This window comes from Triplophysa rosa, linkage group LG6, assembly GCF_024868665.1.
Source record: "Triplophysa rosa linkage group LG6, Trosa_1v2, whole genome shotgun sequence".
Lineage (NCBI taxonomy): Eukaryota > Metazoa > Chordata > Actinopteri > Cypriniformes > Nemacheilidae > Triplophysa > Triplophysa rosa.
Genome location: NC_079895.1, coordinates 14775707 through 14919885, shown reverse-complemented (window position 1 = coordinate 14919885; position 144179 = coordinate 14775707). Strand labels below are relative to the sequence as shown.

General features: G+C 38.4%; 2 protein-coding genes and 1 long non-coding RNA gene across 3 annotated transcripts; all 3 read left to right on the top strand.

Moving 5' to 3' along the window:
* Window positions 1-5063: 5063 nt before the first annotated feature.
* Window positions 5064-6999, top strand: LOC130555998 (uncharacterized). Its single transcript, XR_008963171.1, has 4 exons — window positions 5064-5523; window positions 5790-5858; window positions 5946-6159; window positions 6423-6999. It is a non-coding gene; the product is annotated as an uncharacterized LOC130555998 (long non-coding RNA).
* Window positions 7000-58980: 51981 nt separating this feature from the next.
* On the top strand, window positions 58981-136659 carry cntnap5a (contactin associated protein family member 5a). The gene is made up of 24 exons (XM_057335226.1): window positions 58981-59257; window positions 85217-85327; window positions 86086-86279; window positions 97883-98030; window positions 102251-102454; window positions 103030-103214; window positions 105979-106122; window positions 107875-108148; window positions 110176-110319; window positions 111343-111514; window positions 115837-115943; window positions 116447-116566; window positions 120641-120841; window positions 123083-123239; window positions 123720-123847; window positions 124028-124198; window positions 125886-126104; window positions 126177-126416; window positions 127524-127748; window positions 129418-129551; window positions 129792-129876; window positions 130388-130591; window positions 132058-132132; window positions 134182-136659. Exons 1-24 carry the CDS (start codon window positions 59176-59178, stop codon window positions 134376-134378), a joined length of 3921 nt encoding a protein of 1306 aa, XP_057191209.1. The 5' UTR covers window positions 58981-59175; the 3' UTR covers window positions 134379-136659.
* A 1345-nt stretch (window positions 136660-138004) lies between these two features.
* LOC130555322 (uncharacterized) lies at window positions 138005-138954 on the top strand. Its single transcript, XM_057335436.1, has one exon. It carries the CDS (start codon window positions 138049-138051, stop codon window positions 138952-138954), a length of 906 nt encoding a protein of 301 aa, XP_057191419.1. The 5' UTR covers window positions 138005-138048.
* The last annotated feature ends 5225 nt before the right edge of the window (window positions 138955-144179 follow it).

Here is a 144179-nt window from a genome sequence, read left to right as displayed (position 1 = left end):
AGCGTAATTCGGAAATCGGTTACCCCGCCTTTAAGTAATCTATTAATTTGTAAAGGGGAGGTAAAAATAAAAAATTTCACCTGAAATTTGGAGCCATATTAGAGGGGATAAAAATGACATGAGAATTATGCCAGCATCAAATCTGTTCTTTTTAGCAATCCTTGATGCATTTTATGCCAATGGTGACAGCTAAAAAATGAAGAAAGGGCTTTTTGTTCTATCTACAAAATTTGCATGCCTGTAACTCCAGAACTGTTAAAGATACCTTAATGTCCTTTTACATTCTTGTACTTGACCAACTTGTCTTTTGGGAACTACATTTGTAAAGCCCTATAAGGTTCAGTCCTAGAGATATGAGGATCTAAATGTGGCTTCATGAGAAAACTTAAAATGTACACATTTTCAGTCATCAAAAAATAAATGTGGGGAATTTATCAAAAATCTGGTACTTCATTTCTTTTAAAGAGGAATGTCTGAAGAACAAATAATGTTGAAACTAGAAATGTATCTTTTTTCCTTCTATCAATAACTGCTTTGAACATAATCATTGCAGTGTCCTTTTGGCACTGAATTACTGTTAAAAATTATCGGGTTGAGGCACATTAACTTGCTCTGAATAGTTTATTTATAAGATTCTATATCTCTAGGGTTATAGGGAAAGTTATATGGAAATTTTGATAAAGGGATGTTGTTAAAGGGATATTTCAGAGGCAAAACAAAATGTCCACATGTTTTACTCACCCTCAAGGCATCCTGAATGAATACGAAATTCTTCTTGAAGAATAATGCAGTCGGAGTTATAATACCACATATCATTTATCTTCCAAGCGGTAGAATGGGTCGTCTAATATGGCTCCAAATTTCAGGTGAAATTTGTCATTTTTACCTCCCTTTACAAATTAATTGACTACTTACTAACTATTCATCTGTGGCATTTCATATTTTGGCTTTCATCACTACTGAAGAAACTTCTGTACTTCTTGCTTCTGTAAATAGAAAAAAAATCAAATATTCGAGCCGGGGACCTCTGTTTGAGTTGACACGGAATGACCCCACAAACAAAAATGGTGTATATTTGTTGCTAAAGCATTTTACTGTAGTTAAACATTTAAAGGACTCATCGGACGAGCATTTTCAACAAGTTGGTATGATTTATTACGGTCTTCATGAAATGTCTGGAACATATTTTGCTTAAAAACACTCATGGCCGTGTAAACAAAACTCTTTTCGCCTCGTCAAAAACAGCTTTGGTGCATGTCTCTTTAAATGATAATGAGTTACAGCGCACCCCACCCCCCTTCCGTCCGGCATGTCAACACAACACACGTGTAGTACTGCCATGGCAATGGTTTAGCTAAATTATGTTTCCTGAACTCCTCTGTGGTTAGTTTCGATTTAAATGTCTCAAATCATTCGTCCGGAGACTAAAAAATCCGTCACAGCAAACAGCGCATCCTAATGCGCTCACGTTGTGCACGTATGCTTACCTAAAATCCACAGAATGCGCACCTGCAGATCTCAGCGTAATTACGTGGATTTTAGCGCTTGTCATTGACAAGTTATAACTTTACACACACAACGTGAGAGCACAGCTAGTATGCTGTGACATATTTTTCAGCCTAAAGACGAATGATTTGAGACGTTTAAAACTAAACTAACCCGCAGTGTTCGCCCCTGTTCATTAGCAAAACAAACAGCTTGCCGCAGCTGAACATATTAATGCACATAATGTATTAACATACATATACCTAAACTCCAAGTGCCAATTTACAAAATAACATATAAATATAGAGTAAGTTTAACACTGGCTTTGAATGTTTTATTTATCATCCCTTCGCTGTCGTATGCTAACGTTATCCTCCTATATATACGGTACATGTACATCAATTCAGACTGTTGATAAATATTACTTACATCGGCAGCTTTGTCTCTTTCAGTTGGTCTCGAGCCCTCTTGTGGAACAACTTTGAAGCTAATCCTGCTTGTACTGTCCCAGGTTGATAAAGCACTCCGGTGTTGTGCCGAGAAATGCACCCCTGCCTGATTATGCACCATCCCTCCCCACAATGGTTAAGGTAAGGATTAGGTGTTAGGGGAGGGGTTAGGATTAGGTGTGGGGAGGGGTTAGAATTGGCCAATCGGACAGCGTGTTATTGAAGGAGGTGCATAATCTGGCAGGGGTGCATTTCTCGGCACAACACTGTCTCTTGTGAAAACAACAATGGCGGCAGCACTGTGGGTGGAATTGTGTAGATTAAGGGGCGGTAATATTATAATAAGATCCTGCTTTTAAGTCACAACAGGAGCGAAATCTGAACGGCTCGATTTCTCACATGCTTGCAGGGAAAGGCTCATCAAAACAAATTTACCGGGATCTTGTTTTTCACATATTCTGGGTTGCTAGATACGCAGGGGACCCGATTATAGCACTTGAAGTGCATATTGCAAGTAGATTTTTTTAATAAAATGAATATACTGTATAACCTTGTATAAAAAATACCATATGAAAAGTTAATGCCGGATTTAAAATGTTTTTCAAAACATAAGGGCGCAAATTCAGTAGAAGAAGTGACAGTTTCTTTGACCGTCTTCAAAAACAGTCTTTGTCGTGTCATTTGACGTCACGAGAGGGAGGCGAGTTAGGGATGGATGTCGGTACACGATCCGGGATGCCTGCACGATCCGTCCGCGCGTGCGCATAATGACGTAGTAGAAAACGCACATGCGCAAATGATAATTCTGTTTTGCAACGATTTACGACACTGCACGATCTGTTCCACGCTTGTGCACCTTTGTATCGCGACTTTCACTACTGTCCACCTCTGGTCTCATGTCACTTGTGTGTGCAAACTATGCGTTCTTTCAAGTCATTTCCATTGTCATTTTGAAATACTCTGTAACGTTTCCCCAGACTTGTTTGTAGTTCGTTCTTCATGTAAGTGCAGATAGTCTAGGCAGAAATGCATATTATGTTCCTTATTGTCTTCTGTAAACACCATTGAAGGGATTATTGTCCTCATTTAGATTATATAGATAGATATATTAGCCTATATAGACCCATACTAATACAAAATTACTCAATTTAAAGTTAACTAATATTAGCAGCTTTTAATAAAAAAACGACACAAACCGTCTTTGACAATACTATGGACCTCAGATCGAAACAGAGCAAGTTAAGTAGGCCTAATGCCATACAGCAATGAATCGCAAAGGGGAGTATGGAGGAAACTGAGGGTTTGCAGTGACAGACTCAGACTTTATTCCACATGTAACCAAAATCGTGTATGTTCATGTAACAACTCCTTTATTATTTTGGATTAGCAACCATGTAAACACTGTCATGGTTCTGCCCCATCTTGTCTTGCTTTTCTTGACCTAGTGGCAGAATCATGACAGAACCTCTTGTTTCTTGTGGAGAGAGGTGTTTTGGCGTTGTTGGCCTTCCACTCTCCGGTGTCGCGTCTCTGTTCCCACCCTTTCCTCTCCTCATTAGTGATAATTATTAGTTCATGCCCCGCACCTGTCCCCTTCTTAATTTCGTCCCCTTTATATAGTCCTCATGTTTCATTGTCCTGTGCTGGTCCATTGCTTGTGTCACGGGGGTGAGTTCCTGTTGTTAGTAAGTTTAGTTTTAGCTGATGTAATGTTTTATTAGTCTAGTCTTGTTAGTTTAGTGAGTCTTTGTTCCTGTTGCCATGTTTTGTTCTGTTGTCCCCCATCGTGGGTTTTTGTTTTGTCTTTGTATTTATAATTAAAGTCTTGTTAACCCCTTACGTCCCTGTCTGCACTTGGGTCCTGTCGCTCACCTCACCCGAGAACCGTGACAGAGGCTGGTTCATTCTATTCTATACATTTAAAAACATCAAAATAGACCGCCGTGAACTGTTAAATGAAAAACACAATTTAGCCTACAAAAATATGCCGCCAGTTGTGCCGCCTGGCCGTCAAGTGTTTCATCGCATGCGTGATACCAATAGTGTAGGGAAACCGTGACGTGGTTTACTACGTAATTACCGCATGCGCAGAACGGATCGTGCAGGCATCCCGGATCGTGTACCGACAATCGGTAGCGAAACCCGGTATTAAACGGGCCCCGGGGCAAAATTATGAAAGCTCCGCCCTTATCGGTTCTGCTTTCGGTCCTCGGGAAAAAAATCGTATATGTTGTTGCTACATTAAAGTTATCTTGCACATTTTATCTCAACAATAGTTTCTAATTTTCAATAGCACCAAGAATTTAGTCTTTGGCGCAAGCATATTCGTTATTCCCAGCAGAGCGCGCGAGGCGGCACGTCACGTGTCTCTCGCGCAGTTTGTGTCTACACAGCGCGCACACACGAACACGAACAGCCGCACAGAAGAAAGACGCTCTTAATTCGCGACGATGGCCGGGAGAACTAAACGTTCAAAAGTGTGGTTCACCAAAAGTTGATGCCGACAGTGACAATGCTCGTTGCCACAAGTGCAACAAAACCTTTGTTTGTAGGGGTGGAAACACAAGTAATCTGTCAAAGCACCTGTCAAAAGTGCATCATGTAGGCCTACAGACAGAGAGATGCACTGCTTTTGATTGCTTAGCCCTTACTTATGCCCCATCTACATCAGGTATATATGCTGAATGCTAACAGACATTACTTGAACTCTGACATTCTTTATATAATATATGCTAATGCCATTCACCCTATTTAAAACAACTGAAAAAATGAAAAAATCAGCCTATATAATCATTTATTATTGCACTGAGAACTGAAATAATTCAGCGCAGTATACACAAAATAAACATGTTCAAATACATAACTATTTAGAGTAAAATTAAATTACCCTTTAGAAAAAAAATATGACAAAGGAACTTATGAAAATGAAGAATTTCTTTTGTTGTAAATTGTTTATTTTGAATTAGCCTATTTATTTATTGTTAATTATGTTTATTCAAATAAAGCAATGTTAATTCTGTTCCTAATTTGCTTCTTTTTATATCAAAAAGTACCGATAAGAATACCGTTAAAGTAGCGGACCGATAAGCAGTATCGAAATCTTAACGATACCCATCCCTAAGACGAATGCACGCTTTGCCTTGGCTCACTGCAGAGTATGTTGGTAATTCAGTAGGAGCGGTCGTGAGTCAGTGTGTTTTAGCAAGTTATTTATTTTAATTTATCATCGTCATGGTAAATTATTGTGTTTGTGGAGGTTGCACAAGCCTGTCAGGACATCGTGTCCACAGGTTTCCTAACAAGAAAAAGGACGGTGGTATGGGTGCCTGGGTGCGTTTTGTGCAGGTGAAAAAACGGGACTTCACCTCTGCATCTGCTTCAAAAAACGCGGTGGTGTGTTGCGTTCACTTTACACCTGAGGATTATCATCCCGGCAATATGATGCAGTTCAGTATGGGATGCCTTATGAACCAAGTGAGACTTGGAGCTGGTGCGGTTCCAGCCGTCATCATGTGCTTCGATCGCTGGCACGAAACATGGTCACCGAGCCGTCGGAGATGCAGCTCGACGAAAACGTGAACTGTGGACCGTAAGTATGGTTTTTAACTAAGTATTGTTTTTGCTAACTACCAGTATGATTTATTTAATGATTTCAATAATTAGAAGCAACGTGATGTGTTTGTTGTGAAGCACTGCAGCTAACGTTAGCTAATAAGCATTTGGCAAAAAAAATCAAAACCGTGGAAAAAACGTTATAAAGACATGCACATGTACACTCAACAAATCTAGCTGCTGACTATATTTAAAACTAAATTCTAATTTCTCATAATCAATGTGTTGTGTCCCACATTTTAGGTTGCCAAGTGGAGTTGTGTCCAAAAGGAACAACAAGCCATTTTTTGGACATCTGGCATATTGACAAGAGTATGTATCTTGATGAAGGTAGTTTTGTTCAGGCTTCCTATAATAACATTTTCCTTTTTAACATTTTGTGTTTCTGTTCTGATACAGGGACGCTTTAGAGGGTGTGAGGGCCAGCTGTTTTAACCACCTCTACTGGACTGCAGCTTCCACTCCTAATGGAGATGGAGATGTGATGGAGGCCAAGTGGAAAAGCATGGTTAACCATGTTCAGGACATCCATGAATACGACACTCCAATGTTCCCTCCTGTGCACATCCACATCTGAAAGGGGAAGTAAGGAACAAGGTGTGGATGGAACCAGGTACAACACACTGTGTTCATTATGTGGCTGAAAATGATCAAAATGTAAAACAAGTCCCATCTCATTGTGATCGTACAATCATGCTTCATCTTAAAGGGATAGTCCACCCAAAAATGAAAATTCTGTCATCCTTTCCTCACCCTGTTGTCATTTCAAACATGTATGACGGTCTTATGCAGAACACAAAAGAAGATATTTTGAAGAATGTTTGCAACTTGCCACTGCAGTCGCAATTAATGTAATCTTTTTCTTCTTTCTCCCAGCATGTGCATCAGCCCTCATGGAGTCTCTGAGAGTGGAATACACCAGGTCTTCCACTACACCTGTTCCCCTTTCCAGACAAAGATGAGGCTGTTGGAGCGTATATAGCATAGCATTCTTGATTTAACACATGTTAACAAAGAATTAATGTGATCCCCACATAGATGTTGGGCAAGTTATTAAACGTTTTTTTAATGAGTTTTAATTTTTTGGTTTTCAGTGGGTCAGATGGTATATGTTTCCTTCGGTGGTGTATGTTTGGTACATCTACATACTGTATATACAGTAGTCAACACTTGAAATGGATCAAAAAAGTTAATCAAAGTTGTCCTAAGACAAGAACGGGTATTGTTCACAATTCAGGTACAACTTTGATGAAAGATTTTGATCCACTTCAAATGTTCAATAGTTTATTTTAACAATTGCAATGTTGTGATGTGAGTTAGGTATTAACAGTGCTATGGGATACATTTTCTTATGATTTGGAGTAATGTAAATACAACTTAATTGAATTAACTATAATGCATATCTGCTTGATATATATGTATATGTATATATATATGATCATAAACAAATTTTATACGGTAAGACAATCCGTGTTTGTGATTTTTTTTACTGGTTGTCATAAAAATGGGGCCATTCAAAACCTTTGTAAGTTCCTCCTTCTTCAGGAAACACATGAAGGCAAGGGCTTCCTAATGTGCCTACCCAGAATGCCGTAGGCCCAGTGGACAACTTGCCTGTATGCTGAGTAGCGGTATTGTCTGGACATAGGGACAAAATATCAGTATTGATCGTCTTATACTAATGGCATTAAAAAGTGTGACATAGATAAATATATATAAAAATATATGCAACTTGTAAATAAGAAACAGAATTATATTGTTATAATATATACATCTTTAATTTCCTATTCATTTATACATACTATTATTTAGCTCCGAGTAATAAATGATCTTCTCAGTCTGCTCTAAACATACTCATGTCTGCTGGCCTGGAGTGGTCCATGCTCCTGTCTGAAGTGCATATAGGCTATCTGTAGCACGTATGGGTTCAGACAGCAAGCCCTCAGAGTCCGGCACTGGATATCAAGTGTGGGGGTGACATTGTCCACTAAAGCCCAGTATGCATCCAACTCCCTGCAGCACTGACTTTCCTCAGCTGAGCACCTATAAAACTAAACATGTTTATCTCTCTCCTGTGGTAATGAGAACCCTCTATATCACGTAAGGTTAGTGTGTACGGATACTAATAAGTGTGACGTATGACTGATCAACGCTTATTAGTGTGTCTGGTATTGGTAAGTATCAATACTCATAGCTAATACTAGCTTTGCTACTGGCTGCATAGATGATACTAATATATGCAATATTGTGATCTGAGCACTGTTACATATCGCTAGCTAATGTGTATATATCTATAAGCTAACACTGGTCTCTCACCAAGACACCTGCCCTGTTCTCCACTGATTCTCCTCACACCACAACTCAATCTGTCTCCTCTGGCCGTTTTTGTCTAACCCGTTCTGTCCTGCTCTCTTGTCCGCATATCAGGCTCATAATTGTATGGCAGTGGTCCGTCATACGAATGTGAATAAACATTTATAATATCCTCCGAACTCTCATTGTCATCACAATCCATTGTTTTCCTATTGTCTACATCAACCGCAATCACTCTCGTTACGTCACGGTTACGGTTTTGCCGGTTTTCAGATGCAGAAAATAAAATTCTCTCAAAAACGACTCCAGAAGCCTAATTAGCGTATTTATGAGTATATTTTAAGAACATCTAATTCATATGCTATTTTTCTATAGATTTACACTCTGGGGTCTGCACTTTAAACACAGAAAATTTTGTTTTTTCATCCGATGACTCCTTTAAGATTTGAGCACTCATCTCTCCTGAAAACACCATTCACCCTTATCAGTTAATAAACTCATATAATTAACCAGAATTTTTTTATTTTGCAGTTGTTCTGATAATTTAAAACATACTTTGTGAAGCCTTTATTTCACATAGGCGTACCAGCACTTGTGTCTTCCTGCACGGCAAGCTACAGGAAAACTGATAAAAGCCCCAAATGATTATACATTTCAAAAATTAAAATCATGTCTATTATTGGTCTTTCATGGAAGACTTACAAAAAATGAACAATGAAAGAAAAAACTGCACAGATGTGATAAGCGACTGGGTCCAGCACGATAACAACCCATATTTTTTTCTGTCTTTAAAGTGGAAAGATATTGATCTCAATGAACGACTGCTAAAGCCTTCAAAAATATAATGTAGGTTTAATTGTTATTCCCCCTGCTGAGTGTCTTCGAAATGTTCACTGGAACACTGAGCATTTTGATAAACAGTGATTGTGTGATTATTTTCGCCCTGTTGAACAATTGAAAAGGATATTAACAACAGAAAGACATTAAATGTTGATTAATTTCTTTATATTGAAATAAGATTTACTTTTGTCACCATATACCTAAAACTGGATTTTTGTCCATAACAAAATGACTGTACATTTGTATTTACAAGTAGTTGCACTAACCACAAAGACCGCTGAGTTATATCTGGATTTGGATGCCAAAAAAAGGCAGTGATTTTTTTCCCTCACCAGCTGCTATAAATAAATTGATTCCCACTTGCTTGAGTGTTGATCATCTCTGGGGTTCTATTGTCCTCAACTGCTTGGTTCAACCGTAAACACCTCCATCTGATTCAGTATACTAGGGCAAGTTAATTACATAAATCAAGGCCCGGTTACATAGACAAGGCTTAGCCTAAGTTAGGACTATACCTTAGTTAATTTTGTCTATTTAAGTCGCTTTTATTAAAATGACTTAGAAACAACATTACCGATGTGCATCTTGTGACAAAACAATGGCACTGACATATTTTAAGATATGTCATGGCAAGATATTTTCAGTTAAGACATCTCAAAATTCTGTTTAGTCTGGGACTATAGCCTTAAGCCTTGTCTGTGAAATCGGGGCCAAGAGTCCTGCTTGGTAGCGAAAGACATCTGTGGACGTATGAAATAACTCAGACAAGAGATTGACGGAGGTCTGTCAGTATTTAGGCTTCTGTGGGCAGATGTACCAAAGAAAACTACAATAGCAGATCAATAGTGTGGCTGTTGTGTTATAGAGGGGGGAATGAAAGGAACCATAAGAGCTATGAAGGGAAGTGTTTTTACAATATATCCATGTGCATTCCCGCCTTCTCTCACTTGGTGTCAGTAGAGGTTTGGCTAGTTGATTTTCACTCTTTGAATGTACAGCAGAACATTTGCTTTGTATTTTGTGAATGTAATACACCTCACAATTTTAACGGAAGACTGTATTGATATGCTTTTAAATCAGCATGTTGTAACTTTATCCTGCTAAACAGAAATCTGGACCCTCAGGCTGACCAGCTGAAAAGTGCCCAAAACCATCAAAACAGGTGGTCTAGCTCCTAGACCAGCTACCTATAGCCTGATTTCAGTGTTCTAACCCGTAAGAACCTGGACACATTTGTTTTTAAAGGAAAACGATGGGGACATAAAATACCAAAAAAAGACCACATATAGAAGACATTTCTGAATTTTTTTTTGAAATACACCACCTACTGTTTTAAAGTTTACAGCCCAATGTTACAAACATCACGACAACGTCACCTCGATACTTTCACATCTTGTTTTATAAAACAGGTTAAATCTGAATGTAATGTTATCAAAACATTACAATTGTTAAATGGGTTGGGCAAACACTTTTTAATGTTGTTACTGATAACTAGACAGATCACAATTTTGAAAATGTTGTCTTGGCAACACAAAACACATCGTCACATGACATAACCCAGATATTCAGTAGATGTCACTTATAGGGACTTCCTGAGCTATAAGTCACGGATAAATCTTATCCTAAAAAAAGGACTTTTTATGATCATCACCAGTGTTTTTGACACCTGTGTCACTTTCTTTGTGTTCAATAGAACAACGTATTTATATAAAAACTTGTTATTTATACAGGTTTAGAATAACTTGAGGTTGAGTAATTCATGACAGAATTGACTAATTCATGATTTTATATTTGAAGGAATGTAATGCTGGTCCTGCCTTATATGAACTGTAATAATATAAAAGAAATTACTATTGTTATTGCTTGTTTGGTTTTGCATATCACTATTGTATGCTCAAAGATTTACACAATACTGAATGGCGCTTGATGTTAAATGTGCTGCTTCTCATAAACGTCTGCCTAATGAAACCTTGAAACCTTTAATTGCATTGATGAAAGTGCTTCATTTATTGTTTGCCTGTCAGCCGGATCATAAGCCATATAATTTCTACCCATATCCTAGTAATTTCTCCTCAGAACTCAACTGTAACTCAAGCCGAGCTTATTTTTAGATGTCGACCTCTGCCGTGTGAGTCTGTAGCAAACAGAATGATTCCTGTCCCCGGGGGGGGTGGCGGTGGGGGGGGGGTATTTCTGGGTAAATGTCGCTTCCTCTGAGCTGGAGATCTTAGCTTGATATTTAGCTCTCATCTTCAGCCCACATAGCTAAATAATAAAGCGCAAATAAAACTTGTGTGCGGGGATCTTCATGAAACGTATGTAAGGCTTTAAAATGACATTCCTTACCTGAGAATTACATTATTTTACTGCAGGCAACATTTGCATTTGTAATAATATAGATATCTCCCTATTTTTCCATGAGTGAGTTTTATGACTAAATCTCTATGAGTCTATAGTCATCATCTCTGTTTCAGCTCAACAATTAATCCTCCCACACAGCAAATGTAATCCACTGCTGATATCTATATTACATGAAAATTAAAATCTCTTTCGCACACTCTTTTTGCAGTGTTGTATTTGGACAGCTTTGGTGTACAGGCTTTGAAATGAATCAATGCCGCTTTAGAGTGTGGCCTGTCACATTTAGAAGGTATTTACCGCTACAAACTTTGAACCGTGGAGGATTTACACTGAGGGGTTGTGTCCTTCACTGCTCTCACATTCTCTAAGGTGAGGAGGGAGCAGGGCTGAAGGTTCGAAACTGTTTAAGAGGCTACAGAGCCAGTAAGTGGTGAAATATTGTTATTTTGACCAGGAGCTCCTGTTTTATTTTATTTCATTATTTATTGTTCTGTCCAGTGCTGCATTAGTAAGTGAAATGCATGATATCAGATCAGATCAGACATAAAGCAAATACTTTAATATGCCAATAATACTAGTAGTAATCTTTGTAATAGAACACAGAGACCCAATTAAGCTGGAGAGAATAATATGAAGATTGAATAAAATACTAAGAACACGTGAAGACTAAGCAGAAAATGTCAAATATTTCTGTCCTTCGCAGTTGTAACCTGAAATTTACCTCAGTGTCAACTCTGCTTTGTAAGCTTCTCTTATTTCCCAAGAAGCTTGTTTGGCCTGCAGAATCTGAGGGGTTTTATTCATATGCATATTGACTACTGCACTCAATGCTATTGAAATCAGCCTCTTAAAAAAATATGAGCTATGACTTTCTTTGTAGAACTAACAGCATTTTTCTCAGTGAATATCATTTTGTTACATATAGATATGCCCGTGTTGAATTTAAATCTTAACTGGTGCACTTGTACTGTAGGTATAAGATGGTTAAAATATATATTGATATATTAGCTTGTTTCTTGAATCCTTCTAACAAATAAGATACAAAACAAGCCACTGTTTGTTAATTGTGCGACTTTGTTGTGGCTAAAATTGCCAAGAAAGCCTATATCGTAGCTTAGAGAATTGACCATAATTTACTCTAAGACCTTTTAGGAGAGTGAGATGCAAAAAAAAGACAATGTGTTATGTTAGGTACAATATTGACTAAATTAAACCTATTAGTTTCACATGTGGCCTGCAGAATATGGCCACATATGTGCTTCTCCTCTCATAATGTGGCATTTTTCATAAATCAATCAAGAGAGCAGAAAAAAACTATGAAAAAAGTACAGGCAATTTTTCGCTACATTATCTGTTGATTTTGCAGACATTCCAGTTGACGTCTCATTGCATTTGATCATTTTATCACTTAAAACTCAACTTTGAGCTTAAAAAGAGCATATGTAAAAGTTATCACATTACCTGATTTAAGGCATAGATATGTAAGGAAGGAGCAAAGACTCGGCACTGAAACGTGCCTCACACATCAAATGCGGCATCGTTGTACCATCAACAGTCTGAGCTCACGCGATTGAATGGAGGTGGGGACTCCTTTGCATATTCATTAATCCACATTTTGTTAAAACTAGAAACTTTTGTTGAAACTAGTAACTTTGTATTAGCATCTATTGTATTATTGCTCCTGTATGACATATCACTTATTGCTCCCTGAACTCTCTGTAAGTCGCTTTGGATAAAAGCGTCTGCTAAATGACTAAATGTAAATGTATACTAAATGAAGCAAGGGTGTAGAGTTACTTTCAAGTAATTTTAAGACATGAATAAACTATTATCACAAGAAAAACTTTTACATATGCTATTTAAATATTGCATATACAATACAGTGGGACTTTAAACTATCATTGGTAAACTTCAGTTTTGGTTCAAAACGGGTGTGCCTCACACATCCTGAAAAGTGAAGCTATGGGCGCTTTGATTGCCCCCTTGTGGCTGGATGCAGTACAGGTCATAACCCCACCCTCTCCATGTAAACAAATTGCCATGCCTAACTAAAAAATGAAATCACACTCAAACACACACAAATATTTTTAACAAAGGTGTTTTCTGTTATTTTAGTTAGTTCTTATCACGTTGATGTATGTCCAGGTGTTTGTTTTTCGAAAAAGTTTGCTCTACTTCGTGCTCACTACTGCGCAGACTCTGGCTCCAAATGATGTCAGATGTCAGTGGCCATAACTCTGGCGTATTGGCTTCATTTTTCTACAGTTTAAGTATAAAACTTGATTTTCACCACAGGGGGACTTTAACACTAAAATGCAAAGCAGTGCATAAAAACCCCTTAGCTGTTATTAAATCACTGTAAACCATGGCTTCTTTAGGCTTATTGCCTTTATGAAATGATTATTCCAAATACACAGCAAGGATTCACAAAATAACAGACAGAAAATGAAATTTAATGATATTAATTTAAAAACGACAAAGCGGCTGTCAAGCAACACAGATGCAGCCACATACAATGGTACAGTGATGCTTGAAATGCGGTCAGCTGTATGTTTTGGGGAATTTTACAATGGCTTACAGGGCTTGACGTTTAGCATTGTCATGTGGTTGTCCTCCGAACAAGTAAATTTGTCATTCACTTTGTCCGAGTACAAAAATTACTTTTCCAAAGTTAAAAAAATGAATTAATTATAATATAATATAATCAATATAATTGTTTCGGATTTAGATTGGTCAAGTTTGCTTCTAAGCATTTTAACCAGTGTCCGCTTTGGCCGCCTGAATTTGGTTATAGGCCTTCTCTCCGTGACTGCTATAAAACAAAGGCAAGCAGTAATTATTATTAGTGTTAAGGCTGTAAGTTAACTTTTTTTGCACATAGCACTGGTGCTAGAGAGGTAAAGTTTGGTAGCACAGGCAGAAATGTGCAAGTGTAGTTCATTATGAATAGGCAGATAACTGACAAAAGACATTAATGTTACATACAGACAGATAAATTAGGGCCATATCATTTTTAGATTACCTAAATTTGTTTTAATATTTCAAAGTTCTGTGTCTTTACTTTTTTACTATACAATAGTGGTATATTTGTCCACATAAATTAATGTAGTATACTATAGTATTTACTATAGTAAACTGCAGTAAAATTCTTACAATATTGTTTTTTATATTTACTATAGTATACAGTGTTTATCAATTTACTACAAGGGCACTTCAATTTTCAATAGCAAATACTATAGTACACTACAGTATTTTTTGTCTGAGTTTTCAATTTAACGGGACTTTTATTTTGACGCGTCTTTGGGAAGACGCTTGTTTGCAGATAGCTTCACTCAAACAGTAAAACGCTCGTAAAATAAACTCTCAGAGTAACTCTGGAGATGAAGTTCATGTGTTCATATCCTCATACTGTGCAGACGCAGATAAATCCTCGACCATTACTCGTGTTGTATGTTAAACTGTGCACTTAATTCACTCAGACACGCAGAACAGCCAGATGACATTTAAATAACAGGATTCCGCGTCCGCATGGACTCAGTGCGGTGCGCCATTGATTATTGTCACGCACAAACACGCAGCTCTGAGCTCTGTCTAATGCACATATTCTTATTATTCTACATGTATGTCGCACTGTTTTTTTCCAAGTTACTTGACCGGTCGGGAAAGTAAAATTCTCTCTCACTTGCCCATACAAAACATTCACTTGTCCTGGACAAGCGTTAATGTCGAGCCCTGGCTTAGAACACGGCACAACCAATCAGAATCAAGGACCAGAACTAACCACAAATACAGCAGCTGAGAAAAAAAATATGGCAAATTCCTTCATATTAATTTAGTATATAGTGCCCTATTTTTATAGTAGGTTGAAATGTGTGTACAGTGCGTTCTGAGGCTGTGCTTAAATTTCAGTCACACATTCCCTAACAATTAGTTAAATCATTCTGACTCTCTAAGGAGGGCAGATTTCATTTAAAGCTCGGGAATGATCTGCTTGATTAATTGTTATGAGAGGCAGCAGATGTATGAAAGGCCCATATTCATTCTACTGGGCAAATGAGGTTTATTTTTAGACCAGACAGCTGCTGGGACAAAATCAAAGCCACTGAAGTGTCAGTGCCCACTGACACAGATTGACAGTTTTTACTAAGAGTTATACAACTGACATCCTACAGAAGTTCTTAATAAGTGGTTGATAATGGAAAGAAATAATACAATAACAGTATGTATTGTATTGTGTCTGACAGGCAACTGTAGAATTTATTTGCTCTGCCGTGTTGGCCTTTTGTCGTCTACTAAATAAAAGCTGTGTTGAAATCATATGGAGATGGCTGAATAAAACAGGATCTCAATTCTCAGATATCATATGATAAATAGTCCCATTGAATTGTTATTTACAGTAGCATCAATAGAAAGATCCTTCTTTGTCCTGACTGAGGTGACACTAATTTACTTCTACAACATCCCTTTGTGGAAAAGGGTCTCAATATGTTTATTGGACGTTACTCATGCATATCTCACTGCTGAAGATGGTGTTTTAATTCATCATTATTCTACGACTTAAAGTGATGATTTGAGCTTAATCTTTTTACAAAACTATCGAGGAACAAACTACACGACTGAGAAGAGAGAGATAACACAAGGTGGCTGCAGGAGTTAGATCAGCTTCTGATGCAGCCAGGAGACATGCGTGAAGTCTGAGCTGTTGTCAGATATATGGAGAGCACTGTCGTTCAGTCTGTTCCCAGGAGAACCATGAGGGATTCAGATAACATTTCTGTTCCAACCATTTTATCACTGATGCTTTGGCCCAAGGGGTCAGTCGGTCTGCTTTAGTTCTACATCAGTAGTACTCGCAGAAAACATCTTTACTGCATCTATTATACAGAAGTTTCCCAAAGGAGCTGAAGAAGAACAGATATAATGGAAAAACTGAGTAGAACAGAGCGGAAGCACATTATGATATATATAGAGCTTATAGGTGCAAAAATACTCGGCATTAGTTTTTCAATAGCTTTCTATAGGGATGTCAATAGATAATTCATTCCTAATAATCTAATAACAAATTAATAGTTTAAGTTTGCCATCAAATATCCATTGTTTTCCTCTCAAATTGTAGTGTTTTCGGTTGCTTTCAATTTTGAAGAAAGCAAAATCATGTGTAACAAAGATTCTGTCTGCCTGCAGCTGTCCTCTGGTGGTTCTCTTTAACTATTAACCTTGTATTTTACTCAAAGGTGATATTTCTTCATACTTGTTGATCTTTCATGATAAATCATTTTGTCATACAAGACCCGCAAATGACTTCACTTTTGTTTAAAACCCCATTTCGGTTTGATTTATAAATGAAGGCCTTTCTCCATCATTTACTGATAAATGATTGTCTGGATTTGGCTGTGTGTGCACGCACTTTGGCTGGTTTAAAGGCGCAGTTTTAGATTTACAGCGGCCACTAGCGTTTTATTATAGATTTGCAACGAATCTCTCAGTCCAAACACGACGGTGGCCACCATAGTACAAAAACATGTTGTTGGCTGCGACAGGAGTCTTCTCATCTTGACGCTTGGAAGAGATCATGCGGGCATTAGAAAGAACATTGTTGTTGTTGTAATATGCTGTGTGACGGAGCAGTTTTGAGCGTCATTGTTTATCTGGAACCGCTTTAATATTGTACTCGTCCAGATACTGGAGAGCGAGAGCGTATTACGCTTTTACTCAATGATGAATAAACTCACAGATAATCCGCGGGTCACATGCGTTCCGAACCGCAGAGCACGATCCATTTCACCACTATATCCTCGGGGAGAGGAAGAGGAAACGCGCGTTGTAGGGTTGTTTGTCCGTTTAGGGCTGCTGTACAAAACATGGCGGCGAATTCAATGTATGTAGGGCCGCTCTGTATGTAGATATAAACAGCTTATTCTAAGGTATTACAAACGTAACGCAGGGCTCGACATTAACGCTTGTCCGGGACAAGTGAATGTTTTGTATGGGCAAGTGAGAGAGAATTTGACAAATAACTTGAAAAAAAAAAACAGTGCGACATATATGTAGAATAATAAGAATATGTGCATTAGACAGAGCTGCGTGTTTGTCGTGGTTGTGCTTGTTTGTGTTTGACAATAATCAATGGCGCACCGCACTGAGCCCATGCGGACGCGGAATCCTGTTTTAAATGTCATCTGACTGTTCTGCGTGTCTGAGTGAATTATGTGCACAGTTTAACATACAACACGAGTGATGGTCGAGGATTTATCTTTTGTCTGCACTGTATGAGGATATGAACTTCATCTCCAGAGTTGCTCTGAGAGTTTATTTAACTATCGTTTTACTGTTTGAGTGAAGCTATCGGCAAACAAGCGTCTTCCCGAAGACCCGTCAAAATAAAAGTCCCGTTAAATTGAACACTCAGACAAAAAATACTGTAGTGTACTATTGAAAACTGAAGTGCCCTTGTAGTAAATTGATAAACACTGTATACTATAGTAAAGTTCAAAAACAATATAGTAAGAATTTTACTGCAGTTTACTATAGTAAATACTATAGTATACTACAGTAATTTATGTGGACAAATATACCACTATTGTATAGTAAAAAAGGAAAAACACAGAATTTAGAAATATTAAAACAAATTTAGGTAATCTAAAAATGACATGTCCCTAATTTATCTGTCTGTATGTAACATTACTGTCTTTTGTCAGTTATCTGCCCATTCATGATGAACTACACTTGCACATTTCTGCCTGTGCTACCAAACTTTAAACCTCTCTAGCACCAGTGCTATGTGAAAAAAAGTTAACTTACAGCCTTAGCACTAATAATAATTACTGCTTGCCTTTGTTTTATAGCAGTCACGGAGTAGGTCTATAACCAAATCCAGGCGGCCAAAGTGGACACTAGTTAAAATGCTTAGAAGCAAACTTGACCAATCTAAATCCTAAACAATTATATTGATTATATTATATTATAATTCAAATGAAGTATCTTTTTTTTTTATCTTTGGACAAGTAATTTTTGTACTCGGACAAGTGAATGACAAATTACCACATGACAATGCTTAATGTCAAGCCCTGCATAACGGTTCATTACGTAAGGTCTTTATACACCTCTGAAGAAATAGTTTTGTATATTATATTGCATTTCTGTCAATAGATCCTCCTAAAAACCCAGTATTGTTGCTTTAAATACTCTTGTGAAGTCAGAGTAGTCTATTCTATTCTGTTCTGTTCTGTTCTATTTAAGTGTATTCATTGAATTTTTAAACATTCATTAGAAAGAAAGCCGTGGCTGCTACCTTAAGCCCCAACATCTGTCACAGATGTCGAGTCACATTTATATCTGATTATACTGTATCTGAGTGTTTGCATAAATTGCATGAAAAATTGCATAAAAAAGGGCATAAATCAACTTTTGAATATGCTATTAGTGGTTGATTGAGGTATTAACGTCCTGAAAACCAAGGGAACATATGTTGCATGTCTTGCACAATGGCTTCACATTCCCTGCAGTTATCAAGCACTCGCATATGCTGTGTACAGCAGTAAACAACCATGACAAAGAAGTCCTACATTTTGATTTAGAACCGAAAAGTCATATTTACAGACAGATTTATCAACATCTTTAGTTAGTGTCAATATACTGGTGAGATAGTCTGTTCTGAAGTACATCATGCTTAAATTCTAAGTGTTTTACACAGTGTTTATTATTACACCATTATTTTTTTGTTAATTCATTTGCACTTTAATCGAAAACGTTAAAGCGGCAACGAGTAACTTTTTGACCTTAAAATAATGTCTCTAAAATTATTTTAGTGGTAGGACAACTTTTAACTGGACGAATTTTACTGCCGTTACTACCTAAGCAGCCTCCTATCGGCTGAAATTGCACTGCCGGTACAAGCCCCGCCTAACCCCTGCTTTACGGCATACGTCACGTTTTAGTCGTAGCCTGGGAGAAGTTGGCCAACAGCAGAGCTAACAGTAAGACGAAACTATCCAAAACATCACCACGGCAGAGCCAGCCAAAAAACCAAAGAGGTTTTTGTCGGCGGAAGCAAAGAAAAGAAAGCGAGAGAGTGATCGGACGCGAGGCCGGTCACGAATCAATATCAGACGGGCTTACACTCGGTGGCGCGAGCAGCAAGAGGCAACGGGTTGCAAAACGGATGCAGACCTAGCGGTCCGGCTCCTGGATTTGTAAGTGCTATTTGTACACTTTTTGTTACTGTCCTGTACTTTTGAACGTATTTGTTATTAGTCTGTGTCATTGGCGCAACACCGGTTCGCACTTTATAAGCGTAAGGTAGCTGAGAGATAATATATGGTTGCCGGTGTCGATAGCTAGCATGTTGTCGTGTCTCGTCATGAATGTGTGTAGTGCTTGTATATAAAGACTAAAAAACACACTAAACGTGTTGTGGTAAAAAGTAACAGATTATTTTGTTCAGACCAGTAAACCACGTGAATGTTGAACAGTTCAGTCGTTGATTAGGCTAATGTTGTCATACAATATTACTTATTATTTATGTTTTGTAATGTAGTTACAAATGTGTGTTTTCCCCAGTTTACTTTATGTCTGATTGGTTATTCAAACAAAGACGCTATGATACAACCTTATAAACTTATGACAATGTATGCTGTATAAGCTACTATGGACATTGTTGCATGATACATGATTTTGTGGTCAATATTTCATTTTATTATACAAATGACACCCTTTGCAAACAATGCTACATATGCGAGCTACATACACGAGAACTATTCAAGCAAAAACAACTAGGCTTACTTACCATTCTTTGTTGACATTACAGTTTATAATTATGAACGATACATAAATCTTTGTACTGATATACGAAGAACATATGGTAACACGGACTGCTTTACCTGATCAGTGGACATAGTTTGAACGATGTATCTGGGTCCATCGGCTTAGTAAACAAACTCACGTGTATTGAGCTGCCAGCGGGAAATCTTTGCGACAGTTTTTACGACACTGCATACAGACAATTCCGCTAAACAACCACGTGGGGCAACAGTAAGCAAAAGTTACTCGTTGCCGCTTTAAGCTCCCCCCCCTCTCAACAACAACTCTTCACCACATGACGTCAGCAACAAAAAAGAGGTAGGACTGTACTGACTGTCCAGTGTCCAGGCATTTTAATCCCTCCCCTCCAGGCCCAATTTACAACAAACCAATCAAAAAGGGAAGGGTAAAATAAAGCCCCGCCCTACATTTTTGTCTAATTTCAGAAGCCGCTTCACTCGGATACACGTCACGATACGGAAAAGAAGTCAATCACAACTTCCGTTTCATGGTGACTTTAAGGTGTAACCAGAGCGCAATGTCTTGTCACTTCGCTGACCTTTGTTGAATCTTGATTTGGATGTCAACAATCACCAACCCCATGGTGAAACTATGATGGAAATATAGATGGGATGAACTGCAATCTGTCTGCTGTAGATAGTAAATGTGCATCTGAGTGTTGATGAACAAAGTAGATTAGCCGTTGTCTTCTATGTGACATCCTCTGATGATATCTGATGGATTTGTTATTCAGGAGGATACAGTATAAAGATTTTAAAATGGTATCAGATATTCAGCAGAATCTCATTAAGCTGATGAAATACAGGATGCGGAGCTGCTGGGTTTATTCATTAAACAGAGATGCTTTGCTCTCAGTCAGTTAATGTGTCATGATGCATGTAAGGTCAGTGAAATATGAATCAGCAGAATAAGTCTAACAAAACACCACCTGGCTGCTGGCAGATCTGTCATCCAAGGAACTAGTGCTGAGACGGAGGATAGGGCCAATAACAGAGGGACAGTGAGCCGCAAATATAACCAAAGCATATACAGACAAGCTATTTGTAATTTACTCAGACGACTGTGAATGTTTGCTTTTATAGCAGCATTAGGATTAGCTATTATATGACAATGCTGGGGCAGATGACCTTAAATACTGCATATCACTGCAAATATGTCAGTCAAAGCATATTTAGAAGACATGAATAAGACTGCGAGTGTGCTTGCTTATGAGATTTCTTGGCTTTATGCGACTTGATATGTGTCATATGCGGAAGATATGTGTCTTCCTGTCAACAGTCCATTAAGTAAACGTCTGAATGAGATGGACAAATCAGCAGATGTCTTCACAATACAACAAGAAATACACATCTATCTTCAATAATTATTTTACACTGTGATAGTTGAAGTAATGAGGCCAATCTGATAAACAAATAAACAAATAAAATGTCTAAATGTATTGCATAACAATCAGACCGTACAAATAATTGCATGGATTCATACTGTTGATAAATCGATAATAGAAATAAGTGAGACAGTTATATAAATGATAAATGAATGTGAATAACATTGTTTTGATAATTTGATCTTGGAAAAAGCTGATGTGAAACAATAGACTTGTAAAATCTAAAAACTGGGGCTTTTTGCATGAGAAGAATCTGAGAAAGTCTCTATTTGCACTCAATGTTATATCTGCGTCGTCAAGACCAAACAAAACAACATGCTTTTGATGTTCTTGGACTATTTTCCTTAGAACAGGAAATTATGTTTTTCTGTTTCTTTTTTGGCACATGTGCTTTGCTTTGACAAGCCCTTTTTACTTAATGCAACGCAGAGTTTCGATCACCTGAGACAGTGGCTCGCGATCATTAGATGAGACCAAAGCAACTGATGATAAGCCGGTTCCGCGCCATAAATTATTTTTCCACTCACTTATAAAACATGGGGAAAAAAACTCAGATCCAGTTGGAGGGCCATTAAAGTCATTTGCAGTGGAATGTAAAATAAAGCTATAATGGCCTGGGTTTGTTTAATTCAGACATAGATAATCGTCCGGTCCGTTCTTACAGTCCACTGAGCAAATCCAATCACCCTGACACCATTCATTTGGCTTCCTTTTGTGTCTTTGTCCATTCTGGGGTGGTGTTAGGGAGATGAGATTAAGTACATGAAATAGAGCCATAGTTTGCAGAGCTGAAGTAAAGACATTTATGAGCCTTCGGATCAGTTCATCACAGAACCTTCTGTTATATACCCAATTTAGCTTTTACTGGGTAATATAAGAAAAATAAATGTAATTTGTAGATGCATCATATTACATTTCTAGGTTTAATTATAGGATCAAGGTATAATGAGGTAGAAATCAATACTTTTCAAATTATGTTAAACTGTAAATATTTAAAAAATAAAGCTTATCTTTTTGTTATTAAAGTATAAACTTTTACTGTGAACAATAGGATTTCAAAGAAATTATGCATATGGGTAAAACAGCTTGAACCTCAAGGGGATTTAACAGATTAATTGTTCATAATTTGTTGACATTTATCTTTGTGATTGGATCAAAATTGTTTGAATCAAATGCCTAATTTTAATGCTAAACCAAACAGAAGCAAAAACTAATATTTTTTAAGTATTTCATGGAGTTTGGGAAAGACGCTGTACATATTTGTGTATTTGGCTAATCTGAACATTTAGATGGGTGTCAAATGCTTGGGTTTAGAAATGTCAATCATTGAGATTATTTCCTTTCTTTCTTTCTTTTTTATTTATTTCATGGGTTCTCATACAAAATCTTTATCTACAAAAACACTGATACGAATATTATTAACATCTTAAACTGCTTTACAATGTCTCTTTAACACACATTCATGTGATGCTAGCATCATCGATTATTATTTTTTATTTTTTTTCATGTGGATGTCATTCAGCCATTAGTTTAGACAGACGGATAGATTTGTGGGTTGGCGGAACAGAGGCTTTAATGGCACATCAGTAATTGGATTCCAAAAAATGTTAAAGGCAACAAAACAAGCCTCAAACTAAATAAAAAAAGTTCTGTAAATACCCTGCAGGTCTGGGCTTTTAAAAACAAAGGATTACTGGCAATGTAGTTGGCACAGAAAAGTATCACAGGCACCCTTATGAGCAAGTGATTCAATTAGCACTTTTAAAACCGCAAAGCACACTTGTTTACTCGGACTTTTCCTCAGGCAATTTATTTCTCTCCTTTAAAAAAAAGGCTAAAACAAAAAGGCAAGTATTTGTATAAAAGTATTTGCATTTTATTTGGTTATCCTTTCTATTTTTTCACTATTTTGCTGATTGGTCAAAAGCAGTTCTATAGCACTTGAGGCTGTACCATATTGTGCTTGTCAATGTCATTCAGCCTCAAATATACTTGCAATACAAAACCTATATATAACTCCTATATTTTTTTAGTTTTTGCTTAGTCTGATTCTGACTGCATTGTGATTTCTACACGAAACAGTTATTTTCATGTTTTTTTTATCAATTAATGCTGAAATTAATGTGAAGCGACATGTTTTTGACTCATTATGTCTTGGCAGCAGGTGAGTAGTCTGAAATGCATTTTCTTGTATTATTACAGTCACTCAACACTACTTGGTCTCTTCAACAACCAGTGTAGATCAAAATATCAGTGCTTGGGTCAGGTTCTGTCGCCACACATCAGAATCTTTCCTTTGCTAAACAGAGCTAGCATAATGAAATGGCCTTATCATATATTTTGGCACTTCGTTTACAACTCCTCACCTAAAATATACTAAAACTCGAGAGATGCAATCTATTCGCCTGAAATGGTGCAATAAACAGGCTGTGTAATTTCACAAACTAGTAGGGTGCCTTCATGCTGTGATGATGGAGTGGCTTTCTGAGAAGTCACACATCATTTCCATCTGATCAGGCTATGTGTCATCATCAGATGTGTGATCAGATTTGTGTATGTGCTAAAACCAGAAAGAAATATGTAATTGCCAAGAAATGTTGTTATAGAAACAGCATTTGCTATGTTTGATGAAAACTGTTAAGTAGAGATTTTCTTTCTTTCTTTCTTTCTTTCTTTCTTTCTTTCTTTCTTTCTTTCTTTCTTTCTTTCTTTCTTTCTTTCTTTCTTTCTTTCTTTCTTTCTTTCTTTCTTTCTTTCTTTCTTTCTTTCTTTCTTTCTTTCTTTCTTTCTTTCTTTCTTTCTTTCTTAAGCCTCAATTGCATTCTGTTCTCCCTTCTGAACTTGCTGTGACTCCGTTATAACAGCAATCTGTAATTAAAGAACAAATAATGGATGCTTGTCACTTTCTATTCTCGTGTGAGGAATGTAATTGAACCAGACAGCCAGAAAAAAGCTAGCATTGCCACAGCTCAAATTAATAGCTATTCCTAACATACTTAGGTGCAGCAAATCATGCCAAGTGACCTTAACAATTGCTATTTTTGTAATTGTTTGGTGGGCCAACATGTCACGGAATTTGTAACTATTTTACGAGATGGCCACTTTATATGAATTTGAACGTTTCCATATGATTGGCTTCCACACTTGACGTTTTAGACGGTTTAGGGGTGGGGTAAGGGGAAGGAGATTTCAGCATTGCTTCACATCATACAAATTCATAATTCCAGTGAAGTCAGGTTAGGTGGTCAGACATCACAAAGTGTCATTGGGATTTTCCTGAGATTTGCTCAGTACTACTTTTAGGTGTTTTGGGTATGGTCAATTTAAAGATAAAATTAAAATTCTGTCATTCTTTACTTACCCTCATGTCGTAGTAACGTAGTAAAGTAGTAACGATGACTGGAAAACTTAATGTGCAAATTTATTAAACTCATTATTTTTGTTTCTTTTGCACATGAAGTATTCTCGTCGCTGCAATAAAATCACGATTGAACCACTATGATCATATGGACCATTTTAAAGATGTCTTTACTTCTTTTCTGGACCATGAAAGTGAAAATTACTATGATGTCTATGAGGAAGCCCGGAACAATTTTTACCGTAAACTCTTTAAGAATCTTATTTTATTTGTATTGTTTTTTGGGGGGCTGGGCTTAAACTTGCTGTACTGTATACCTGGAAACATTTGGCTAACTCTTTATAAAATACTCTGTTTGGAAACAGCACTTTCTGCCAAAGTCCCAAATGAAATAAGAATAAAACTGCTTTCAGAAACTACATGGCAACTTCTGCAGGCCCCAAAGTGAGTCTGTGAGAAAGGCGAGAACAGTTTCTTGATTCAGGTGCCAGTGAGATAAATGATTCATGAGCAGCTGTCCTTGTTGGCACTGGGCTCTTCCACAGCTGTGTTTGAGCACCATTTATTGTTTCTTTTTCTCAGTGTCACACAAAAATTCTGCATTGCTGCAGAGGACTGAACATGTTGATATGGCAGTCGGAAAGGACGTATGTTCTGCACGGCTCTCTGACCATTTCAACTTTTCACACCTTGTCCATTTGTAATTAACAGCACTGTAAAAAAACTCCCGTAAAAAGCAGAAATTTTCTGGCATCTAATATAACAGCTGGCATAAATAAACAGTAAAATAACAGTTTTCCTGTAAAATAACATGTTTTCCCCTGTTTTTCTTGTAAATTTGCAGTCTTTTCTGTAATTTTTATTGTTTTGACCGTATTTTCAATAGTAAACTAACAAAAAAAATCCTGTAAAAAAACAGAACATTTTCCGGCTACTGGAGTGCCAGAAATGGTCATGGTTCTGCCTCTTCTTGTCATATCTATCTTGGTCTTGTGGCAGAACCATGGCAGAGCCTCTTGTTCTGTGTGGAGAGAAACATATTATTGCGGGCCTCGACATAATGTGCTTTCTCTCCGGTGTCTCGTCTCTAAGTCCCGCCCCCTCGTTCCCTCGTTAGCTTCCTCTTAGTGTATGATCCCAGTCACTTGCCCGTCACCATCCCTGTGTTCCCCTTTATTTAGCCCCAGTTCTCTCGTCGGTTCATTGTTCATTGTTCTACCTAGCGTGTGTTACCTTGCCTCACCCTGCCTTCGTCTACTGGATTCTCTTGTTCCTGTTTTTGTGCCAAGTTTGGATGCCAAGTTATTGTGGACCTTGTTTGTTTGCCCCCTTTGGGAAGTTTTTGGTTTGAGTTCTCCTTTTTATTTGTCGTGTTTTCTCCCCATTGTGGGTTTTTGTTTGATTATTAAAGTTTTTGTGTTAACCCTTTAACTGCCTGCGCCTGGGTTCTCTGTCCTTCCCTGCATAACCTGACAGAAACAAACCGAAAATAACAGTTTTCCCCCGGTTTTTTCCCCCCCGTGATTTTACGTTTCATGCCAGTATTTTTAATAAATACATGAATATACTGTAAAATTCTGTTTTTTTTTTACAGTGAATGTGAGATGGCATACATGCCCTTAATCCTAAAAATCTAGAAATACTAAATACTAGGGTGATGCCTCAGTGGTCAACTGTTGACCTTTGTAACACTGTAACATATCATATCATACATGTTGCAAGGGCAAGCTTAAAGAATATGTCTTTGAGGCTAATACTCTCTACTAAAACAACAGTTAAAACAATGGAATGATTAAATAAAATATTTTAATTTATGATTGAATAATTGGTCTTTTTTTCTTCCAAGGTCAAGACCAGGCTGTGGGTTGTTCTAGGACTCCTCCCATCTCCCTGACATTTTCACACTTTAAGCATGACATTTGTTCATTTACATTCTAATGTTTTGTTTCGGGAAAAGTGATGAGGAAGGGAAAGTACTTTTTAACATTTACCTTGTATTGCCTCAATTTTCATCCATTAGCTGGAGATTCGCAGTCTATCAAACTCTAAAGTCACGACCCGAAGAGGTGCAAAGCATTTTTAATGAGTTTCAAAACTGCCTTAGTTAGTCCCTCTTCAAGGTTCTAAAAATGCCAGGGCCGATTTTTCTTACCAGTCCAGCCCTGGCCATGAATTTCATTTCATCGTCATCCCAAAATCTGCAGCGCAAATATAAGGAAAGAAAGTTGTACGCGTCCACTGACTGAAGACAGCGCTGAGAGCATATGCGCGCGCACATACGGCTGCCGCAAATGGACGCATTTCAGGATGTGTTTTCTCTGAAACGCACGCGTCATTAAAGTACCGGTACCAAATAAATGAGTTTTAACAGAAGGGTATTGCGGTTCTTTTCTAGTACCGGTGTATCGTGCAACACTAGGACATACATAATGTTTTCACAGGTGGTAGTTTTAAAGAAGAACCCTATTTGCCAATTCAAGTAGTATTTTAACTTTTTCGGTTAAAAACCCCACAATTTTTATCGCAAAAATTGAATAAAGCCGCTGCAAAATTAAGCATTTTTGGCCACAGAAATCACAAAAAAATATCTGCAAAATCCTGTGGGTACTGGTTATGAAGTAATTTGATCATCAAATTGTAAGGTATGTATGATTTATTAGGCTGCTGCGCCTCAATTCATTCTGGTTGCTGATGTGCACAGTTGTTTATGTTGCTTAGCTTTATTTGAGACAAATGATTTTTGACTGTGGTCAGTCTTAAATTTACCAGAGCTTATTGTGCACATTTGCTGTTATTCTGCATAACAGTGACATTTTATCAGATAAATGGTCAATTTACTATGGTCAGTTCCAAACGTTTAGTTCACTGTACCAGTTTAATATTAAGATTTAATTTATTATAACCATAGTTTATTAGCTGGTGAATCTCTGTTTACTGTCTGCTGGTGTAGTCACCAGTTTTCTTTGCTGTGAGCGCTCTCGTGAGGTGTCGGTATTGTGTACGTTGGTCTGTGTTGGTTTTATGATCAGTGGCAGTGTCTATCATGTGGTCGATTATTACGCTGAAGAGCACATACACGCGGCACGATGATCACAATGCATATGTGTAATAATAATTTGTATTTGTATTGCATGTTATTTTGCTGATAACTCTCTTGCTGTGCTGTTTGGCTTGTTGCGTTTCAAGTCTTGAGTAGCATTGTAAATGTATCATGTGGTAAGTGTGATGGTATAATGATGTATGCGCACTTCTGTAGGAAAATACCTTACCTTACTGTGGTAAGTGTGTGTGTTGGGGGGGGGGATGGGGTGCACGTGCACGTGCACAGAAGACCAAGGCTGAAACGTCACGATTCGCTACTGTTAAATTGAAACCTATATCTGAGTGTAACTGCTTGTGGAGTGAAAAAAATGTATGGCTAGGCTTGATTTTGTCCTTGAGGAATCGATTGAATTGTTGGAAGTTGGAAGCCTGGCCATATGACAGTTGATATAGCCCCGCCCTCAGGCCGAATAATGCATAATGAAGAGAAAAGAGTCGTTCTGACTTAAAGATTTTGAGGGCACATCAATAAAAAAAGACCTGCAGAGATAAATATTTTATAACAAGCACTGCAATATTCCATAAAAATAAGAATTTATGTTTTTGATTTCATGGTGACTTTAATCATATATGTAACTGAAAGAGGAAGTGCTTTTTGTTTACATCTTCAAAACGGACTACACATGCAGACATCGTGTCTGCTGCCACATTTATATGTAGATGTGAAGTAACATGCACACAAATTGATCGACTCATCTCCTAAAGGTCATTTTCATCTATTTCCTCTTACACAGATCTAAATATGGTAATTAGCTAACATTAGTGCTGTCTTTCTGATGGCGCGCTTTCAATTGTTACATCTCATTATCCTGTGAATCTGAACAGACATTTGAGGTATTACAGTGCCGAGCAAATGAGCAGTAATAACGCTGGAGACCTTCTCATCCGCTAATGGACTATTTTATGTATCCTAATGCTGCTATCATAGGAGTGTTGTCTGTGTAGTGATCCTCATGCGGTTGCATTAATGAGTCCACTGGCTTGTTCTGTGCAAAGGGTTTCTATTGAAGTGTGGTGGTAGACCTGATAGACCTGCTTGAGACCGAAACCCACGCTTTACTGGCTATAGACGTTGTTGTGAAAAAGTTGAGTCTCTTGGCATGTTGTTCGGTTTACTGCAACATACAGCAGCTTACAGTAGTGTCTGTTTTCTGTTGTGACAGATGTTTTGTGACCAACAACATCTGTACGTCACACCAGCATGAGAAAGAATGTTATAAACAAAACCGGTAAACGTGCTGTGGACTCGCAAGAGACGGTCCAGAACCCACATCTCATCCCCCAACTGTACTGTATTCCCCATCACAGAGGCAGCCAGCAGATGTGCTCCACAGCTGGGAAATGGTCTGGGGAGTCCCACCACATTCAGTGTTTCCACAGCCATCCCTAATCACAGCTGTTTCCTACCATTCAGAGCAGAGAACACGGCACCTATCTCACCTCCTAGTGTTTAAATGGACACTTGAGAAAAGAGACGCAGAACAACCTGCCGAGTTTCATCCTGAGGCGTCAACTGCGTCCAACTCTACAGGCCTACTGTGGATTGTCACTTTTGTAAAACGCACCTCTACAGGGAAAATTCACTGCAGTACCTGTGTTTTATTCCCTAACTTCTTGCAATCACGTCTGACAAAGCACTTCAAGTGGTAGAGTTTGAGTACTGTGTGGTATATTGCAAAAGTCCATCCTCTTGAATGTCGTTCTCGGTCTGTAGCTTGATCATTCTGTCCACCAAGATTTATTTCATTACATCTTGTGTCTTTTTGAGCAAAAGGACATCAAGTGAAGCGAAAAAGTGAAATTCATTTGGTAAGCACTTCTGGAAAAGCGTCTCTTATAAATGAATATATAAATAAATAAATGAGCAGACAAAGGTGAAGCATAACCATGCAGTGACAGAGAGACATCTGGTGATTTTACCCCGTCTCGGCTGACCTTTGCTTACACATTTTTTTCCAGGGTGACTTGAAGCCTTAGGGCAGAAAAAAGGAATTTATATTCCACACACATGTACAGAATAGCTTAACGGGCTGTTGTTTTGCCCAGAGGGGTGCATATGCCAAGACAAGACACTCTGAGCCCCAACAATATGTGTTCTGCACATGATGCTAAATTACCGGTGAAATCCACGGACTGCATTGTACAGTCACTTCTGAGCAGGGTGACCTCACGAAGCAAGACAAAGTTAATTACAGGAGCTCAGGGTTCACCTGCCTCTACATTGATGCAGGGACACCTTTTGAGTCGAACACTGTCAAAGAAGGTGTATGTGCTCTTTATAGTGCTCCTTTGCTTTTCTAAAGTGCTCAAGGTCGAGTTATTCTTGTTGAAACATTTTAATCAAACTTCTTTTTCTGAATCTTAAAATCTCCTAAATGTTAGGAGGTGATTATAAATGCGTGACTACCTGAGTTTATAACAATTTACAAGTTTTATATTGCATTATGTATTGAATTGAAAAGGGAATGTTGTGAAAGAATCGCTGTTTTCATGTAATAGGTGTAAGACCCGTCTAGTGTGTGCGGGATTTGTATTTTGAGACAGATTTTTAGAGCACACTTTAGAGTTGTGATACTGTGTTGAAAATATATAATAAAATGTTTGTACTCGGTTTGATTCAGGTATGAAAGCATACACCACTTTTACCATAGAATTATTTTTTATTATGTTGACAGCAGTGAGATCGTTTTTCACAATCATTTAAGCTCAAGCTTGTTTTTATACATTATACAGTATAATAAAATATACCAAAATATAAAATATAAAGTGTATATTAGTGATACTAAAAGTAATTGTCTGTGGACAGTATGGAACATTGTATTAATGGTGCTATTAAAGGGACAGAGTGTTAGCAACTGACAGTTCTGGGACATCATTGACTACCATAGCAGAAAAAATAAAATGGTTGTCAAAAATGTTTGCTTACCTAAATTCCTCAAAATATCTTTTTTTTCTGTTAAAAAAATGATACAATAATTGTCCTAATATGATTGTCAATGGTGCCTCAGAATTAAGGATGGGAATCGCAGGGTACCTCCCGATACGATTCGATACGCGATACAGGGCTCACGATACCGATAATATCACAATGCACCGATTCTGCGATAATCGATATATCGCTTGGCAATTCTATAAAAATACATCACTACATCTGTAAATGAAGGGAAAAAAGGATCTATTAGATGAGCATTTTTAGTGTGTTGCGACTCTCTGTCTTTAGGTTTGTTTATTCTTGCGCTTGTCTTTGGACTGTGAGTCTCTGGTGACTCCACACGCGTCTCCCAAAACGGGGGGTTGCGGCGCGTCACGTCAAAGCGCTCATGCTATGAGGATCATCGCGCATTTCAACGCAAGTTTCGCCTCAGCTCGCCTAAAGTTGAGCTTTATAAAACCTATTAAAGCTTTACAAAACAATCTGACTTCTGAAATACGTGAGAATGAGCTTTTTTAATATGCACGCGCAGATACCTGCACCCCTGCACGAGCACTGCGGGTGAGAGAGAAAGCGCCGGACTGGAGCGAATCACGAAACTACAGACTGAAAGAAGGTCAAAAGAGTATTCCCAATGTGCAGAGCGCCGAGTTAACCACGTCTACTTATTTACATTCACTACGAAATCCAAAGTGCGCTTAAACTTTTGATTTAAAAGACACTGGCGCATCTCTAATTTGTTGTTGGTCCGCCATTATGCTCGTATTTCTTCTCCGCTGTGAATTACAATTTCCGTTCATCTGACCACCTGTAATCTGGGAGCGTCACCACAAGAAATATGTGGGTACTGCCGTTCTGGTAAGCACAGTGTAGTTATGAATTTAGATCTTTTGTATTTGAAAAAAAAAATCGATACTTTGTGCCAGAGTATCGATAACGTCTCGCGGGCTCAAATGTCGCGATAAATCGCCATATCGATTTTTTTTCTCAGAACTGTCAGTTGCTAACGTTATTCCAATTTTCTTTCTTTGTATTTAACTAAATAAAGAAATTTGTAAAGGTTTGGAACAACTTGAGGGTGAGGAAATGATGACAGAATTTTCATTTTTGGGTGAACTATTCCTTTAGGAAAACACAGAATTTTATTTTAATATATAATATAAGTATAAGCTGTATTGTAAAATTTTTGCTATAATACCATAAAATATAAATAAGGTTGTCTGTGTCAATAGCGTGTGGTTAGTGTGCCGATATATAATGCCAGTGCACTTGCGGCCCGGCCCGACCTTGAGCGTCCTTTGCTGGTCCCACTCCCCTGTCTCTAACCAAAAGCTTTCTTGTCTGTTCTCCACTGTCTTATCAATAAAGGCAAAAATCCTCGAAATTATATCTTAAAAAAATTATATATATACAGTATATAAATAAAGTTTATGTTTAGTGCGTTTACATCAAACTTTTGTGTAAAAACACTAAACATATTTTTGTTATTACCCCCAATGAACACAAAGAAAATGATTCTTTTCGGAGTGTGACCATTAAGTTGCATGACTTGCAACAATGCGAAATTGTGAAAAGTTCTATAGAAATTCATTTGAATTGAATCGAAGCGTTAAAGGGTTAATGTTGGCATGTCCGGCCTCATCAGCACTACTGATGACAGGCCTTAGGTGGCACTTTACCCCCTCCGGTTACAGCCATTTATACACCACTTACAGCAGAATAAACCTCACATACTATATCCCGCACACACATACCCTCCGCAGTATAAAACACAGAACAGAAGACTATACAGTATATAGTGCTCATTCACCTTTTCAAACTGAAATATAATCCTGCCATAACATTTCTCTTCAACCAACAGTAGCACACAGTGTCAACACTAATCGTTCACCTAAGTGAACAATGTCAATCAAATAGCTGCCAAGCCTTCACATCGCATGTGGGAAGTTAATTAGGGTCAATGAATCTTATTCATGAACAGATGGGCTTAGAATAAACACTGCTAGTTTTCCTTTTAATCCGTTTTTATATTCTGTTGACAGAATGTTCATGTTCTGAGCAGTGGTGGGTCTGCGGAAGCATATACAGTCTCAGGGACTCATACATGAGACTCATTGAGGTGAGCTTTGAGATCAACCTCATCTCTCTGGACTAGGGAAGGACAGAACCAATGTGAAAATGCAGAGAATGGTTTTCTTTGCCTGTGTTATTGGACTATTATCCTTAAATCAACAGGATGTACTGAAAGCTAAACGTATTCTGAAGATGATGAAACAGTCTGATTTGTAGACATGCTTTGATTCATGCAGCACTTTGTAGACACTTTATTTCAACAGGTTAAAGCATCACTGCATGTAACATAATAAATAAGGAAGTTTTGGTGTAGGTGTAAGTTCTGTAAAGGGACTAATGGGATTTTTGGGTGAAGCATCATTTTAATGCTGCACCAGTTTTCAGCCATGAATCAAAATAGCTTCAACCTTGATCCGGTTCAGTTGTGTGTGTTTGGGGCTGGAGCTAAACTCCTCAGACCGGTGGGTCACCAGGAACAGGATTAAAAACCTCTGATCTGAATATATTCATTTTCGCTGATTTAACAAGGCAAGTTAAGTTGTCACTGCTCCGCTCTTAAAATAAGTTTAGTTATGCAGTGTTGAAAGCAGCTGGTGGGGCTGACAGCTCTGTTGTTAAAGGTATCTGTGACTTATTGATCTTTTGGTGGCTTCTCAAAGTCATTCAGAGTCACTCGGCTTCAGGCCTGACAAGCCAAGTGAGGGATCGTGAAATTTGCTGTTAATTGAAATCTGTGGTCGGAAACTGAAGACTGAGCTAGCAAATGTGTTAGTGAATGTGCTCTAAAATGTGGGAAGGCGGTCAGGGCTTTTATTCAAGAGTTGATGGTTAATTGAAGGACGCCGTGTCCTTGGAGGCCACAGTTGTTGTAGCTGTCGAAAAATCCCTTTTATTTGCCTTAATTTTATATAAATACTGATGCATAGGAAAGGAGTTAATACTGTTTGATACTTTAGCTAGTTAGACTGTTGTTCTAATACTGTATATTGTTGTTTGTTGCATATAGCATGTCATAGCTCCTGTGTTATTCTTTATGAACGGATGCACTTGTTTTTATTTTATATTCCATTTTTTTCTGTACAGTTTTTTAAACGATTGCACTTAACAAAATAACATCACCTGGCAAATTGTTCCTACAGTGTCACAGTAGTGCTAATTCATTTCGTGTCAGGAAAGTTCATAGCAAATGTATTATAAACATGCCAAATATAGTTGTATTCCAATTCCATTGGCTGCAGATTTTATGCAGATAATGTGATGTATGTGACATTTTTTCCATTCTGATATCCCCTACATTGACTTCTGAAAAGAGGCTTATCAATGATTTGTGTTGCATGTTGTTTTGTTTTCTGCAGAACACAAAATTTATTTTCGAATGGTACCCATTCACTATAGTATAGACACAAAACCAATGCAAGTCAGTGGGTAGCGCCGTTGTTCGGTTACCAACATTCTTCAAAATAGATTATTTTGTATTGTGCAGAAGAAAGTAAGTCATACAGGTATGAAATTACAAGAGGGTGAGTAAATGATGACAGAATTTTCATTTTTGAGTGAACTATCTTTTTATTATTTGAGAGCTTTATATTAAGTGTCTTTGTCTTTTTCCCGTTAGCACAGCTGGAAAAACATTTTTTTTTACTGAATAAAGAACCTTTAAAGGCGCAGTTCTTGAAAATCAGCGGCCACTAGCGTTGTATTATAGTTTTGCAACGAATCTCTGAGTCATTTGCCCACCCCTCCCTTTCGAATTACGATGGTGGCCGCAACAGTAACAAAATATGTCGTCTACTGAGACAGCGGATAGCAGTGATACAAGCAACGATGTTTCTTTGCAAAGGTAAGGCAATATATTAACGTAATTAATCATTTAAAATGTATTCTATGGCGAACGTTACTGTTACAATTCTATAATTAGATATACTGTATTTCTTGCGTGCTATCTAGTACACGCTGAGAGTAGTGAAGTAACTAAAGTTAGCTAATCGTAAATAGCAACACTGTTCAAAGCATTTGATCTGACAGCGACATAGGCAGTTAGGTGTAAGTTAGTAGACGTTTGTCTCCCCCTTTGTAAAGTCAGGAACAACCGGAGTACGTACTGCAGGGACGGAAAAACATTATTATTCGTAGGTTATATGGCCATTTGTATAAAATGCTAACGTTACCGTTTCAACAAAACAGTTGTTTGGTAAACATTGAAAAAGTGGAAACATTGAAAATGTTGAATTATCTTACCAGTCTAGCAGAAAACAGGCAACTTCGGCTTCGCCTTGAAAACATTTGTCTTTCAACAGTGCCTTCCATCTGGTAATAGATACACCGATGTTTATCCTGGATTTCTGCCTCCGTTTGTCTCTAATTCGTCTGGCAGCTTCACGTTTGCGCTTCTTTGACGACGGAGATTCACGCTCTGTCGGCTCTTGTGCACAATACGCATGGTCCTCCATTTTATCAAAACTTCTAAGACAGAGCAATCAGTTGCTTCAGCTAGACGACGACTACTCCTCCTTCTCTCCGTACTACGACTTACTACTTTGTGCGTCTTCAACTCAGTGATGACGCAAGCTGCGTCTAAAAGACACACGAAGAAGACCAACATATACGAAACGCGCTCTGTAGAGCTGTTTGTCCGTTAGAGCTTACTGTACAAAACATGGCTGCGCAACATAACAAATTCCATGTAGATAGGCCCGCTCCCTACGTAGATACTACTGGTTTATTCTAAGGTAATAAAAACATAACTTTTCATTGCGTAAGGTTTTTATACACATCTAAAGACACAGTTTTGTATGTTATATTGCATTTCTGTTAATAGATCATGCAAAACATCCCGCACTGTACCTTTTAGCCTCTACAGAAACAAATAGAAAATTTTGCCACTTTTGATTTTGCAAAGAATCTTAAACATGCAGCTAATGATTTACCATAGTACTGTACTCAACAAAGTTTTAGAGCAGTACAACAAAGGAAGGATTGTTTTCTTTAATTAATGAGAGTCATTTTATTGGCAACTGGTTTGAGATATTGATCAGAAACGCTGGGGATGACTGGAACACTCTAGAACATCACACATTATTTAATTTAATAAAGCATTGAAGCATTGCTTTAGTGAATAATTAATATCCCTGCTTAGGGCTGACTCACCATGTAGTCAGTCTTGGAAGCCAGGTCTTTTTCTGCCAATGGATTTTTGTCTCTATATGGCATCTCTAGCTTTTCATTGAACTTGCGAAGAAATCATTTATTCTACTTGATTGATGTCCTTTGGTTAAATTGTATTATTTATGTTAATAATGTGTTCCTGTAGCTCAATTGGTAGTGCATTTACAAGGTTATGGGTTTGATCCCCGCAGGAATGGCATATACACTCAGCGTTGGGTTAAAAGGGGACAAAGCCATCCGTTGGGTTGAATTAACCCAGAAAATGTATTTGACCGAACAATGGGTTAAAAGGATAGTTCATCCAAAAATGAAAATTCTGTCATCATTTACTCAAAGGAAGATATTTGGATCAGATCTCATCCCCCATTTATTGCAATATTAGGGAAAATAAATACTGTTGAGTCAATGGGGATGAGATCGGTTTGGTTACTGACATTCTTCCAAATATCTTCCTTTGTGTTTAGCAGAACAAAGACATTTCCTTTAAAACAACCCAACAAAGGTTAAATTATAACCCAAAGGATGGGTTTGTCCCTTTTTGACCCAATGCTGGGTTGAAAATAACCCAGTATAAGTGTATTTACTATAAAATGTCGCTTTTGGAAAGTGTCTAAATGAATAAATGTAAACAGTTAATCTTTTAGGTATTAAGAATACGTATAAGTTAAACGTTTCTAAAAGTTAGAAATGTTGGTAAATATGGTGTGTGCGTTGTGTAGACTTGTTTAAAATATTTAATCTTATTTTAAGTAGTTTTGTTGTATAATACTTTTTATTATTTACATAGGTTGTATTTTAAAGGCGTTTAAAATGTTTTTGAAAATACTTTACTTGCTTGTGTTGTACATGCATGTCACATTACATTTCTATGGCATTTAATAACAACATGTAGGTCAATGTAAACGTCCTTTAAACTAATATGCATTTACATTTACTTTAAATATATACACATTTGCATTTTTATACAAGCAACAGGTGCATATTTGCATTTTAAAGTGAAGCTCAGCTTGGACGAAAATGAATATGAAATATTATTAAATTATAAAATGGCTTTTCCCCTTTACTTTATACTTCCCAATGAAACACAGATGTTAATTCATAGCACTCCACTGACCAATATTTCTGTTTGTTACACTGCAGATATCATAAATTGAAGTTATGTGGCAAAAATGACAAAATATGCTTGCCCACTGGAACAAATTTGCTTCTTGAAATGTGTTTTTGCAAGTTTTAAGCATAACGGATCAAAACAATGAGCTGTGTTAAATCTGCCCATTAAACAGCTCTTAACTTAATGATTCTTCTCTTCTGGGATGGAAGTGTCAGATTGTTCGTTTGCCCAGTAAAGACTCAATTCTGCCTGCATCTGCACATTGTGCTTTAGACTGCAGAGGCATTAGCTTCAGCCTCTGATGTGGGAGCAATCAGTGGATATTTAGGGTCTTTAGTGGTTCATGTTTATTTGTTGTCCAGGGCTTCATCATTTTTACTGTATGCTGCTATGCAATAACATTTCAATTTATTATTAAAAATACTGCTTTATCAATGCACAGACTTTTATAAGGTGCCAATTCAGCATGCTTTTAGGTATCAATAAACACACTTTGTAACTCAAATCATAAGCTTTATTCTATAACAATTTATGAAAGGAAACGTTTTGTGCATAATACTGAATCATCATCTATATTTGTGTAAAGGGCTGTTTTGAAAACATCACGAGCGGATTGTCCGTCAAGATGTTTTCTCTGAACCCTTCTTACAGATTAAACCGCTTGTGAATAAAAGACACTCAGTCATGTACAGAAAACTCCCATCCACAAGCCCCCCCAACGACCCCCCCCCCCCCCGCGGGGATCAGTTATGTTAATGAAGGGATGTTGTGTAGGATCAAGACAAAAGGCCGCCGACAAGATGGAAATAAATCCGGCTCTGGCCGGGTATTATGACAAATCTCCTGGTGAATGGAAGCCAACTGTGCAATACATCAGAGAACAAGATTAGTGGAATGTTTCAAATCGGAATTCAATTGAAGATACCAAAACTCTGAATCTATTTCTTTTTTCTATTCTGCCGTCCTTGAAAAAGATGAGATGCCAAACAGTTGCATCGAGACCATCAAACAAACAACTATATCTACATTGTCCTTGTGGGATGGAAGGTGATCTTCTGTGGCCTTTCATCAACAATGAGAGATTCGCATTTCAAATGAGCCTTTTCTTTCTGTATGCCTCTGCTATGGAATGAGCAGGATTTTATGTAATGCAGCCTACAGCTACATCTCGTGTTCTGTAGGCAGACGGAGATAAAAGGTTTGGACATTGCCAGCTCTCTTGCTTACTAAAAAGAGACATCTCGTCTGTATTTCATTAACTGCAGCTTATTACGTATCCATATCTATTTTGCACTATTGCAATAAGAAGCAAGTCTGATGCATTCTTGCACCGTTGTAATTGTACTGTATTTTGTAAGCACTCACATTCTGGTGCTTTATTGCTGAAACATGAGAGTGAAAGCGTAGCTGAATTTTGCTTTAGTGGATATACATTTAAAACACATTTTCCTCTGTTTGCACCATTTGGTCTTTCTGCTGCGTTGAACATCTTCCAGTGATCATCTGTGGATTGCTTATGTCTTTAATGAGATCAGAGTTTTTGCTGTCTACAGCTTGTAATTGCTTATTTTAATGACCCAGACTGATGTATTTGGTTTGATCCCATGTAATGAAATTGTAAGCTCCTGGTAGGAAATTGTTTGCTAATGACGCTCATATATTGTATTATTGTTTTATGTTTGAGTTTATAGTGTGTGATATTTCACACATTTACAGTACCTGTCTTATATTCAAATTGCCTTCCATTACTGTTAGGTTTAATGTTTAGATCTGGTTAATTTGTTACTGAGCAGAAATGGATTCTATTACGCTCTAAAAAAAATGCTGGGTTATTTTTAACCATAGATGGGTCAAAAAGAGACAAACCCAACTGTTGGGTTAAATGACTTCACTCAGAAAGTGTCCTTTTTGACCCAAACATAGGTTAAAAGTAACCCATCATTTTATATATATTCCGTCGCTTCAAATTCGCTGTTTTTCAGGAAATGGAAAATCACCGTATTTTAAATGAATACATACTGTTTTGTCAAAGTTGAAAAGCACTTTTTAATACTTTTTATTGGTTATATATATTGGCAAAATCCAGTGACAAACATAAAGGGTGACTAGTAATAATGATTTATGGCAAAATAAATAAATAAAAATGACAAATTATTGAGATAGAAAGATTCAGACAGCAGCAATAGATTCTTCCAAAAGATTTAACAAGCAAAGCAAAATAAAACAAAGCAAGAAAAGTTGAATATGAAATATAAAAACTGGTCAGTCACTCAGACGTGTGTGTGTTCAAATATATTTTTCAGCTAAATGTCAAAATATACCGACATGATTTTACGTCTTCTTTCAATGAATGTTTTTTTTTTGTTAGACCGGAGAGGATGTTTTGATCTCTAAAAGGCATGTGTGTTTTTTATAGGACAGTGGTCTTTATGTCAGAGGATGAAGGCAAATTCAATTCCTTATAATATGACCCCTTTAAGTAACAAAATCCAGCAGCTTCATATTCACTGCTCTTGTCGTGTAGCATGACAGGATATATTAAAGCTTTATTGACCATCTGTCAGTGTTGGCCCTCAGATGTCATATAGGCTGTCTGTGTGTTTGACTGACATCTCCACTGTTGTGGTGCTTGTGTGACAGGCCGGTCCTCAGTAATCGGAGAATTAAAGAACCCCACAACTGAAAATACACCCAGGGATATACTGTAAACACAAGCATTGTCTTATTCAACAGTGCCACAGTACATTATCTAGTCGTGTGTTATTTTAAGGTCTTGCTAAACACAGCCTATTGAAGCACAAATGACAAGTGACTACAGTATAGTACATAACACTCTGGTTTGAATATTGAGCAGTATGAATCAAACGGTGCAGATAAATCTGTGTTGCTACAGTGAAATACACTTAATTATTACAGTAATGCCCTTCAGAGAGCTCAGATTAACAGTCTATTTGCAAACATATGTGCACAGTAATTATGTGTATGATAACATTGCTAATTGTCGGAGGACATTTGTTGTTTTGAATCACCAACAATCTCACAGTTATAGTAATTCAAGATTTCGCATTTGTGTATGTGCACACTTATGCTCTTTCACTCTTTCCCACTCTGCATTTATTTGTATAATTTGCAGACTTGCACAACAGGCCAATTAAAACTTTAACTTAAAGACATCATTTGTGGTAATGTTTTAGTATTGAAGTTTATATATTTCATAGTAGAAATGGAAGACATAGAGCTGGTCTCACAGGTAGGGATCTAAAGTAGTTTGAATGAAAATTAAATAAATGTCCATATTATACATTCATTCAACATGCCATAAGTCTTTCATATTTAGTTTGAGAGTTAAAGGGATAGTTCAACCAAAAATTAAAATTGTTTCATCATTTACTCTTTTTCAATTCAAACCTGTATGACTTTCTTTCTTCTGCAGAACACAAAAGAAGATATTTTAAAGAATGTTGGTAGCAGAGCAATGGGTACCGCCGTTGTTTCGGTTAGCAACGATCTATAGTCCCACTTCATTCGATAATTTTATCACTGATCTTTAAGCATTAAAATAGCATATGTAAATGTTTTTTCCTGTCATAATAACTTCTTCATGCCTTGAAATGACTTGAATGTAACTCCACACGCTTGCTTCATTGAGTATATGCGGATTCATGAATATGCAAATTAGTCCCCACCTCCATTCAATAGTGTGAGTTCGGACCATTGATTATAGGTACATAGATGCCTCATTCGACGTGTGAGCAGCACATGCTCATGTTGCAGAAGCAAAGCTGAAACGGCAGCGATCATTTCACTGCCGAGTCTATGCGCAATCCTTAAAGCAACACTTTATAACTTTTGCTCAAGACTCCCCCATGTGGTTGATGATTGCAATTGTCTGTTACCAGTGTCGTTAATAATGTCGCTATATAAGCTTCCTCGTGGGCAGCGAAATAAACGTGAATTTATTTATTAAGCTGATGAAACCGGCGAATGCAGAAACGTTATTTGGAAACCATGTCTCACTCTTCCGCAGGCAGGGGAACGGGCGGGGCTATGTGTACTAGGGCTGTGCAAAAATATCGATACATGTAACTATCGCAAAAAAATAAATCGATGGTGTATCGATAGTGATACCTCTACTATCGATATATATATTTTAAATCATGTCATATACATACGGCCAAAAGTAAGTGGAAGCGAGCATGGCGAAAAATATAAGAACGCTTCGAGCTCTTATAGCTGATGTGTGGATGTGCTTTGGTTTTCAAAATAAGTCATGGAGTAATAAGTTATATAAAATAATGATGTTGTTGGCTTCGCAAGTCATGAAGTGTATTAAGAAAAGTAACGATGACATTTATTGTGCTTTCACGGATGTGACACCAGCGCATTTATAGCACGGATGAACCAGGGGTTTTATACTGCCCATGTTCATTGTTTTAACTGTAATGCACCACAACAGCCAAGTGACTTGTGCGAGCTCCTTATTCCCCTGTGCTACCCACTTGAGGGGAGCAATCCACCGTTTGAGAACCCAAACCTCTGGTCTAAAGGTCCATGCATCGCACATCATGGCTATTCTGCAGAGGTAAGGGATGTTTTTACACTTATCCTTACAGAAAACCCCGGTGGTGCACAGCATGTTGTATTTCTAGCTCTGCTTTTTACATTTTCTATTTAAAGTATTGCAATATATCGCAAATGTGTATCGTATCGAAATACATAGCAATATATTGTATCGTGACCCATCTATCATGATATGTATCGTATCGGGAGGCACTTGCCAATACACAGCCCTAGTGTGTACCGACCCCAACACAGAACTTACAGAGTGTGGTTGTAGCTGCTATGATAGGGATGGAACGATTTGCATCGGTGCATCGAGATAAAAGGTAACGATGCGATGCAACGATTTTAAAAGTTGTGCATCAGATACAAGTTGCCATTTGCATCGCGATGCATCGTTTCTAACATATTTGCATTGGTAAAAATCGATGTGTAACCTACACATCGATTTTTACCAATGCAAATATGTTAGAAACTTCTCTGAACTGTTTCACAAGCACATTCTGTCATCACTGCTGCTACGTGAAAATATGACGTATCACATCACAATGGAGACCGAGGCGTGTCCTGACAGTCACTCACAGGCTGCGTCCGACAGCTAAGTGCTGCCTTCGGAGGCTGCATTCCAAGGCAGAAAGGCATTAAGGCACGTCCGAATACAACTTTACTCCCTGTCTCCTGAGAGACCTATATCTGACAGATTTTCAAGGCAGCATATATGTATCATTTAGCTGTAACGTTAGCTGCTAGTGGCTCCGCTACCGCTAGCACGATGTCGAGTTAGCGAACGATTCAAACTTTTTTCACTCCCCGCTGGCTAACCGATGCAATCGCCCTTTTTATTTGTAAACATATTTAGCGTTACAGAGAACGAGGGCTTCCAATACCTCCTCCACGTCAAGACCTGTTTGTGAAAGTGCCCTGCATTATAAGTCAGGAGGCACTTCAGTTAACCATTACAAAATTCCTTTTTGTATTGTGTTTTGGTTATTATTCCAATAGAATTTAATGGTGTTCTATTAGATCCAATCTGCCTGATAACATCCCACCAATAGAATCCATCACATACCAGTAGACACTGTAGTTTCTGTCAAAACCAATACAATTCCTATTATAACCATTAATTCCATAAAATACTATATTGTGTTTTGGGTAAAGTTCTATTGTTTTTTTCAGCAGGGGTACCATATTGAATTGCATGGCATCATATTTTTTCCATTGCATCCTTTTTCATTGAATTGCATTGTATTGTATAGAATTGGATAGGGATTAATCGTATCGGATCGCTTCGGTAGCTGCTTCATGTGTATCTTTAATGTATCGTATCGTAAAAATCACAATGAAACAGCATATTTCTGATCAATGATTAAACATGACATGACCTGAAACAACTTTGGTTTGCTAAGCTTAAATTGCGCTAAAAATCCCCTTTTACTGGAAGGCGGGACTTCCTTCGCTAGAGCTGCCATATTGAGTGTTGCATTCCCCACCATTCATTGTAACGGCAGTGGCGCATCTTGCTAATATTAATATCCTTGACTGCGGTTGTATGGATAAAATACTCTGCAATTGTTTAAATTGATGAATTGGCACATATTTTTTCTTAAAGCATATTAAAAACGCCACATAGACATATAAACAACATTAAAAACTTTATTTTTTACCACAGCGGGACTTTTGCACAAGAAAGTGAGTAATACAGGTGTGAAATGAAAAGAGGGTGAGTAATTGATGACAGAATTTTCATTTTTGGGTGAACTATCACTTTCTTCACTGGCACAACTAATACTGAACATTATAATTAAGTTAAAATGACTGCTGATTTGGAAAAATGATACATACTATCTTGACTATGGCAACAAGTTTGATTTATATAAGAATGTTATAAGTCAGTGAGAATTGCTTCTGGGGTGCATGTTCAGGCTTTGGAGGTGTGACTGTAGCATGTTGAATCGCTGCCCTGTCTGTCAGTATGGACAGGAGAAAGTCTGAAGGGTGAAATATTAATAACATTTCTTCTTTCTATAAGCTCTTTCAGACAGACTAATGCCCCAGGAGCCACTGACTGGACAATGTAATCCACTGACCTACAGAGTGTTTGTACAAAGTCACAGAGTGATAAAAGTGAGCTACACTAAAAGTGGCTACACAAGTTACCCATCAGATTCTTACCCACAGTGAGAGATGCTAATGCTGGTAATTAAAGGCAGAATGCAGCCATCTTCTTCCCCAATTCTGCATCTGGAACCACTTAAAATCCACTCAAACTCTGTTTAATGAAGTGGGTTCTTCTCAGTAGAGTTTCACACTCACAGATCTGATGTTGCTGGTAGTTTGCTTATGAATATATAGGTGTCATACGGTATATACACTTTGTATTGAATTAAAGAATGAGTTAAGAATGAACCAGGAGACTAGGGACAGGATACACATTTGCATCCGTCATTTCCAGTTTTTTTCTGCTGTGTCCCAAATGTTGATATAATTTTTCCACATTTTGCGACACACAACACTAATTTAGTAGTTGAAAATGTATTCCTGTGCTGTGTAAATTAATGTCAAGTTTACAGTATGTGTTGTTGTAAAAGGGATGTGGGTTGTAACACCACCTGAAAATATTTCACATTTTGAAATGTAAATTTTTGTGGTAATAATACAGTAGGTCTAGTGAAAGTACAGTACATTGGAAAGTATTGACACAACCCTCAGCTCCACCATGGTTTTACTTAAAATAAGATCATGGTATTTGTAGTGAAACCATGCCAAAAACATTGGTTGCTTCACTTTTACTATACAAAAACATGGTTCATTTTCGTAAGGGTCATGAATTGTGTAGTCTTGTAACCCATCCTTGGATCATGTGTTTGGTATCAACCCGGTCACATGATTTGCGTATAAATAACACGCTGTTGCATTATCGTGAAATACGTATGCCAAAGTTCGATTTTGCGTGCATAAATACTCCAATGTATGCATGCACCTCGCTGGAGAGCAGCCATTTTGAAACGTACATGAAGAGGAAACACTGAAATAATTCAAATAATACTGTTAGGTTTAGGGTTTGGGTTAGGGTAGAGGTTATAATATGCACGCACGCACGCTAACATTAGGTTTAGGGTTTGAGTTAGGGGACAGGTTAATAAGACAAATTGCCGGTTAATATGCACGCGCGCTAAATTGGCGTATCATATGCATGCAAAAATAGGCGTATTTATGCACGCAAAATCGAACTTTGGCGTACGTATTTCACGATAATGCAACGCGCGTGTTATTTATACGCAATTCATGAGAATGGCCTGTTGGTATACAATGTGTAGCTGCTGTTTTACTCATTCTGAGCCATCTGTCTGGTCCATTTAGAAGCACACTTAGAATGTTAACAAACTTTAATAGACACACAAACAAAAACACCTACAGTACCACACTAATACAAACACTTCATACTCAAAGCACAGCGACTAAGGTCAAATAGCCGTCATCCAAATGATTAATGTCTCCCACCACATTGTAATAAGAGTTTTCACATTGACATTATTCCACACTGACATTATTCGGGTCTTTAAAGTCACATTTGTCCCTCTGGCTATCGCTTGTGTGGTTTCACTCTCAACAAATGGCTCCAGGTTCTTCATCTATTAGAGCTCCCCACAACAAAAACCTGACTCAGCAAGTGTCTTTAACAAACCCTAGCGGCATTTTTATGCTTCCCACATCCAGATCAGCTAATAGTTGCCTGATCCAGCTGAGTCCCCAGAGAGGGGCTGTCAAGGGCTATTAGCTTCTCAATGAGAGTCTACGCTGTTGCTCTCTTGGGGTTAAAGTGAACTTTCGGCTGGTATTTCTACCTTGTTTTTACAGCGGCTAAACTCCTGTTCACTTCCTTTGTCTGTCATGTTAAGCTTTTGTGAAGAAGGGTGGAAAGCGGAAGAGCGAGAGATAAATCCAACATTATTTGCATGTTTTTCACCAGGTGCTGGTGAATAACATGCAATGATCTTTAAAGCTGCATTCTGTAACTTTTTACGTTTTAAAGACAAATCACATATTAAAGGGATACTCCACCCAAAAATGAAAACTCTGTCATGAATTACAATGCCCCCCCAAGTTGTTCCAAACCTGTATTGATTTCTTTGTTCTGTTGAACAAAAAGAAAGATATTTGACATTTTTTTAGCAACTGACATTTCTGGGACATCAACTACCATAGTAGGAACATTTTAATGGTAGTCAAAGGTGCTCCAGAACTGTTTGCTTTCCTAAAATATCTTCTTTTGTGTTCAACAGAACAGAATGTGATACAATAATTTTCCTACTATGATAGTCAATGATGTGCCAGAAATATCTTTTGTTGTGTTCTCAAGAACAAAGAAATTTATACAGGTTTTAAAAAACTTGAGGGCAAGTAAATGATGAAAGAATTTTCAGTTTTCGGTGGAGTATCTCTTTAACCAAGTACATAAAAAATCTGTGTTCAGAATGGTCTCGATACCTGATTTGCTTTTGTGTAGTTACGACACGCCAGTAAACAGAAAAAGTGGAACCGGTTGCCAAGTGTGCATCTTTCTGGCTATTTTGTTACGCTGATCTGGCAACCCAGATTCATCCAAGCAGAGAAGTGCCACAGCACAACCTGTGTAAAGAAAACTGCAATTTCGTATTTCAAACAGAAATGGCAAAAAAAGAAGCAAAAGTTAGGATTATACGCAGTGTTGGGTGTAACTAGTTACTAATTAATTAGTTACTGTAATTTAATTACTTTTCTCTTGAAAAAGTAAAGTAAGGGATTACTTAATTTTTTTCTGTAATTTAATTACAGTTACTTCTGATGTAATTTAACTAAATACTGTTATACAGTATATTCAATAATGGAAATTACATCATAAAATGTATGTTTTAATATCCTTCTCACATTTGTATACATTGGTCAGTTAATAAGAATAATTTATGTAGTTATTTTTTATTTATTTGAATTCATTAAATAAGCCGTTTAATGTCTATACTTGAATCAATCACGGTTGATGTAGGATATCGTCGCTGTCGGGCGGAAACCTCCTATGTCCAAATTTGGTCAATTTCATATTTTTTCACAAATCGATGCTATTGGTCAGTCCCCATGTGGGTCTGTTATTTTTACAAATTATTAACCAATCTAAAGTGTTGTAAATAGCTTGAGAGCAAATCTCTTAACTCCATTGGACACTTCAACTGTCTGAGAAGTCTCGTAACTCCACCTCTTCTTCACTCCGCGGGAGCTTCTCGGCATTACGTCTCCTGACTGAAAGTTTTTTAGACAATAACGAGTGAAAATAGTTAGGTTAGATACATTTGAGTAGGCCTGTTTTGTTAAAAATCGATAGCTGTAATGCTTCGGTGCAGAAGGAAGCCCGTGAGCCACGAAGGTAAGTTTGCGAGCATATTCGGCTAATTTCCACCTATTAGACAGCCTAGTCAGCTCATCGTTTTTTGTATTACATCACGTATAGTTCTTAAACCTTTAAAATAGAGTTTAGGAAGATGTATGTAACCACAATCATTAGCTTTCATTAGCTCTTAAAGCCTCGTCTCTTGTCAAAAGGCTCAACGCGACCGCAGACTTTGATAAACACTGCTGGCAGCAGCGATGTCTGTGTCCATACCATTCTTATCAATGACAGCGTAATCTCGTATCTCCCTGCTTCCAAGTCATAAACCTTGTATCTCCGATTAATCATGGTTTTGGGGAAATGTTGTGTTAATGTTGGTACACAACAGTATATGATATAGCAATATAAGGTATAATACCAACTTTAACGATACAATGTTTAATAACTCAAAAAATATGCTGTTTTTTTAATTTCCTGAAAAATAATGGTTTTGAAGATGCGAGGATTCCGCCCGACAGTGACGATATAGGAAGTAATTAGTAATAAGTAATTAAATTATTTTTGGAGAGAGTAATTTGTACAGTAATCTAAATACACTATTGAATATGTAATTATTAACTAGTAATTAATTACTTATTTAGAGTAACTTGCCCAACACTGATTATACGTTACTCATATACACTGAGGACACAAATTGAAATGTTGCAAATTGAACAGTGAGGAAAAGATATTCATCAAAAAATACAGTTCACAGGAAACAGAACCACAGAGTCTGATGTAAACTCCATTCACATTATCCCCCACCTGATCCTGATAAATTTGGAACAGGATGATTTTTGTTAATATAATGGAATTGACCAGACATTTTTTCCATCACATAGATATTTGTCACCCATTGAATGTTAAATGTCTTGAAAGGTCAGAACAAAAGAGCAGCCATTGAGTAAAGAGTCACACAGGGTTCAGAGCATTAGTACAAATACCACACGCCTCATTTTTATTTCAAGACATTTGTTTGCCAGTGCTGAATAGTGAATCAGTTTTTGGAAAATTCAGAGAATGCTTATGTTCCTTCTTTCTTTGTACCCTGAATATGATTGCAGTAATTAGGTAAGAAATCATTAGCGCCAGGCCTGCGAGATCCTGAGGGGCGAGTTCAATTATATTAATGCGGCCCTAACACACGCGGTTTCTGCCAATCTCATATTAATCTTGAGTACCTATAGAGTAGTATTGCATACTTCGTATCTTCGAGTATTTAATTTGAGGCTGGTGAACCGTTGGGTTGTGGGAAACAAGATTATTTTCTATCAGAACCTCCGGCAAAAGCAACAATATAGCCACTGCTGCTTATTTAGAAGATTTTTTTATGTATTAGCAAATTTGTGTTTTTCAATAAGCAAAGAAAAGTTTCATCTGTATCTCAAAGGGTATTTAGAAATTTGCGAACATGTATAGCTGCTGACTTATAGAGTGACTGACATAGCACAGATAATGCTGTTATTTACAACATAATGCCTCCAATTAAAACACATAGACACCTACAGCATCTTGCAAATCTTTCTCAGCGGAAATAGAACGGTGATAATGTTGTTTGATACGCTTGCCTTTAGTGCTGTTTCCGTCATCTGTGCCGCAGAAGTGATCCAATATATCCCTTTTAAACTTTACTTATAAATAAAGCCATTTGTCATATCACAGACCCTTAGAGCCCTTCACGTTCAAAGGGGTGGCCTCTTTCAGAGGTGTTTATGTTTCCCAGCTGGCTCTTCTGGGTGATGGCTGCGTGCTGAGGAACAGCTGGCGGTCCACCTGTCCCGACCGGCCCTACTCCACTCCACTGAAAATAGAGAAATGAACAGTGTTTTGACTTATGAAATGTTGTCATATTTACAAATGTTTTCTTGGAAGGGTTTCGCAGCGGTGTGTGAACAAGTGGCTGGAAGAGGAGATGCTATTATTGTTAGGAATGCCAGTTCTGCTTTGTGGAGTCGCAATACAATCAAATGTATTTGAATAATAACCGTATTATACCAATGCTCCCTGTTAAAAAAATAATAGGAACCATCACAGAAATTCTAATGGTTTTCATTAAAATACCATTAAAACATTTTCCATTAAACCATTACAAAATCCCATTTTTGTGGGCTTTATTCCAATAGGATTTAATGGTGTTCTATTGGTTCCCATTTGCCAGAACATCGCATCAAATACCAGTAGACACAATTATAGGTTACAATAAAACCAATATAATTCCCATTATACGTTAAATTTTGGTTTTGTGTTGGTGTTTTTTCAGCAGGGTTTCAAGGGGGGCGATATTTGAAAGTAGGTATTAGAAAGCACTTCCAGAGAAAAAAGGTAATATAGCATGTAAAAAACGAAGACATTTATTTGTAGTTTGTTAAAGGGATAGATCACCCAAAAATTTAAATTCTTTCATCATTTATTCACCGTCATACAATTCCAAATCTGACTTTGTTTCTTCTGCAGAACACAAAAGAAGATATTTTGAAGAATGTTGGTGCCCAAACAATTTGGCATCCCATTGACTGCATTAGATGGACACAGAACTGAGACATTTCTCAAAATATCGTCTTTGTGTTCAATTTTTTATGTATGGGTGAACTATCCCTCTAATGTTGGTGTTCGCAAACAGCTTTAATCACTTATACAACTTTAGATGAAGTAGCAACTTAACCTGTAGGAACATGAAGAAACTGCTCAGTTGGCAGGAATGTTCATTCTGTGTTCAAACGTTAACAAATGAACAAGACTAAATCAATGCTTTAATAAGAGTTTAAGTGTCTCTGCTCCTGTGTCTGCAGTTGTACCGATGAGTGCCAGTGTTAGTGGGATATTACATTTTTTTACTCTGCAGCTCTCTTCATTTACTTCTTGTGCCTACCAGAAATCAATTCAAGACGCTGTTTCTGTCTCGCTCTGCTTTCAATGCCCTCGCTGTCTCTAATCCTTCATTAAGCTGTAGACCCCAGCCCCCTCAATGGTGAAATGAAATCCTAATAACAGTTTTAATGGCAACCTCTCCAGGCCCATTCAAATAAATGATTAGATGATCGTTATATTGGTTATTGCTGTGGGCAAGTCTTTGACATTTGAGACCCAGCTTAAAGTGTTGTATATTCGTAGTTACTTGCCCTGCTATGAGCCATTACTGTGATTTGTGCATTTTATTGCAAGTTGTATTGGTGGAAAAGTGACTGCTAGAAGCATAAAAGTAATATAATGTAAATGTAACTTTTTTACTTTTATAGTGTTGGAAAAGGAATATAAAGGCACGTTTCAAGGAAGTTTTGTACTGTCTTTGTGTTCTCATACTTTCATACAGAAGTTAATGAGACTATTGACTTCTCAGTTGTTTCTTTTAAGTATCAACTTTGACTTGGATGTTTCCTTTAAATATAAAATAAACAAAAGTAAATTGTTGGAATACAGCAAGAGTACTGAGCTAACACAATGTTTTTGTTTGTCGGTTTTTGCTGGGTAAAGTTATGAAATGACAGCAAAAGCTGAGAGCTTTCCTGTATCAAGCAAGTCATGAACTTCTTCATTCAACTTAAAGGGATGGTTCACCCAAAAATGAAACTTCTGTCATTTACTCACCCTCTTGTCATTTCAAATCTTTATGACTTTCTTTCTTCAACAGAATACAAAAGAAGATATTTTGAAGCAAGTTGGTAACCGAACAGCACAGCCCCCCATTCACTTCTATTGTATGGACACAAAACCAATGCAAGTCAATGGGGGCCAGTTAACTACATTCTTCAAAATATCTTCTTTTGTGTTCTGCGGAAGAATGTCATACATGTTTGACAAGAGGGTGAGTAAATCATGCCAGAATTTTTATTTTGGGTGAAATGTAAGCTTCAGCGCTGGTTCTGCCGGGAAGACTCAATATCAAGTCACCTACTACGTATAGACCTATACAATTAACATCTAACCAATCATCATCCAACACTTGTAGTATATAAGATCGCCACTTACTCTCTGTTTGCGTTTGCAGTTGAAGCTTCTGGATTTTACCCCCATCCCCCCACCACCACCAGGTTGGCCCCCCTCTATTAACACAAAGGGGGTTGGCTGCGCCCCTGCCTTCATCATCAGGCAGGAAGTGCAGGAATCCTTGACCCTCTGGATGCAAGCTATGGACGGGGCCTACGCCAAAGAACTACTTTACCAGTTTCGACATTGTTGCTGACCAGTTGTCTAAATAAATTTTCATTGTCACATAATCTTGCCACTTTAAAGCAACAGATCAAACTTCTCTTTATCTTTTCCACAGACCAAACTCATTTCTAACCTCTTTTGAGACTTCATCATGTTATAGCAATGATTTTTCAGAAAATGTGCTCACAGATGACCTGCTCAGGTCAGACACTCCACTTCTTCTATCTTGTGTGATGCTTTCAGTGTTGATATTGGAATTTGGAGACCAGAGCAACTGTTCTAAGCTTGACTTGCATGACAAGCTGTGATTTTTTGAGCCGCATTAAGTGTCAGGCATGTCTTGACATGAATGAGTGATTCTGTTTTTTAGATGAAAACTGTGAAATAGAGTCTGGAAGACTGCATGCAAATAACTGCTATTTGTAAATGATAAAAATAACAGTGTTTTAAGAATCTTTAAATTGACCTGTGGTTCCATTTTTCTCTCAACATCAAACTAATAAACTAGGAAATTACAGATCAATAAACAAACGTTTCATCACTATTAATTTAAAAAGACAGATTTGGAACAATTTTAGTTCATAAAACCAAGTGTAAGTGCAGGTAAATGAGCAAAACTGCACTGTGATTTCATATTTCTGTGTTTTATTTGTGTGTAGAATGTGGCAGTACTGGTGCATCTGACAAAATGGTTGGCACTAAGTTTTCTTAGAAGCACATTTTACGGAGATGTTTAATGTTGGCTAAAAAGGTTTTGGACATAACTACTGCTAACCTTACTGATATTTGCCTTTTCATTTTCTGTGTTTTTGGCAGTATTTATTGCACGCATGTGTTATTTATCACCTTGTCTTGCTTTTGCATGTGACTTATAATCACTCCAAAGGCAACACTGATAAGAGCACAGAGAACACATGTTTCCCCTGTGATACAGCTAGTGTGTCATACAAATAAACAAAAACATGATTACACATGTCATTTTCATGTGCTTTTAATCTAATTTTATCATTGTAGAAACGGCAAATGCGGTGAAACTTGAATTTCATCCTGAAACTTTCTTATAGATTCGTCATTTAATCAGGGCAGCATTAGTCATCTTATATTAGCTGGGGTCATTTTTTTTCTACAGAGATAATGACATTAGAAAAGCATTAAGATACAGTGATGATTGTGGATGCAGGTTTCCATGGAGTCTTTCTTTTGTTGGGACAGACAAAGATCTGATATTTTCTTTAACGTAGTGTCTATTTACACTGAGTACAAATAACCTGCCTTGTTGGCAGAGACTATTTACACTAGCTCCGCCCACCAATATGTGATTGGAATAGAGAAAGTGTAAGATTGACGCTATTTCAAACAGTGACTTGAGTGGCATAAAGTGTTAAGTCTGTATCGCTGAATGGGAGACCTGGGTTCTAATTCCACTGAAAACCTTCTTTAACCTTTTTTATTACTTTACAGATCATAAAGGTATTTGTTTTCAATAAAATTGATTTAAGACTTAAAATTCATTTTTATTCATAAACTTTAGGTTTAGGGTAAGGTTAGGGGTAGGTATTGGAGAGAGAGAGAGAGAGAGAGAGAGAGAGAGAGAGAGAGCATACTGGGAGAAAACTCAGTAAGATCAAACCTAGCTGCAAGATATGTCAAGTCCTGCCACGACAAAAGAACAACCAGCACAACACACACAAACTGACACTGTATGACAGGATCCTGTCACCCTCACTGAGAACTGTCATCAATACTTTGCTCTTTTTCTGTTTATATTGATATGTATATATAGATACTTTATACTTTTATTTTATTTTTATCTTAATCTGTATTTGTGCAGAATGTTTATATTTAATTTTCCTGTGCTTTGGCAATGTAAAATTTGTTTTATCATTCCAATAAAGCTTCTTTGAATCTTGAGAGAGAGCAAGAGAGAGAACTCAAAGACATCTCTTTTGTTAGTTTATCCGACTAATCACTTATTTGTTGTTCCTGCAATGATACCATCTTCAAAGGCGGCCCATGGAACAAATACTGATTTGTGATTGACGATAGAAAATGACATCTGGAGGGTGATAAATTGCCTCTATACTTACTGTGGCTTTTATACAAAAGCATACAGTATCACATCAGACACAACTTAATGTGGAAAGATAATGTATCACCATAGGCAGATCATTCTTTATATTTCACATAGTCCCCTCAAGGTAAAAGGAAATGTAAGGGTATACAAAAAAAAAATGCATTATGTAAATATATGTGTATACTATCGCACACACCATATAGTATAATACTTTTCAAGATGTCTACTATTCTTTTGGAATATACAGCTGCGGAATTTTTTTTTTTCTGAATTTACTATTTATAGGTATATGTTTAGGTAAAATTATCATTTTTGTTTCATTCTCTGAACTACTAACAATATTTCTACCAAATCTCAAATAAAAAATATTGTTTCCATTTGCATGTATTTGCAGAAAATGAAAACCGGAGAAACATGTAAAATGAACAAAAAAGATGCTTTGAATTTTTTCAGACCTCAAATACTGCAAATAAAACAAGTTCATATTCACTTTTATGCAATACATAATAATGTTTGTACATGTATTTAGGAAAAGTTCAAAATGTTTCATATGTCTTGTTATGCTGTCAGTCTTTCACATTGCTGTTGGATGACTTTTACTCCTGATGCTTAGAAATAATTTAAACCAAAACAGATCTCATATGTGTAAATTGAAAAGTCATTTTAATTTTTTTATTAGCACCAAAACACTCCAAATTGCCTTTACTTTGCACTTAGACACACAGAGGAGCATCTGCAGACCCTAAGAGTGCCAGACTCTCCAGTCTCAGTATTATAATATTTTGTGTCCGCTCTGTAAAAAATGTCTCTGCTCTGAAATAGCGAAAGCATTTCAGCTTTGTTTGATCATTACTTCTTTCTCACCCTGACACCAGCCATCTCATGTGACGCTATCCATCAGTAACTGCTATTTCAGGCATGATGGGTGTCACTGTAGTCGCTATAAATCAGTATTTTAAAACCTGTATTTTGTCAGACAGAGTTTGATTTCTTTCCTCTTTTTTAACCTGGAGCCACAGTTGAAGAATGACTGGATTGTATTAGTCAAAAGGAGTAGGTGAGAACTAATTCCGTATGGAGTATACAGTTTGCTCAGTATGAAATGAGTAAGCGTGAATATATTTCCATTAGTGCAACAGACACACAGAAACAGATGTATCTACTTTGATCTAGTGCACAAGAGCCGGAGGTGACTTGAGTGGAGAGAACAACCACTGTAATAAGTCAAAGCTACAGACAATGTCTCCGAGAGAAACAAAAAGCACAGATCTATCATTTAATGCACAAGGAATATACTATACAGCATGGTAGTAGTGTAATCTAGTGATAGTTTAACATGACATCACCATTAAACATATGGGTGTACGACTCCGATATCTCACTGTGATATTACCAAAAATAATTACCAATGAAACTTCAAAATAAATGAATAAACAACAAGTAGCACATGACAAACAGAGAAAAGTCTTGGCTTGCATGATGCCAATGCAAATGCTCATCATAAATGTGACTCATTTCAACTGAAGAGGACATTGAGTTGTGTGGGCTTGTTTTCGATTGTGGTGCCCAGAATCTAAATTTGGTTCTCGAATTGTGTTTCATAAAATGCATTAAAGTTTCGTAAAGAAAACGTCAAGTTTGATTACAGAATTTCTTTTACAAACTTTCTTTTAGGGCTGACACGATATTAGATTCTCACATCACTTTTAACGCGGCCAAACGGATTCATAACAACATTATCGCGATGTCTTGTTAAATGTTTTTTATGAACAAATAATGCTATCAGTGAAAATCATATTTAAAGGAGCTATGTGGAGATTTTAGATCGAACTGCAACCAACGGCTCACGTCGGCTCTCACAGGACAAAGGTGTTGTCTCGATTTTAGCAAGAAGCAAATCTTTTCCGAAGGAGATAACATATTTATGAAACTTTGTAGAGCAGTTTGTCAGTTTAGGGCTACTGTAAAAAACAACATGGCGAATTTCATGTAAGGGGACCCGCGGTGTATGTAAAGAGAAATCATTCTAAGCTAATAAAATATATATATATATATATATATATCAATATGTAAGGGGTTTATACACCTCTGAAGACATAGTTATGTATATCATATTGCATTTCTGTCAATAGATACTCCAAAAAATGACACAATTGTCCTTTAATTTTTGTTTATTTTGTATTTTCTCTTGTTTGGCCTACAAATCACACTTACAATGTAGAATATAGGGGTAATCGTTTTTAATCATGGCTATTGTCAATACTGGTAAATTTCGACACCCCTACCTTCTTTATACATTTCTTAGTAAAGGCTAAACAAACTGTATCTCAATCCTCAAATCCTGTTTACTCTTTAAAGGTGGATAGATATACAAATGTGTCTCCTTTGTACTTCAGCGCTACACACATTCCCGACTCAATGTTGACAGGGCTGGTGGAGATGAAAACTGTTCTGCAGAGGTGTGAGTAATGAAGCTGCTCGTGTTTGACATTGTGCAGAGAACGAAGGAGAGTAGACAATGGCTGTACCTCTCAACACTTACCAGAGATGAACGCAAGAATCTTGACACTTCACTGCAGATCTGTTTACAAGAAGAACTTTGTGGTCTACTGGAAACGCAACACCTCAGACAGGAGAGAGCTTGACTTGGACAAAAATCAGTTAGTTGGTTTTGAAGGTTTCATTGGACGCATCCGCCTGGCCTGAAGTTACAATTTATTTGATATTTTATTAATATTTTATTGTATATTAATTGTATTAAATTAAATTAAAACTACTCAACAGTTATTAATTCTTTGCCGAGGTCTGCCAGAAGTAAAGTTTGGGCCACATAATGTTTATGTTGTTGCAGCTGAAACCATCTTTTATCTAATTATTGTATAATTTTGAATGTAAATTGTCTATTGTATGCTTGTGTTTTGAACACAAAGAACAATTTAAATGGGATATTGTTGGGTCATAAAATGTCTAACATTTTGATTGCATTTCACAATGTCTGTAATCCGTTGCATTCTTTATTTCCATAATTAAAGATCACATGGAATATATCCAAGAGCTGGAAAATGTGTGCACCATCATTGAACTTCTTTACTTTTGTTTTTACATGTATGCATTTGGCAGATGCTTTTATCCAAAGTGCATTTAGTATATACATGTCTTTTATCAGTACAGTATGTGTGTTCCCTGTGATCGAACCCATGTTCTTTGCGTTGCTAGTGCAATGCTCTACCAAGGGAGCTACAGGAACATTCTTTTGATATGATTGGTCCAAGGTTTTAAACTGTCATATTAAACAATTTTGCGAGACGTTTTCGAAAGTGCTATGGGAGATCTTGAAATATTGAAAAGTCTGCAACCTTTAAGACTTTAAAATAAGGAATACATTTTTCATGCTTCTCTGCCTTTAGGAAGGTGATGTTAAACCATGAATCGGATTTGTATGGGTGAAAGGTGTCAAATATGGCCTTGTAATTTAATAGCTGTTCGTGTACAGCCTCATAACTTGACATCCAACGAGAAAACGCTTGTGGAAGAAACTTAAGGGAGACTATTGATCTGCTAGATAAATGAGAGCGGAATGCATTTATGCAGATGGTAAATATAGTGCCGTCACTACAAGGCAGGGCACATGAATCATTTTTTGTACTGTACGATAAACACCTGACTAGATGTTACCTTTAATATAGGACTTCAGCATTCAAGTTGTTTTTTCACATTGCTTACTATTAATAAATACATTTTATTCATCGTTATTCTACAACTGAAAACAAATTTACACCGTAGCAAGAAATTTTCTAAGGCCCTCTGTCACATTGAAAACCTATTTTCATCGCAACCACTGGAGAGAAATATAGAAAATAGCATGCATACTTCAAAAACAACGTATGGTGATCCAATATAGAATACGTAATTCTAGCGTCTTTGTGGTGGTGAGATCATGTATCTTTTTGCTCTAATTAGACCACAAGCATATTTATTGCACACTATTGATGCTCTACAAAGCATTTAGTATTGATCAGTGTAATATGAAGTAGTGTGAGTATAGAAAAAACTGCTACAGCTCATAAACGAGATCAATTCAGAGTAAACTGCAAGGAATCTGATTGGTCATACATTTATTATTATATATATGTTTGCAAACTGTTTCAAGAGCAAGCTGTTCTTTTAAGCATTATCAGATGCATGGTTTTTAGTTACTAAATAATTGATACAAGAAATAGTGTAGAAGATGCTGTCACTTTGCTGTGCTAAATTAAGTCAGTAAGTCAATTTCTATTCATATTAAATACCTCACCCATGAGAAATGGAACATCTGGATATGAGGACCAAGAGGGTCAAAGTTTAAACTATTCATGTGAGAGTCGTCTCATTTCTTTCCATGTGAAGCCTGTTTGTAGTCTCTTTTCCGATAACATGCTTATCACTGTTCCCAGTGGGTGATGTGTCATTTGACCGCGACATTAAACCGTTTCACAAACACACTTATCATCTGTCTATACACCAGCTTTAACTTTCATTGAGACACCTTAATGTCTTTTATAAGCTGCACATATCTTTTCCCCTTAAGAATGATTCATAGACTAATAAAATAAATTCAACTGATAAAAAATAATTGAAAATGTACTTATACATTGACCAGAATCAGTCCATAAATGTAATTGTTTTTGTATTTACTAAATGCCACCATAAAAGTAACATTTCAATGGTTAAATAGAAACATTACTTAAATAAAATGTAAAGTTTAGTCCACCTGATCTATATACATAAAAGCTGTATAGACCTGATGAATGAAGTATTAGGTTGACATTTAATAAAAGCGTTCAAGCTCTACACTAAAACTGTTTGTATGTATTGATTTATATCATTTGAACATTATTCACTGATCGAGTGCAAAGTCACTGCTGACAACACTGTTGTTCGTCATTTAGTCCTCACAAGGAGAAACAGAAGAGCAGCTGATTCAGAGGCAGTAGGTGTTGTCATCCCATTTAAAGCCTATGGGTGTCACCAACTGTCCAGTACAGTGAGAACGATGACTCCAAAAGTGTTTACAACCAGAAGCCTTAAAAATGAAAATTTGCATCGGACTTTCCAGGTTTACTCGGAATCTATCGTCTATCGGTGACAATAAGTGATCAACGACACTGATGCTCAACATCCTTTTTATTTAGTCTATAAAACACTGCCCTTTGATATCAAAGCGTTAAGTTTGTTAGTCACAGTTTAATCAATACTTTTTAGCATCAACAAAAACTATGACGACTGATTTTGAACATTATCGCAGTTATTCTCGGCCGTTACAATGACGTGTTTAGGGGGAAAATAATAGCACGAGTAACACAGACCAATGAGAAACAATAAATATTGAAAGCCGTATTCAAATAGCTGAAATGCTCAACAGCCTCGGGTAGCGTCCACTTAATGCTTTAACCACCAAAAAGCGTAAACTGCACAATAATGAAACCGAACTAAGTTTAATTAACTCAATGCTATTTCCTAGTGAATCTGAATGCACTGTTGCGCGTCTATTGGAACTGTCCGTGGTGCTGAAAACGCCTCGACTCGCAACACCGTAACTATCATCACACGACGCGCCAAATGCCCACATGAGTATTACATACACTTTTCCACGCTGTTCCCTGAACACCTCAAAACCATTTAAATGTCAAATGGGATTGGCTTCTGATGCATTTGGAGCATCCCCAGTGTTTGTTTTGGAAAGCGAGGCACGCGTGGAAGAGGATGCTGGAGTGTGTGCGCGAGCTGTGTGTGTGCGTTGGAGAGATGACGATGACGGCGTTGTGGGAGCTGTGGGTGTCTTTAAGAGGTTCTTTTCCGCCTGGTGTCGGTTCGACTGCTCACTGGTGAGATAGAGAAGCACGAGCTACTGAAATATACACAAGACAAGAGAGAGGCGCGAATCGTACTGGAAATACACATTTTCATACATATTTAGGATATACTGCCATTAGGAAACCTGGACAACATGCAGTTGCCAAAGTCATGGGCTTGCGGTGTCAGTTTGACGCTGCTCTCCGTTCTCAGCTCAGTCATGTGCGGCAGTCATTGTAAGTACCTTGCAGTGCTTTTTTATGTGATTTTAAAGTTGTGTGCGTAGTGTTTTTCTTACATCTTCGGTTAGACTCAGATCTTGTAGTCAGTTGCTGTAGTTGACCCAAGATACTTGAAATCAATTTATATTTATTATGTGGAGTGAATGAAAACAAATTTAAAATGATTACATCATTAACAATGTGCAGTGAATTAAGCAACAATTCGTTTTTAAGTCATTTACATAAGCGTCAAAATTCGGCTGCGAAGGCGTATAAGAGGTTCAAAAATTAGACGTTTGAGGCGTAAAAAGTGCTCGCGGTTGAAATAATAGTTTGTTTACTTTATTGTTGTGACTGTTTTTATGTATGCCAATGAGTTTCATTTAAACTTTTAACTATGTTTTTGTCACACAGCGTGTGTTTATTGATGTAAATGAAGAAGATATCAGATTTCCATAGGTTACATACAGTATGGTCGTTGTTGCTGTACAACTTCGCTTGTTTTGGTGCACATCGCGTTTACGTTCATCCGTTATTGTTATTTACATCATTTAAGTGCGAAAACTATTTTAAACATGTTGCTTTATGCTTGCCTTATAATGTTACCCTACGTCTTTTTATATTCTTTAGTACATCCCCCAACAATGCTGTTCAAATTCTTCAAATTTGTTTTCCATTTCCATTTTTTTAAGTATTATTTTGTTGCATTATGAAATTCCATAACACACTGTAGCTTTTAATATTTCAATAGAATTGTCTATCAATTTTGGCACCTATCTATAACTGTACTATGATTCAGGAGAGGTCAGTGCGACTTTTCCCAGAATAGATTCATTGTATTTCTGTGTGTGTATTTCTCAATACCAGTAAGATCCAGCTAGCCTACCCCAAATGTGTCGCCTGTATTGTTGAAATGTTGAACACTATGCAACGGCGAGCATAATGTGGGTTTCACAACACAACGGTGTCACTGCATATTCTCACTCAGTTGTTTGCTTTTCTATATGATATGGGAAAAAAAAACGTAATCAGCTCTGTAGTGCTTGAGGAGTGTGTTATGGATCAAGATCAGCCGTGAATCCTCAATGAGGACAAGCAAAAGGATATTCTCATATTTACCACAGAGGCACCAGAGTAAAGCTTGAGATCCATCATATCCTTGTCAACTGTGTCAGGTAACAGAGATAATGGTTGCTGCTGTCCCTCTCAGGAGCCCCTGGCTCTGCTCTCAAAGAGGGATAACAAGAGGATGTCCTTTCAGATCTGGTGTCCCTGGAAGAACAACTACATCCCTTTTATTGTGACCACTAGACATTGGAGGGTCCCAACATGACACGAGACGAAAGTCTTGTTTCACTCCGTGTGTTTTGTGAAACCTGACATTGTGTACGGACAAGATGAAAAGTCCAGCATGGGTTTTACCCATAAAACTAAATTAGGTCTTGGTTTTCAACAGTGCAATATTAATGATCCGTCAAAGAGATTCAATTATTTATACAGTTTGCGAGGCATATTTTCTGAATATGCAGAAGAATGACAAACATGCTGTAGATCTTTCAATATCAAAAGCTGTAAAGCGAAAAAAAGCCCAAAACTGTCAAAAAAAACCCCTTGAAGGACAATGAAAAAATACTTTCTATATCTTATATCGTATACTTTCTATATCTTTTATATACTTCAGTTGGTGTATATTCACTTACAGTATATACTGAAACAAGACTGCAAAGCGTGTTTTCAATTAACTCCCCCATAGCTGCCAGATCCTAAGAAGTCAGACTAAATGTGTGCGATCACTGCTGTCCAATTCACAGTTTGAAGTGCAAAACGTGTGCATTGACCCAAACAGGACGCACATATTTATTCAGTCTGAATGCATGTCAAAGTGCTGGTCGGGTATAGACAGCCTGATTTCACATTCTAAATACTACTCCCCTCTCAGTGGGGGTGAGCAGAATCTTGTCGGGCATTAGCATGATAGAGTCATTTATTTCAACTTTCTTATGAGGTCAAACACGAGAGGCTTTTAAAGGGAGCTCTCCTGTGGAGATGACCAGATTTCCTACAGGCGTAGAGGAGGAGGGAATCTTTAGTGGATTGTTTTCCGTTTCCTGCATTAATAGTTTAGGCTAGAGTTGGATGGGAGATGACTGGTTCACTGCTAGGGCAGACTAATCTATTCAATTTTCCGTCAACTGCAGAACCAAATTGCCTACTGTTTATACAGTTTCGTATAAGACAAAGAGTGAAGAAATTCAGCCAAAGCACCTTGAAATGTGGTGAAAAAAATGGTGCGAATGGCATTAAGGCTATAGCAGATAATATAAATCACCTTGAAAGGTGAGAGGCTGCGAAGAGCTTTGACAGTATTGTCCATATTATAAACTTGACTTCATCTTCATGCTGATTTATGCTGCGTGGGCACCAGAGCATGAAAAGATTGATTAATCGGAGCCTTATTCAGACAAAATCAGCCCATCACTGTATCCTCTGCTTCCTTGCATCTGTGGAGAGGAGATACAGGGAAAAAAAGAGAGATTTCTTGAGAATTTTGCTGAATTGTTGACACTAACAAGCCGGGTATGACACAATTATTTGTATAGCAGGTAAGTGGATAGTCAGCAGATTGTACATACCTGTGGTGACTCTGTTCAGAATGTTCAATCCCATGAATATGAATGTTTATCAACCTGTCTGTCCTAAAATGATGACATCGGCAACACTTTGTCTGCATTATCTTATAAAATAAAGAGCTTTTATTTTAAGATCTGTCTTGTAGAGGTATGATGTTTGCTTAAACTTATTTGTTAATGTCTTTGTACATTTCTGGTACAAGAGTGAATTTCACTTGCAAACATGACTCTACCTTTATAGACACACCCATAACTTTTGTTCTCTGTGTGGCTATTCTACACATCTCTTCTCAGAAGACAACCATACTTTGAAGACAACCAGAAGACAACCATACTTTGTTCTGTTGTACTGTTCATGTCCATACAAAACATACAACCCATACAGATTTACAGTATTTTAAAGACCTTATTCAATTTTAAATTATACCCTGAAAAATATGGGAGGCAAATCCTGCCAAATTCAAATAAATAAATTAAACGATGAAAATGAAAACCAGATTAACAATTTCATTATACACAACTGCGTACACAATATGTGCCAAAATGAAAAATAAAATGAGATTATTTTATTTTCATTTTCATTTTTACACTGACAATGCGTTGTCCCTTTCAAATTGAAAAAGAAAATGCAATTGGTGATTTGACATTTCATTTTCACTAAAATCTCGAGGCAAGACTGCCAATTTGAAAATTAAAAGGCAAATGTGAAAAAGAAATTGTAAAAACATTTTTTACAAAGGTTTTATTAATGCTCACGCAATAATACTGACACAATTCAAATTAAAATGTAAACTTTGATTTTCATTTTATTTTATTTTCTCTTCTCTTTTATTTCATTTTCGTTTTCATTTTCTTGTTCAGTCATGCAAATTACATGTTAATTAGTGGGTGTGGACGAGCGTCTGCATTACTGGGAACGCCCACAAAAACGTCATATCCGTTTATTCGAACGAACGAAACTTGTCAGGCGCTTGGCCTTTATAGCTTTGTAATGATGACGATGACTGTGCCTGGTGCAATACCGAAAAGTTGTTGTGTGGTGTTCTGCATCTCTGATAAGTTAACAGACGAACAAACTAAAGCATCGGAGAGCCCGTATCTCTAGCGTGCCCTGAAACATTCCGGAGCGCGATTGTCCCCACTCCGCCGCTGACCTGCTCTTACACTGTACATTACCATCCGCACCCGAGCACGCTATCATCATTACACTGTGACTGCTTTTAAGAAAACATAAACAAAGCGATCTTTCTCAGCACAATAGAATCCATCGTAATGTTCGGTTTGAGGTTGATAAGGTGTGTTTAACTTCACGCGCGCGGTGCGCAGACCAATTCGCTTATGGTATCACAAGAGCGGCTCATATGTGTTTAAATCAGCCCCGCATACTTCATTCATTATGATTATGAGCCAATCGTTATACGAAGTGCTGCACTATGTTATGAATGCATGTTTTAAATGATGCGCCTGTTTAAATTCCCTGAAGTTCAGCTGTCATAGCAAAAAACATCTAATACGCACAGCACTATTCAATTCAATTTTATTTATATAGCGCTTTTCACAATGTGCATTGTTCCAAAGCAGCTTTACAGGAGCAAATAAGAAAAACACAGAAAGGTAAAACACAGCACAGTGCATGGTGTTTATAGACCAAGCAAGATCATTATAATAAATAAATGAATAAATAAATAAATAAATGCAGTCTCCCGGTGAGCAAAGCCAACACTGCACTGCTCTGCTGTGGCGAGGAACCCAAACTCCAATGCTGAATAATGGAGAAAAAAAAACCTCGGGAGAAACCAGGCTCAGCCGGGGGGCCAGACCTCCTCTGACGTGTCATAGCTGCACTCAGTGACCCCGACCAAAGCCACCGAGCAACGTCCAGGAAGAACAGGGAGAGCCCACGAGCCGCGACCCAGGAAGTCCCACCCGCCGAAACCGTGCAGGTCCAACCCGGTCCCATTCCGCGATCAACAACAGACAACAGAGGAACAACCAGGGAAATTAATTCATTCACTATTAATTCATTCGAATGTTTTTTTTGTCCCACGGCGCGGTGACACAGGCCTGCACTTATAAGTGTTGTAGGTATGAAATGTTTTTTTTGGTATGAGCCGCTCTCGGGATACCATAAGCGAATTGGTCTGCGCGCGTGAAGTTAAACACACCTTATCAACCTCAAACCGAACATTACGATGGATTCTATTGTGCTGAGAAAGATCGCTTTGTTTATGTTTTCTTAAAAGCAGTCACAGTGTAATGATGATAGCGTGCTCGGGTGCGGATGGTAATGTACAGTGTAAGAGCAGGTCAGCGGCGGAGTGGGGACAATCGCGCTCCGGCATGTTTCAGGGCACGCTAGAGATACGGGCTCTCCGATGCTTTAGTTTGTTCGTCTGTTAACTTATCAGAGATGCAGAACACCACACAACAACTTTCGGTATTGCACCAGGCACAGTCATCGTGATCATTACAAAGCGCTAAGGCCAAGCGCCTGACAAGGTCTACACACGTTCGTTCGAATAAACGGATATGACGTTTTTGTGGGCATTCCCAGTAATGCAGCCGCTCGTCCACACCCACTAATTAACATGTAATTTGCATGACTGTGAACAAGAAAATGAAAACGAAAACGAAAATTAAAATGAAAACGAAAATGAAATGAAAGAGAAGAGAAAATAAAATGAAAATCAAAGTTTACATTTTAATTTGAATTGTGTCAGTATTATTGCGTGAACATTAATAAAACCTTTGTAAAAAATGTTTTTACAATTTCTTTTTCACATTTGCCTTTTCATTTTCATATTGGCAGTCTTGCCTCGAGATTTTAGTGAAAATGAAATGTCAAATCACCAATTGCATTTTCTTTTTCAATTTGACACGCATTGTCAGTGTAAAAATGAAAATGAAAATAAAATAATTTCATTTTATTTTTCATTTTGGCACATATTGTTAACGCAGTTGTGTATAATGAAATTGTTAATCTGGTTTTCATTTTCATCTTTTAATTTATTTATTTAAATTTGGCAGGATTTGCCTCCCATAGAAAAACGGTTTGGTTCTGTGGATTTAATCCAGTTGTATTAACCTACTAAGGATTTGTGGTTCTTTTGAAATCCTACAGAAGTGTTATATATTTCTTTAAATAGCTACTTTAATACAACAGTAACCTCTTAGTGATGTTTGTGAAACTGTCACATAATTGTCTGTTTGAGATGCACAGAAATTAGGAACTGGTGCATTGGTACACATCTGCTGATTCTCATTACTTGTTTGCTTTCATCTGATATTTTTTGATGATAAAATCTGGAAAATGATCAGTCCTAAATGAATGAGGCGCTTACACTTTTTTTTGCTGCAGCAATTGGCATGAAGACACCTTTACTGATCTAGTTTCTTTTAAAGTAATTTAAGGGAAATGCACAATAAATGGTTTGAATTTAGGATCTTGGGATTTAGACAAACCAAGCAGGATTACTCATTTGAATTGCACAATCGTGTGCCCTTTAAATGCCCCCAAGTGTTCAATCAACCTTCCTGTGAGCTCAATATTCCATGTAAAGAACTGATTTACATGCACATAACATGTTGATGTTATCTGATGTAAGTTTGTGTGGGTTGTTCCATGGGAACTGTCACTGTTATTAGTGTACTGTAAATTGCTAAGGATAAAATGACAGCTTGCTATTACATTTTTTACTAAATATACTGTATATCTAAACATGATCATGGTTTTTAACATTGCCTATGTGTACTGTAATTTCATAGACAACCTTGAAAAAAGGTTTATGGACATGTAAACCATGGTAATACTAATTTACCTTTTTATATAAAAATAGGAATTTTAAGAAAAGATCACATCATATGAAAAATATAGCAAAAGATTGGACGTAATTGTTGATCCACATATTCATTTCAGTCTGGCATTGAGTTTCACAGAGGATAAAAGTGCTACTCACCAATCTAACACAAAAGCCAGATAACATGGTCTCTGGTGGGTAATATTTCTCACTGCTCTCTGTCTTTTTCTGCCTTGTATTGTGATGATTTTTATTTCCTTCTGGCTCTGAATTTCTTTGCTAGATTTCAAGGGTTTGGGTTTGATGTTGATTGTAGAGAAAGATTAACCATGCTCATACATAAGTTTATATTTAATGTATGCATTTTATGGTTAAATAGCATGAAAATATTAGTCATGAAATGGAATAATATTGTACTGTAATGTTATATATTTTTTTGTTTTGCATTTTTAAGTGGTTATGTTTTAAGTGGTATAAGCAGCAGCTGGAAGTGTGTGTTTTTAGAAAGCGTGTTTACACAATGTCTAGTATTATGCCACTTCAGTGCCTGTTCCCCCTTCTGATCTCCTCCACTGCATCAAATAAGTGAAGCCAGGCAGGGAGATATTCAAAAGATTTTTCCGGGCAGTTTCCACAAAAAAAAGAGTTTCAAAACGACATTTGTAAAGGCGAGCCACCTGATGAGATTTTTAAAAACATTCTCCTTTTTTACCGTAACACCTGATCAAAGAACATTTCTTTCAGCACAAAGATTAGCGAAACTTTTTTTACTTTTGATAAGGAGTGTTTTTTAATCCCTAAAGAAGTGTGATCCTGCGTCCCATTCCAAATATTTAGTTTGGTCACAGTATACCATGCTGAAGCTCTTAAACTCTGTGATGTAGTAACTGTTTTGACTGTCTGCTGTACGGTGTTATGTTCTCTGAAGGCTCGGAGACAATGAAAGGCAGAACGTCAGCAAAAATAAAACACACACCTGCATGTCCTGCATTTCTTTTTCATTTTGTTTCAAATGCTAGCCATTCCTGTGACATTTCCATTAGCCAGCTGGGGGCCGACCATGTGCCCTGCCATCTGGGCCGATGGGCTGGAAGTGGCCCAACTGTCAGCGTCCTGTAACAGCAGACACACTTCCCCTGATGTGATATTCACCAGAAGCTCATAGGACAATAACCTCAGGCATTGCCTCACCCTGACTAACATAGCAGGTTAACGATGATCTAGCCCTAGGACTGATGTCAAGGAAGGCGGTGCTGCTGGTTTCAGAATAACAAATATAGTAGTCACCTTCTAGAATCACAAAGAAACAATGCTCGAAATACGGCAATGCCGTAAAGTTTCACAAAAAATCTAAAGTAAAATCTTAAAAGTAGAGTGAAGGTGGAAAATATTTATATTCAATAGTAAAAAAATTAAAAGCTATATTTGAAGGTCATGCTGAAAACTCACTGAATGTAAGAGTAATGAAAATTAACTGCTTTGTTAATAAGTAATAAACAGCAATGTATGTCTACATATCGCTTTTTCGAATGCATGCACTGTATACCATGATGTCCAAAATAAGGCAATGATGTCATACTGTAACATTCCGACAGTATACTGACCATAAACTTTGCTGGTAACACTTTATAATACGGTTGCATTTGTTAATCCATTGGATAACCTGACACGGTATAAGTTTTAGCATTTATCAATCTTTGTTAAAGACTTCCTGTGGTGAAAATCAAGTCTTTAGTGTTGTTTATATGTTTATGTGGGGGGTTTTATTATGCTTTATGACAAACCATGTGCAAATTTATCCAGTCACCACCATTGCTGATTGTTTTGCTCCTTAAAACTGCCTTGAAACGAATTTCTACGTCACAAACATGTTGTAACAAATCACATTACACAGTTGACCAAGTGGATCAGGTAGTCTGAGCTGGTGTAATTTAGTGGAGGTGGGGACTAATTTGCATACGCATGAATCTGCATATATTAAATATTTAAATTAAAGCTACTTTAGAGCTTGAAGAAATTTCATTAAATTTTCACAGGACAAACGTTGGAAATTTGATCTAATTTGATTTACAGGTTTTTTACAAATTATATATAAATATGTCTTTTAATATCATATATGACATTATATTTACAAATGATTAAACCAAATTGCCTGTTCGTGACATTTGATCGTAGTTTCTTACCTTAAAACTGAAAGTAAACGGATTTTCCTCGTGGAAGGTCTGCATTCGGTAAAAATGAGCTAATAAAATATTTCAAATTCACATTTCATGTCCGTTTTTTTTCTCATGTGGCAAGTAGCCATGTAATAAGCGTGATAATGTACAAGCAGTCAGCTGTTATCGCGAAATAAGCCCCTTTAGTGTGATTCAAGACCTTCGGGTCCTGATCACTGTCCGGGCTTACTTCTGCGATAACAACCAGCTGCCTGTAAATTATCCCTTACTTAAGTCGCGTTACTATTGATTTTAAAAAACATTTTAGTTAAAGGCGGGGTGTCCGATTTCCGAATTACGCTTGTTTAGACAAGGTCGGGCTGAGTACCAAAGCAACCTTGCAGCCAATCAGCAGTAAGGTGCACAGTGCACAGAATGGACATGAGTCGAGACGAGCGCTGACGAAAGCAAAAGATGGGGGTAGGGGTGTGTCTGTTTTGGTGATTTGAACATCAACAACGGCTATGAGAAATCAGACACCCCGCCTTTAATGCTAAAATTAAAATGTACTAAGATTAACAACTGCTGTAAGTATACTTCATTGTTAGTTAGTGTGTTAGCTATTAACTAATGTTAATAAATACAACCCTATTGTAAAGTGTTACCACTTTGCTCCTAAATGAAGTCAGCAAGTAGAAGTTTAGAAGCCCCTTAATTCACACGTGAGTACCTTTAATTAAATTAAGTCGAATGTTTAATGCATGACATAACAGCTTTTACCTGTTGCACCATCATCAAAGCACTTTAAAAACCCTGAATGAGACACATTCAGTGCAACAAAATTTCACTCACTTGCACTGCAGCACCACGAAAGTCAATGCAATATATTTGCATGTAGTGCGGGAATAGAAGATCACATTTATTTGTGAAACATGAATGTGGCCAAGTGTAAATGTAACGTGCACATACAAGCTAAAAGCAAATCAGTGATAAGGCATGCAGTGACAAACTGTAAATTCCTCCTGAGAGATCTGTGAATTTAAATCGCTTACCCAGCTGACATTCCTTTATGCAATGCACTGTTAGATGATGTCACAAAAGCCGGATGTCATAATATGGTCTCTGGTGGTTCATTTTTCAGCTACTCAGTATCTTTTGTTGCTTATGTTGTGATGATGCTTGTTTCCCTTTAGCCGTGGTTTTCATTCCCATGCTGTATTTTCAGGTTCTCTGTGTTTATTGTAGAGAGAAAGGAAGATCTTGACATCTCAAAGTCTGCGCTTCATAACAGAAGTTTGTATTGAATTTGGTCCTATATCCTTGAGCATATTTGATCTTTCTGTGTTGCCGGGCTTCTTATTTCATTCATCTCTTAGAGCTTCTTTTGAAGTATGTCAGTGTTCTCATTTAAGCCTATCTGATCTCATACAGCTAACCATCAGCTATATTTCAAAATTCAAAGCCATCTTTTCAACATCCTGTTCATCATGTTCTGCATTATAGAGTTAGCATTCGTAATCATCCAACACACAGACAGGCAGCACACCTACCTGATGGTTTTTTTTCTGGAACAGAGGGAGACAGAAAATAGAAATCTTTGCTGGAAGACAGAAAGCAATTTGATGGCATTATTGAGTCGCATCTCTTTGTAGTGCAGTGTTTGTTTTGGTGAAGTGCAGGCTGCCTAATTAGAGACTGAGGGATGCCAATCTCCTGTACAGCTCAGCGAACAGAGCCCACAGAATAATGGCTGTTCAAAAGCCATCAGGACCAAATACTGACAAATAAAGCTGGGATAGCATGCAGAATGGCCAAAACGAGAGACGTGAGGAAAGCAGACTTTTACTTAAAGCAGACGTTCCATAATGTAAATAATAGAGTTTGAAAATAAAAAAACGTATTATTCGGTTAAAAATTTGAGTTTGTTTATCACAAATTGTTTAATTTTTCAAATAGAACAGTGGCTTTAAAACAAAACATATTTATAAATTAACAACGAGAACCATAATAAAAATAACAAAAGCAGAAGTTATGTTAATACAGAATTAAATATCTATATAGAAGTATATTAATGCAATATCGCTCGAGTAGAAGGGTGATGTGTATCTATGTCTCTATATCAGTCTGTGTCCTCGTGCCTTTGGCCTAATCACAGCCATGCTGATATAGAGACATATCACATGACTACGAGACCGATATTGCATTTGTACAGTTCGATGGCACAAGTGTGTAGATAAATCAGAAACAACATCGGAGTGTGTTTATAACCATCTGGCTTTTAAAGGAACTTGGGAACTACAGTACCTTCTTCTGCTTCTTCTTCCGATACTAATTCCAAACTATCATGTCTTTTAAATTTGCGTTGAACTGCTTTAGTGAAGTTATTGGTGAGAAATAATGAGACAGGACATGCCTGTGAAAGAGAGAGACTGTAAAAGGACACTCACAGAGAATGCATTATTCCCATTGCACCGCGGTACTTTCCATTGTTTTTAATGTGAACATGGGCTTGTTTACAGTAGCAAGTTGACACGGCAACTTATGTTATGTAAAGCGTGTGTCCAGACCCTTGCGTCCCGCTCTGTAATTTTATACACCATTCTCGAGTGCTGTGAATTGCTCTAATAGACACTGCCAAATGTGCGTATTTTTACTTTCAGTTGCATAAATCTGACTTAGTTTAGTGGTGAAGTGAAGACAGTAATGAAATTACTATTTGCAAATGTTAACATAGTAAATAATGTAAAGCCACATGTAAAATTAGTGAGACGAGTATGTTGATCTAAAAAAATTGTAAAGTTACCAAATAAAAAAACGCCCTTTTTTGTATGAATAATCACATGCACTCAAGCTGGAACTTTACAAGTTCATGCAAAATCAGATGGATTATGTATGATTTGAGAATGTTACAAAAGCATCTTGCTTATTTGATTATAATGACCTTGAAATGGTGCATAATCTTAATATTTCTTTTTTTTTTCATTGTTAGCTTGTTTCCGCCTTGAGATTTTCAATGTGGTCTCATTTTGACCCCATTGTCTTGTGAAAATCTCAAAATCCTGGGCAGGAACTTGATCTGTCTGCCTTTAATTATGAGCAGCAGTGCTTTCGGAGTATAACATGCTGTTTTACAACCCTGTGCTGGAGTCTCGTCAAAAGCTTGGGTTATGCTAAAAATTAACTTGGCCAAGTTTCCTGGTGGGTGACCTTCTCTTGATCAATTTAGCAGTTGTCTTGGCAATGGGGCTCCTGTAGTTTTCTGGCAAATATGACAGACTTAGCATTAGCCTCTTTTTACTTTGCAGTAAACGAGTCAGTGACGATTATCTAAGATTGTATGATTGTGTTTATCATATAATATGCATTAAGATCTTTGTGTCACAGTGAGACGTCATGCTGTTTGCATAATTAGCATGTGTATAGTAAAATAATGATTTAAAGAGACAGAGAAAAAATATAAAGAGTATAAGCTGATGGCAGTAACAGTATCATTGACTGCAAGAGGGTTTATGTTCCGTAGGCTCGGCCACACTTTGTGTTTAGAATCACTGAAGAGAATATCTTATCAGGACATTATGCAGTTATGCATTTGATGTCATGGTTTGATGATGCATGTCTGTCACAAAAAGAATTCCTGCCGGATCTGCATGAGAGGGTCAAGTTCTTATAAGTGTTTTGGAACAACATTCTCATTCTGACAGCTTTCAGTATCTGCTTTTAATCAGACATTATTAACATTTTTATAGTGCTCACACACCTGATAACCTCCTCACTTTTTGAGGTTAATGCTCAACATTAGTTACAGTATCCACACCAGTACTAAAAATAACTATTCTGGGGTATTACACGACTGATTCGCTAACTTGTTTTCACCATGTGTCCTCAGTGGAGCTTGTCTGATATTGTTGCTAAGGCTAAGTCCTATGGCTGCGAGTTTGATGTTATCCCGGCTCGTCTTTTTAAGGAAGTGTTTGCAACCTTAAATCCGGCTGTATTAGCTATCATTAATATAGAAGTTGTTCCATCAAATTTTAAACATGCAGTGGTCCACCCTCTGCTCAAGAAACCTATTCTTGACTGCTCTATTCTCAGTAATTATAGACCTATTTCGAAGCTGCCTTTTATCTCGAAACTTTTAGAGAGAGTCATCTTTTGCCAGTTAAATTCCTTTGTCAACTTGTCTAATATGTTAGATATTTTTCAGGCGGGTTTTAGACCACTGCACATTACGGAAACCACATTGTTGAAGGTTAGTAATGATCTATTGCAACTTCTTGATACTGACTCATGTGCGGTGCTAGTCTTATTGGACTTAAGCGCTGCCTTCGATACAATCGACCGTAGCATTTTGTTACATAGGCTGGAAAAGGTGGTGGGTATACAGGGTGTCACGTTGCAGTGATTGGCCTCCTATCTGAAGGATCGAACCTTCTCAGTGAGCATTGGGAAGTTCTCTTCTCGGTCGGTTCCCTTGTCATGCGGTGTTCCCCAAGGGTCCGTTTTAGGCCATTTACTCTTCTCACTTTATGTGTTGCCCCTTGGTGCCATTTTTAAGACATATAAGATCTCGTACCACTGCTACGCTGACGATACGCAGTTTTATCTTCCAGCAAAATCAATAATAGTGATTCCTGGGACACGCACTCTGACTGTTTTGTAGAGACAAAATTCTGGATGGCTAATAATTTCTTGCACTTAAATGAAGGCAAAAGTGAAATTAGGATTTTAGGCCAACCTAGGCCTACAACTGTTTCTGGTTTGGGTTCTTTCTCTGCTAGTGTTCAACCTCATGTAAGAAATCTTGGGGTTATATTTGATTCATTGTTGAATTTTGAGAAACAGATTAGCGCCGTAGTGAAGGTTAGTTCTTCCATTTGAGATCACTTGCGAAATTAAAACAGCTCCTGTCCCATAAAGATTTGGAGACTGTAATCCACGCCTTCATAACATCATGCTTGGACTACTGTAACTCCCTTTATAGCGGCTTGCCTCAAGCAGCGTTTTCAAATTGTTCAAAATCGTGCAGCGAGGCTTCTTACTGGTACAAAAATCCTTACATTGGCTCACAGTACAGTTCAGGATTGATTTTAAAATTGCTGTTCTTCTATACAAGGCTTTGTCGGGTCAGGCACCAAAATATATCCATGATCTTCTGATTCCCTACTCTCCTCAAAGGGCTCTCAGATCTGGTAATCAGTCTCTTTTAACTGTCCCTTGTTGTCACTGCGAAACAAAAGGTGGTCGTGCCTTCTCTGCTACAGCTCCCAGGTAGAGACCTGCACTCCCGCGGGACCCAACGCAACAGAGTGCGGCGCGGGACAACATTTGATGGGTGCGGGCGGGAGCGGGCGGTAAAACACTCGTGTGTGCAGGAAAATAAAATGATTCGCGGGATTCCCGCAAAATGGACTGCGTCTAAATATGTAAAAAGAAACAAATGGGTTCTTACCAATTTTCAGCAATTTTTCGACTAGAATTTTTAAGCATTTAAAACAAACTAAAATAGGCCTATATACGTTTTATATAGTATATAATTCCTCAGAATATCTTTTTGTGTGTTTTGCAGAAAAAACACTTATAGGGGTTTAAATGGACAAGAGAGTGAATAGGCTAAATGATAAGAGACTTTTAATTTTTGGGTGAACTTTCTGTAAATATGCAAGAAATTATGAATAGAAATTTTGTTCTGAACAAACTATTGGTTTTATTTAATGTGACTTATTAGATATGATGAAGATAGATAAAGAACTATACTAGGTGCAGTCGGTGATTAAGTCATTCTTACTAGCGGTAAACTGAGGTACACAATGGCTGAGCACAACGCAGCAGGTGAATGTCATGGCATTACGTTGTGTATGCATGTGTACGGTTTATGTGCCTTGTACCTTGTCCAGTGTTCCTGTTCCCAGCCTTGCCCTTGGTCCGTGAGTCTTGTGTTCTACCCTGTTGTGTTTTGATTTAAGACATTTGGTCGTGTCCTTTAGTTTAGTTTTGCTGTTCTTGTTTTTGTTTTGCCCCCACGTGGGAAGTCTTTTGTTTTATATATTTCTGAGTTCCGTTTTCCCCATTGAGGGTGTTTTGTTTCTGTTAATAAATAAAGTCTTGTTTTTGTTAACACCTTCACTGCTGCCTGCAATTGGGTTCTCTTCTTTCACGCCGCAATTCATGACAGAATCCACGAACCCAAACTGAACCCAGCAGGCAGCCCCATGGACAGGCTCCCAACCAGCCGGTGGCCGTGTACCGGCAATCCGGTATGGTGGGAGGCATTAGCCTCCCAGTCACACGCCGGAGGTGGTCCGTTCCCGGCCCAGTGCCATCGGTCCTTACAGGACTATGCTCGGGAGGTCGATGCCAGGAAGGCATCCATCCCCGAGGTACTGGTGAGTGCCTACCTCATGGCCGGGATGGACGACCCACCATCTTTTCTGGAGCGGGAGGAGTTGGTTTACCAGCCGTTCCCACAATTAGTGGAACGGTTGCAGCTTCGAGAGGAGTGTGGCAAAGACTCCTCTCCCAGCAATAATCCAATCTCCTCTCGTCCCAGTCTGGCAACCATCCCGGAGGACCGTGTGGTGGGTACTCTCACCTTGGGGGACTCCACACCGTCCTCCTCCTCACCTCCTGCAGCCTCTCCACCACCAGCCAGCCTCGGTGGCAAGCGGGGGAGGCGAGCATCCTGGGAGTCCACATCCGAAGAGTCCCAGCCAGAGCCAGCCGTGCCTTTTGCCTCTTTTCTTCAGCCGACCTCCAGGCGGGTGGCGCGGCTGAAGAAAAAGAGGCAGCGGCGGGCAGCGCGGACTCCACCCCAGCCTGTGTCCAGTCCTGTGATCCAGCCGGCGTCCAGTCCGGTGATCCAGCCGGCGTCCAGTCCGGTGATCCAGCCGGCGTCCAGTCCGGTGATCCAGCCGGCGTCCAGTCCGGCGATCCAGCCGGCGTCAAGCCCTGTCCAGCCGGCCTTCCAGCCGGCGTCAAGCCCTGTCCAGCCGGCCTTCCAGCCGGCGTCAAGCCCTGTCCAGCCGGCCTTCCAGCCGGCGTCAAGCCCTGTCCAGCCGGCCTTCCAGCCGGCGTCAAGCCCTGTCCAGCCGGCCTTCCAGCCGGCGTCAAGCCCTGTCCAGCCGGCCTTCCAGCCGGCGTCAAGCCCTGTCCAGCCGGCCTTCCAGCCGGCGTCAAGCCCTGTCCAGCCGGCCTTCCAGCCGGCGCAAGCCCTGTCCAGCCGTCCCTGGGAAACTCCCAGGGCCAAGACTGTTCCCCCCAGGACTCCCCTAAGTCCCCCAGGACTTCGCGCCCTAGAGCGCAGCCGGGGACTGGGACTATTCCCCCCCAACCATTTTGACTGCCCCCTATGGGCCCTTGTTTTGCCCCACCCCCTCCCATGTTTGTTATTTTTATTGTCGCACCCCAACCCATTGTTATTTTGTCTTGTCTGCCACTGATTTTGTTCTCCATGTTTTGTCTGTTCATGTCACTGTCTCAGTCGGTCTTGTCTCGTCCGTCTACCCCTTGGTGAGCACCTGGAGGTGCTCATTAAAGGGGGGGCTTCTGTCATGGCTCTGCTTCATTTAGTCATGTTTTTCTTGGTCCTGTAGCAGAGTCATGACAAAGCCTTTGGTTATGTGTGGAGAGAAACATATTATTGTCCTTTTGACAATAATATACGTTCTCTCCAGTGTCTTGTCATTTGCCCCACTCCTCTCAGTTTCCTTGTTATCTTTCCCTGAGTGTTTTATTACCCACACCTGCCCTGTGTCATTATCCCTCGTTTGTCTCTCCCTATAAATACCCTCTTGTTTCTTTGTCTTGTGTTCGTGGATTACGTTGTGTATGCATGTGTACGGTTTATGTGCCTTGTACCTTGTCCAGTGTTCCTGTTCCCAGCCTTGCCCTTGTTCCGTGAGTCTTGTGTTCTACCCTGTTGTGTTTTGATTTAAGACGTTTGGTCGTGTCCTTTAGTTTAGTTTAGCTATTCTTGTTTTCGTTTTGCCCCCACGTGGGAAGTCTTTTGTTTTATATATTTCTGAGTTCCGTTTTCCCCATTGAGGGTGTTTTGTTTCTGTTAATAAATAAAGTCTTGTTTTTGTTAACCCCTTCACTGCTGCCTGCAATTGGGTTCTTTCACGCCGCAATTCATGACAGTGAATCTCTAAATTCTACAGATGTTAATGCTTTATTAAAAAGGGACATACAAAACTACAAAGCCAAGCAAAGGAAAATCTGACATTTGGAAATCTTTTTCGGTTGTATGCGACGGCAATGCAAGTTTATTTATATAGCACAATTCAAACACAATGATAATTCAAAGTTCTTTACATAAATGTTTTTAAATGATCATCTAAAATAATCACAACAATAAAACAAGGAATTTTAAAACCTTTAAAATTATTTAAAAAAAGATTTAAAGTTAATTAAAACAGTTTAGAATAAATTGATTATACATGAAATATAGTGCAGCCAGTTCGGACAAGGCACAGTGCTCATTCAGTAAATGCACAGCTAAAAAGATGAGTTTTGAGTCTGCATTTAAATGTTGATAATGTTTTAGCACATCCGATCTCTTCTGGGAGCTGATTCCAGCTACGGGCAGGATTAAAGCTAAAAGCGGATTCCCCTTGTTTAGAGTGAACCCTTGGTATACAGTCCTGCTCACCATTATTGGCACCCTTGGTAAATATGAGCAAAGAAGGCTGTAAAAATAAATCTAGATTGTTTCTCCTTTTGATCTTTTATTTAAAAAATATAAAATATTCCAACATTTCATTAAAGTAAAACAATTTGAAGTGGGGGAATATCACATTGAGAAATTGTTTTTTTCTCTAATACACCCTGGCCACAATTATTGGTACCCCTAGAAATTCTTATGAGTAAAATACCTCCCAAGTATATTCCCATTGATATTTACATTTTCTTAGCACACCAAGGTGACTAGAAACATGACGTTGTCCAGTTATGACTTCTTGTTGCACAGGAGAATAAATATTAGTAACACAAAGCCCAACCCCCCTTAATCATTTATCACAATGGATAAAACCAAAGAATATAGTTCTGATGTGCAATATAGTTCTGTTGAGCTACACAAAATACAAAATGGCTTTAAGGAATTTGTAGTTAAAACAATAAACAATGTCATTTCCAACATCAGGGCAATGATCAAGAAGTTTTAATAGGCTGGAGATGTTGAAAATCAGCTTGAAACAAGATGTGTCACAACTTGGAGAAGAATTTGAGTGGCCAAAGACTCTTCAAAGAGCACAGATGGAAAATTGCAGTAATCAGTTGAATTTTGGGGTCAGAAAGCATTTAATAAAAATAAAGGACAACTGCACCTCCATCACCACAAGTTGTTTGGGACACTGTTCAAGAAACAAATCTTCTGCTCTTATGCAAAAATAAACTGCACTATATTAATCTGCCATACTGGAACTTCAACCAGGACCGGGGTCTATGGCCATATGGAATGAAAAAGAGTTTTTTTTGGCAGCAATAACAGAAGATAGGTTTGTTGCACACAGGGATAAAAGAATGCCCCATGTCCACAGTTAAATATGTCACCAGATCTTCATTGTTGTGAACCTATTTTTATACCAGAGGTTCTGGACATTTTGTTCAGATACATGTCATCATGTTTTATATCAAATACCAACAAGTAAAAAAATCAAAACCTGACTTGCTCTGCTAGAAATATTATAATGGGTCGTGGTTAGATCGTCCATCAGCACATTGGTTCAAAATAAACATCAATAAAAAATGGGTCACTGAACACAAAATCAAGATCCTGCCATAGCCATGACCTGAACCCTATAGAAAATGAGTGATATGAACTGAAGAAGAGGGAGGACCAATATTTGAAGGATCTGGAGAAATTCTTTATGGAGGAATGGACTCAGATGACTGTCAATGTAATCTCAAACCTCATCAGACTGAAAAGAAAACACTCAGAGCTGATTTTCTTATAAATTAAGGTTGCGGTGTGAATTAAATACAAGGGTGCCAATAATTGTGGCCAACATATATGGAAGAATTTTTTATTTCTCAATGTGATATTCCCCCGTCTTCAAATTGTTTTACTTCAATGAAATGTTGGAATATTGTATATTTTTTAAATAAAAGATCAAAAGGAGAAACAATGCAAATTTATTTTTACAGCCTTCTTTGCTCATATTTACCAAGGGTGCCAATAATGGTGAGCAGGACTGTATCTAACTGACTTGATCCTAACAGCGAAGGAAAGCACCTTCCTTTTGTGAGTTGCGACAAAATCCGGCGTATACTTTATCAGTGGGATTTTGCGGGCGGGAGCGGGATTAATGGTAAACGAGCGGGACAAGATCATATCTATTTTTGGCGGGAGCGGGTCAGAATCTTGTGGGAAAAATCCGTCCTGCGCAGGTCTCTACTCCCAGGCTCTGGAATAGCTTGCCTATTAATGTGAGGCTAGTCCCTTCACAAGCCAGTTTTAAATCTGCTCTTTAATTTTATTTATTTTCTTTAGCTTTTGATTAAGATTTGTCATATGTATGTAAGATGTGTTTTATGCTCTGCTTTAAAAGTACAGCACTTTGGCGCAACTCTGTTGGTTTTAAATGTAGAAATAAAAGTTGACTTGACTTGACAAATAAGTAAAAATAGAAAAGTGTGTTTGTGTCCAGTTGACATTGACTGTAGTTGCCAGTAGTTGCCAGTAGTTGGTGATGTCACTTTGTAAAGAAACACACATGCACATTGCGTCAGCATTTTCACAATTTCCTGTTTTCATAGAGAAGATAATCACATCGTTTTCAAAAACTTTCATCTTAAGGTTTGCATTTTCAGGCCAAAACGCTTGTTGTAAATAAACAGCTAAAGTGCATAAAATGTTTTCCATTTTAAGGATCAACTTTAATTCCTACTGTATGGACTTAGTGTTGTAAGGCAATGCTGCACTGGCACAAGTGAGTTAAGATGGATATAGTATTGCTGCCTAGTCACACAAAACCAGCATAAAAGTACACGTACACGTTGAATACCTGGAGAATATTCAATACTGAACGTATTATCAGTATGTGCATTTATTGGAACTTGATCCCATAGCACACTTGTCTACCAGTTGAATGTTCCTCTTATTTTTCATTTACTGTTGCTGTACATACAGTAAGCATTAGGATTAAAACTAGACTGACACTATAGGTAGGCCTAGATTTAGCTGATATAATGTCAGGGATAACAATAGCTGACATAGAATACTTAAGATGATGGAAAAGAACCAACTTTTCAGATCTAAACTGTGGAATAATTGCTGTGCTCAGGGAGTCTGTGTAGGTACAGCAACTTTCAGAGCTCACATGTCAACAGTATTACAGAGTCTCCTGTAGCTTCTTTACACAGAGCACAAAACTCAAACTGAATGATTTTCTTGAAGAATTTAATATGTGTTATTGTGGCAGTTATCGAATACTGTCTCATTTTACTATTTAAGCACCTGCCCCTATGCTGCTTTACGCTGCTCTAACATTTTAAATCTAAAGTTTGCTGTTGGTTTACATTCGGCTGTTAGTTGTTTCTTTAGCTCAAATGGTTGAGTATATTGCTAGTAAGTCATGATTTTGATTCGCAAAAGGCACATACACTAACAAAATGTTTGCATTAAATGTACTGTCACTTTGAATAAAAGCGTTTGCCTTGTAAACGATCCCCAACAACTGTTGAAATTGTTGAATTGTTGACTGTTGCGTTGCGTACAGTATGAGTGTTGACCACCTTGAGCCAGACCTGCTGAAAGACCAAATTTTGAGGTCAGAAAGTTTGACTGACACAGTCAGCCACTTTGACATGGCTGTGACCACAAGCATCCTTGCTATTGTGCTGACAATTGAGAGATATAATTAATGCAGCCGGCATCTGTTTGAGGCACATTCTGTGACAGTAGGAGTCAATGATGTTAAAGATGGATGACTTTCTCTAGACAGATGCTGATAGAATCGTATATTGAGAGTGTTCATTTCCCAGCAAGTGTAGGAGTGAGAATGCTTATCCCATTTATGCTTATTTATGCTTATCCCATTATCCCTCTTATTGACATCATTCAGAGTAGTCTAATACAATTACGTTGGTAACAAATACATATTATCATAGAGGGCCAGTTGGACAATTAGGGTGGGAATGCACCAGGAACGAATAGCACCCACTGTTACACAGTTTATTTGCATTCGCAGTCTGTGGGATTTTAGTGACCGATTCACTAAAGGAATTATGAAAATCAGATAATGGTGCAGCGTTTACAAAATTTGTGGTAAATGTAATTTGCACAATGCAATTCTGGATTTTGCCAGTTGGTTTGGAGTGCCTTTGAGAGTACGAAAATATGCAAGAAAATGTGGATGAACTGTTTTGTTAATTAGCCCCTTAGTGTTTTGCTAGTATAATGGTGTTTAACAGAAAACAGCACATTTAAAGTGATATTTCACCCAAAAATGAAAATTCATTTACTCAGCCTCTTGTCATTTCAAACCTGTTTGACTTTCTTTCTTCTGCAAAACACGAAATAAGATATTTTTAAGAATGTTGTTCACCAAACAATGGCAGTACCCATTCACTTCTATGGTATGGACACAAAACCAATGCAAGCCAATGGGTACCGCCGTTGTGTAGTTACCAACATTCCTCAGAATATTTTTTTGTGTGTTTTGCAGAAAAAACACTTATAGGGGTTTATAATGACAAGAGAGTGAGTAGGCTAAATGATAAGAGACTTTTAATTTTTGGGTGAACTTTCTGTAAATGTGCAAGAAATTATTAATAGAAATTCTGTTCTGAACAAGCTATTGGTTTTATTTAATGTGACTTATTAGATATGATGAAGATAGATAAAGAACATTCTGCAGGAATTAAAGGGTTAACTGACAAAACAAGTGTTTGAATGGTGCAATTAGACCATGTGACAATATCACAGAAATGCTGAGGCATAATCCCAGAGGAGCTCTGATGTATGATGGGTAATAGACACGACGGGGAAATAAGATCCTCTTGAGTTGGGTGTTAAATCAGTATTATAGACATCTGTACAATATACATGATCCGTGCAGTCAAGTCAGGTCACACAGAGGATTTTTACAATATGAAATCATTTTACCTCATCTGCGTTCCGCCCTTGCGTTTCATCATTCAGTTGAAAACATCATTCAGCTTGCTTGAGCCTGTCATGGTCACCATTTAAAAACCAAACAGATTCACTAAATGAACACAAGCCCTTGACTCACAGATGGCTGAAATGCAGTGATTATTGTAATCGCTCGGCAGCCAGTTTTCACTCTCCTTGCTTGCTCTGCACCAGATTAGAGTTTCTTGCTGTGCATTGGCGTAGAGACGTGGAACAATGGCGCGAGATCCGTCGGAGTCTATGCAGATCTGCCGGCCGCCCTGATCCCGGATCAGTGGCCTGTGAGTGCTGACAGGCTCAGATCTCTGTACTCATAATCTGCCAGTCCACGCTGGAGGCACAGTAATCCTAAACTGAGCTCTAAGAGCACACAGGGAGCTGCAGAGCCACCAGGCTTTCTCTAAAAGATTCTTGTCATTTCCTAAAGTGCCCTTTTACTGTAAGCTTGGGCAGTAATATGGTCACCAGATTGCAACCTCTACAACATTTTATGTTTTCTAGTTGGTTATAAACATCTACATGCGGTGAAATGATTAAGCTTTTTGCCTTTATTTATATAGGATTGTGGAAAAATGGATATAGGGAGTGTGGGATCAGGACATGATCCGAGTCGGTTTGACTCGATCCCAGGTTCCCATGAGTTTATAATGCCATGTCTGAAGCATATGTATAGACCACTGCACCACAGCCCTGATATAAGCAATGCATTTTAAGTAAACATTTGTTATGAATTTCTATTACACTGTTTTTGCCCAAAATTCTGTCATCATTTACTCACCCACTTGTCATTTCAAACCTGTATGACTTACTTTCTTCTGCAGAACACAAAAGAAGAGATTTTGAAGAATGTTGGTAACCAAACAATGGCAGTACCCATTTACTTCTATGGTATGGACACAAAACCAATTCAAGTCAATGGGTACCATTGTTGTTTGGTTAACAACATTTTTCAAAATATCTTCTTTGTGTTCTGCAGAAGAAAGAAAGGCATACAGGTTTGAAATGACAAGAGGGTAAGTAAATGAGGACAGAATTTTATTTTATGAGTATCACTTTAATTCAAATCAACAAACATGGATTAAATGAAAACATTTTTATTCAAATAAGCGTGCAATGAAAATGATTTTCTGGTACAGTCCCATTTGTCTTTATCCCAACATAAATAACCGATAAACAGTAATTGCAACGTTTGACCATTTGTCCTATTGTTGTTTTTGTCATTTAATTACTTATTGACTTGTGATGTAAGGAGCCTGTTTCTAGGCTTTATTTGATCAGTTAGTTGATTGTTACTCTTGTCATGTTTCATGTAATTGTTGAGGTCTCTGTGTGGCATTTTCATGCAACTGTTTTTGTCTCACAAGAGATAATTCAATAATGGTTTACATTGTCCTTAGTTTTAAATGCTTGTATGAAGCACCATACTGATCAATTTCAATGTAAAAACTCTTAACCTGAAAGGTTTTTAATAGAGTTTTTAACATTTCACAAGTTCAGTGATGTGTTTGCTTATAATAAATAAACAGACAAATTCAACAGCAAACTGAATGTTTTGGAGTTCCTTGTAAATGTCAGTTTCGTCACATAAAGAATTGGCAAAATAAAATAAAAACTCACATTCTTATACAGATTAATAGCAGTTCTCTGGGGAATAAAAACAGCCTGAGCTATTCATGTGAGGTCTGCATGAATTAGAGGCTCTCGTTTCAAAATGATTTATTTCATAACTGTTTTTTGCTGCTCTCAGAAAAAAGATCCTGTTGTCTGGGTTTGTTGGTCTTTTTGCTGTTGTTCTTCAAAGATCATAAGAGCCTGAAAATGAGTAAATAAAAGACAGAGATATAACACAAAGAAACTAAGCCACAGCAAGTCTTCTCACATATGCATGAAGGTCATAAGTGGTTATCGCTTAGCAGGAGGTTAATAGCTGAACATATGTCGCCTACATTTAAAGACGGGGGTTATGTGGAGCAGACAGCACTCATCTGTGAATATGTTTTGATTGACGCATTAATTTAGCAAATATATACATACATAATATATACTTAAAGTTTATGTCAACCGATGACTGGCATTTCATTACACCTATAGCAAATGTAAAGTGTGCTTGAGTGTTTTGAAATGATGCAGAATTCAAAAGCAGTAGGGAGCTGACCATGAAATCCCTTGTGTAAATATTGATATTCAGTTATCCTTTCACATTTCCTGCTTTCTGCTTCAGGGCCTTTGCTTGCGATGCAAAATAATTCGTTATTTGAGGATCTGTTATGAAAACCACACTGAATGGAATTGAACATCTCTGCTCCAAAAGCAGGGTTTGTTGACATGCTAATTAAATTAATTTAGGTTTTTCAGTCGACATGCTGTTTTATACAGTTTAATGGGGCACATGTTGTGTGTAAATGGGTTCTGAAGTAATTGAGCCTTGGAGTTATGCGGTGTTTTAAAGGATTAGTTTACCCGAATCTGAAAATTCTTTCATCATTACTCACCCTCTTGGCAACCTGTATGACTTTCTTTCTTTTGTAAAGAGAAAACCAAAGGTTTCGCTGGTCTTTTTTTGGCAATGAAGACTACGGCGTGTGTTTGTGTGTGTGTTGTCCCATATTATAAAAAGTGAATGACGTTCTCATCTGTAAACTGATGATAATAAAACACATGACATTTTCTATCAAAAACTAAAGTCAAGACCCCTGCTGAGTTTTAACCCTAATTATGAAACTCGTACCGAAGCACAGAGGTATATTTTGCTGTTTCCATGGAGATAACCTGCAGCAGTTGCTTTCTTGACCCAGAAACCTATTTCCTCTCCATCACATTTCTTAACTTTTGACCGCTATGCTCTTTTTATTGTAATTTTGTTAATTGCAAAGATCATGCAATTCAATAGGATTTGTCAAAGCCCGCAAGGATGTTATGCATGTAAATGGCAAACATTTATAACTTTAATTAAAACATCTAAAGCTATAAATCAGTTTCTGCTTAAATCTGCATGCTGATTGCATTTTTGCCACCCTTTCTGTTAACAAAATATTGCTACTTCTGAATTTAAGAAACAGTTTGTTCAGTTTGTAAAAATGTGACCCAGTCTGTAGTCATATTTTGTGATTTACATAAAATCATCCTACACAATGTTTTTTTTTTAAGTTATATTTTTGGGCTTTTTGCCTTTATTATGATAGAACAGAGGAGAGGTGACAGGAAAGTGCTGGAAAGAGACAGGGGAGCAGGATGGGCAAAATACAGCACAAGACGGGAATCGAACTCAGCTTGCCGCGAGCGTAGCAGTATATGTCAGCACACTAACAACCAAGCTATTGGCGCCGACCATCCTACATAATGTTAAGAACATTCTGTGGAAAATCATCTTAATATCTTTCAATTTTACTTAGGAAGGCTATGTGAAACCTGAAATAATAGTAAAATTAATGCTTGAAATCAAACTTTGCTGCTTGTAATTATATTTTCAGATTTTAACCTGTTTTCACAGACTGGGTCACTTTTTTTTATTTTAGTGTGGGAACAACATAAAGGTGCATACAGATTTTACCATCATTCATTTTATTCCAAAGTAATAGATCTAGATTATTATTCTATTGATGTTGTGTTCCGTTCACAGTAATAGTAGTAGCTTCTTCTACCCTTGTGTCACGTGCTATGTACAACTGATAAGTGGCAACTCATTTATTGCTATTTCCTGTTCTGTTCACTGAACGTTTCATGCAGTTAAACTCGCAAAAGTCATTAGATGTTTACTTATATTGTTTGTATTAGTACAGTATGGAGTATAGTATAGTATAGTATGACCCCACACAGTGCAAACGTGACATGAGGGTTAAGCAAGATTACAGAAAAGACACAATTTTTAAAGGACTGTCAATTGATGCATTCTTAATTTCCTCCTCAAATGAAGCTTTAACAAAATCTGGATGTGTTAAGATACGAGTAGCCTTTTTTCCATGTGGTGATTCATTGAAATAAAATAACATTTGGCATTTTCATAATTAAAGACTCAGCAGGTACTCTGCTGATGGGAAACAGGACATTTGGGTAAGGAAGTGAAGGAAAAACTAAAGCCCATCATTTGAGAATTTTATCTGATATCTTATCAGTTTGTGCGCTGAAGGAACTTTCAAATGATTGATTGAAGCTTATCTGAACAATAAAAATCTCATCTAAAGAAAATCCATTTTACACATACACAAGTGAAGGAGTTTATTTTCTCATAAGCTAATATATTTTGTTGTTCTGTTATCCAGACAGCTGTGATGGATCTCTGGCATCTCTTCTGCCTGCAACCTCATTTCAGAGCTCTTCACATTTCTCAGACAGTCGGGCTGCATACTTCGCTAAACTAAACAGAAGAGACGGTAAGTATAAGTTCTCGTTTGTATGCTAATTTAGAGTCTCTTCAGAAAACAACATAAACTACCCTGTCATGAAAAACATACAGGTAAAAAGTGTTGTACTATAGAAGTGATGTAGAATTCATATCCCTGAGTGTTTAATTCAAACCCACAAGGCCAAGAAAGAAAACAAACTCCACTTCCAGGAAATTGCTGGTTTGATGTGTTATCAAACCTGTTGCCCTCTCTTAGCATGTCCTCTGAGCTATTCATAGATGTGACGAACCTCTGCCATGCACGACTGTAACAAACTAAATGATTCCTCTCCCTCGGGGGTCTGTGTAAACGCTGCTTCCTTCAAATCAGAGATCCCAGGTTTAAAATTCTGCTCTCATCTGCTCCCGTGGAGTTGAGCCACGTTCGTGGTGCCTGACTAATGAACCTCTCTGCCTGAGCAGTGACCACTTTCACCGTACAGTCCTTGGCAGGAGGATCATGGGGGCAGAGACGCAGGCCTCCAGGCACACCTACCTGTGCTTGATCCAAAGCGAACGCTGTACATGTTAAGTAAGGTCAAGAAGTCGAGGCTTTTTGGCTTGTTTCTAAGAGGAATCTGTCAAACGAGTGACACCAGCAAACCGTGTGAATACAAAACCAAACGTATATAACTCTAATAATCTTTTAAGACCATGTATGGCTGATCTCAAAACAGTTTCAGTCAAACCGTAATAAGTTCTCAGAATTTCGATAGACATTGACTGTGGTCTCCTGGGGTCCTTTAGGAGGAGGAGGGTGGAGCCCGGAGTCGGCGGACAGGTCGCCATGGCTGCAGGTTGACCTACATGACCGAATGGAGGTGACAGCCGTGGCCACACAAGGTCGTCACGGCAGCATGGATTGGGTCAGCGCTTATATGCTTCTCTACAGTGACACCGGGAGGGTCTGGAAACAGTACTTGTTGGAGGACAGTGTCGGGGTGAGTGTGTGTATTTTAGTACCAATTACTGATGGAACAGCCTTCACACCTGCATGGGTTCAGATAGTGATATGTAAGAGATCATTTACAGTCAGCTGGTCATTATCGCAAAATAAATCTCTACGGGGTGATAAGGACTTGGAAGGTATCACCCTGAATGAGTTTATTTTGCAACTGGCTAACTCATTGTTATCCTGCTTATTAGACGGCTGCTTACAATAAATAAATAAATAGACATGAGATTTTAGTTAAAATTATGGTATTACAGAAGGAAAAATATCTAATTGGCATACTGAACCTATGGTAATACCTGCCATTATGCACACATATCTGACAAAAGAGTTACATTATTGACCAATCGGAATCAGGTATTTCAGACATCATAAAAGAAAAGACATTGCTGCATTTCAGTTGCGAATCATGCCGTTTGAGCATTGGTAGTCTGCGCACGTGCAACCACCCCCCCAACACGCACACTTACCACAGTACAGTAAGGTTTACCTAACTGTGCTTTCCTATAAGAAGTGCGCATACATCATTGTGCCATCACACTTACCACATGATACATTTACAATGCTACTCCAGACTTGAAACGCAACAAGCCTAACAGCACAGCAAGAGAGTTATCACCAAAATAATACGCAATACAAATACAAATTATTATTACACATATGCATTATGATCGGCGTGCCGCGTATATGTGCTCTTCAACGGAATTATGGACCGGGTTGCACACACACATGACCGACACTGCCTCACAGTCTGATCATAAAACCAACACAGACTAACGTACACAATACCAGTTTAAAAAGCGACACCACAAGCGCTCTCAGCAAAGAAAACCGGTGCTACACTAGCAGACAGTAAACAGATTCCCAAGTGAATAAACTATGATTATAATAAATCTTAATATTAAAATGGTACAGTGAACTAAACTTATGGAACTGACCGTAGTAAATTTACCGTTTATCTGATAAAATGTCACTGTTATGCAGAATAACAGCAAATATGCACAATATGTTAAATTTAAGACTGACCACAGTCCAAATCACTCGTCTCAAATAAAGCTAAGCAACATAAACAACTGTGCACATCAGCAAGAATGAATTGAGGCACGGCTGCCTATAGCCTGAAGTATAGATCTCTTTTTACTTCGGGTGCTTCTTCCGCTTTATGAGACTGCTGGTGAACAAGATTTTGGAAAGTTAGCAAAAAAAGCACGTCCGTTTAGAAAGATGATATGATTGGTCAGTTTTACTGTCACTCAAAATTAATCTCTCTCATTGATTTACTATTGTACATTCGACTTCTTGCAGCATGCGCAGGCTGCGCAGACAGCGTATGACATCACAGATCTGCGACTGCTCCGTGATCTTGAATTACCCTCGTGAGACTTGAGCTGCGTCTGAATTCGCTCACTTGTTCACTCATTCACTGTGCCCTATATAGTGAATGCTAAAAAACACTATATGGGGAAGAAGTGAATGAAAATGAGTGAACTATTTCGGACACTGACGTAATATATCCTGCGTCTGACAGTATTGTTGCGGAAATTCATCATAACGCTTATATTACACTTGTGTGGGTTTATAGATTGTTTTGTGAAATGGTAAAGTTGATTTTTACATCATTTGTCACTTGTCACGTTTATTGTATTAGTTTTAAATAAAGAGAACAAAACAAATGTTTGCCACGTTTATTTACTATTACATTTATTACGTTTAGTAAAATTACTTAATATTTTTAAAATAAAACACTGCTATATATAACATTCATTTAATCTGTTTATTCTCAAAAAGTAGAAAATAACTGTCAACAAGAACAAACACAAGTGTATAAACGTACATTCGTGGCATTAATGGTCACTCTCATCCAGCTGATTCTAATCAGACGGTTGATTCGCGTTGAATCATGGGAAATATGAGTGAGCGAGTGTACATCGGATGTACACTCAAAATCAGAATGCATTGTGGGTAAAAAGTAGTGAACAAATGTAGGGAATGAGTTGTTTACTCAGAATTCGGACAACAAAATAAAATGGCGGACACCCAATATAGTGCACTATATAGCAGATAGGGGCGAATTCAGAAACAGTCTTGGAAATCTCACATGGATAGAGTCCACATCGACCCAGGAAGTCAAATATACATATCTAATAGGGAAAATCTTAAAAAAAGATTTAAAATGATTTTAAAAAGGTTTTAAAGACTACTTTTATTGAAAATAATATTTTAAAGTTTTTCATTACAGAGGGCCTTGAGGGTTCGCTACTGCTGTATTTTAAAAACGTGCGGAAAAAATTAAGAGACCATTCCAAATTTTCATTTATTCAGTTTCTATATGTATTGTGGCCATTCCAATTCAGTGTCTGTTGAATTTAAATAAAATAAAACCTCAGGAGTGACAAAGTCATCCAACAGCAATGTAAAAGACTGACAGCATAAGACACATGAAAACTGTGATAAAAATCCAGGTTATCACTTATAAATAATGATTTTAACATGTTTCTTCAGTTTTCATTTTTTTGCAAATAAATTGCAAATAGAAACAGCATTTATATTAAAAATTTTGGTGAAATATAGTAGTTCACAGAATGAAACAAAAACTATAATTTTACCTCAACACCTACCTATAAATAGTGAATGATAATTTTGAAATTATCTCTTATTTTTTTCCACGTCTTTATATTTTGAAGATCTTCCGCAGCATACTTTCACAAGTTGAAGTTCAGATACCATTAGATGAACTTTATATTCATCTCCAAACATATGAAATGTGACTAGCAATTTCTGAGAGCCCCAAAATAGTACGTCCTAATGATGTTGAACCTGCCAGAGATGCTCAATCTTCACAGGTTTGATGCTAAGCCTCCCACACTTGTATTGTCTTCGTCTTCAGGCTGAGGCTCAACAGTTATGACACCTATAAATTATGGAAGATTCATTGTCTCATATCGTTGCTTTGTAATTACGTTTAAACTGTGAGGCCACCGCTTTATTAAATATATAATGACATTTCAAAGTGTGTTTAATAAAAGCAGAAGATTACAGTCGGGTAAGATGTAATTTGCGTTTTATGTGGCGGAAACGCTGAATAAAGTTGATCAGGTAACAAGTTTAAAGGAAGCGTGTATGAGGCGATAATCTTTTCTCTGCCTTTTGCAGGAGTCTTTTGATCTTCTTAGCTTAGCCGATATTTTTCATTAAAAATGAGTAATTTCAAGAGTCCCTCTCTGCGTATAAATGTTCATTGAAAAAGCTCTGAATATAAGAGATGGCAGATTTTCAGACCCTGCTTTGAATCTGGCAGAGAATTGTCACATTATTGTACTGTCATGTGTAAGGGATTGACTAAGTTTTCTGTATACTATATAAATGTTTCTATGGAACCATTCTGTTGGTTTTATCGGGGTCTTTCTTTCTTACAAGCTTCTTTCACCAGGTCAATAAGCTTGATGTTTCATTTTAGACAAGTGAGGCATTTAGGAATGTAAATGTTTTTGATAACCACTAGTGGTGAAACAAAGTCCGTTTATGGAAGTCATGCCACTCGGCGGCCATGTTTGCAGTGTGCTCTCACTAAATCCTTGGTGTTTCAAGTCTTACGAAACCTTTACCCTAACCCACACCCTAACCCTAACCTTACTCTAACCATCTAAACTACCTATGATTGTTAAAATTGCCAAAAAACACGGTTGCGTGATGACGTCAGACTCGAAACACCAAGGATTTAGTGAGAGCCGTTTGCAGTGCCACTAGGCGGCCATGTTTGTCAGTGCCACTGGGCAGCTGTTTCAGTCAAAGACCACAGTCTATCTACAGTAGTTGAATGAGGGAAGACAGATATTTCTAAAGTTGCTGGCAAAAATAACAATTAAATAGCATATTTACAAATAACAATTAAACCTGTCATAAACTGTACCATAACCTTTGTTTCTTAAGCTAAAATTATGCTAAAAACACCGTTTTTGATGTCACTCCAGCTTCTGCGCCTGTGCACAGGTTGACAAGCACCTCACCAGTCACTAAGCCCCACCCAAATTCATTATCAGTCTTTATCAATTGACGATTGCCTGTTTTTCCTGGAAGGCGGGACTTCCTTCGCTAGCGCGGCCATATTGAGGGTTGCATGCCCTCCCCATTCATAGTAATGGAAGTGGCGCATCTAGTTGCCATGAAACGGAAGTTGCGATTGACTTCTTTTCCATATCATGATGTGTATCCGAGTGATACAGCTTCTAAAATTATAAAAAATGTTGGGCTTTATTTGTTGTAATTTGGGCTCGGAGGGGAGGGCTAAAAATGCCTAGCCATTGGACAGTCAGTACAGTCCTTCCTCTTTTTAGTTGCTTACGTCATGTGGTGAAGAGTTGTTTGGGGAGAGGAGCTTAATTTTTTTGATTAAAGATAACAAGTGCAAATGAATAATAAAAATAATAATAATGGTGTGCTCGGATAAATAATATATAATAATCACTGCAACACTGTGTAAAACAATTAGGGTGGGTTGCACCAACAAGGATTAGGTCTACATTAAATCATGGTTTATTTAATAATTCTGTTGCACCAAAGTTTAAACCTTGTTTAAAAATAATCAGGTTTATATTTAAGCTATCGTTTGATCTAGGTTTTAATTTTACAGTAAACCTAGATTAGTAATTTTTATGTTTGACTTCGTAAAAATCCCATAGCTTTTATATTGTTGTAAAACCAATTATGCTAAGAGGGTCCATTAGTCTGTTTTGTTGTTGTTTTTTGCCCAGGAGTAAAATTTAAAGGCTAACAAATCTCACAGCCACAGTTATGCATTTTCTCCTCCCTTTTGCTGAGATAAGCGAGGCAGAGAAAGATGTTTACACAGCAACCTCCTTCAACGACACATCATCACAAATTTTCAAGAGTGTCATCTTCAGTGCTAAAGTAAAAAAGATTGGACACAATGCATCTGATCAACAATAAAAATCTAAGTTAAAGGAGCCATTCTTTTGCTGTTTTTGAAGCTTTGATTATGTTTTTTGGGTGTTTAAAAATGGATGTTCATGTTTCTAGTTTCGAAAAACGCTTTATATTTCACATATTTCAAGTCTATTGTTCACCAGTGTCCCTCTTCTAACAAAACGACTGGATTTCTTCCAGACACCGGACCGATTGGGTCAGACTGGTTATATTAATTAACACTAATAACAGAAGAGTTAGTTTTGCCTTTTTATATTGTACCTAAGTTGGATAATAAAACAAGCAGATTGACTAGGAGACATTTGCAAACAGGACTTCAAAGGACGTTTCATAGAAGTGTTTTAGAGGTATGCGCACACACACAATATCAGTGCATTACACAGAACAGCTTTCACAGCCTATGTTAAAGTCATGGAAGCTGTTATTTGACTGTTGGTTATCTTAGAATGTGTGTAGCTGAATTCTTATTACCAGCTGTATGACTGTGATGAAAGTGAAAGTAATTAAGCGCGCAGTTCAGTCAAATGTTTACAATCTCTGATAACCAAACACTACCCCAGCGGCTCTTCCTCTTCTCTAAGGAAGGCCTCGCCCCTTTTTTGTCGTATTCCTTTGGGCAGAGGTTTTTCAAAAACTCGGAATAGTGACATCATTTACCTGGGATGTAAAGGGCTGTAGTCCGATTCCAGCTGTTCTCTGCAGTCCTTGAAAAGCGAATTCTGTTAAAGACAATATCTCGCTTGGCATTGAACTTTGAGCTTTATCATTTTGCAGATATTGTTTATGCTCTAACAGCAACATTACACACTAACTAAAGTTTGAAAATTGCCATCACGGGGAATGGCCGCTTTAAGAAAAACACTAATTTGTTGTCAGGCCTCAGCTTATGTGTACTTGAAATAGTGAGGAATACTAAATTGGCTAGTAGAGATCGACCCAACCCAGCTCATCTGCCTTCACTGAACTGTATGTCAGGGAAGGTCTTCCTGAAGGAAGGTGTGAATGGACTCCCCAAAGTGTCCGATAATTGTTCTCTCCAGCCTGCACTGCGGCTGGCGGTGATTGTTTTGATCCGTTGTGTTTGCCACAAAATGAGAAAGCTTGCGTGTGTGCGTAATAGCAGGCAGGACAAGATCATCTTGTACAAGCTTGCATTTCAAGTATATTAGGGACATACTGTATATCTTTAATCAATAACCGGTCGTGGCAGACAAATTGCAATAAAGGATTAATTGCATGTAGTGTATTAGTCAGCTGTAGTCAGCTCATTAATCCCTGATCGCCACAGCGCCAGTGAACTAAATCTGACTCCAGCACTTCAAAAGCAGAATTAGATGTATCAATTGTATGCAAGTTTTCCTGACACATTTCGTTAGTAGCCTCTTTTTTCTCTCATCTTGTATTGCCATCATCTCCTGGCGGGGAAACAGGATTCGCCTACGTTGACAGAAAATTGCTGAGTGCAAAGCTTTGTGAGGGCCTCTCCACGGTCATTTCTTCCCTCTTACTACAGCCTGTGGGCCTTTGAGCTACATGTCCGTCTTTGTCAGTTTTTTCTCCGGGCAGTGTGTGTCTGTGGCATGTGAGAAGGTTACCATGAGAATTTCTGAGAGTGAATGTTAAGAGTGAGGATCTTCTCTTGAGAACGAGAACAGAAATTGAATTGCAGGACGTTAACTAACGTGACAGATGTTAACACTGACAGCTCAGAGTTGTAAGCTTGCCATAAAAACCCCGCTGTGAACAATTGCTTCTCTTTCAGGGCTGGAATAAAAGAAAGACCTTTTCTTCCTATGTTACTAAAGAAGCTTCAAACGTACATTATCTCAGAATCTATAGTGCACTGTATTTGGCACGACTGCGAGATCATATTTCTAGTTTGCATAATCCATAATGGGCCCTGGCAGATGTGTTTTACTGACAATAATTTGATACAGATAAAATAGCACATTAGGTCACCTCTATTGAAAATACAAAGTGAGGCAGCTGATACTGTATGTAGGTATAAGGTTTAGCATAAATTATTGTTGTGTTTGAAATAGTGATAAAAGTTCGACATCTTTAAAATTAAAGGAATAGTTCACCCTAAAATATTTTTTTTGTCATTTATTCACTCGTTTTGTCTGTCTATTTAAAACTAAACTACCATTGACAGACTCTTTTACTCTTTTTTTTGTTGCCATTTTCCTTTACTTTTAGTGCATTTAAGATTAAAAATGTTGCCCTTCCCTTTTTGATTGGTTTGTTGTAAGTTGGGCCTGGAGGGGAGGGCTAAAAATGCCTGGCCATTGGACAGTCAGTATAGTCCTACCTCTTTTTTGTTGCTGACATCATGTGGTGAAGAGTTGTCGTTTAGCATAAATTATTGTTGTGTTTGAATAGTGATAAAGGTTCGACATCTTTTAAATTAAAGGAATAGTTCACCCTAAAATATTTTTTTTGTCATTTATTCACCTTCCTATTGTTCAAAACCTGTATATGACTCTTTCTTCTGTGAAACACGAAAGAAGATATTTTGAGAAATGTCTCAGTGGTTTTGTGTCTACACAATGGAGTTCAACAGGGGGAATGTTGTTTGATTACCAACATTCTTTAAAATATATTATTTTGTTTTCTGCAGAAGAAAAAAGTCATACAGGTTTGGAAAGACATGAGGGTGAGTAAGTGATGAAATAATATTTCAGAATATACCCTTTTTGCTGTCTCCAAAATTTCGGCGACAGGCTCGTTTTGTCTGTCTATTTAAAACGAATCTACCGCTGACAGACTCTTTTACTCTTTTTACTCTGATAATTAGCATATTATAGTCCAGTGATAACCTCCCTTAGGATAATCAGATCATAACAAACAGATGTCATTAGTTCTTAATGACATTTAAGTGTAACACATTATGTAACACATAACTGAGACTTATAAAAAGGAATATCAGAAAGTTGAGTCCTGATTGTAAACTTGATGTGGAGTTGGGGATGGAGGAGGCCAATTTTCTCCTGAGCAACGCGATAAGCTGCTGATAGCAGAATTCATTTTAAACAGAAGCTGTGATAGGGTCATTTCTATAGGTAGATGAGAATCAGCTGATGCGAGCTTGACGTGACCTGCCAGAACTCACACTAATGAATATGCTTGATTTGTTTGGTTCCATACACACTGCGTTTAATTTTGGTAAATGCGGTTGTTACTACTTGTATTTTTCTGGAGTTCATTAGCAGAATGCGGTTGTCACTCTGGTGTGTGTACTGTGTGTGTACAGAGCAGAATAAAGCACTAAAAGGTGAAGTGTCAACCGAATTTATCTGCAGTCTTGTACATGTTTAAAATAATTAAACAAGCGCTGCAAAGCTTTCAGAACTGATAGCTACATTTCTATTATTAAATTAGCTGTCATCCAATTTAGGGTATGTTTTTGGCAGATTGTTTCATTTGACTAACCTATCAAAATCTTCATAATGCACACTCATTTTTCTTTTAATCACCTCTATCCAATGTGCAGTATTTAATTTAAATGATTATAGCTGACAACAGCATCTAAATTGTCACTTCAACACCACGTTTCATGTGCTAATTTTTGAGTATCCAAATCAGACAGTTTTCTCTTTATTTTTCTCCCTCTCCATCCGTTCCTCCATTACATGGAGGCTTGAGCAGCCCCATAGGCAATCGATGAGAGTGCCCATCGTTTCGTTAGATTAGCTTGCCTAAAGCATAAGCCTGGTGGTTAATACGGGTCCCATTAAGTATCATTGACGTAAAAGCGTGCATGAGTCATTTAGCTGTAACAGGTCCGAATCACAACCACAGAAGAACTTTGCTATAAAAATGACTTTAGTTTTTAACCTAAATCGCTATACACATTTTAGCAACATCCCTACTTCATTTAAAAGGGTCAAATGACATGGCTAAAACAAATATTATCGTTTGTTTTAGATGTAATGCAATGTGTATACACGATTTAAGATTCAAAAACGCTGTATTTTCCACATACCGTGCATGTTTGTATCTCCTCTTTGCTGCGCCTCTCTGAAACGTGCAGATTTTTAACAAAGCTCATCGCTCTGAAAAGTGAGGTGTGCTATGATTGGCCAGTTAACCAGTGCGTAGTGATTGGTCGAATACTGCAAGCGTGTGACGGAAATGTAACGCCTCTTACCATATTTGGAACATCAGGTTCCAAAGCAATTGTACTGACAGGTTCGCCCACCGTACTTGCGTATACATTTGGGCGGTCTTAGTCAACTCATACCACGAACTGAGGTGGATTTTGTGGGGGTGTGGTTACACGAGGCGTTTCAGGCAGGTCTGGGGGAGCATTCGCTTTTAGATAGAATGCATCTTTTATTCGGACACTTTAATTTTTGCAATATTACATGTCGAATACATGCATGGGCAACTTATAACACACCAAAGACACAGAAAAACACGTATTCGCGCCATATGACCCCTTTAAATGATGAAATTGTCACGTGTCAAGTCTTGCGCTTAGCAGCTGCAATTAATACCTTTATGATGTTTCTTTGCACAGAATTGCAATTCACAATGGAGCCAGAGAGGATGTCTGAAAAGAAAGAGACTGCTTGTCTCTCGTCTAGGGACAGTTTTCCTGTCTTAGCTCTCGTTTAAGCATGGTCACAGAGGCACAGAGGTGGTGCTATCTGTGACACTCTCAGGTCCTTGTTTCTCCTGGGATAGAGTCTAATTCATGTTTAGAGGGGTTCAATGGAGGAAGCCTGCTCAAACAAAAGGACAACTTTCTGTTATTGAAACATGACATAACCATTAACATTCAGCGATGTTTAAAAGAACACTCACATGTCAAGTCTATTGTTTTTCTTACCAGATGTACACTCAAGGCACACATACAAAACCTCCCCAGTTTAGCTCATCTTCTGCTAGCTCTTATTTCGGATGTCTAGTGACTAGGTTTAAGGGGAGTGGCGAGTGGTGACTCACAGAAGGTGTAACAGTCGCAGACGTAAGAGGGCTGATGAAACGGCCCGTGGAGAGTTTATCATAACGGCAGCAGAGCACACGAGCTTAATGAAAGGAGGTGGAGGTCTAGCAGAAGTCAATGGAGGAATAGAGTTAATGAAGTGTGGAGAGGAGCTGTTTACGTGGGCAGCCTGCTACCGGGGGCATCTCCCCAGTCTCGACGGATGCTCCGCTGCGCCCTTGGGTCGAGATGAACTGATCGGTAATTGGATGGATGTATTGTTGTTTTCTTTTTTCCTCTCGGAGGTGGAAAATGAGAGAAGAAACTGCAGTCTGGGACAGGATGTTGTCGTCAGTGTGCTCTCAGATGAGGAGCTGATGATGTCATTAGAAATGTGCTAATGCTCAGAAGTTTAAGAATGGAACCAATATAAACCACTGTAGAAAAAAACTAATGAGATCAAGTGTTTTTTGTGCAGTCATGAGAAAAAACAGCAGACAAGTAAAAAAAGAATACAATTTCCTGCTGTTTTTTCGAAATGTCGACAAGAGTAAAACAACATACAGCAGACCAAAAAGTGCACTTTAAATTAATTTTCACACGTCAGATAACTTAGCTCCTTAAAGGGCTCAGCATACTACATTCGAAATCGAAAAACGACCGTCTGTGACCTGATTTCGAACAAAATCTGGTCCAAACGACAATTCATTTCACTAGTTCGCCGCAGCAAACCAAACAGAACTTTCCGGGAAAGTTCGTGTTGGCCGGTGTTCTGCCAATTTATGCTACCCATAAATTTGTGCTACCCTCGTGTTGTGATTGGGTTGGGGGAGGGGTTATTTAGGTGTAAGGGTTGGGTTGGGGGAGGGGTTAGTCCTGTTTTGTCTGGAGGTAGCAAAATTTGATAGGGATGCATAAATTGGCAGAACACCGGTAAACACCCTCGAGCCACCATTGGTCCATGGCCATTATGTAATGGTGGGTGTGTTGTTTGTGTGGCCACGTGCGCAGAGGCTATTTGCATATGTCATGTAAACCCCACCTCCAGAAACAAAGGGGTGTTCGAAAACACTCTACCGTCTCTCAACGTTTTCGAGCTTCGTTTTACCCCAAAACGCAGAACGAAAGCGCAATTCGCCTGGACTAGGCTGAGCCCTTAAGGGTGAAATCTCTGCAGAACATCTTTCACAAACTCTAAAGCAGCAAGCTTGCTTATCTACAAATCTGTTATCCCTGATACTTTTGGAAAGCGCTGTATTTCTTCCTCCGAGCCAGTGAGCAAGCAAAACAATGCTTTAAAGTCATTACCATCATATTCTTGTTTTTGCTGGCATCATAACAGTGTTTGTGGGCTGCTAGGATCTCACCAGGGAAGGTGATGATATTGTTGTTGTTATTTATCACTATCTCAGAGGGACATAGTCTATCTTCGAAAAAAGTTGACATTTTCCCTTTGTGATTCATCCATAACCATGTGGTGTTTTGGTCATCTGTTCTCGTGTTCAACACGAATCGCAACTGCGAGTGAGTCAGACACAAATTACTGTCAAATTATGAGCACTAGCAGATGAAAATAAGTTGACATTTACGTAAACTGTTAAGGTCTTCAAAACAAATATTACTCTTTTATTCAACCAAATCTGTGCAGTCTTGTCAATTAGCACATTATTAAATGATTATAAACAAAACTATTTTTACAATGTTTTGTCTGTTTGCAGAGGATCGTGGGTAATGTGAATCCAGACAGTGTGGTCCATCATAAAATCAGCCAGCCTATCAGAACCCGGTTCCTTCGCTTTGTCCCCCTGGAGTGGAGCCCCAGCGGTCGGGTGGGCCTCAGGGTGGCTGTGTATGGCTGTACCTACCGTGAGTGACACATTTGATTAAAATAAGTATTTACTATTTCAAATATAATATTTGCCAGGTGCCCTGTGAGACACAACAGCCACTTTTTCAGATATGGAGGAATCATAAAGAAAATGGGAGTTAGTTGAAGTCACAGATTTCAATTGCTTTTATCTTCTATCTAATAAAAACAAAACAAAAGCATCCCAGATCTGATAGCAGTTCACCCTGTGCACATTTTACAATAACACAGGCAATAAAAGCGCATGGCACAGTATTTAAGGTAAAAGCATTTCCCATAATTCTTGCAGCAGATCTTCACAGCTGCTGTCTTTTGTCTTGTTTCAGTAATTTCCGCCAGGTGCTGAATCAAGGTCAGACAGAAAATACACTGCATGATGGCTGCGGTTTTTACTCAAGTGGTTTTTAATAAAGCTTGTTTGATGACTCTATATCTTTCAATAGCGAACAAAGATGTCTCAATATCAGACACTCATCCGGCCAGGCTGTGTTAGATAGAGTTTTGAAGCAAGATGAATCAGGTGGTGGAGTACAGAAACTTTTATATTACATGGGCATGGTCTATGTAATGAATTTGAATTTTCGCTGATGAATGCTTAAAGGGACAGTTCACCCAAAAATAAAAATTCTGTCATTTACTCACCCTTGAGTTGATCCAAATCTGTGTAAATGTCTTTGTTCTGATGAACACAGAGAGAGATATTTGGAAGAATGCTTGTAACCAAACACTTCTTGGCCACCATTGACTAGCATGGTAGGAAAAACTACAATGGTAGTTAAAGGTGCCCCAAAACTATTTTTCCTGCTAGTCAGTGGTGGCCAAGAACTGTTACAAGCATTCTTCCAAATATTGTTCTCTCTCTCTTAATCAGAACAAAGACATTTAGACAGATTTGGAACAACTTGAGGGTGAGTAAATGAAGACAGAATTTTCATTTTTGGGTGAACTGTTGCTTCAGTTGAGCTGTCTGTAATAGTGAACCACAGTCACATTTCATACAAAGCTTCAGATTATTGCCTAGAGAATCAAAATGAACATTAGCGGTGAAGCACTCATATCCTCACGGTTTTGTGAGTGCAAAATATAACCTTACAGGAAGAGCAAAAATATATTTTTAATTAGACATGATTTGACGGCTATTGCTCACTGGTAGTGCCGTGACTGCACCTAACAGCACAGATTAACTTGAGCCACATATCACATAATGGGCAAAATGCTAATGCTAATCAGCCAACTGCTGTGACAGTTGTGAACTCAAGCTGAACCTGCAAATGCTGCGGTACCCAAGTGTCATTATCTGTAACTGTAAGATTGCCGTTTCCAGACCATGTTTGTCACAGCCAGCAGTTTCCCTATTTGACTAAATGGAGCAGTTGCTTATTATCCCAAAGGTCATTATATTCACTGTTGGAATCTATATGAGCCTTTCTGTCTTACTTCACTAATTTGAAAGAAGGCATACTTTTAAAAACCACTTCACTTCTTTCACTCTCTTGCTCCTTTGTAGGCTGTATGGTTTTGTTTCATAATGAGTGACATCATACTGTAAGGAGTTGAAATGCAGAAAAAGAGTTCTAGGAAACAATAGTGCGAACAAACACGAAAAAGAAGATGTGGCTTTTGCATCTACACAACACCATTTTGGTCAATCAGAAAGTCTTTTGACAAAGCAAAATTCTATTGATTGTATTTTGTTTATACGTTTGTGTAGTGTTAAACAACTGAAACGGGAAGTGTTGTTTACGTTATTCAAAGTGGTCTATAGTGCATGATAATTCTCTCATAACTTACTCTCATGCCATTCCATCCATTAGTTGAGCACAAATCATTTGTATAAAAATGCTGTCAATCAACCGCAATACAATTTAACCACACATTATATGCACTGCCTTTAATAGTGCTGCACTGTTTGTGTTACATTATGTATTTGACAATATTTTATTGCAAACCTGACTCATGTAAATTAGGCTATAATACATATTGCTTTGTTTGTAAAAACAGTGTTATTTCTCTACCGTAGATGGTGAATTGCAATTTAAATGTAGCCTATGTTTTTTTATATTAATCATGGCAGCAGTAATACAGTATATCAAATAATGTAGAACTGCATTATAACCGGGCAAATATCCAGATGCACAATGTAGTCGAGCACACTTTCTGCATTTTAAAAAGCCATTTCATGTGTCTGGTTTGCAGTCGCGAACCTATGCTATATAGTCTCAGCAAAGTTTGCCAGATGCATGTGCGCACTTACTCTGCAAGATGTGGAATTGCACCGTGCAAACTGCGTTCAGCTCCGATTTTTTTGGCAGTTCATTGATTTGCATACCTTCTTTTGCAAATCCAAAGCCGGAGCAACTTGCACAGTATGTGAAATAAACAACGCTGTCAGTGGCCGCAGTTCTTTCTTGTTAAATTCCCCCTTGAGCTGGTGTTCAAGAGTGAAGCACACAGAGCGAAAGCTTATTGCTTATTTTATATCTCATATTGTTTACAGGATGCCATTACAGTATATTGCTGCTTTATTATATAGATTATATAGCTTTCTTGTGGCTCAGTGGTTGGAGCATGGCACTAGCAATGCCAAGGTCGTGGGTTCGATCCCAGGGGATTGCACATAGTCAACAAATGTATAATACACTGCAATGTAAGTCGCTTTGGATAAAAGCATCTGCCAAATGTAAATGTAAACATTTTACAGAATTTCCATATCGTCACTGTTGGACTGAAACCTTTTATCTCGATTTTTCATTAAGAATTACAAAACAAAATTTGACCACACTGTGCTTCATTATCTAAAATATGCAGTGTTTTTCATTTCACTTCATGGCAGTTTTGGAGACAAGAGCTTTCATTCAGACTGCAACGATATATCAGTTCAGTCATTTTATCTGTGTGAACCCACCCCAAGAAGTAATGGCATGTGGGCACCATATTTATATGATGTATATATTGCTGACACATTTGTTTTACTTGTAAATCTGCAGAATAATTTTAAATATAAAGCAAGACTAACCTGTAATCATGCTAATACTAGTAATACTTGTAACTAGCTGACAGTTCCAGCCAAGAATTGTACTCAGTGTTGTATCTTTCTTTCAGTTCCTCCCTGATGCCATTAAAGACTTGCCATATCATCAAGATTTATATACACAGGTCTGGATAGATGGCTTTGCAGTAGTTTCTTTTTACAGTTTGTTTTTCTAGGCTGAAAACAAGGGGCACCCTTCCGATGTCTCTCGTGAAGCCAACACGGAAGTGACCTAAACTGCATTACAATTTCATTGAGCCCCATGTTAAAATGCCAGCAAAAAAAAACATGTTTAGAGCCTGGTACAAACAATTATTTTGGTCTATATAGCTAATTTTACCCTTCATGACAACTGTGAGGAGGGTGAATTCTTTTATAACTCACCCGCTTAAATTATATTAAGCCTTAAAATTCTGCAAATTAGGTGCGTGGCTACTTGAGTGACAAGTGGTTTCAGCAAACAGGCACCTCAGCTCCCATTTTCAGTTGCCCATTTTCGATTATCCAGGAGTGACGCGCTGCTAAAATGGCGACTGCCGGCTCCGCCCACATTAAGCTTCAAAACAGCTCATCAGAACGTCATGGACACTACGTCCACATTTTATACAGTCTATGGCTGAAAATAACGAAGTCATTGGTTGCTGAACCAAATAAGTATGCAAAAATGTTATTCTCTGACATAAGCCTACCTACAAACTTACAGGGTCTATAATGGGGGGGATACCAGCCATTCCAAAATTGTAAACAATATAAACATAAGTTCATAACATCTCTCCATGCCCATCATCCTTTACTGTTATGCTGGTGTTGATGTCAGCCAAAACATTTAAACTTCAGAGAGTTTTTCCTTCAGCCTGCAGCTCAAGCAGTTTAGCAAACTTCATTTTCTCTGTTGCTTTTGAATGTTCTTCCCTTATTTAGTTTCAGCATAATACAGGTCATCTTCCTGATTGCATTTTAAATGTTCTCATCACCATTTAGAGTGAAACAGATCTCCAGCCATTTTCTCCCAACCTCAGAATCTACACGACTGCTGTAATTCCCTTACGTGAAATCTGAAAACACAGATAGTAATGGAAATTTCTAAATTGTCTATTGTTCTGCTCACTATTGTTTATTTAATTCTACATTAAATGAGAATTTCTTTAATGGATAAAAAAGTAACTGCTAAATCTCACATGTCTGTAGGATCATATGTGGCCGACTTTGATGGCCGAAGCTCTTTGCTCTACCGATTCAACCAGAAGTCAATGAGCACGGTGAAAGATGTTATATCTCTGCGATTTAAGAGTCGACAGGCGGAGGGTGTTTTACTGCATGGAGAAGGCCAGCGAGGGGATTATATCACTCTGGAGCTACATCGTGGCAGGTTGGCCTTGCATCTAAACCTAGGTGAGTTACAGTACCGGCAGACGCAACGAATTTAAGAGATCAAATATTCAAATTTTCATTTAATCAGCATCTCTAGATGTATTGTGGCCATTCCAGTCCAGTGTCTGTTGTATTTCAACAAAATCAAACCTCAGGAGCGACCTAAAGTCAGCCAACAGCAAAGTGAAAGACTAACAGCATAACAAGGCACATGAAAACTGTGCTAAAAATCAAGGTTATAACATAAAAAATCAATTTGAAACTTTTCCAAAATGCATGTACAAATATTACTGTTACTGTATATAGCTTAAAAGTGAATATGAACATGTTTTCTTTGCAATATTTTAGGTCTGAAAAAAAATACAGAGCATCTTTTCAGTTTTTTACCTGTTTTTCCAGTTTTCATTTTCTGAAAATGAATGCAAATAAAAACAATATTTTCATTTGAAAATTGGTAGAAATATTGTTAGTACTTCACAGAATGAAACAAACATTTGACATATACATAAACCTATAAATACTAATTTTAGAAAAACGTTTTTGAAACGCGTCTTATTTTTTTTCAACGTCTTATGATGACCTTTTGTAATTGGTAGATGACAGCAGGTTGAGGTCCAGCAGCGCTCGTATGGTGGTCACTCTCGGAAGTTTGCTGGATGATCTCCACTGGCACTCTGTTCTGATCGAACGCTTTAGCAAGCAGGTCAACTTCACTTTGGACAGACATACTCAGCACTTCAGGACCAGGGGTGATGGAGATTCTTTAGAGGTCGACTATGAGGTAGGCCTCAGACACTCCTACTTTTCCTCATTGTGGAAATGGTATATAAAGTAGCATTCATCTGGTGGAGTCCAAGAAAGATTTTTTTGGTGTTTCTCCTGAAGCATGGAAGTAGTAACATGTTAAAAATGTTTACATGGTCATGCCTGTAAAGGAATTTAATCAAATGCATGCTTATACTTTTTTAAGAAACTAATTGCCTCTGTCCAGTTGTGTGAAAATAAATGTGTAGTAAATGAATAATTGGAATTTTGAATAACATCAGGATATGAGAACCTGGTGTCTGAAGAAATGTGTCTACATTATACAGTATATCAATATTAGTGCAAACAAACAGTCACGAGTTATCAGAGTAACCTTTGAAAATAAGAGTTAAGAGTATGAGTTGAGTATTCTCTTTATGGCACAGGTTTGGGTTCTCGGGAGCCAAAGAAAAAAGCCTTGGGATACAAAACGACAAGAAAATACTTTATTTATCTTTAAGAGGAAAATTCAATGTTCATAAATCTGCTGTGATAGAGCCTGCTTCCTCACATATCACTGTTTCCCCAGCCGTCCGATCGCTGTTCCAGAGTCAGACATACAATAGGAGGCAATTGCTATCAGTAGAGCAGTGATGAGGTGAACCTGAAGTTAATAGCACCATAAAGGCAGAAGTGCACCTCCCTCCCACCAATGAGAAATGGCACTGCTCTATGTATGTAAAAGGTGCCCTCAAGATCCAGGAAGGACATGACATAGCTTAGCTGCCACTGAGACAACAACAGCCTGGTCCTGCATCTCTGGACCTGCCCCCAACCACATAACACACAACCTGACCTTCACCTTCCCCACCGTCGACAACCCGGCCTGCTGTTTCATGCTTACCCATGGGCTCTTTAATGCATGTTTAATTGTTTTAAAATAAAAGTCCCACCCATCCTGCTGTTTGTTTTTACCCTCCCACACCATTTTGTGATAAACACTGACCCAGAATGAAAACTACTGTCCTTCGTAAATGAATGTTGCTGAACTTCTTGACTTTGACAAACTGGTTGATGGTTGATTTAAAAAAGTACCACATTTAAAGTTTTGCCAAAATTTTGAAGTTTTATGTTTGCCTAAGAGCTAAACCCCCCCTCATTTTAAACATTCAGTGTAGTTTGGAAATACCCTGCAGATGTACTGGACTGTATTTCTGACAGAAAAATAAATTCTGGGCTGTATCCATAAATTTTATGGAACTGTGGCAGATTGTCCATACGTGAGATGAAGCTAAATAGAGCGCAGCTCAAGCAGCATGACAAGAATCACACAAAACAATATATACAACTGAATAGCTGAAATTTCACATTTGGTGGAGCCAAGTCAGGTCCTGACCTTAAACCTATTAAAACCGTGTGGTATGACCTGAAGTGAATGTCAGACAGTCTAAAATACCAAAGACCTGCGGCATGTTTATTTGCCAGAGAAAATGCTTCAAAACACAATCAAGTGTTTAAGAATGACCAATGTACATGTTGTATGTCATAGACTGTTGTGTTTCTGTGAATATAAGCAGGGCTGTGAGAGGAAAAATGTTCAGTCAGTGTTTTGTTTTCTTGCTGTCTCACAAATATGTGCAGTATTTTGATGGATAAAAATCACCATGATTACCTGAGTGATTCTATATTTAGGGGTACATTTCAGGTCCAAAAAGTCAGGAAATCAGTATTCTTTTTTTGATAAATAAACTAGGTGGTTGAATAATATATCCCCTTAATGTGCAAAATAAATTATATAGCAAGCTTATGCTCTAATTTTTTTATAATAAATTAACACTGAATTGCCAACATTGTCAATCGTTTATGGTAACACGGTTGACAGGTAACACGGTTGACATTTCAGCCACTTTAGGGCCTTGTGCAAACTGCTGACCTTGGACTAGTTAGTACATGACCTTGATTAACTTACTGTATGTTTTTATATTCTTTCTCTACATATTTATAAATATAACATGTGACGCAAGTTCAACAGAACATGTTGATAACACAGTTGACGGTCAATTAATCTACTCTATGTGCAGACAATAATATGGATAAAATATTGAAGAGGAGAAGTTATGACTTACCACATGGTCTTCAAATTTTCCTCCAAAAAAGGAAATGACATCATGTGATGTTTGACATGTGACTTTGTAACAAACCATTGGTGATTTATAGGGGGTTATATGGGGAGTAACAGGGTTGACACTAATTTCTCAGACATACAGTAAGTAAATGGACGATTTAATGTAGATGCATGAGCAAAATACTTTTTAAAACACCTTGTAAGAAATATATACAGAAACATGTATTCTAGAGCTGATCTGAAGAGCAAAACCTCACATTGACCAAATCAGACAGCACAAAAACAGCAGATTAAAGTAAAATGGATAATAGAGTCCATGGACATGACATGTACCCCTAATTGTAGAATGACTCACCTATGGAAGGGACTGTATGTCTATCCCTCAAAGACCCATTTTCATGAATAAATTGAAATATGTCCTCTTGCCCAACTAAGGTCTATTGATTGTATAAATGAAAATTAACTTACATGAATGTTACATGGCTACAGATAACAGATAAGGGTCAACAGACAATTTCTCCTCAGAGATCCTTAAATCACTCAATGAAGGTCAGAGCTATGAGCAGGAAAATATTGGATATTTTGTGGTCTATTTAATATACATTTAAAAAGTATTATTAAAAAAGTTGAAATGAACCTTGTTTTCTGATGGATTTATTTCGTTCTTTGTATAAAGCTAAGCTTTGGTGGGATCCCTCTGCCTGGTAAACCTGGGACCTTTATTCGACGTAACTTTCATGGCTGCATGGAGAACCTCTACTACAATGGAGTCAATGTCATCGACCTGGCAAAGCGGCGAAAGCCTCAGATATACAGCGTGGTGAGCAACTTGTCTCATACATTATGCACTCACTTATGCATTTTACTAATTGAATAGTTTACAGTAAATTTCTGCATTTACACATTTACTTATAGCAGTTCACAGTGCATTCATAGTTTAACTTTTTAAGTTTGTGCATTGGTTGGGAATGGAACCCACAGTCTTACTGTTGCCAGATTCTGTCATAAGTTGTCGCTTCGTTTTCAACAGGAATCATTAAAAGCATGCACAAATGTTTTTTCACACCGTTACTTTTGACAGCCTTCACAACTTCACAAATGATGTTTTGTGTCACATTCGACTAGCTGTTAAAACGTTAATTGGCAGGAAAAGTAAGATGCCTTTAAAATGATAACATTCCTGTTACTTTGTCAAAACACTTTGACAAAACACACTGTGTGAATCACTTCAGTGGAAAAACGTCTGGCATCCAGCCAGGCCATGTAAGAAAACAAACATGTTTGCGCGTAACACAGCTCAAGGCTGTCGGGTCGGTAGAAGATTCGGCGAGGCCTCAGTTCAGCGATCTGGTATCTGTACAGCCCCGTGGCACAGGGATCAATGAGGTGTTACTGCAGTAACCTTTTCACGCTTACGTGAGCTTCTGTCCTGCGGATGTGCTCTCAGAGCCTCTGTTGCTCTCCATGGAGCTGCGCTGGTGACATTTATCTAGACCGCCTGCTGCCTTTGTGGGTTTAGCCTGTCTGGTTCCCAACCTCTCCAATTCTCCTGTGTCTCTTCAGCTTGTTTCCTGTTGCTTATCCTTGTTTCTCCTTGTGGTTCCAGCTTTCTCACCATTGCTAAAGGGTTTCGCTGCCATGTAACTGCAAACGTGATTTTAAACCTTTGGCTACAGTGGTTTGTTTTGACATTGGCATTAATTCAGTATGACAAATACAACATGATAATGATCCTGAGGAAATCCATGAAAATGTATTGCTAAGGCAGGGGAAATTTCACATTTAAAAAAAGCGAGTCAGGTTGCGACCTTATACTCATTGAAATGTTGTGGCGTGACCTGAAACCAAGCATGTTAGACAGAAATACCAATCACCTGAGGCATGTTTGTTTGCTACAGAAATGTTTTTATTTTGTGTCTATCAATATATAAATACATTTCTTCTTTTAAAAAGTGCAGGATAAATTATGGACAAACCCATCTGTTGGTTTAAATTAACCTAGAAAATGTCCATAGACTCTTGGGTTAACACAGATTTGCTCAAAACAACCCAGCACAGGTTAATTTAGATGGTATGGAAACGTTTAATCATTTACTCATCCTCATGTCATTACAAACTTGTATGGCTTTGTCTCACGCACAATACAAAAGAATATAACAACATTGGCCCCCATTGACTTCCATTGCATGGACATAACCCACTAAGACATTTCTCAAAATATCTTCTTTCATGTATCAAGACAAAAGTCATACACAGGTTTTGAATGACATGAGGGTGAATAAATGACAAAATATTTTTTTATTTTCAGCTAAACTGCCCCTTTAAATGCAATGGTTGTGTTTGTCTATATTTTACCGAACCATGAGTTAAAACAACCCAGCATTTTTTATCGCTCGGTTATTCTCCAAAAGGTCCCTTCCGTGTGGCAATGTTAGGAACCGCTAACTATGCCTCATGTATCTTTTCATTTTTACAGTTCAAGTGTGTCATGTGTATCCAGATTGCAGTGCCGTTGATCATTCCCCGCTAGCATGTAAACCGATGCTTTGGCTTTCTCTCTCTCTTCTCACAGGGCAACGTGACCTTTTCCTGCTCAGAGCCGCAGCTGGTGGCAGCCACATTTCAGTGCTCCAGCAGCAGCTTTCTGTCGCTGCCAGCACCTGCACCGGTCCTGGAAGGCCCTTCAGTGCGCCTGCAGTTTCGTACGTGGAACCCCGATGGCCTGCTTCTGTCCAGCCCACTGATCTCCGGTCAGGAGCCTTCGTACCTGATTCTGCAGATCAGCAGCGGGCGCCTCCGCCTCACACATCAGACGGCATCTCTGAAGATGTCAGAAGTGTCGGCTGGTGAGGAGCTCATATTTTGCTCCTTTAGCTTGGTTTTATTATGTTAAATCACTACACTAAAAAATGAGAGAGTTGGGTCAAAAAGTGTCTAACCCAACCGTTGGGTTGTAATTCAACCTGCTGTATAATGGGTTGTTTTAACCCATTGCTGGGCCAAAAATAAATCATTTTCTGGGATATTTTAAAGGTCCAATGTATGACATTTGGTGGCATCTAGCGGTGAGGTTGTTAATTGCAACCAACGGCTCACTCCACCTCACTCCAAGCACTACAGTGGCTAACACAGGACTAAGATGTTGTCACATTTTTCCTTTTTTGCTGAAGAAGATAACATATTAACGAAACACGCTCTGTAGAGCAGTTTGTCCGTTTAGGGCTACTGTAGATACAAAATGTCGAATTCCATGTAAGGGGACCCACAGTGTATGTAGATAGAAATAGTTTATTCTAAGGCAGTGGTCACCAACCCTGCTCCTGGAGATCGATTGTCCTGCAGACTGCAGCTCCAACCCTGCTTCAGCACACCTGTCTGTAATTATCAAGCAAACCTGAACACCTTGATTAGATAGTTCAGGTGTGTTTGATTGGGGTTAGAGCTGAAATCTTCAGGACGCAGTCGATCTATAGGAGCAGGGTTTGTTGACCACTGTTCTAAGGTAATAAAAATATAACGCTTCATTATTTAAGGTCTTTATACATCTCTGAAGACATAGTTATGTATATAAGATTGTGTTTCTGTCAGTAGTTCTTCCAGAAAATTACACATTGGACCTTTAACCCAGCGGTTGGGTTCGTACATTTTGACCCAACGCTGGGTCGAAAATAATCCAATATTTTTAGAGTGCACTTTTCTCAAAAATAAGGTTTAAAGTGTTGCATTGCAGGTACATGGTGAACAATATATAATTTCCACGACTAGACTTTGTCCTTTAAACGCTGGATTGTTCTTAAGTGAATCGGGAGCACATTCTCCATATTATGTAATTGATATAGCGTTTATTCTTTCAAACACTCAATCTTTTTAACATGCAGCAGGCATACTGTAAGCTGCATAAAGCTTCTGCAAGTGACATGGAAATGATCAAATGCTAGAATTGTCACTTTGATCCAGGCATGACATACTGTAGCCACCGAAATTACTGCTCTGAAGGAGTTTAATTGGAAAGGCTTCTCACTTTCAGCAATTACATGCACAGATTGATCAAGAGTATAAATGTCTCTCTTTTTCAATTAAGCCAGCCAGGCAATTTAGAGACATCCTATTAGAGCACAGGATGCTACACCGTTTCCCCGGCGCTTTCAACCGAAGAAATGCATGAAAAAAACAAAATCTTCATGTAGAAGTCAATATAGCTCATCTCTTCAGCTACAAAGGCTAAAAGTTAAAATTTTGTTTGGCATGCTGGACTGAAGATCAAGATGAAACATGCATGCTGGCCTAAATAAGATTAGTGTCTCAGATAGAGAGGTGCATATTTCCGTCTAACCTGATGTTTGACAGTGATTGATGCTTAGTAGGGGAAGAAGGGCAATCTCCATCTGCTTTTCAAGGCTAGACCCTGTTAAAGCTGCTGTTTTCCTTCCTTAAACCTTTTTTTATCTAACGTCATCGGAACATTGACTGAAATAGAGGGTGTTGTAATTACTGATATAGAAGAAGTGGAGCAATGGAGCTCAAAAGACAAACAGATGGCGGCACAGGGGAGGCTGTAGACACACAGCGGCCGTACACAGCTTGGGCGCCCTTCATTTGTAATGGCCGGAATTAATTAAATCAAACCTCAAAGAATTCATCTTCAGGGATGGGGGCGGTTTTTGCCAGCAGATGTTTTGATGCCACTTTGTATTGTGTTTTAAGTTTTGTTTACAATGGTTGTTACTCACTGCTTGTTTTCTCGGAAGGTTTTGCGCGTTTGGTATAAGTGCCAACTGCATGAAATGTTGCACTAAAAGGTTTTTCATACATTACAAACTCTAGCAATGTGTTCGTTAAAATAGAATAGATTGTGTTTTTTTCTGATTGACAGGCCAGAGGGTGAATGATGGTTTGTGGCATTCAGTGAGTCTCAGCTCTAGAGGTCTACAGATCATCATGACTCTGGACAATGAGCCTGCATCCACCATTCAGCTGAAGAATTACCTGGAGCCAAATGGCAAACAGTATTTCGGAGGTAAAATATAGTGCGTAAACATCTCCAGGCTGGATCGAAAGATCTTTGGTAATTACTTCTGCAGGCACGATTAGCAGAGTCATTTGTATTCTTGAAAACTTGATGGCGTATATTCAACTCAATGTCAGTGAGTTGCCTCACATTATTCACAACATTCATTCCCCTGGGCAACAAACACATAAAACTTATTTTAATAGTGTATATAGCTGAGCGAAGGATGAACTTCTATGTTTTCATTCATAGATCAAATAAATATAAAAATGTATAATGACATTCTATAAGGTCATAAGTGTGACCCAGTCTGTGGAAAAGATTAAGGTTTAGAAAGTCAACTTCTGGTATTTTTTCCGTGTGTGTGCCAAATAATAAAACATAGTGTTAATAAGATAAATAATTTCATTTAGGGCCGTTCAATGGTAAATCGTGATTAATCTCATCCAGAACAAAAGTTTGTGTTCATAATAATATGTCTGTGCACTGTGCATATTCATTTTGTATTCATAAATATTTGCATGTATATACTTATATGTATACATCATTTAAATTATATATAAACATTTATTCATTTTCATATTTTATATTTTTCTTAAATACATAAATGTATGGGTATGTGTTTATAAGTACAAAATGAATATGCACAGTACACAGACATATATTATTATGAACACAAACTTTTATTCTTGATCCGATTAATTGCGATTTATTAACAGCCCTAGAGTATTTATCATATTATAAATGAAAAGTACTGTAACTTGAAATCTATAATCCATCCTATCCTTTACAGCAAGAAACACATATTATTTGCATCATTTTTATGGCCACAGCTATATTGATTCTCCTAATCTCATAATTAGATGTGACTTTTACAACTGGGTTCATAATTGTGAAACCTTGTATACAAATAAACATTTTTTTCATATTTGAATTTATAGGGTAATGAAGTTAATAAATTACATATTTTTTGTTGTACATTTTTTGTTGTACATTCATCTTTAAACTCACATTTTTGATCTGTTTCTTTAGGATGTCCTGCATCCCACAATGATTCAAGCTGCTTGAATCCCACAATAGCCTTTCAGGGTTGCGTCCGGCTCATCTTTGTTAACAACCAACCAGTTGATCTCATGTCAGTCCACCAAGGCCACCTCGGGAGCTACAGTCAGCTGCAGTTCGACTTATGTGGCATTCGTGACAGGTGCAGTTTTCTTCACTGTTTATCAATGAGTCAAACGTCAACAAGCCAGATTTTTTCTCCCATTTTACATTACCACCAAAATACACAGAATTTTACTGTGTTTGCTGCAATGTTAAACCATTCGCCAGTCAAAGCTTTGTCATCTGAGGCTCAGCATGGGCTAGTTGAGCTGGACTATTGGCAGAGTCCTAATTATAACTGGAGGAAGTTCATTTGTACTATCATTTAGGTTAGCGGCCCACTAACAAGCTCAGTGCTGCGTTCTGCACTTCTTCTCATTACCACACACTGGAATCAGAAGCCTCATCGACCCAGAATTACATGACCCCTGCGGTCTCTCAGGTCTGCTGGGGCCCGCATAGAGGATGGGAGATTTCTGCTTTCGTCTCCTTATTAACTTTCTGTGGAGTAAACAAGATAAATGGCAGGATTGCTTGCTGGATGCTGATCTATTTTAAAGATTGGTATAGCGGCCCGAGATTATGTTGTCTGGGATTGCATGGACAAAACCCAAATGCAGCCAGATTTGAGCACAACACCTCCAAAACAGAAAAAGGCCAGACAGAAAAGCCTTTGAATCACCAACCTGACTTACTCAAAACAAAAACCTAAAGCGGAAAACAAGAAAATAATAAAAAAATCTAACCAAAAGCCCCCAAAACAGATTTGACTTATGACCATTGGCGACGCCTAAACTGTGGTGCTATGACCTAGAGGTCTTGCATTCCCGCGGGACCCGATACGGATTCTTGCAGCACGGGATTACATTTTTGGTATAAAAGTCGGTAGCGGTCGGAAACTCTGGTACTATGGACGGGAGCGGGTCTTTGGACGGGAGCCCACTCCCGACATCCTTCTAACTGACCACATGTAGAGCCTGATTTGAGACCAGTTCTTCCGTTATAAGTTTAATTTGCACGCGTCAGCCCCCAGACAGAGCGGGCAGGTCGCCGAGTGCACCTTAGACAAGAGAGAGAGAGAGCGTTCGTGTTTTTTAGAGGGGAGACGGTCATCAGGATATTTCTTGCATGGATGTTAAATAGTTCGGTTAAAAAAGTGATTTCATTTTGCACGAGCTAGCCAACTGGTTTCGTTTATTAGCCAACGGGTTTCGTTTTTTCATATTTTGCTTATAGTTTCAGTGAAAGACGTTATTTAATGCATGTAATTAATTTTTCTCTGTGACATTTTGTCTACTGTATTTACATTAAAATGTAAGAACAATCGTGTATATTGACAAGACGATAAAAAATAACTGATATGTTTTTGTATAGCGTATTTTGTATTTGTTATGGAGAAATTTAAATGTGAGATTTTAAATGTGAGATCTGGAAAAGTGATCTAAATTTAGCGGGATCCGTCGGGTTGGGATGAAAATCATTATAGCAGATAGCGGGTGAAACAGAGTGAATTTTCAGCGGGAGCGGGAGCAGGTGGGTGCGGAGTAAAAATTAGCGGGCGCTGGCAGGAGCGGGACGAAAAATACAGTACCGCGCAGACCTCTACTATCAGCTATTGACTTTACCTAAAACTGCAAGATACATTGACCAGTTTAGGTTGAATTTAAAAAAGAGAGAATTATTATGTTATATTAAATGTGAGTTGTACAGAAATAATATATCGCTTTAAAATTTGATAAAATATGATTTTAGATTATGACTTATTGCTTATTACTTACTCGATATTGGTAATTGCTTCAGATTTCTATTCAAATGTGTATGACTCTATTAGTATGTATTTTTGAGAAATTGATACACAACCATCCACACCATTTTATTTCAACCAGACCACCGTATTTGCTTTCATTCAGTCTCTCGATATGTTTTTATTTGGCAGGGACACCGGCTTATCTGACCGGGGTCATTTTATTAATAGTGAACTTGTATGAACATGACAAGACCCCTCCATCAGTAGCAAGCCTAAATCATTCATGAGCAGCTGTCATAGTCTGAGGACCTCCGCTGTGAGCAGTGTGACAGATTTTGAGAAGCTGCCAGAGGGCAGACCGCTGCCGGCAGCTAGACGAAACCTTTCTTCCGTCTTTGGCCCTCTTTACCAGCTGCCTCAGACTGAGTCTCTGATAATCAAGTGCCAAAATAGCTGACCCCTACTACGCTTTGTCCTCTTTCGGGTTTCAGATGTTGTCGCGGCTGCTTCTCCATGGAGACAAGTTCATTATTTTGTATGGCACATATATTTTCAATTTTAATGAAGTCGTACTGGAAGATCGTTTAATATTTCTTTACAAGGCAGACCTTGTTATTGTCTAAAGATGGTGATTCATGGGTGGCCATTTCTGCAAATGAGCTGCATGAACTGATCAAAAATGAGTTCATCCATCAGGCTACAGCGTGATGTTCATCTGCATGTGTTTTTAAAGCTCTGCGCTTCTCATTGGTCATTAATTCTCATGTTATTAATTTGATAGATAGTTTATTTCACCTTTGTTTTACAGAAATTGTCTTATAGTGCTAATAACATTAAAGTGATAGTTCACCCAAAAATAAAATTCTGTCATTAATTACTCACCCTCTTGTCATTTCAAACCTGAATGACTTTCTTTCTTTCACAGAACACAAAATAAGTGCGCCGGCACCCATTCACTTCTAGGGCCTATTGTATTGACACAAAACCAATGCATGTGAATAGGTGCCGTCGCTATTTGGTTAACAACATAAGTAAATGATGACAGAATTTTCATTTTTGCTCTAAATTTTAAAGGTTACTGTAGTATTAACATGATTTATACAGTATGTGAACTAAAGACACTTATACTGCATCAGTTAAAATCACAAATAAACGTCCGCTGTCCATCACCCATTTAATGCAAGCGCTGCGTGCCCTGTTACTTTCCACATCACAAACCTTACAACAAATCTTCAGGTCATCGACTTTTACTTTAAACACGTCCCTCTTCACCGACAACCTCTATCGCTAAAACTTCACTGGGCGGTTTATTGCTATGTAGCAGTTTTAGCATAATTTTATGGTCCGGCAAAGCCTGCTTCCAAGCATGACTAGAAATAGCACAGAGGTAATGAAATCATCACCTGAAACAGTATCCAGCCTGCAGTTGACTCTCCCTGTAGCGGTTAATGGCTGTTTGAATGGCTATATTGTACGTCGAGGCCTCGTAAAGCAGCTCTTCGGGGACCAGACATGCAAACCGAGCTGAGTGAAATAATATATGCAGGCTTAAATGGCTGGTAATTGTGAAAGTTAAGCAGACGAAATTAAAGTGCTATTAATCAGCACGCCTCTGGAAACCTCCGACAAACATGGATTTGTGTATTAGTTTATCGACAGACGGTTCGTGATGGTAAGACTCAAGCGTTCATTTTACTGTTGAGTAAAACAGATGAGATTGAATGATCTGAAATTGTCTCCAACTAAAATCCTAATTATCAAACGGTCAGTTCTGGTTCTTGATTCTGATTGGCTGAGCCGAGTTCTAAGCCGTTATAAAATAACCCGATTTATAACGGCTGACTGCCTTACATAGCCTAAATATCACTTTATTTACTTTTATTTTATTAAACCTTGCTACGCATATGGAATAACCGTTTTATAAAAGCAATAAGCACCGCGAAGCAGTGGGTTACAGTGCATTTTATAACAGCTAAGGGGGTTTTATGCACTCCGCTTCGCGTTGTGCCACAACGCCCTTAGCTGTCGTAAAATGCAGTGTAACCCACAGCTTCTTGGGGTTTATTGCTTTAATGAATGATCATTTTCACACTGTAAAATAACATTGATGTATTTCATAAGTGCTCTGTGCTGGTGAGTTAAGATGACATGCGATGCTCTGACTGCCTGTTTTAGTCATTGTTGAGGTTTTCAGATACTGTAATTTTCGGTTTATTTTTCTTCATTTGCATAGAAGCTAAAAGGTTTCCTTGTTGCAGATTATTCCTATAAACTATCATGGCTTTGAAAAGCAATACACTCTTGGAATGGAAATGAGTTTTCTCAAGTCCAGGCGACTGACACAGCAATCTGATACTCTCTGACATGACTTTGAATATTATTTTTACTCTTTTTAAATTAGACTCAGTTCCACTTGATATAAAATATTGTTTATTTTATATATTATTTTAATATATTTAATATTCCCTTTTTATCTTGACGAATAGACTGTTTGACTGTGTCGGTCGCTGTCATCTGACATTTATTTAAATTGGACTTAATAAATTGACTACATGTATTTGGCTTTACATCGTGTGATTTCACTCGATTTGTTCCCATTTATTTTATACTGTATCAGTGTTCGACCAGAATTGCACAATCCCTGATACCTCTGTATATCTCTCGTCCTTTGTCAGGTGTCTCTATAATTTTTGTGAGCACGGTGGGCGATGTTCTCAGACGTGGTCATCGTTCTACTGCGATTGCACTGGTACAGGATACACTGGAGCTACATGCCATAACTGTAGGTCTGCGCAATGGATTCCTACATTTCAGAAACACTAATAAACTTACAGTATTTATATATTTATACATATACAGTATATAGTGCCAATATTATATTCACTTACTTAGATTGTAAAATATTAAATCTCAGTTTAACAGCAAGTAACATCTGTTTCAATTTCACTCCCAGCATGCCTTTTGGGTTCTTTGAATGAGCTTTGATATTTAGTGAAGACACAGTGACTAACATGGCATAATGTGCAGTATATCAAAACAAGCCTCTACACAGTCTGTGGGAAGATTTGATCCTTAGAGATTCTCTCTCTAGCAAAGCTCTTTTTCTCTCTTTGTTTGTTTCCCTTCAGGGATTGTCTTTATAGAAAGTTTGTTTAAAAGTACAGGCATGTTTCAGTAGAAAGCACTGACCTTTCAAACAATAGCCTTGTTATTGCTTATGAAGTGTTTCATAAACAAGTGATTTGATAAACATTGAAATCTTTTATTCCCTGTCTTCATTTTTAGCGGTTTATGAAGCTTCGTGTGAACACTACAGACTCACTGGCAGCTCTTCGGGATATTTCTCTGTAGATCCTGATGGAAGTGGTCCTCTGGATCCCATTCAAGTGTACTGTAATATCACAGGTAAGCTTTTTCTTAAAAGTTTTCTCCACAAATGTTAGTAAAGCAGGTGCATGTTAACTACAGTAGGTTTTTACTATGTAAGTTCCATGCTAAGGGTATATTATCCTGTGAGAATACTGCAGTTTTTCGATGATCAAATATGTCTCATTAAATAATATCAAATAGGTCTCAAAATAAAAAAAATGTAAACAAAATTGTGAATTTAATGCTTTAAAAGAACAAGTTTTTATATTTGTCCGGTGTGTGTGTGGAGCTTTATAAAGTTGCTAAAAATGCTTTAGACAGAGTTTGGCAGAAAGCTTAGAAACCTTAAATGGGCTCATCTTAAAGTCACCTGCCTCTGCTTCTGTCTAAAAAAGAAATCAAATGATTTTTTTGTTTAGTTTAAATATTTTGTTTGGCATTTCTGCATGTGCCAGTAGCTCTTATTCTGTGACATTCACATTCTTACACTCTCCTGAATGCATTACCTTGGTAGCATTTTAAAACAAGGTATTTGTAATTGTTAACATCAGCAAATGTGTCATGATCCTGCCTCACCTTGTCATGCTTTTCTAGTCTTGTGGCAGGGTCATGACAGTCCCACGTTTTTAGTGTGGAGAGAGACATGGCATTGTTTATTTTGGCATGCCATGCGCTCTCTCCTGTCTTGTCTCCTGGCCCCGCTCCCTCGTTTCCTTGATTAGCTTCCCATCAGTGTTTGATTCCCTACACCTGCCCCTCGTTAATTATCCTTTGTTAGTTCCCCTATTTAATGACCCTGTGTTTGCTGTCCTGTGCTGTTTCGTTGTGCTTCATACCTTGCCATGTCCCGATGATTACCTTGTGTCTTGATGCCTGTTATTACCTAGTCCTGTCTAAGTGGTTGAAAAGTTTTAGTTTCCTGTTTCCCTTATTTTTTGCCCCCTCGTGGGAAGTCTTTTATTTCAGTTTATACTTATGTTCTTGTTTTTCTCCCCATCGCAGGCTTTTGTTTTGTTAAATAAAGTTTTGTGTTTTGCACTGCTGCCGTTCTCTCCGTGAACGTCCCTGACACAAATGCATTACCTAAATTAAGTTAACAATGAGCAATTTTAGTTTTTCAGCATTTTTTAAAATCCTTGTTAATGTTAGTTAATACAAATACTATTGGGTATATGCACACGCAGCGATGACGTATTTTTCCACTAAAATCTCAGCCAGCTCTGTTACATCCGGCGAAAGTAGCGTCCATAGGGAACAATGGCATTTACACTCGAGATGATGTGAATCAAATTATCCAAACACTACGTCATACATCGACAACCAAATAGGAGAAGCACTTCAGGCTATCTGTTTCAAGCTGCATTCACAAATACGAAAAAAAAGTGAAGTAAACTTTTGCACTTACTCGAGACATGATCACAGAGGTATACAACAATGCTCAGCTGTAGTCAGGCCCGGATTAACACAGTTTAGTGCCCTAGGGTGACCATATTTGAAGTGTCCCCCCAACTCGCATGTTAGTGTAACATGAACATATCATACTAAATATGTTTATTTCCATCATAAATGGCATGTATGAGGACTACATGCAAAACCATATGTCTAAAAAACATTGCAAACACACCAATAGCTGAATTCAGCACCACAGAGAGCACATCAGTAAAGCACACACACAATGAACTTTACAAGCATCTCTAACTAACTAACTAACAAACAATAACCAATGTACACAAACGGTGATGTACAGAATCCTATGCAGAACAAAATCCACGCTGGAGATTTAATGTACATTTGTTGTACAGGACCTTAAATTTAGATTAACTTTCAACAAATTCATTCGGTAACATATTTTTCTTGTAAACCAGCATCACATATTTGTCCAGAAATAATGGTAACCTATAGCAGAACATCTTTTTTTCTAGACTTTGTTCATGCAAAATCGTTAGTTAAATCCTCAACGTCCATTCCCTTGAATAGTTCGGATTCAATAGCAAGCAAGGAGAGTGCAGACAGCCGCTTCTGTCTCATGGCTGTCCTGAGTTCATTCTTTACTCTTTTAAATTGAGAGAAAGATCTCTCGCCCTCGCAGTTGGTAACGGGAAGGGTTAAGAACAGTCGGAGTGCAACATGTAGTAATTTATCAAACGCTTAGTTTTATCCGAAGCGACTTACAAACTGAGAAACAATAAAATCAATTACAACGCGCACCTGGTTACCGCTTTTGCGAACAGGATTAGCTGCTGCTTGAGTCGTACTGGTTGATGCATTCGTTTCGCTGCCTTCTGCTGGTGATGCCAATGTCTTTTCTTCATTTCTAAGAAATAAACTTGATATTGCAGGTAGTTTTTAAGGGTGGCTATGTGTTGTGATACCTTCTCTTTTTTAACTTTACGTTTTGCTCAACCGCGAAACTGATGCCTATCCATTTTGAATTGACGAGCCCTGATCTGGGGGGAGGGGGAAAATACTGTCACGGTCCTGCCTTCTTTTTTCTGTATTTCTAGTCGTGAGGCAGGATCGGGACGGAGCCCTTAGGTTTTATATGAGAAAGCCATGAGTTGTTTACGTTTTACATCTCATGTGCTTTCTCGTGTCTTGTCATTGGCCCCGCCCCTCTCGTTTCATGTATTGCTTCCCTGCCGTGTCTAATGTTTCCCACCTGCCCTGTGTCATTATCCCTCGTTTGTCTCTCCTATAAATTCCCTCATGTTTCTTTGTCCTGTGCTCGTGGATTGTGTGTATGTACTTGTGTTCAGTGTTCCCGTTCCCGTTCCTGTCCCTAGCCTTGTCTGTAGTCTGTGAGTTACTTGTGTTTTTTACCCTGCCGTGTTTTTGTTTGATACATTGTGTCGCTATTTGGTTTGTTAGTTTATTTTTTCCTCCCTGTGGGAAGTCTTTGTTTTCTAGTTTTGTATTTTAGTTCGTTCCTGTTTTTTTGACACTCCCTCGTGGGTTTTTACTTGTTTGTTTATTGAAGAAATAAAAGATTTCTGTTAACCCCTTCACCACCACTCTTCTTCCTGCCTGCATTTGGGTTCTCTCCCTTGCCATACTCTGACAAATACACTGTGACTTGAACCAATCTCAATTCTTTATATGTATATATTTTATATTCTCTCTCTGTTTATATTGCAAGATTAATTTTGTCATTTTGTATATGCATTTCTTCCAGCAAAGTAATAAAAATATTTTAAAGGTCTAGTCATTATTTTAATCACTTGGTGCCCCCTATTGGCTGGTGCCCCAGGGCAATCGCCCAATCCCGTCTATGGATAATCCGGCCCTGGCTTTAGTGCTGTTGGTTTGCTGAAATTCTATAGTTTTCTTACTAAACACATCATTATCACTGGGTGAAAAATTACCTCAGCTCAATGAGAGCGGACGTGACTTAGCTGGCTGAGATTTTAGCGGAAGTACGTCATCGCCCTTTGTGCATATACCCATTGTTCATGTTAGTTCATGGTGCTTTAACTAATGTTAACAGTTACAAAAATTGACTTAAAGATGTATTAATAAATGTTGAAATTAACATGATTAATAAATGCTGTAGAAGTATTGTTCATTGTTATTTCATGTTAGCAAATGCATTAAGTTATTGTTAACAAACATAACCTTATTGTAAAGTGTTACCATGCCTCTTTTAATTGTACACTGTAAAACTGGCAGGTTTGCCAGTAACTTACTGTAGATTTAATTTACAATTTTGTTTTAACATAAACTTACCTAGTTCTTATATTTTCTTAGGTCACTTCTTATGTAATTGTAGCGTAATTTAAGAAGCTTTAAATATTTTTACTAGAAAACAGGAACAAAAATGCTTAGCAATAAAAAATTTTTTTGCAGTGTAGTACCACTAATGAGACCATTCACTTTTTGCTCATTTTGAATCTCAAAACTCAAAGTGTTTTAGATTTTATTAAAGTAAAGTTTAACTCAAATTAATAACAGTACTAATAGGAAAATATTAAGTAGTAATTAAATCTACAGTAAGTTTCTGGCAAACCTGCTCCAAAATTACAGCAAAGTTGTACATAATATTTTATTTATTTATTTTCCACCTTGTTGCCTGTGAATGTTCTGGAGTGCTAAAATAATTCACCTTATTTTCAGAGAACAAAGTGTGGACAATGGTCCGTCACAACAGCTCAGACGCAGTCAGAGTACGAGGTTCGACACTGCAGAAGCCGCACGTCGCGTGGTTCAATTACAGCGCCTCATCTGATCAGCTGAAGGCATTAGTGTCCCTGTCAGAACATTGTGAGCAGAAAATCGCCTATCACTGCAGGAGATCACGACTCTTTAACCCCTGGGGTGAGTTTGTACATTCTGAACACTTGGGAACACTTAAATCAGTGATCTTTATTTGGTTTTGTTATCCATTAATGCAGAATAAACATCAGCACAATGTGTTAGATTGACTTTGTCAGCTACTTTAGTTGAGGCTAATAAACAAAATGCTTCTTCCTCATCTTTATTCATACTGAACCATAAATTGTGAAACATGAATTAGCTCAAATTAGACATGTCATTTTTGGAGAGGATCTATCATGGAGAGATTTGGGTCTGTCAAAACTGTATTATGATAAATGAAGACAGAGCAGTTTCGTTATGCAAAAGATGGAATGTTGAACTGGATAATACAGCCCTGCAAAAAGATTCATTAGCATCTCACCACAGGCATGTGAGAAGGGTCATTTTGTGTCAACGGGAAGGAAGACAGAGATGTAGCTTTTGAAAAGCTCTTTGTTTTTTGTTTTTTGTTTTTTCAGTTTTGGCAGCTATTGGAGGGAGTCAAGTGTAGGTTCCTCGGTTTATGAAAAATTGATGTAGCTCAATTCCCTGGAGGCTGATATCATGTCAGTCCAGACTATAAACACTATTATTATTCTCCACCCATTGTGTCATCAGAAATGCTTTCTTTTCTGTTCCAATAGACTTGAAAGAGAAGCATAATTAGTTTAATTGCTTTTGTGTAGCAATATTTAACGTGCACAATATTAAAACATTGCTTTGTTTACTTGCATACATACTGTATGTGAGAGATAAGCACTATTTTCTTTAAAATGACTCTGAACCGATGCGTAATATTTTTGTACTGTTTTGTAATGTCATGTTGGCGGTTTATTATTATTTTAAAAAAGAATCAAGATTTGATACCTGAAAACTGTTCTACTGATGAATCGTAGTAACTGTGGTAATGTAAAGATTTGGGGCTTCAGAACGGATTTTCAGGAGCTAATGTCATGGCTCTGCTTCCTTAGTCATGTTTTTCTTGGTCCTGTAGCAGAGCCATGACAAAGTCTTTGGTTATGTGTGGAGAGAAACATATTATTGTCCTTTTGACGATAATATGCGTTCTCTCCAGTGTCTCGTCTCTGTTCCCGCCATCTCGTTTCCTTGTTATCCTTCCCTGAGTGTTTCATTACCCACACCTGCCCTGTGACGTTATCCCTCCTTTGTCTTACCTATATATACCCTCTTGTTTCTTTGTCCTGTGCTCGTGTATTTACTTACGTTGCGTTCTGTTCTGTGTACCTCGTATGTTGTGTCGTTGTAAGTACTTTGCCTTGCCCTTGGTTTCCCCTTCTATGTTTGGTTTAAGACGTTGTGTTGCTGTTTGGTTTATTAGTTTATTTTTGCCCCCCGTGGGAAGTGTTTTGTTTTGAGTTCTTGTTTTGTTTCCGTGTTCTTTTCCTTGTTTTGTTTTGCACCCCATCGTGGGTTTTTGTTTTGTCATATTAATTAAAGTCTTTTGTTAACCCCTTCACGCCTGCCTGCAATTGGGTTCTTCTCCACGCTAGTCCGTGACAGCTAAATCCTGTTTTATGCATTTTTGCATATAGCTGTTTGACACAAAGTATACAGATTGATGTCCTTTGTCAAGTGCAGCAAAGTGTTCAATCTCTCCAGTTTGAAAATAGCAGTTAATTATCATCACATAATCTCACAGTCGTGAAATGACTTTATAAAGAAATGCAAAAATATGATAAAATTCTGAGAAGTTCAAGGTCAATGTACTTTTTGTTGTAGACTTCTTGTGATTCAAAAGCTAGAGAATGATAAAGAATGGCCATATTTTAGTCACGGTTTCTATTTTCAGTCTGGAAGTTTTCCCAGGCTAAAGTCATAATTATAGCCCAGATTAAATTCCACTTGGCATTAATATGCAGTTCATACCAGAGATTTATTGAAAGCCTTTACTATCACACTTTATCACAAGTGTTTTGATTTAGTGCTTTAAATTAAGCTGTCGATTCAAACTCTGTCAGTGCATCCTGAGCTTGAAACCGCAAACATCTCTGGCACAAATCAAAAGTATTGCTCAAGTAGCCGTTGTCAGTACAGATCAAGCAATTACTTTATTGAAAAAAATATATATTCAGTTATGCATGTCAATCAATGTGAAGCTTGTAAGCACAATGTCATTTGTTTTGTAAAGTTAATTTTAATGAGTTTACATTTGTACAGTTTCTCCACTGCATTGTTTTTATTCACAGAAAATATGCTTGGACTATAAATGAATGTGTCCGGTCTTGTCTGGTGTAATTGCAGATGGCAGCCCTTTGTCATGGTGGGTGGACCGCAGAGGAGAAAAGAGAACGTACTGGGGTGGATTCCAGCCGGGGGTGCAGCAGTGCTCTTGCGGTCTGGAGGAAAACTGTGCTGACATGAACTACTTTTGCAACTGTGATGCAGATCGAATGTCATGGTAAATAAGACAAATGCGACTTATTATGCGTTAGACTTACTCACTTTATCTTAGTCTGCAGTCTTTTTGGTATAAAAACTGTGTCTATGGGCTTGTTGGATAAAACTGGGTGCATGCGCTTTGAATTTAACTTTTTGAGTCATGTTTTGTTTCAAAGGACATGGCTGCAGACATCTTAGCCTCTGTTCAATTTCTGGCAGTGTCATTACTATTGCATCGCATTCGTACGGTCTTACTGCTACGAAGATGGACAGATAATGATGCTTCTGTCGTTACAATTGGGACAAAATATAGACAACAATGTGTGTCATACAGAAAGGCACAAAATATGTTGCAAAGTGTGCCATGGGTTTTATTCAAATCACAATGATTGTGTCAGACCGTCTGACAAGCAACAGTCATAAAGAAGCATAAAAATCATATACAGTATGTACTGTGTCTCTTGTTAAAACAGTTTGGCATGTGTGTTTTGGTTCACAGGGAGAACGACACTGGCGTTTTCTCATATAAAGAACACTTGCCGGTTCAGGAGATAGTGATTGGTGACACGTACAGACTGGGCTCCGAAGCCGTGTACGCCGTTGGACCCCTGCAGTGCTCCGGTGACAGTACGTTAACTGATCTGTTCTGCTTTTGTCATACGTGACGAAGATGGATGGTTGGAAGAGAATGACAGAGCATGGTCGAGTGTGGGAGAAAAGACACCGGGCAAATAATTCTATGTATAAACTGAATATATAATCCGTTCAGATTTATAATCAAATATGTGGTGCATATCTTCCTGTTAGAGTCCTTGTGGAACGCTGCATCATTTCATCAAGAGGCTTCATGTCTGCATTTCCCCGGCCTCCAGGCAGATCTCTCTCTCGACATTTCCTTCTACTTCAAAACAGCATCACTCTCTGGCATTTTCCTGGAGAACATGGGCGTTCAGGACTTTATCCGAGTTGAGCTGAGCTGTGAGTTACAGCACCTTTAGCACTGAACAAATGTAAGGTCCTGTGTTCTGGTGCATGAAAGCCCTTAGTTACTGAATAGAGTTAAAGTTACCCTTAAAGAAACATGGGTTACTAGGCATTCAACTTTACTTTCTAAAGTGTTCCCTTATGTTCTGTTATGCATTTCCGAAAAGTCTTTATTAGATATTATACCAAAAATAATAGAAGATTATCATTAAAAAGACGCACCATTGCCATTACTAAGAATGGGGAAAGAAGCAACGTTCAAGATGGCAGCTCTTGTGAAAAAAGTCCCGACTTCCAGTAAAAATAGCCTGTCATCAATCAATAAATACTGATTATTCTCTGGGGCGGGGCTCTACACAGATGCTTGTAAGGGATTTGCCAACCTGTGCGCATTCGCAGTAGCTTAAGTAGCTTTTGTTTTAGCTCAATGGAACAAAACTTATGGTTATGTTGGCCGGAAAATGCTATTTAACTGTGAATTTTGCCAGTGATTTCAGAATTATCTTTCCTCTCTCATTCAAGTAGATAGGACTGTGATCTTGCTTGATTGAAATAGCTGCCCGAAGGTGTTGCAAACATGGCCGCCGAGTGGCATGACTTCCTTAAAAAACAGGTCCATTAAGTCTTAAACGCAATGACGGATGTCATTTGTAGAAATAATTCCTTAAAGGCTAATGAATATCGAGAGAATATTGGTGTGATGCTTTATAGCACATTTGGAAGGTCTTCTTTCTTTTTGCATATTTATCTCAAATAATGCCTTCATCGGCTTCGATCCTATATTTCAGTTGCTGTAATGTTACATTTGTGGTCCATTAAATCTTCTACAATGTAACTATAGCAACCGCTTCGCCATTGCTGAGTTATGACCGAAAATATCGCAAAATGCTAAGTACATGAACACTTCGGTAAGTGTGATGGTGACGTTTGTTAAAATAACTTCTAACGGGACTTTTTACCCCTCAATACCCTCACTTAAGGGTTTTCATGCAACCAGGTTCTGTTTCACAAATCTAATGGCACATTAATTTAATATGACACATCAAGTATTATTTAACCACATTAGGACATTTAAAACATTTATTATATTATTAACTGCATTAAATAGACGTGAAACATGAATGTGAAACAGAAACATAAAAATGGTCAATAGTATATTACATTATATTTTATATTCTACTGTAATTGTTAGTATTAGTTTATATTTTAGTTGCCCATTTTTGGTTTTAATCACCAGTTTAGAGTGATTGTACTCATCGTAGACTCTTTAGACCCTTGAAGCTTTAAAATCCTATCGAGCAGCTCTCTCAGCAATTACCTTCTCCTTTGATGCAAGCAAATGATCTGCACGTTTAAAGCAAATGATCTACATAAGCTTTGACATCTGAGAGTGGTATTTCTGACACAGATTGTATTATCGTAATTATATTTTATATATATTTTATGTAGAGGATCTATCTAGAACACTTAACTAATTCCTTCACTTAGATACAGTAACCATTTCAGTGTGGCTTTACATCCCAAGACACACAATAGTACCACAGTCTTCTTTTTTGGTGTTGAGACCAGTCACATGGTGCTTTTTGCAAATAATGACACACCGATCACATTGGCACACTCAAATCAAAGCAGTTTTTAGGCATTAGATGTTCTAGATCATTGAAGTCCTCCTGTCCACCAGCTCCCTCAGCCGTGACCTTCTCCTTTGACGTGAGCGACGGGCCAGTGGTCCTGACTGTAAAATCTCCCGTGCCGCTGAACGACAGACAGTGGCACTGGGTCCGAGCCGAACGCAACGTGAGGGAGGCGTCCTTGCAGGTTGACCAGCTGCCCCTCCGGATCACAGAAACCCCTCCCGATGGACACCTACGCCTTCAGCTAGGCGGCCAGATGTTTGTTGGTAAAACATTTTTTTTCAACATTCACATAAAAGTAATTTGTTAGTTGCTCTTCATTCATATTCTTTGTCCAGGATGCACAGCCGCAAAACAAAGAGGTTTTCTTGGGTGCATTCGAGCATTTAATATGAACGGAGTGATGTTTGACCTGGAGGAGCGGGCCAAAGTGACTCCGGGAGTGAGTTCGGGGTGTGCGGGTCACTGTAGTAGCTCAGCTGGACTTTGCCACAATCGGGGGAAGTGCATTGAGAAGAGCAGCGGTTATGTGTGCGACTGCACAAACTCTGCCTATGGAGGACCGTCATGCACAGAAGGTAAATCCCCTTAATGTAAGCATTACATAGAAAATTACAATTTCAAGAAAAAAGCACCTAACTAGAATCTGCATAATAACTAATTGTAGCAAAAATTAATTTGAGAGGATTCAACTCTTCAGCCATAATTGGCCTTGTTTTGCAGACGGTTGCTAGGCAATACAGAACACCTCCCAGGAGCAGCATCATCATCATCTTTGTTTCAGGCATGGTGAAACCAGCATGTAACATACAACGTGAATTCATGTCGACTTGCTGACGTATATAAATTTGCATAATGTCCCATAAAAATAATTTACCCATATGTCAGTGGGCAAGTGCTGCCAGTCCCTGAATAACTCGGCTCTATCAAAGGCTCTCTGGTGCTGAATTGGAGAGCTTTGATATTGCCTGCAGGAGCACAGAAGGCACAGACGTCTCGGAGGCGTTCGTGTCGAGTGGGATTTTTCAACGTACGGAATCTAAAACAAAGCTACCTTTTACATAAGAATCCCTCGGTTCGTAAAAATCCATGCTTCCATCATGCCCCATCTACAAAGCAATATTGATCTTCTTTAATGGTACATGGCTACGTTTGTATTTTCATCTTCGTGTGGGTGGAATGTTCAAGCACTTTGTTTGAAGTCATGGAAAAAGTACATTCGGAAAACGTAAACAAACTCGGAACTTATAGTGTTGTATAAATAGCGCTGACGGTAAACAGGAAGGTAAAATGGACACATTGGCATTCATGAAGACATCAGGAAGTCAGATGTGTGTCTAACTGCTTCTTTTTAGTTTGATCTGATGAGCTCACTGAGCTGATCAAAGACGATGAGGATGAGACGAGAAAGGCTGTTCTGTTCTCTACTCGTCTGTATCTAATCAGAGCCGCCTGCCAGTGATGATGCAGACAGACTGACATCTTCTATCTATTTGGATCTTTCTGTCTGTCTCTCTAATAAGATTCTGTTCATCTTATCATCCATTCATCTACCTTTTAATGCTCTATACATGCTGCAGTAAAACATTTGCACCTTCTTGAATTTTTATTAGAACCCACATAAAAGTAAGAAATAAAATAGACATACTAAACCCAAATTCCGCTTTGTCTCTTTGTGTCCACAGAGGTGTCCATGTCCTTTGAAAAAGGTGCGTCGGTCACTTACACGTTTCAGGAGCCGTTCTCCGTCATGCAGAACAGGACGCCTGCCGTGTTGTCTGGTTCCTCTCAGTACAGCATGTCCAGAGAAACCATGGCACTCCGTTTCCAAACCACTCATAGTCCTGCCATGTTGCTGACGGTCAACACGCTCAGCCAGCAGTATGTGGCAGTCATCTTAGCAAAGAATGGTGAGACAACTGTGCAAACAATTTCAAAGCTGGTGGGATAACACAGGCTCAAGAAGAGTTTATATGCCTATAATAGGTGTTCAATTACATCCTCGTGTCTCTTAATATCAATCATGAATGTTGTACTGCAAGATGGGGGACAGTTATAGCTTTGTGTGTTCTCTCCCACTGTCTCTCTACCCCTCTCTCTCTCTCTTTCTCTCTCTCTCTCTCTCTCTCTCTCTCTCTCTCTCTCTCTCTCTCTCTCTCTCTCTCTTCTCTATTTTTATACAATCACTTTTATACCAAGCAAAATTGGAACCAAAATTGGCAGACAAATAATCAAGATCTTTTCACAGAACAAGTGTATTTTAACTTATGCAGTGGGTATTCTTTTTTTAATGAATTTATAAAGTACATACTTTTTCAGGGGGTTACTAGAATACTTTGTTTCTGAATAGGTTCTCAATGCGGATTTATATCATACAAAACACTTACATAACTGTACTACCACCTTCCTTTTAGTGTTAAATCTAATCAAATGGTGCTTATATTGGGAAGAAAGTGTGAACTGCAGAATTTGGCATACAATGCAAGTCAGGGGGTGTCTGAGATATAACTGTACCAACAATTTCAGCGTTAACCTGTGCCTTAGTTCAGAGTTCTTCAGTCCCCCGGATCCTGGACAATATGTGCGTGGGAGATACGAATAAATGTGTTTCGACATAATCAATACAGAGCAAAAGGGCCATAGGCTGCAAAGAAATTAATGTTCATGAATCTTTTTTTAAGCCTAGTATATACAGGTGCTGGTCATATAATTAGAATATCATCAAAAAGTTGATTTATTTCACTAATTCCATTCAAAAAGTGAAACTTGTATATTATATTCATTCATTACAGACAGACTGATATATTTCAAATGTTTATTTCTTTTAATTTGATGATTATAACTGACAGCTAATGAAAATCCCAAATATGATATGGCAGACCCAACAATGCAGAAGAGCTGAAGGCCACTATCAGAGCAACCTGGCCTCTCATAACACCTGAGCAGTGCCACAGACTGATCGACTCCATGCCACGCCGCATTGCTGCAGTAATTCAGGCAAAAGGAGCCCCAACTAAGTATTGAGTAGTGTACATGCGCATACTTTTCATGTTCATACTTTTCAGTTGGCCAAGATTTCTAAAAATCCTTTCTTTGTATTGGTCTTAAGTAATATTGTAATTTTCTGAGATGCTGAATTTGGGATTTTCATTAGTTGTCAGTTATAATCATCAAATTAAAAGAAATAAACATTTGAAATATATCAGTCTGTGTGTAATGAATGAATATGATATACAAGTTTCACTTTTTGAATGGAATTAGTGAAATAAATCAACTTTTTGATGATATTCTAATTATATGACCAGCACCTGTATATATGCTTTGTCTCATAGACCTATGCAAAACTTTCATTTGGAGCTCTAGAGTCCATATGCAGAGATTTCAAAATTGGAAGCTACATAAATTCACAGTGACGGGAGTTACATGCTTTTAAAGTTTGCTTGACCAGTATACCAAATAGATAATAAAATTGATTTCGTAATGATTTACGGCGCGCTCACAACAAAATTATTCATCGCTGACCAGAGCTGTAAGTAACTAATGCCAAGTATGCTAAATATATCGATCTTATTAACACAGGGAGTTTGCAGATTTGGTATCGACTGCATAAAGAGTTGAGCCCAGATGTCTTCAGCCCCATGCGGAGCAGCCTGGCAGATGGACGACTACACAGAGTTCATATCCAGCGGGAGGGAAAGGATGTGTTTGTTCAGGTGTGATATTTCATTGCATACGTGAAACACACTATAGTTGCAAATTAACACATGTAGGAAAAAAGACTGGAAATGTATTTGCTTTGTTTAAAAATATGAAAGCACTATATGTGATATATATAGTATTTTAACTATGTGTCACTTAACCTAAAGCTAGTAAATTAATGATTATATTTTGTGACATTTCAATATAGAGAATTGCTTGATTTATTTTTGTTCATATACTCATTATTTGCTCAGGTTGACCGTGAAAATAAGAAGTATGTCCTTTCACATGAGGCAGCCTTTAACTCTATGAAGTCACTGACCCTGGGAAAAGTGACAGGTAATGAATTGATGTTATTTGATAAGAAACTGATTAATCTGTTGGGGAAAAAAACATTAAAAGCATTTTTGTGACATTTTTATATGCTGTTTATGATGGTTGCACACTAAAATCAAACCCAGTTAAACATCAAATGTTCTTGTACATCAGCCTTACCTGAAGTTCTCCCACTAAACAATCCCGTGACTTTTCATTGCCTCTTGTGATGGTTGACGGGTTTCAAAATACCCCTTTTCTGACTTTAGCCAAGGGTGATTCAACAAAGAAGGCTGTTTGCAGTTTGAAGCCTTTTATCTTTTATTCAGTGGCTCAAGGTGTCTGGCAAACATGAAGCTATATTAACCATGAATGAGCGGCTGTGGGTAAAATATCCAGGGATTTGGAAAAAGTGTAGTTTCATGGATTCTTGTCCCTTTGTAATTATGTAATTTATGACCATAAATATTTTTGATATTCAACAAACAATGTGTGAAATATGTTCATTATGTTCTTTTTCCATTTTTCTAAACAGGAAGTGATGTCGTGGATGATGACGTAGCTCATGCTGGAAGTAAAGGTTTCATTGGCTGCTTCTCATCTGTCCAGTACAACCAAGTTGCTCCACTTAAGGCAGCGCTATTGAACCGAGGTAGCTCATTGGTTAGCATACGAGGACGTCTGCTCGAGTCAAATTGTGGAGCATTAGCTGACCTTTCCACTTCTGTGTCTCGCTTAGGTAAGTACTTACACAATGATTTGAAGACAGAATGATTATTTTTTATACAGTACCTCAGACTTTATTTTTACTTAAGCATATGACCTGATAGCACACTACATCTGGCAGACGTCTATTTGACGCTGCATTTATATCTGCAAGACATCTGCAATACATAGTTTGTTCATCTGCAATACGTCTCGGAGACGTCTGCTGTCAGATGTCATATAGACATCTAGAAGACGTCTGTAAGATGTTTATGATTTAGAATGGATGTAAAACTGCTCTTTCTAAGATCTTTAGCAGACGTCTTACAGACGTACCTGTGCTTGCTGCAATATGTATAGCACGCATGCTGTTTTTATGTAAATAAGATAAGTCTGTTAGGAAAATGTTCATCACCACAATAAAAAGGTGCTGCGAAACCACAGTGCAAATTCATACCATAATTTACATTTACTGTAGTTACAAAAGTAGCTTGAATACATAAATGTAACTTCCTCATATGGTCACAAAATGCTAAATGGTTTTTAAATAAAAACTATGACAATAAATTATGAATCACTTGGACATTTATAAGGTGAACGCAAAAATCATGTTCTAGTGTTACCATTGTTGTATATGAATATATGCCACAATTTAGTCAAAATTCAATGTGCCCGTATTAAACAAAAGCGTCACTATCAGAGTAAAGGTCTTTGCACATACAGTCCGAAATTTGTGTCCGAAATTTTCGCACGTTAAAAAATAAATACGACCTCACGTTGTGTCAATCACATTTACACACGCCTCCGATATTTTCATCTGTCATAAAAACATTCAGACCAGGTTCGTTTTTCTGCGTTTTTCGCATCCGTAGCAAGCATTTTGAGAGGTGTTTTGACAATTTAGAGACACCGAACAAGCGAGCGCCAAAATCCAGGATGGCGTCCACTTTGTCTCGCAGCACCAAGTACGTAGCCTACTGTATGATAGACAAAGTGCGGATTACTAAATGGCAGATGATTGCGGAACAGCTTGATAACAGGATTGCATGTGCTGATTTTCTAGCCACGGTGCCAAATGCAAGAAGACCATACCTCAACATTTACTTTACCAAATTCCGGGAGACCCGCAGGGTTTCAAGTTTAGTTCGATTTATTTATGCTATGATCATCTGTGTCTCCATCTTCACTGAGCTTTCCTATATTGGTCCACAAAAGGTGAAGTTGATTGTTTTTTTCTTGTCACATGACTTGTGGTGCACCTGCGTCATTCTTGAAAGTTGAAATATTTTCATCTCAATGTGGCGGCAACGCGCTTAGAAAAATATCAACCAGGACCGCGTTGCTCCCAATTTGAGCATGGTTGCCGCATGTCTACATTTAAAATAATGATTTTGCGCACACAGAAGACGCGAAATGTGAAAGGCCCCCTAATCCTGTAACTCTTTATAATGTACAATAAACAGAACATCAGTGATGTCTTTTTGTGTGATGCATCTGTAGATCATGGCAAAGAGGTGGGCAAAGATAATGAACGTCACGGAGACGATGGCCAGCCTGATTCAGCTGTAATTGGAGGTTTGTTTTACCACCTCATCCTGCTTCAGTGTTTCATTTGTAACAGTCAGTGAAGTATGAAATGAGCTCTCACTATCACACATATTGTTTATGTTCATCTTTTCTCTTTGCGCTTTCTTTTTCAGAAATGTACCACGACTTTGTAACGGTAATTTGTTGTGTGCTGTAACTTATGGCAATAAAATCTCCATTGGAACTGTCATAAAGAATTGTTCACATTTAGTTGACGGCATACATTTTCCATTAGAGGAAAAAGGGGATTTGTTGGAAGTTTTGTGAGACTGAATTCATTGCTCCTAATTTCTATACGGGAATCTTTGGGTTTCATCTACAGTAGTAAGAGCTGCATTTGATGTTTTATAGAAAGGGTTTGTCTAGCTCAAATGGAAAGCATTACACTAACAAAACCAATCATATGGGTTTGATTCCCAAAGGAACGCGACATGAATGTGTAGGACTTTGAATGCACTAAGTCACTTTGAATAAAAATATCTGCCAGAGTCATTGGCAGTGTAATGACTAGAGCCTGTGCAAGCAGTTGACACAGAAATGTGTTTTCCATTATACCAAGGCCCATTAAACAACATGACCTGGTGGTTGTTGTGATGTGATCCACAAAGGAGAACTGCTCTTTTAAGATAACACACAGCTGGAGGCATCTACTGTGTGGAGATTTGATGAGGGTGAGGTTCTGGATGGCATGAAGATGAGTTTCATCTTGTCAAGACTGAGCTTGAGGTGATGGCTGGACATCCACACATCCAAAAAGTGCACATGTAGAAAGAGGACATTAAATGTACAGTTGAGTGACTTTATCGCGGTGATAACAGAAGCCATGTGATGGGATGCCTGTTGCTTGGGGCAGTCAAGTGGAAATGGTGCCTGATGGATAAGAGTGCAGTAATGGTGAACATTTCCAACTGATTTGACCTATTATCTAGACAGGAATGTAAACCAATAGATCAAAATCACAGCTCTGCCAGCTTGAAGATCACAATGCTTGGAGAATATAGTACAGTATACGTATTGACAGTAAGGAAAGAGAGATGATCTGAAGAGTTTTCTCACAAAAACTGCACTCAGTGGTTTTTGGCGAGTGCTTGGAGGTTTATTCTCAAACAAGGTTAGCAGTAGAGTGGAAGATGTGACCGGGCGTGGGTGTTGGAGACTGAATTGTGGATGATGGCCACTTTACTTTCGGAAAGGGTCATGAAGTCCTCGCCAAAGAGGATTAACTGGGAGAGGATGGAAAAGGAGATTTGGAGAATAAATATGAGTGTTAGAGGAATAGTTCACTCGAAACTACAAACTATGTCATTATTTATCCCACCTTATGTTGCTTCAGACCCATAAGACTTGTTATGAGGACACAAAAGCGTTTTTTAAGAGTATCCCACATATATTTTCCATATAGAACAAAAAATAAAGGACTGTGGCTCCAAATTATTAAATAAAGGTCTAGGGCTCCAAAATATAATCCTCAAATAAATGTGGTTCATATGAGTCATAGCTTTATTTGAGGAAGAGACCAAGCCATCTTATTACCTCAGAAGACTTAAAGGAACACTTCATTTGATCACCCTCAAGTTGTTCCAAATCTGTATAAATTTCTTTGTTCTGATGAACACAGAGAAAGATATTTGGAAGAATGCTTGAAACCAAACAGTTCTTGGCCACCATTGACTTCTTTCATAGTAGGAAAAATTGCTTAATTAATTTCCTTGATCTGTTGAACACAAAAGAAGAGTTTGGTTACAAACATTCGTCCAAACATATTTCTCTGTGTTCATCAGAACAAAGAAATTTGTACAGATTTGGAACAACACGAAGGCGAGTAAATGATGACAGAAGTTTGATTTTTGGGTGAACTGTCCCTTTAAAAATATATCACATTAGTGATATGGATACCTTATACAGTTCACTTTTTGTGTTCTGCAGAAAAAGTCAAATGGGTTTCCAACAGTAGTATGAATGATAACAGAATTTTAATTTTGTGCGAACTGTACCTTTAAATAAACCCATAATCTTGAAGCCCTTTCTGATTCACAGGTGTGGTTACGGCTGCGGTCTTCAGTACATTTTGTGTGCTGGCAGTGATGACACGTTTCCTATACCAGCACCGACAAGCTCAAAGAGCTGCACGCCTCCAGGAGAAGGAGCACCAACGTAGCCTTGAAGCCGCTTACCGGGCAGAGTTTCACCTCCACAACCCTATAAGAGACAGCATGCAGGAATATTACATCTGACAGACACTGGCAGTAATAGTCCTTGTAGTTTTCAGTTCGAAATCCAGTTCCTCCTGTATCTCCTTCAGCAAACATGTTATGAGGCCCTTTTATATCCAGAATGGTTCATACTATAAGTTGGAGGTTTCCTCGCTTTGGGATCGTCAGAATCCCCTGATCAATGTAAGTAGTACTGTAGTCTGTAGTTTTCACAGTGCTTACCCACAAGTGTTGGAATAACTAACGTTAGGTTATTTCTGGGATGTGAGTGGTGTGTTAGGAGGTGTTTTTATTAAAATGAATAATATGTCCTCTGGGTAGATGCTGGAATGAAGGAACAGGCTCAATGGGCTTTAGTGCATGTTCATTCATGTTAACTCCTGGATTGAGATCTGTCGTTCTGCAACAACATGTATTTCAAGCATGTGAACCTTCCTAGTTTGCCAGAAACACATAAGGTGGCAAAATTGTTGCAGGAAGGTTTCCAAACCCATTTTTGGAACACTAGATCATAATTCTGCATTACTCAATGTAAACTATACAGTAAACATGACTGACGATTTAAAATATAAGAGTAACACAATACAAATCATTCTTTAATTCTTATGAAGAAGCTGCTAACAGAAGCTTAATTCATTTAGTAAAGATTCCAAATGTGCAGAAATATTGTTGTTGAACATGATGTAACAATACCTGTATGTGTTATAATGTGAAATATCTGCCATAGTGAACAAATCTTGAATTGTTCTTTGAATCTAAATACAAATATTTAGCGTTTTGTCCCAAACAAAGATTATTTATTGATAAATGTAACCATTTACGTCTCAAAGTCAGCATGTAAGCTGTAAAAGTATAAATTCTATAAAAACTATTCATAAAAAGTCGAACACTTGCTGTTTGGTAAAGTCTTAACAGTTAATCCGGTATAAAAAGTTAAATTATTCTAGCTAACTGAATGTGTTTCTCTAGTACTTGCTCTGATTTACTGGTTTATAGAGTGAATTACAGTCGGATTAGAATCGTGACAAAACTGGCAGGGATGCCACTCGCCCATCAGTCATCACCTGCAAACAACAAATTAGGAAAACAATTTGCACTTGAAACAGCATGTGATGAGATTAAATATAGTAATACTTCACACCTTCGTCGCCTTGGAACTATAAGGTTCTATGTGAGATTTTTGTGAAAACTAAGTTATTCACATTCGTATTCTGTTTCAATTTACCCCTCGTTCACATTACAAGTGACATGATACCATTCATTTCAATGGAGAGCTGGCGACTTCCGGCGACACGACAGTAGCATCCCTTGGCGACCGGATGGGGCGTGTCTAGCGCTGCGACAAAGTTGAGAAATCTTCAACTTCATGCAAATGAGAGCGACTTTCAGGAGCGACAGCCAATAGGAATATGGTAGAGCTAACGTGATCAGTGGATGTCGTCATTCAGGCACGCCCACTAGCGACCTAACCGCCAACCCCTGGCGACTTGCAGCGACAAAGTCGCTTATAATCTGAACGCAGCATCATTCATATTGTGATGTTTTATTCTGTACGTTTCTTTGAAGATCTTGTCTTAAAACTGCTCAGAATGCCAATAGAACCTTCTAATTCCAAGGCGACACCTTGTTATAAAATGACATAAAATGTAATTAAAGGTTGTCACAGAATACATTTTAAAGACATTATCACAGATCTGTCTCGCCTGACCATCCATGACACAAAATGATACCAGCTGTAAACAAATCTGTCACCTACTCTCTCCACCATCCCTTTTCAACACTTTGAAGATGAACACAATACCTTTAACAGAGAAGCATGTACAGTTGACAAGAATAACTTTATTTGACAATTTGTAATGACCTGGATAACTGAAAATCTGCACAGACAGTTTTGAAGTATATTTTAACTGTAGCAGTTAGTACTCAAGTTTTTGCCAATACAAAAATCAGTATTCATTCTGATGCTCCCTTTTTTATATTTGTGGTTGTTAAAACTAAACCCCATCTATGAAAGTCTTTCATATTTGATTGTAATCAAAATTAACACAACCATGCAAATATGCTAAGGTAAAGTTTTGGGGGGATTTTTGTTTTAAATAATACTTCACTCTTTCTCCCAAAAAGGTAGTTGTCTCTTCTAGGACTGGACTGACAGATCTTTCTCTTTCTCTTTGGAAACTGAAGTGTCCTTTGTAATATTTACTCTTAAACTATTTTGTACCTCTATTGATATGAATTATTTTAGGGGCTGTTTTGTATGAATGTAAATGTACAGATATATTGTAAATATGTGTTTAATAAAAAAGACACTTTTTTATCGATGTGCCAAATTTTTGTGAATGTACCAAACTTCATTGACTCTGCAATTTGCATCCAACCCTATTAAGGTTTTGGGTCTATTTTTCAACAGATTTCTGATTTCACTGTACAGTTACAGAATTCATTGCAGTGTTAAAGTCCCTGTGAATCAGGAATCGCAATAGATGTAAGTATTGTGTAGAGAAAAATAGAGGGTGGCTTGTTTTTAATTGTGTGTAGAAAAGTAGGAGATTCATTCAGAAATGACTGGGGGACATACACAGTGTTGGGTGTAACTAGTTACTAAGTAATTAGTTACTGTAATTTAATTACTTTTCACTTGAAGTAAGGGATTACTCTTATTTTTTTGTAATTTAATTAGTTACTTTTGATGTAATTAAACTAAATAATTTGTGTAATATATGTGTGTGCAATAGTGGAATTAACATCAAAATTCAAAGTCTAACTTTAAAATGAATGCTTTAATGTATAATTCTCACATTTGTAATACTTTGGTCAGTAAATAAGAGTACTTTATGTAGTTTATATTATTTATTTGAATGAATTAAAAGAGCCATTTCATTTCTATCCTTGAATCACTTAACTAATCAAGGTTGATGTAGGATATAGAAAGTAATTAGTAACTAAATACTTTTTGGAGAGAGTAATTTGTACAGTAATCTAATTACACTTTTGAATATGTAATTAGTAACTAATTAATTACTTTTTCAGAGTAATTTACCCAACACTGGACATACAGTACATGAAATCTAATCTGACTGTTCAAACTCAGACATTCATATTCATGGAAATTCATTCAAAACACCTCAAAAGGTTAAGACCACAAGTAACTAAATGGATCTGAGTTTGACAGGTCAAAAAATGAAATGTATTATTTCTCTTCCTCATGGCTTCATAGAGCTCTTTTGTGTGTTTGCTGTGTAGTTGTTAAAAGTCAAAAAATCCTACCAACTATTATTATCTTATTTATCTAGTTCGTACTCTATTGTGATAGTAAGAACAGTACAGATTAAACACTACTTAAGACATGCACACTTAACATCAATCACAAACTCACGTGTTTATAGGTTAACATATTACACATCAGATGCACTCTTGGTATTTGTGGAGCATAATGATACTTGGTACAAATGGTTCTGCATCATGCTTTTTAAATCCAGGTGAGAATGGGTGTGATTTGTTTACATTTGCATTTAGCAATTTGCAGACACTTATATCCAAAGCGATTTACAAATGAGGAAAAGTTTATAGTATGGTTGGCTATCAAGGCACATTTACATCACGGGAATAATATAATCCTGGATGTATCAGGGAAAGCAGGACATTTGCAAGACTCAGCAGACGGTGAAGATCCAACAAAAAGGCAGCAATCATGGAACCATGGCTTTTCGTCGCAATTTGTGGCCCGTTCTGCTTTGCAGCCACTGTTGTCAACATTTTCTTCTTGGTTTGGCTCATACAACCGGCCGAAGGAGTGACAGTGCGCTATCCGATGCGCTTCTTGTTAATTACCATGCTGTGCAATTCAGCCGTTCTGCAATTTGTCATTGCAGTGGTGATAATAACTGTTTTTGTTAAGCCACCTAGTTGGCTTCATACAGTAAGCAGAGTTGTGATTTATCAAGCGTTTACCGGCAACTTTTCGTGTAACAGTTGGATCAGCATTTTCTACCACATGTCGATCGTTCCGCACAAGCGTGACATCTTCGTATGGATTAAAAGGAACATTACCATAATAATATATATTGGCTTCATTTCTACTCAGGTACTTCTTTTAATTTCTCTTTCAATGGGAACAATAACATTCATGCAGAGTGCATCAACGACGATCAGTTCAACTGCGAATCACAACACGACACTGACCGCAGATAAAGGACTTACTATGTTTAAGTTGTCAAATATGTTGTTTGTCTTATATTGCACCTGTCCACTCATCACACTGTCTATCTCTTGGGGTAAAACCTTTGTTTATCTCCGTGGACATTTGAAGCAAATGGGACAGAATGAATCTTTTTCCCCTTCCCAACAGAAGAGCCAGATGAGAGTCACGGTCATAGGAATGATCCAGGCTGCCGTCTTCCTCCCCAGCAGCCTTTGGACCGTAGTCGCTGCGTTTCTCTATGCATTTAACCTTCATGAAGTAGTGGATCCCAATAGATACATCACCATATCCATCTGCGCTGTGTCCAACTTAGGCAATCTACTTTGTTTTGGATTTTCTCAGTCTGTGTTTCGTGTTAGAATTTTAGGCCTGTTGAATAAAAAAGAGGATTCGTGAGTACGGGAGGTTTTGAATGTAAACAAAACAAATACCTCTTTTTAGAATTATTGCCATGTTTTAGACAGCCATAAAGAATGTGAAATGACCATTTTAACCATTTTGCCTTTATATTAGTCTTCAGCATAAACGCAATCATTTTGTCAGTTCATTGCTTTAGAACCATTATTGGCTTTTCATAGGAGGTTTGTTAAATCCCCCTGCGCATTTTTTTCTTCATTGTGTGAGGGTGGTTCATGAGACCAGTGTAAATCTGCAGCCCTTTTATTTGCATATGCACAATCTCTTTTATGGCACATTAACAGTGTAGCAACATAGCAGCCATTGAATTCATTGTAGCCTCTAGATTTGATGGAAATCATCTACAGTCAAATCCATGCCTGCACTTCAAAAGGGAGAGGTCTTGAATATTTGCATTGACTAAACCTACTTTATCCCCTAGTACCTGTGTGTCACAAGTTCTTGTAAAAGACAAAGTGTGTCTATTAGGCAGTGGTTTTGGATTAATCTGTTCAACAAGGTACTGGTTCCACAGACAGCAGGAGCTTTCACCAAAATGGTGACCTGCTATTGGAGCTACTAAAAAACAAGTGGGTGAAAATTTGTGTGACTTAGTTGGCATTAAAGGTTGTGACATAAAATATCATCTTAACTATGATAACACAATTTAAAATTTGGTGACACTAGTGCAGAGATGAATGTGGTCTAATCTAATCGTCATTACAACCAATGTAGGCCTGTCCGGGTATGGCTTAGCCCACTCTATATACTGTATAGAAAAATATAGCAAAATCTGAATTTAAGGTAGTAAATTTTGTTAAATATACACATGGAATAGGATTACAATGACAGCCAGGGTTGCATCCACACTGTATTAAATAATTCATTGATATCTCCATATAAAAGCAAATGCATAGATCATTTTTGCTGAGATGTAGGCCATTGTAACTTTTCATGTGAAAGCCATTTGAAATTGATTCCATGCATTTGGCTGGGCACATTGTTTTCTGTTTTGATGGTTGACTGCTTCTAATTCATGAATCCTTTTCTCATTTGCTTAGATGCTTCATTATTTTATCAAGCAATTAAAAGTTAAATGCATTGAAAACCACAATGCTTTCCTTTCTATTTTTCTGCCTAAAGCAAGCATGATTGAGCCATTTTATGAATAGAGAAATATAATGTCTTACAATCAACAAACATTTAGAACTGTCAGTTGAAAACTACAGTAATTACGCAGAGAGGACACTTATCCCTTATTTAATGAATAGTATAGCTTGAAGGACAACAATTTGGGGGTTTTATCTCATTATCTGGCTTATCCCTTTCCAATGACAATCCAATAAAACACTGTAATAATTCCCTCTGGGTGCTGACACTTGCATTTACACTTCAAATATACCTTAGGGAATAGCAACAAAGAGCGACTTGTGAGGGAATAACAAAGTCAGCCTACAAAAAACTGAATGTCACGATTCTGCCTCAGCATGTCATGTCTTTATTGGCAGGATCATGGCAGAGCCTCATGTTTTGTTTGGAGAGAGACATTTATTGTTGTTGTGGCTTGCCATACACTCTCTCCAGTATCGTCTCTGTTCCCGCCCTCTCGTTTCCTCATTATTGATCGTTAATTAGTTCATGCCCTGCACCTGTTCCCCTCTTGATTTATCCCCTTTATAATGCCCTTGTGTTTTGTGTCTTGTGCTAGTTCACTGTGATTGTATGGTGAGTTTGTGTGTCTTGTCAAGTTTAGTTTAGTCTAATGTTGTCATTTGTAAATTATGTCAAGTGTTAACTTTAGTCTTGTTTAAGTGTAGATAGTCTTAATCCTGTCTTGTCATGTTATTATATTCCCCTGTTTTGTTATTTTAAACGTTTTGTTAACCCCTTACCCGCTGTCTGCACCTGGGTCCTCTATCCTTGTCCCCTTGTCTCACCACTACGATCCTGACAGAATGAACCAGCCAGACTTGGACCCAGCAGACAGATGGATCACAGCGGGAGGGTTGAAGCAACAGGATTCCCCTCCAGGATTGAGGCTGCCGGGTTCTCCTCCAGGGTCGAGGCCGCCGGGTTTCCCTCGAAGTTTGAGGGCACCAGATTCCCCTCTGGGATCGACGCCGCCGGGATCCCTTGCAGGGTCGAGGCCGCCGGGTTCCCACTCCAGGGTCGAGGCCGTCGGGTTCCTTTTCTGTCGGTCTCTCGACGTTGTGTCGAACCGACAGAATGGGGTTTGTCTTGAGAACCTATCATCTTCTGAGTATTTAGAAAAGGCCAATGAAAATTGGCGAATGAAATTTGCATGCCAGGCTCCTCCCTGGATGTCCGGGTATAAGAGGGAAGCCGGTGTGCTCATTCATTCACCTTTTGTTCTTCAGAGCCTACGCATCTGATGAGCTTCTCTACGATCTTTGGTGATCATTTTTCTGCTGGAAACTACAACGTGGACAGTGGACGGTCCCTTCCTGCAGTGACTCTCCCCTGGGCGTCTCGGCAGTTACGGAGGTGTTCGAGCAATTTCCTTTCTAAAAGAGAAAATTTCTCCAGCGTGGCATGTCCCGCTGTTCTCATGGGTGCAACACACTCATCGAGGAGGCGGACGGACACGATGCCTGCTTCCAGTACGCTGGGGCAGACGTTGTGGATACGTCCTGCCCGCACTGCGGGCAGTGATGATTCAGACGTTGCGTCACGGGTGGCTGTGTTCCCACGGGACTCAGCCACCACCTCGTTTGCTCCCCGTTCCGTGGCGGCAGGACTACGGCCCTGCCGTCTGCTACGGCAAGCAGCGAGGGTGATATGAGGATTACTGTGAGCGATAATCCGCCAGCCACTGGCTCACGGATCGTTCGCACCTCGTCTCGCTCGTCTGACCGTTCCCCAGGAGACGGTCCGCCGTCTTATTTCTCAATCACGTATTCGGACACGATGCGTGATGATGAGATGTCTCTTGCAGCATCGGGGGGTGACGTACTGCCATCTGACTCCGACGATTCCACGGGCTCCCTCCCTCGGGGGGTCGAGCCCAGGAAGAAGCGGACGTCGAAATGTCAGCCATGCTTTCCCGGGCCGCCTTGAGTGTTGGGTTGCAGTGCCTGCACTGCCTTTCCTGGCGCTCGCGGCTGGCTACATGGCGCCTCGGGTTTGAGCGCGGCACCAAGCCGCGCCCTCCCCCAGTGCCGTGTTTACCGGAAGTGCATGAGGAACTTAGTAAGACCTGGAACGCCCCTTTCCGGCACGTTTCACGTCAGACAAAGTTCTGTCACCTTCTCTTCCCTCGAGGTTGAGAGAGCTGGAGGATACGTCGTTGTCCCCCAGGTGGAGTATGCCGCCGCGGTGCTCTCGTGCCCGTAGGCGGCGGCCACCTGGGGGGGGTTGACCTAGACTCACGTCCAAAGCATGTGGTGTCTCGGCATCTCTGGTGTCGAGAGCTTACATTGCGGTGGACCAAGCTGCCTCCTCTCTCCACGCTATGGCTCCTGCCAGGCCAGGGCGTTGGGAGAGGTCCACGAGGGTAAGACCGACCCAGCACTTATGCAGGAACTCCACACCGCCACCGACCTCGCTCTACGGGCGACCAAGGTGACCACGCGGGCCCTGGGTCGGACGATGTCCACGCTTGTGGTCCATGAGAAACTCCTCTGGCCGATCCTTGCACAGATGAGTAACGCCGAGAAGGTCCGCTTTCTCGACGCACCCGTCTCGCAAGGGGGGGCTGGTTGGTGTTACTGTCGAGCCGCAGCGGCCCCGCTCTCCCCCGCCCATCGGGGGGCGTGAGACCCGCACGCGGCCTCCCCCAGAGGGTTCTCGACAGTAAAGAAGCAGTCCTCCGTGCCGCGACTCGGCCGCCTCGGCCGTCGAGTCCCGTGCACTTTCTGCTTCCCAGCAGCCCTGGTCCTCTTCGACGCCCTCCAGCTCTGGCACCCCCCACTCAGGCGGCCCCCCCTGGAGGAGACAACGAAGAGGAGACCATTGCCCCATCAGCAGCTGTGGTGAAGCGGCCCTCATGGGAAGACCTCAGGGGGATCAAGGCTACCATTGGGCCCGACCCAGGCCACATCGCTGGGAAGTCAGATAGGGACGGATCCTGCCCCGTCTCTCCATCTGCTGGCCCCCTCTGGGGGGCTAGCGCCCACTTACTCTCAAAAAAGGAGAGTTTCCTCTCTCTCTGGGTTATCACAGCCGCTCCCACCCTCTGCACGACGGTGAACGGCAAACTCGACGTTGCGTCACGGCGAAGCGCAATGTCGAGTATAAACACCAGCCCTCAGCACTCTCAGTCAGACAGTGCGTTGAGCTGCGCAGTCGCCAGGCAGGAAAAACAGCAGAGCCGATCTCCTCCCCGGGGGACCTCCCCCGGCAAGGAATCCGTACTGCTAGCCATCGAACCACCCCCCGGGGGGACGATGAAAAAGATCGTACCTTTAGTCCCCTCTCATTCTGGGAGCCTGTCCGGCTTCCCAGACTGTCAGGCTGGCTAGGGAAGACGATCCGTCTCGGCTACGCGATCCAGTCGCCTCACGCCCGCCAAGTTTCAGGGCATCCGATATACCTCAGTCAGAGGCTAGGATGTTCCCGTACTTCGGGCCGAGGTCGCCACCCTTCTGGTGAAGGGAGTGATCGAGCCCGTCTCACCAGCCGAGATGTTCAACGGGTTTTACAGCCTGTACTTCATTGTCCCCAAGAAAGGCAGGGGGTTGCGCCCTATCTTGGGTCTGTGTGTTCTGAACAGGCACCTACACAATAGCTGCCTTTCAGGTTGATCACGCAGAAGCGCATCCTGACGTCCGTCAGGTGTCAGGACTGGTTCATGGCAATCGACCTGAAGGACGCGTACTTCATGTCTCGATCCTCCCTCGACATTGGCCGTTCCGACGGTTCGTGTTCGAGGGACAGGCATATCAGTTCAGGGTCCCCCCTTTCGGTCTGTCCATGTCTCCACGAGTCTTTACGAAGGTCGTGGAAGGTCGTGAGTGTTGGGTTGCAGTGCCCACACTGCCTTTCACGGCGCTCGCGGCTGGCTACTTGGCGCCTCGGGTTTGAGCGCGGCTCCAAGCCGCGCCCGCCCCCAGTGCCGTGTTTACCGGAAGTGCATGAGGAACTTAGTAAGACCTGGAACGCCCCTTTCCGGCACGTTTCACGTCAAACAAAGTTCCGTCACCTTCTCTTCCCTCGAGGTTGAGAGAGCTGGAGGATACGTCGTTGTCCCCCAGGTGGAGTATGCC

Bases quoted from the DNA above. Each gene is read 5' to 3' on its own strand.
- cntnap5a (XM_057335226.1), top strand. From the start codon at position 59,176: ATGCAGTTGCCAAAGTCATGGGCTTGCGGTGTCAGTTTGACGCTGCTC. The intron at 86,280-97,882 runs GTGAGTGTGTGT...GTCTGTTTGCAG, and splicing joins TGTTGGAGGACAGTGTCGGG to AGGATCGTGGGTAATGTGAA. The intron at 102,455-103,029 runs GTGAGTTACAGT...TGTAATTGGTAG, and splicing joins GGCCTTGCATCTAAACCTAG to ATGACAGCAGGTTGAGGTCC.
- LOC130555322 (XM_057335436.1), top strand. From the start codon at position 138,049: ATGGAACCATGGCTTTTCGTCGCAATTTGTGGCCCGTTCTGCTTTGCA.